The 144,179-nt window shown below is 43.3% G+C and overlaps 2 long non-coding RNA genes across 5 annotated transcripts; one reads left to right on the top strand and one right to left on the bottom strand.

Annotated features, from left to right (window-relative positions):
- Positions 1-14,487: 14,487 nt before the first annotated feature.
- LOC141132370 (uncharacterized) lies at positions 14,488-119,981 on the bottom strand. 2 transcript variants are annotated; one of them, XR_012242894.1, is made up of 5 exons: positions 119,875-119,981; positions 20,685-20,728; positions 17,246-17,342; positions 16,592-16,725; positions 14,488-15,610 (listed from the first exon to the last, which is right to left on the bottom strand). It is a non-coding gene; the product is annotated as an uncharacterized lncRNA (long non-coding RNA). The 2 variants fall into 2 exon arrangements; XR_012242893.1 differs by lacking the exon at positions 16,592-16,725.
- On the top strand, positions 97,615-109,595 carry LOC141132369 (uncharacterized). Of its 3 annotated transcripts, none has more exons than XR_012242890.1 (3): positions 97,615-97,773; positions 98,043-98,214; positions 105,682-109,595. It is a non-coding gene; the product is annotated as an uncharacterized lncRNA (long non-coding RNA). The 3 variants fall into 3 exon arrangements; XR_012242892.1 differs by lacking the exon at positions 105,682-109,595 and adding an exon at positions 99,444-99,751; XR_012242891.1 differs by lacking the exon at positions 105,682-109,595 and adding an exon at positions 98,672-99,403.
- Positions 119,982-144,179: the final 24,198 nt, after the last annotated feature.

The following is a 144,179-nucleotide window of genomic DNA, read 5'->3' on the forward strand; positions in this document are numbered from 1 at the left end:
CAGCAGGACCCAGCACTGACAGACAACACTGATCAGTGGCTATATCCGCTGATCAACTAAAGTTTTTCAACTTGTCCATTCAGGGAACAGCCACACACTGATTGAAATTTGGCCCATCACTGCTGAATCAGCTGAATTTCGATTGTTTGGTGGCCAGCTTAAAGTGGTTCCAAAGTCTAAGTCTAAAGCCCCGCACACACAGGCTGAATGTCGGGCGGCATCGACTGGTTAAAAACATTCGGCCCATGGGTACTGCAGTCAGTCCAACAGTTTGACTGGCTTCTGTCGAAAAGGGCAGTGTTTTAGCGGGGGGCTGTCCCCGTCAGAACACAATAGAACAGCAGGGGAGGTCACTGTACTAACATCAGAATGTTAGTACAGCAGCTCCAACCTGATGTCAGTTTTTTTTTTTGTTCAGCCCGGGTTGAACGGAAAACTAGCAGTGTGTACTAGGCTTAAAACTCCCCACTACTTGTCTCCTACCCACCCATCCCTAAACACTTACCTGCCTCCTCTTACAATCCAGTGATATCCCAGGTGCAGCACCACTTTTCTCTCTTTTTCGTCTCGCAGGAGACACACACACACAGCCGAGATTGGGAGCTCGTCTGCACAGGTGGCCTCTTAGCTCCATGCTTGCCGAGGGGGCATCTGGAGGAGAGGAGAAGCAGACAACGCTGGTGGGGGACCACCAAAGAGGAGGTAATGGCCATCTCCATGCAATATAATTGCACAGAGCAGGTAAGTAGAACATCTCTTTTTTTATTCCAAAAAAAACCTTTAATCCCTTCATCCCCAAAAGGATTTACCCACTTCCTGACCAGGCTATTTTTTGCGATATGGCACTGCATTGTTTTAACTGACAATTGTGCGGTCGTACGATACTGTACCCAAATAAAATTGATGTCCTTTTTTTTCCCCACAAATAGAGCTTTCTTTTGGTGCTATTTGATCACCTCTGCAGTTTTTAGTTTTTGTGCTCTAAACAAAAAAGAGCGACAATTTAAAAAAAAAAAAACATTTTTTTTTACTTTCTGCTATAAAACATTTCCAAAAAAAAAATGTAAAAAAACAAATTTATTCATCAGTTTATGCCGATATGTATTCTGCTACATATTTTTGTTAAAAAAATCGCAATAAGTGTATATTGATTGGTTTGTGCAAAAGTTATTGCGTCTACAAAATAGGGGATAGATTTATGGCATTATTATTATTATTATTTTTTTTTACTAGTAATAGCAGCGATCAGTGATTTTTAGCGGGACTGCGACATTACGACGGACAGATCAGACACCTATCTGACATTTTTGACACTTTTTTGGTAACCAGTGTCATTATTACAGTAATCAATGTTAAAAATATGCACTGTTATTGTACTAATGACACTGGCAGGGAAGGGGTTAACATCAGGGGCGATCAAGGGGTTAAATGTGTTCCCTGTAGGTGTTTTCTAACTGTATGGAGGACTGTGTGACTGGAGAAGCACACAGATCCGTCTTCCTGTTTAGTAGAAAGTCAGGATCTGTGTGATCTCCCCTGTCAGAACGGAGATTTGCCTTGTTTACACAGGCAGATCCCCATTCTGTCACTGCAGGGAATGATCGCTGGTGGCCGGCGGACATCGAGTCTGCCGGACAACCACTGATTTGCTTCCCCGCTGGCCAATGGGAGCGTGCATGCCCACAAAAGATCCCAAGCCGACATACAGCTACGACGATTCGCAGGATCGTGAGTATAATGACAGCAGCTGGTCATTATGGCTGGCAGAAAAAGCACAGGTATTTTTCTATCACAGTGCTTTTTTAGAGCACCTGAGAGGGAATTTATAAATGCTGCCAAAGTATAATAATTCTGTCTCAAGTCTGCCACAAATCTGCCTCAGTGCTCCAGTTTAGCATTACCCAGCTGTGTGAAAGAATTAATAAATGGCCACCTCGCTGTTAAAAAAAATAAAAAAAATTGTAGTCTCTATCACAAGTTCTTATGAGGGTAACAATGCAAAAACACAACTGGGAGACCAAGAAAGAGTGTGGTCCCCTATAGCAGATAATTCCCAAACTAATTATGTATATTTCATACTGTATCTGTATATGTACAGGCCCAGGGCAGCTATATTTGTTTGTTAACTATTTAGGCTCTATGTGCTGTTTGACTGTGCTATAGAACACTTGTGGCTTGATTATTTTCTTTTACTATAGATGTATTAAAAAGTGAACAACCTTCAAGCTGACGTGAATTGAAACCAGCACAATGTAGCTGGTAGGCAGACACCACATAATCTCTGTCTAGGCTTTAGGTCACATGTTAGTTTGTGGCAATAAAGAAGGTACTGTCTTACTCAGTTTTAACATGTTTTAACATGTTTTTCTACCATTTACGTGTGGCAAGTAAAATGGGAAAAATATGAATCGATGGGAGTCGCTTATAAACTCTAGGGTTTATGAGGCTCTGTATTACGTTTATGCTCCTACTTGTGTTTTCCATAAGTTAAAAATTTACATGCCCATTTGGGCTGTTTGTGTAAAAGTACATGCACACCTAAAAACACTCCAGAGTTAAATCAACAACACTTCAAAGTAATACCTCCAGGGCTACCACATACATAAGTGAACCTATTTAAAGGAGTAGTATGGCCAAAGCTATTTTGATCCTACTTCTCCTGTTGATCATAGGAGTGCCGTTAATTATGCACTACTGTGAACTGTTTTCAGCTGACAGCAGGCCAAGCCATCATTCAGCCGTTTCAGGCTCTGCATTGATCCCAACTTTACAGTTGCTGGATCAGCAACTGGCTCTATTTCTCTGAGAGACTGAGCCAGCCGCTCCCTCCAGTCCCCAGCTCAGCATATGACAGTCACAGTTCTCTGCTCAGAGCGGAGGGGAGAACTGAGCAATCAGCAGTGTTTGATTGCTCAGTTCTCAGTGCAGACCTGGGGGGGGGGCAGAAGCAGTATTGGATTAATGCTGTATCCACCTAGGTGAGTATAGATTTTTTTTTTCCTAACCTAACCCCAGGGGCTTTGCTAGGTCTACAAAAAATCTGGGGCTAGAGCCCATAGCAGTGAAGTAAAGAGAGTCAAACGCTTGGGCGGGCATACACATGTATATAATATATGTGTGTGTGCCTGTATATATAGAACATTATATATTATTACATAAGGGTCCCCAAAGCCCCCCTCATTACATCGGGGTCACCAAAGAGCTTGTTGCGTCACCTGCCACCAGATACGGATTGTGTATACAGGGAGGCTGGGTATATACAGAGAGGCTAGGTATACTGAAAATAGGCTGGGTATATACAGAGAGGCTAGTGTATATACAGAGAGGCTGGGTATATACAGAGAGGCTGGGTATACTGAAAATAGGCTGGGTATATACAGAGAGGCTGGTATATACAGAGAGGCTGGGTATACAGATGATAGGCTGGGTCTATACAGAAAGGCTGGTATATACAGAGAGGCTGGTTATACAGAGAGGCTGGTTATACAGAAGATAGGCTGGGTATACAGAGAGCCCGGTATATACAGAGAGGCCAGGTATTCAGAAGATAGGCTAGATATATACAGAGTGGCTGGTATATACAGAGAGGCTGGGTCTACAGAAGATAGACTGGGTATATACAGAGAGGCTGGTATATACAGAGAGGCTGCATATACAGAAGATAGGCTGGGTATATACAGAGAGGCTGGGTTTACAGAAGTTAGGCTGGGTATATACAGAGAGGCTGGGTATACAGAAGATAGGCTGAGTATATACAGAGAGGCTGGGTATACTGAAAATAGGCTGGGTATATACAGAGAGGCTAGTGTATATACAGAGAGGCTGGGTATATACAGAGAGGCTGGGTATACTGAAAATAGGCTGGGTATATACAGAGAGGCTGGTATATACAGAGAGGCTGGGTATACAGAAGATAGGCTAGGTCTATACAGAAAGGCTGGTATATACAGAGAGGCTGGTTATACAGAGAGGCTGGTTATACAGAAGATAGTCTGGGTATACAGAGAGCCCGATATATACAGAGAGGCAAAGTATACAGAAGATAGGCTGGATATATACAGAGCGGCTGGTATATACAGAGAGGCTGGGTCTACAGAAGATAGGCTGGGTATATACAGAGAGGCTGGTATATACAGAGAGGCTGGTTATACAGAGAGGCTGGGTATACAGAAGATAGGCTGGGTATATACAGAGAGGCTGGGTATACAGAAGATAGGCTGGGTATACAGAGACTGGTATATACAGAGAGGCTGGTTATACAGAAGATAGGCTGGGTATACAGAGACTGGTACATACAGAGAGGCTGGGTATACAGAGAGGCTGGGTATACAGATAGGCTAGTGTATATACAAAGAGGCTGGGTATATACAGAGAGGCTGGGTATACATAAGATAGGCCGGGTATATACAGAGAGGATGGTATATACAGAGAGGCTGGGTATACAGAAGATAGGCTGGGTATATACAGAGAGGCTGGTATACAGAGAGGCTGGGTATACAGATAGGCTAGTGTATATACAAAGAGGCTGGGTATATACAGAGAGGCTGGGTATACAGAAGATAGGCTGGGTATATACAGAGAGGCTGGGTTTACAGAAGATAGGCTGGGTATATACAGAGAGGCTGGGTATACAGAAGATAGGCTGGGTATATACAGAGAGGCTGGGTATACTGAAAATAGACTGGGTATATACAGAGAGGCTAGTGTATATACAGAGAGGCTGGGTATATACAGAGAGGCTGGGTATACTGAAAATAGGCTGGGTATATACAGAGAGGCTGGTATATACAGAGAGGCTGGGTATACAGAAGATAGGCTAGGTCTATACAGAAAGGCTTGTATATACAGAGAGGCTGGTTATACAGAGAGGCTGGTTATACAGAAGATTGGCTGGGTATACAGAGAGCCCGATATATACAGAGAGGCAAGGTATACAGAAGATAGGCTGGATATATACAGAGCGGATGGTATATACAGAGAGGCTGGGTCTACAGAAGATAGACTGGGTATATACAGAGAGGCTGGTATATACAGAGAGGCTGGTTATACAGAGAGGCTGGGTATACAGAAGATAGGCTGGGTATATACAGAGAGGCTGGGTATACAGAAGATAGGCTGGGTATACAGAGACTGGTATATACAGAGAGGCTGGTTATACAGAAGATAGGCTGGGTATACAGAGACTGGTACATACAGAGAGGCTGGGTATACAGAGAGGCTGGGTATACAGATAGGCTAGTGTATATACAAAGAGGCTGGGTATATACAGAGAGGCTGGGTATACATAAGATAGGCTGGGTATATACAGAGAGGCTGGTATATACAGAGAGGCTGGGTATACAGAAGATAGGCTGGGTATATACAGAGAGGCTGGTATATACAGGGAGGCTGGTTATACAGAAGATAGGCTGGGTATACAGAGACTGGTACATACAGAGAGGCTGGGTATACAGAGAGGCTGGGTATACAGATAGGCTAGTGTATATACAAAGAGGCTGGGTATATACAGAGAGGCTGGGTATACATAAGATAGGCCGGGTATATACAGAGAGGCTGGTATATACAGAGAGGCTGGGTATACAGAAGATAGGCTGGGTATATACAGAGAGGCTGGTATATACAGGGAGGCTGGTTATACAGAAGATAGGCTGAGTATACAGAGAGCCCGGTATATACAGAGAGGCTGGGTATACAGAAGATAGGCTGGATATACAGAGAGACTGGTATATACAGAGATGCTAGGTATAGAAGATGGGCTGGGTATAAACAGAGAGGCTGGTATACAGAGAGGCTGGGTATACAGATAGGCTAGTGTATATACAAAGAGGCTGGGTATATACAGAGAGGCTGGGTATACAGAAGATAGGCTGGGTATATACAGAGAGGCTGGTATATACAGAGAGGCTGGGTATACAGAAGATAGGCTGGGTACATACAGAGAGGCTGGATATACAGAAGATAGGCTGGGTATATACAGAGAGGCTGGTATATACAGAGAGGCTGGTTATAAAGAAGATAGTCTGGGTATATACAGAGAGGCTGGGTATACAGAAAATAGGCTTGGTATACAGAGAGATTGGTATATACACAGAGAGGCTGGGTATACAGAATATAGGCTGGGTATATACAGAAGGTAGGCTGGGTATATACAGAGAGGCTGGTATATACAGAGAGGCTGGGTATATACAGAGAGTCTGGGTATATACAGAGAGGCTGGGTATACAGATAGGCTAGTGTATATACAAAGAGGCTGGGTATATACAGAGAGACTGGGTATACAGAAGATAGGCTGGGTATATACAGAGAGACTGGTATATACAGAGAGGCTGGGTATACAGAAGATAGGCTGGGTACATACAGAGAAGCTGGATATACAGAAGATAGGCTGGGTATATACAGAGAGGCTGGTATATACAGAGAGGCTGGTTATAAAGAAGATAGGCTGGGTATATACAGAGAGGCTGGGTATACAGAAAATAAGCTGGGTATACAGAGAGATTGGTATATACACAGAGAGGCTGGGTATACAGAAGATAGGCTGGGTATATACAGAAGGTAGGCTGGGTATATACAGAGAGGCTGGTATATACAGAGAGTCTGGGTATATACAGAGAGGCTGGGTATACAGAAGATAGGTTGGGTATATACAGAAAGGCTGGGTATACAGAAGATAGGCTGGGTATATACAGAGAGGCCGGTATATACAGGGAGGCTGGGTATATACAGAGAAGCTAGTATATACAGGGAGGCTGGGTATATACAAAGAGGCTGGTATATACAGAGTGGCTGGGTATATAGAAGCTAGGCTGGGTATACAGAGTTTCCCCCTTCCCTCATGGTCTGCACTTACTAGCTCAGGGAGAGATTCGTGTGAGAAAGTTCCTCCCCACACTATGATATTGGCAGAGCAAGGGAGGAGACTGACTGGTTATACAGAAGACAGGCTTGGTATACAGAGACTGGTATATACAGAGAGGCTGGGCATACAGAGAGGCTGGGTATACAGATAAGCTAGTGTATATACAAAGAGGCTCAATTTATATAGAGAGACTGGGTATACAGAAGATAGGCAGGGTATATACAGAGAGGCTGGTATATACAGAGAGGCTGGGTATACAGAAGATAGACTGGGTATATACAGAGAGGCTGGTTATACAGAAGATAGGCTGAGTATACAGAGAACCCAGTATATACAGAGAGGCTGGGTATACAGAAGATAGGCTGGATATACAGAGAGGCTGGTATATACAGAGATGCTGGGTATACAGAAGATGGGCTGGGTATATACAGAGAGGCTGGTATATACAGAGAGGCTGGGTATACAGAAGATAGGCTGGGTATATACAGAGAGGCTGGTATATACAGAGAGGCTGGGTATACAGAAGATAGGCTGGGTATATACAGAGAGGCTGGTATATGCAGAGAGGCTGGGTATACAGAAGATAGGCTGAGTATACAGAGAGCCCAGTATATACAGAGAGGCTGGGTATACAGAAGAAAGGCTGGATATACAGAGAGGCTGGGTATATACAGAGAGGCTAGGTATACAGAAAATAGGCTGGGTATACAGAGAGACTGGTATATACACAGAGAGGCTGGGTATACAGAAGATAGGCTGGGTATATACAGAAGGTAGGCTGGATATATACAGAGAGGCTGGTATATACAGAGAGGCTGGGTATATACAGAAAGGCTGGGTATACAGAAGATAGGCTGGGTATATACAAAGAGTCTGGTATATACAGAGATGCTAGGTATACAGAAGATAGGCTGGGTATATACAATGAGTCTGGTATATACAGAGAGGCTGGTATATACAGAGATGCTGGGTATATACAGAGAGGCTGGGTATACAGAAGATAGGCTGAGTATATACAGAGAGGCAGGTATACACAGAGAGGCTGGGTATACAGAAGATAGGCTGGGTATATATAGAGAGGCTGGGTATACACAAGATAATGGAAAATTGTTATAAATACTCACCGTAATTTTCCTTTCCTGGTCCGTTCTCCCGTCAGCACACTATGGGTTAACTGTTCCTCATTAACCCTCAGGACCACCTTCTTCCAGCGTTATAAATCCCTGTCCTCCCCTCCCCCTCGTGTTCTTTTGTAGCGGCGCCAGGTCACTTAGGGAGGGAAGCAAAGTTGTGCTGACGGGAGGACGGACCAGGAAAGGAAAATTACGGTGAGTATTTATAACAATTTTCCATTTTCCTGGTCGTCCTCCCGTCAGCACACTATGGGATATACCAAAGTCAATATAGGGTGGGAAAGAAACGACAAAGACTCTTCCATGCTTAACCACACTTTTAATTAATTAATTGATCAAAGGAGTCGAAACTACTGCCGCTCCAAACGCCAAAGAGCTAGCGGCGACTACATCTAGTTTGTAGTGCCGAGCAAAAGTCTCACAGGAGCTTCAGCTAGCAGTCCTGCATATGTCTTCCACCAGGATCTTTGCTACGGATGCCCAAGAAGCTGCCATCCCTCTTGTAGAATGAGCCCGTATAGTCTGCGGAGGAGCAAGGCCCTGTTGCTTGTATGCCAAGGAGATGGTCCTTGTGATCTAGGTGGATAAGACCCTTGATGGTGCGGCCTCCCCCTTCTTGGGTCCCAAAGGGAGGATGAACAAACTATTCGATTTGCGTATCTGTTGTGCCCTCTGAAGATATGTTGATAACAAGCTGACCATATCCAGAGGTCTCAAATCTAACTGGTTTGCCTGCTCAGGAGGTTGCGTAAAGCAAGATAACACTGATTCCCAGTTTACATGAAAACTTGACACTACCTTAGAGGCTAGAGCAGAAGAGGGTCTCAGGATCACTCTGTCCGGATAAATAACGCAGAATGGTTCTTCACAGGATAAAGCTGCTAATACCGATACCCTTCTGGCCGTTGTAATGGCCGTCAAGAAGACCAACTTGATTGTCAGAGACCCCAGTGTGCATGAATCCGTTGGACTGAATAGGGGCTGTAGCAGCGCTTTTAGGACCATGCCCAAGTCCCAAGTTGGGAAGAGGTTCTTCCTTGGTGGCCGTACTCTTATTGCGGCTCTGAGGAATTGTTTTATTAAAGGTTCTTTAGCCCATCTATGTCCGGTGAAGCAGGACAGGGCTGACACTTGGACTTTAATCGAGTTGTATGCCAAGCCTATAGTTAGTGCTGTCTGTAGAAATGCCAAAATATTTGCGATACCCGGAGTTAATGGGGAGAAATTATGCTGTAATGCAATGTCCACAAATCTCCTCCAGATCCTGGAATATGTGGTATTTGTTGTAAACTTCCTTGCCCCTAGTAAGGTAGCTATTACTTCCTCTGAGAGGCCCTGTGCCCGCACAGCCAGGCCATCAGCCGCAATCTCTGCGGGTTGGGGCGCATCCATTGCTCCTGCTGTAACAAATCTCTCCTGAGGGGGAGATGTACTGGTGGGGCTGAAGCCATCTGCAGGAGTATCGGAAACCATGGTCTCCTGGGCCAGAAGGGTACAATTAAGATGGCATGCACCTCTTCCTTCTCGATCTTGAGTAAGGTCCTCATAATTAATGGGATTGGAGGAAACAGGTACACTAGGGGAAACCGCCACGAGATTGAAAAGGCGTCTTGGGCTATTGCCCTGTTGCACCTGAACCTGGTGACGAATTCTGGTACTTGAGCATTCGCTGGTGTGGCCATAAAGTCTACACTGGGTGTCCCCCATTTGGCAAAAATTGGTTGAATATAGCGACTGCCGATTGCCCATTCTCCCTGCCTGGGAAAACTCCGGCTCAAGCGGTCCGCTATCTGGTTTTCACTACCTGGAATGTACACTGCTGTTAAATCTTCCACATGTCTCGGCCCAGTGGAGAATCTTGGTTGCCACCTGGAGTAATGCCAGACTCCTGGTTCCCCCCTGTCGGGTGATATATGCTACGGCCGTCTGGTTGTCCAACTGAAGCTTGACTCAAGCTCCCTGAATCATCCCCTTGAATGCCATCAGGGCCATATATGCTGCTTGAAGCTCCAGTATATTGGAGTGTCTGGTTTCCGTCATGCTCCACCTGCCTTGAACCTGCTCGCCAAGGCAGTGAGCCCCCCAGCCCTGGAGACTGGCATCCGAAGTAATTACAATCCAGTCTCCCAGGCTGAGAGGCGTGCCCCGTGACAGGGTTTCTGGCAAGGTCCACCAGTTCAGACTTTGTCGGATTCGTCCCAGGACCCAGATCTTCTGGTCCAGTGACCGGCCGTCCCATTGTCCCAGGAAGGACGTCTGAAAAGGTCTCATATGGAATCTTGCTCAAGGTAACGCTGGGATAGCTGCGGTGAACATCCCCAACATTGTCATGCAGTCTCTTGCCGACAGTGTCGGAGCCTCCATTACCCTGTAGACACAGGCTTTTAGTTCGGCTACTTTGCGATGTGGTAGGAGAATCCGACCTGACTGCGTGTCGAACGCCATGCCTAACTACTCCATCCGTTGGGTAGGAATGAGATTGCTCTTCTGACTGTTTATTAGCCATCCAAAGTTAGACAGGATAGCTATCACCTTGTCGCGTTGTAGTGTCAGCTGCTTGAACGTGCCACGACAAGAATGTCGTCTAAATAATGAAAAATCTTTATTCTTTGCAATCGGATAAATGCTATAGTCTCTAAAAGGATCTTGGAGAAAACCCTGGAACCTGTGCTGATGCCGAAGGGCAGACATCTGAATTGATAATGTCTTTCCTCTATTGTGAATCTGAGGTACATTTGATGCTTGTAGATTGGGACATGTAAGTAGGCATCTGCCAAATCGATCGATATTAGCCAATCTCCCTGTTGAATTACGGATGTTATTGTATATATTGATTCCATCTTGAATCTTTTGGGTATGATGAAAAGATTTAGGGACCTCAAGTCCAACACTGGTTTGAGCTCTCCGAATGCTTTGGGTACTAGGAATATTGGAGAATATACTCCCTTCCCCTGGCACTCCTGTGGCACTGGAATAATTGCTTGTTTTTGAGATAATTCTGCAACGTAGTCCTACAGGCACTTGCGTTTCTTCAGATCCTGTGGACAATGAGTTTGGACAAAAATGTTTGGAGGTTGCCTTCGAAATTTTATCTTGTATCCATGTTTGACTGTCTGTCGGGTCCAGCAGTTCTTCACATTTGTTGCCCATTCCCTCCAGTATCTTGCCAACCTGGCTCCAACCTGGAAGGTTTGGACGGAATGACTGTCAAAAAGACTTTTCAGACTTTTTCGCCGCCTGTCCTGTGGTTGACTTCACCTTGCGCAAAAAAGAGCTCTGTGTACCCCTCCATTGCGGCCCCTTTTGGAATCAAACTGACCCGACCGAAAAGGTTGCTGTCTTTTCTTAGAGGTCTGAGGTAACAGGCCTGACTTTCCACCTGTGACCCGCTTGATTGCCTCCTCCAGGATCTTTCCCGTATCTGCGGTCCAATGTCTGAGCCATAATGCCCTCTTTGCGGTCACTGCGTGTGCCATCAATCTCGCCATTAATCTTACTTATTAATTAATCTTAATCGAAGATTCAGCCAAAAAGGCTGCAGTCAGGTTGAGTTCCTCCAGTGCGTCAATAACTTTGGCTGCTTCCACTCCAGCCCGCAGTGCCGTTTCCACATTTGAAACCCAGACCTTTAGGGCTCTTGAGATTGATGTTAGGGCTATGGATGGGCGACAGGCTGCTCCTGCAACAGCATAAATTCTTTTAAGATCAGCGTCTGTTTTTCTATCCATCGGATCTCTAAATGTTGTGGAATCTTCCATTGGGAGGGAGACATGCCTTGCAAGGCATTGTAGGGCTGCATCTATCTCTGGTGCCGATTCCCAAAAAAAGGCATCTGATGGATTAAAGGGATAGAGTTTAATCCATTAAGTCATTTAAAGAAGAAAAGACAAAAAAAGTTTGGAGATAAGGACCGTGAATTACCTACCGGAATCCTCTGCAACACACAGCGATCAGCACCTGCCACCGCTGTGGTGTCCGGCTTTATGGTGTGCTGGTTTCCCCAGCAACACATGGCCGCTCCTGCTAAGCCTCGCCCCCTGTGAGGTCATTTGATGGCGACCAAGGCTCCAGAGGGGAAGATGCAGGTAAAAATCGTCTTCAGCTCGCCACAGTTTTAAGTGTGTCCTTTAGACAACAAATGCCCACAGCCTGGCACAAGGTGTCCAATGTCATAAGAGGCTTTACCTCCATCATTCTGGACCCTCCAACCCCAGGAGAGGCTCAACCTGGGGGGAAAAGAGGAAAGGTTAGGTAGGGGGTATAAGCTGGAATTCAGTCCAGTGGTCTGGAGAGAGAGGCTGGTTATACAGAAGATAGGCTGGGTATACAGAGACGCTGGTATATACAGAGATGCTAGGTATACAGAAGATAAGCTCGGTATATACAGGGAGGCTGGTATATAAAGAGAGGCTGGGTATACAAAAGATAGACTGGGTATATACAGAGAGGCTGGTATATACAGAGAAGCTGGGTGTACAGAAGATAGGCTGGGTATATAGAGAGAGGCTGATATATACAGAGAGGCCGGTTATACAGAAGATAGGCTGGGTATATACAGAGAGGCTGGTATATACAGAGAGGCTGGGTATACAGACGTTAGGCTGGGTATATACAGAGAGTCTGGGTATACAGAAGATAGGCTGGGTATATACAGAGAGGCTGGTATATACAGAGAGGCTGGGTATACAGACGTTAGGCTGGGTATATACAGAGAGGCTGGGTATACAGAAGATAGGCTGGGTATATAGAGAGAGGCTGATATAGACAGAGAGGCCGGTTATACAGAAGATAGGCTGGGTATATACAGAGAGGCTAGTATATACAGAGAGGCTGGGTATACAGAAGTTAGGCTGGGTATATACAGAGAGGCTGGGTATACAGAAGATAGGCTGGGTATATACAGAGAGGCTGGTATATACAGGGAGGCTGGGTATATACAAAGAGGCTGGTATATACAGAGAGGCTGGGTATACAGAAGATAGGCTGGGTATACAGAGTTTTCCCATGGTCTGCACTTAGCAGCTCAGGGAGAGATTCGTGTGAGAAAGTTCCTCCCGACACTATGGTATTGGCAGAGCAAGGGAGGAGACTGACTCTCACACTGATCTCTGGGCTCTGGCTGTGTCACTGAAGCATGGAGTTCAGACTCAGTGAGAGTGCGGGGGCTGTGCGGGAAGCGCTGTGCCCGGCAGCCTGCGACTCTCTCACAGTAGGGCCAACCCTATACTTGGGGCTATGGGCTCTAGATTCGGGGCTCCAACCTCAATAGCCACCCCTTAATGACGCCTATGCCTAACCCCATACTTATCTTTTAGGAGAATAGTTTTTTCAGTATACTCCATCTGTACAATGCCTATACAGTTAGTGAAGTCACAGCATTCTGAGCATAACACACTCCTGATCCTTGTATTCTGAGCATAACACACTCCTGATTCCTGCATTCTGGGCATAACGCACTCCCGATCCCTGTATTCTGAGCGCAACGCCCTTCTGATCCCTGCATTCTGATTGTAATACACTACTAAACCCTGCACTCTCTTGTAATACTTTTTTTTCATCCTTTGCGTTTGGGATCTACGTTTGGGGTTAACAATGTAGCCTCACCCGCAGTAGATCACAAAGGCAGTGCATTTTGAACACAGTGCAGGATACATACATGAAACATGCCTTTCTGGCATCACGTTCTGGTGTGAACCGACCCCAACAACAGGACACTGTGCCTGGTGATCTTTGACTTCATTATTGTTGTTCAAGTAGATCTCCATCTCTCTAAGGTTACCTACCCCTTCTCTAAGGTGTGCTAAAGGTATTATAAACCTTCCTACATGCACCTTGTGATTTTCTGATGCATATGATATGCAGTGATCATGTAGTTTCACAGTGTCATTTGTTGGCCTGTAGGCACAGTTTATAGTAGAGTAAATTGTCACATTCCGGTGTTAGAAGTTTCTGTATGTGTTCCTACATGTGGCACGGCACTGCACAGGTTCATGCATGACCTCTGTAGTATGAGCACTTCACACTTGACATTTTCCTGTGAAGAAACTACATATCCCAAAATCCCTCTCTCAGGTTAGTGCTCTGCAGGTAAAGGGCTAGCTACACTTTATTTAGATCTACCAGCCGCAAACAGACAGCTCATTCAGAGACCCACAGAAAGCTCAATGATGCACTTTGCAGATGTTTTTATTATATTATGTGATGGGAAACACTTTGGGCGGGGGGGGGGGGGCTTATGGAACCCAGCTTACCGTGGAGAGCCATGGAAACCCCTTGTCCAGCTCCCCTAGCCCCTCCTATGTGTAAGTTACCCTGTGTCTATTAGGGGCACAGTGTGACCAAGAACCCCGGTCGGGTCTGCATTAACCAGACTCACCATACAACCACACCGTGTAAGGGGTTAATTTTGTTTCTGGACAATCGAGGAGAAATTCTTTCAGAGCTCTGAAATCATCCAATGCACACAAGACAAAATAGCAGGTTCAATGAATGCTTGGTTTTAATGGTAAGGGTTGTACCTTTATATAAAATATGGACAAAGAATATCAGACATAATGCTGACGACTGATTCTCTCTGAAAACATAATTTCAAAGCCAGTTGTTACCAGAACCCACATAACCTGTGACCATTGGGACAAACAAGACCATAAAATAAAGATCTTCCTCTGTCAGCTATTTTCAATGTCTCAGTCTTCTTAACTTTCTCACCCTTCAATCTCCTCTTAGATCACAAAGTGATTTCACCATGGTCACCTAATGTTCTCTGGGTGTGGGGTCATTTTGTTGCGTTGTATAATTACAGATACATTGAATAAGCTTGAACTATATATATATATATATAAAACAAGGATAAAAAACCAGGCACATTAAAATTAACATTCCTGCCTGTCGGAACCAAGAGAAAGTGGAAATAAAAAAAAATTGTGTTATTTGCATAAATGGCTTATATATTGGTTATAGTCACAGGAGGAGTACCATTTAAAAACTGAGTTATATTTACATGGGAAGCTAAGAGAGGAATTTGGAGTGTGCTTGGATACAATTTATTACACACCCAACATTTGTCATAACCCGACTTCTGAGCATAAGAATACTTATACTGAAGTAACAACATTTTATCAGTAGGGGGGTATAAGTCCTTTGGGCCTCTGCATTGGATTCCCTCGTTTGTCTAGTTACTGTTCCATTAGAAAGGGGCTGCATATGGCCTTTAGGGCGCCCAAGTCCTCAGGGCGATAGATACAGTTAGTGATGATCCATATGGACAGAAAGACTGTCAGTGTCAGTATAAAGAGTAGGCACAAGACTTTCCCAAAAGTCTGTGGTGAGAGAAGTGAGGTCATCTTTTTCAGAGTCTTTTATCACCTCTTTCCCTCGCACTTCGAGGATTTGCATCACTTGCTTGATCTTCTTTATCTGTGTCTTGCTTCTGGGTCCTTTGTGGTACTTTCTTTATCCTCTCGTCCTGGATCCAGGCTCCGGATTGTTCAGTAAGGACAGCGGTTCTGGTCACTGTGACTACACTAGTGGGCGGGCCAAAAGGGTAATCTTGCTTCTTGGTCCGGTTCAGCTGGCGAATTACGACCACATCTCCGCTTTGGAACTCGTGTGTTGGTTCCTGTGAGCGTAATGGAAAAGAAGAGAATACTTTACCGTAGATGCCATTCAGCTTCATAATCAAGTTTCTACAATATTCTTCCTGTATCAAACTCAGATCTCCCTGCTCTATTACCAAGGGTTTCTTAATCCAGGTCATGGGAAAAGGTCGACCCATCAGGATCTCAAAAGAGGACAAGTGATTGGTCTTGGAAGGGGTTATTCTTATTTCTGCTAAGGCCGCAGGCAGCACAGTTTTCCATTTGGCAAATGTGCCACCCGTAGCCTTCCTTATTTTATCTTTAATTGTTCGGTTCATTCTTTTCACTATACCTGAACTCTGTGGGTGATATGGAATATGGAATTTCTACTCTATTTGCAAAGTCTTGTGTTAACATTTCAGCTGTAGCTTTCCATCCTTTATGTCCTATGCCATGGTACTGTGAGATGAATAAAGAAAAGAACTTCCTTTTGGTATGCCTGGTTTCCACTCCAGTCTCAGGACTCATTGTCAGGCCCTGTATATGCCAATAGGTCAGATCTTCTGGTGAAGCCATAGCCTGTAGGTCCTGCAAAAACTGTTCCCAGGGCAAAGTTGGGGGTGTAGAGGGGATCATTTGGATAAAAGCTGGGACCGTCAGAGCAGCTTGTTCAGCAGCGTCATCAGCCAGTGCATTGCTCTTTGAAATGTCATCAGTACTGTGTGTGTGTACTTCTGTAGGGTGACCTAATCTAAATGATATAGCCATTTCTACAGCCATGGCACAAGAGGCCAAAACCCTCAGACAGGCCGGCATGCCTTGTACTAGAACTGGGACTACTCCAGAAAAAAAGACTAGCAGTAGTACACATGGTAGTAATAGCATTAGAAGTGAAGCAGTATTTGCAGCAGTAGTACATGTGGTAGTAATGCATTAGTAGTGTACCAGTATATGAAGCAGTAGTACACGTGCTGAGAGAAGTGTGCCCCCAAGGACCAGAGGGAAAAAAAATCCCCCCTTACCTGCTCCATAATGCACAAAGCCTCTGTTCAGATAGTAAGGACGCCACTGCCATATACGAGAGAGGAGAGTGGGGAGAAGTGACCGCACGATCTCCCTGAAGATCCAAAACTGGAAGTGATGTCAGAAACGTCACCTGGAAACGACTCCCACACATGAGCAATCGTTGACAGGGGAGGAGGAACAGAGGGAAAACTTGTTGCATCCTGACTCTTCCTACAAACACAAGCTGACCTGCGGTCAGCCTTACACATGTCTCTCCGGGATTAGTTGGGGGGTATTCTTTACTTCCTCCCTTACCCATTCTTAATTTAGTTACAAACAACTTATACAAACTTACCAAGGGTCGTTGTCTTACCTTACAAGACCCTTTTGCAATGTACAACAATAATATAAGCTCTAAACAATATTCTTAAACTCTATACAGTGATAGAAAGAAAAGGCAAAAAGGTTGGTAGAATTCCACTGATTGTCCGTTTGGCTCTTTCCTTAAGAGCCTCTATTTTACTGTTTTCAAATCAGTTTCCCAAAGACTATTGCTTTATTGTACTTGCCAAAAGCACGGCAGTTTGCAATTTTGCACTATACAAGGATGCAGTATTGTCAGAGCCAAGGCAAGAAGAACAGCGTCAACAAATCAGACACATTCTACATACCTCAGATGAACACCGTATCCCACTGCAGCCACCAGTTACTGTAAGGGGTTAATTCTGCTCAGTTTCTGGACAATCAGGGAGAAATCCTTTCAGAGCTCTGGAAGCATCCAATGCAAATAAGAGAAAATAGAAGGTTCAATAAACGCTTGGTTTTAATGATAAGGGTTGTACCTTTATACAAAACATGGAAAAAGAATATTGCACAACTTAAAGAGGAGGGAGGGAGGAAAGGCAAATTTCTTTACATGAGACATAACATTTCAGACATAATGCTGACGAAAAACATCATTTCGAAACCAGTTCTTACCAGAACCCACTTAACCTGTGACCATTGGGACAAACAGGATCCTAAAATAAAGATATTCCTCTGTCAGCCATTTTCAATGTCTCAGTCTTGTTAACTCTTTCTCACCCTTCACACCGGTCTCTGCTTTTCCTTTTACCCCTGTTATCCAGGGTCCTATGTGTGTGGTTTGTGCTGAAAGAATGAAGGGGTTCTTTCTCTTGGGACATTAATATTTCTGAACAATATCCCTCAAGAAATGTATGAAGATAAATGAATTCCAACTTTCCGACTGTTGGAATATTGTATGAGCTTGGTCTGTTGTATACTTTTTTCTAGATCATTTGAGGTGTGGCTGTATGCCATTGTTCTCTTGTTTCTGTCTGCCTAGGGAGCAAAGTATTATGGGATGTGTAAAGGTACCCCCGTGGGGCCTGCTGAGTGTAGTAGTTCCACCTGTCACCCTGCTCAGCCCCACATTTACTTCCAGTTACTCTCCAGACAATGAACAGTCCATCGGTTTTGTTTTTGTTATTTTATTGAGGGGTTAAACTTGGATGGGGCAAAGGAAATATGGGATGCCCAGATCAATAGTATTTAAGGGATGAAATGTAGATTGGAACCTCTATTCACATTCTCTAAAGCCCCAGACTCCTCCAGAACAACGCTTCTTGATGAACTGTTACTTCTTCTTCTGTGCAATACTTGGTTCCTATCGCAGCTAGCACATGGCCAGGGCCAACTCTGAATTAGGCTTAACTTTGTAGATACGACATTTGCTGGCAGGGGACTGTGGACTCCTTTGGTGTAGCAACAAATAGCAATAGAAAATGTCCTTTTGTGCTAGCTATATCTAGGTGGACTTCTGGTCCCAGTCAGTCCTGTGTGAACTCTGCCAGCCCTCCTGGCTGCAGCAGCCTGACTTCAATGCCAGTAACATCACAGTCTCTCCCTCTGGCTCTACATCCACTCCTGGCATGCCTCTCCCAGATCTCCTGACTGTGGCTATTACTCACCAAACCAACAGGTGAATCCTTCCTGAAGTTTTGCCTGGCAGGGTTCACTGCTGTCCTCTCCTGCTCCTGTTCAGGACACCCCCTGGGTTATGTGGGATTCCCTCACAGCTCTGAGTCCAGGCCCAAGGTCACCCCCTCAGACAGAGGGGCTCCCTTCAAGGCCCCGACTGCCTAACACTCCATCATTCAGTTTTTTCACCCAAACAACTCCTCCCTAGCTAGGCTGACCCAAGGTATTTAAGGAGTCCTGCCCCCTGCCAATCCTAGTTAGGGATTGGTCAGGGCTCCTTACCACACCCCAGACAGCTCCATCTCTTCTACCCTCCTCTGCTTCCAGAATCTTCTGAGAGCCAGAGGGAGGTAACCAAGAAGTGACACTGCCTGTGAGTCACCAGCCTACTCTAAACCACTCCCAGCCCTACAGATTAAAACAAACAGGCCTAGATAGGCTTGCCTAAATTTACCTGCACTGACCAAAAAAACTAAGTCTAGCATCTACCTAAGGTAGAGGGTGCTACAGATGTATATGTGTATGTGGATTAGCTGTGAATAGGGGAAAGGGAAATTTCTCCAGCAGCCCCTCCTGTTTGTGTCTCTCTTGTTACTGAATGTAGCTTATTCCGCCCTGTGTCATTATGTAAAGAAGGGGGGGGGGTTGTCCCCTGAGTGTATATCTCTTTGTACCTATGTTTTAATAAACAAACAGTCTTATGCTTCTCTTCGCCCTACACCGATGTCTCGACAAGTGACTGAGTGGGCTAGGGGACCTTGGATAGTGCTGATACCGGACAAAGGAAGCTTATACGGCAGATGTACTCCTCTTGAGTAGATCAGGCAGCAGATTTGGGTGCAGGTCTGTATTGGAGCCCTCCAGGTCCCTGGTAGACACCAGGGCAAGTGCTCTCCAATCTCAGAGCAATGAGCCAGTGACCAACGGGAGTTATGGATGCCATTCCTGGGAGAGCGGCCTCAGGTGCAATGGGTGTCTGAGTTGGACAGGCTGGTCCAGCAGGAGATAGAGCTGGACAATCGATATGCAATGGCACGCAGAGCAGGAATATTTAGGGGAGACAACAGAATGCTCTCCGGGGGATATGATTTTTAGAGGCCCTGGATTGCTGTGGGAGAGCCTTACAGATGGTTTTGTGTTTGGCTATGAAGGGGAACTTACCCTTGAGGACCTGCGAGAATATAGAGAGGCTATGCTCAGTCATGCAGGGGTCTCAGAGCTTAAAACTGATCTGGAATACTTGCTAAGGAAAGAACAGCACCTGGAAAGGGCATACAGGGAACTGCTAGAACACGTTTAGCAGCATGCCCCAGAATTAGCAGCGGAAACTCCGGAGATTGCCGTCCCCAAACCTGAAGTGCTGACAACAGGGCAGAGCTCTGCTAGCCTCTCCCCAGCACCAGTAACATCTTCTTCATTCTACGGACAGGACATGGTGAACCTCTATCCCCAGACACCAGTTCCAGAGACTGGGGGTTTAATAGACTTTTCTGCTGAGGAGGAACAACCTGGTGAGCCTTCAGCAGAAGAGCTGGCTTCAGAGCATGGTGTTGTTGAGAGAATGCAATCGGGACGTTACAACTGCAGCTTGAGCTGATATCAGTGGATGGGACTGGATGACCACTGACAGTAACCCAGCAGAAGAGCTTGCAACAGGGAGGGCAAAGTGCTGCTAGCCTCTGCCCCCAACTAACAGAAGATGAAATTCCTGTGGTAGTCGATGGGACTTCGGTCTCCACTGACACAACCCCAAAAAAAGGTCTGGCATTGGGACAGTAGAATGTCAGCCTTGCTTTGCAAGCACTGGGGAATTTGTCTCTACCAAAAGTGGATGGGACTTCAGTCTCCACCTGTATACCACAGGGATGCTGGGCAGTTGGCCCAGATCCCCAACATACTGATAAAGTGAGCCCAGCCACCCTGTCTTCTCTCCAGTGGCTGAAAGGAATCCAGGGGGAAGAACCAGTCTGCACTTCTCCTCAGCAGCATTGGGGGACTGGAACTACAGACTAACTATAAGGTCAACACATTTGGGGTCTCCTCCTGTGTTAGTCTTCTGCCGAAAGGGGAGATGTGTGACGGGAGTCACTTTGGTTGGGGGGGGGGGGGGGCTTGTGGAACCCAGCTTACCTTGGAGAGCTCTGGAAAACCCTTGTTCAGCTCCCTGGCCCCTCCTATGTGTAAGTTAGAAAAAGGTAATTTTACTGCGCTATCCAAATAAATCATATATGATGAAAACAAGTCGCAACTATAATGTGAGACACACACACACTAAATATAACATAAGAAAAAAAACTGCACTGTATAATTTTGGTAATCAAAAAATGTGACTTGAAAAGTGTTCTTCTAAACGAATGGAGATATGAAGACTCCATATATCACACTATTACATAAATATTTAAATGCAATCACAAGTGGAATGTGCAGAAAATGATTAAATAAAAAAGAAAAAAACTAAATAAATTAAAAAAAATTCTCAAACAAGGTTAATTCCACTCCGATGGGCTGTTAGATAGAAGCCCCACAGAATGTACAGTTCATAGTGATCTTCCAAGTGGTGATATTTCAGCCCTCTAAATAGTAAGGACATGCGACCACAACACCAAAGAAGATGTGATAGAGTGCGACAGGAAAGTTCCTCCACCTGTACTATTACTGCTCCTTACCAGCTTGTTAGATCTCTTGTTTAAGGAGATTGTGAGTGCCTGTGGCTCTTATCCCCAGCCCTGGGTCTTTGAACTTGAATGGCTAGATGTCCCCAGACTCTCTATTCGGAGTATTCTCTGTACAGCAGATGTGCGCTCATTCCCCATGAAAGAACATAAAGGCTTCCATAGCGTAACTCGTTGGGACTCACTTAACCCTATGATCGCCCCTGATGGTAACCCCTTCCCTGACAGTGTCATTAGTAAAATAACAGTGCATATTTTTAGCACTGATCTCTGTAATAATGTCACTTGTTCCCAAAAAAGTGTCATAAGTGTCAGTTAGGTGTCCGATTTGTCTGCTGCAATGTCGCAGTCCCACTGAAAATCGATGCCATTTCTAGTAGAAAAAATAAAAAAATTAAAAATGCCATAAAAATATCCCATAGTTTGTAGATGTGATAACTTTTGTGCAAACCAATCAATATACACTTATTTGGGTTTTTTACCAAAAATATGTAGCAGAATACATATTGGCCTAAATTGATGAAGAAATTCGATTTTTTACATTTTTTTTTTTTAATTGTCAGTCTTTTTTTTTTTTTTTTTTCAGTCTTTATAGTGCAAAAAATAAAAAATGATCAAATACCTCCAAAAGAAAGCTCTATTTGTGGGGAAAAAAAACATTTTATTTGGGTACAGTGTCGCATGACCGCACAATTGTCAGTTAAAATAATGCAGTGCTGTATCTCAAAAAATGGCTTGGTCATTAAGAGGCTTAAACCTTCCAGGGCTGAAGTGGTTAAGTTTCCCAAAAAAGAACCCCAGTGATCTTTGAATTTTTTCATGTTGTTCAGATCGATCTCTACTTTATACTGTATTTATACTGTTCTTAATACTGTATGTGGTGCTACACAATAGTAGGATGTTTATGGACAGTTTCAGTGATACCATATTCTGCCATCACATGAGAAATTGTTTATTTTAACTTTTACATTTATCTTGACTTAAATACAGCAGCAGCACCCCAATCTGATTTATTTCAACTTCAAAAAGATCTTTTTTAGGTAGTTTTGGCTGTGACAACATTTTTCTTTAATCTAGCAGTAATAAGCGACAACAGATCTTAAAGTGGTTGTAAAGTCAGAAGGTTTTTATCTTAATAAATTCTATGCATTAAGATAAAAAGCCTTCTGTGTGTAGCAGCTCCCCTCACCCCCTCTAATACTTACATGAGCACCATCTCGGTCCAGCGATATGCACGAGTGCCCCGGCCGACTGGGACTCTCTCTCCTGGCAGTGGCACCATTGGCTCCCACTGCTGTCAAAGTCAGTTAGCCAATTAGGAGAGAGAGGGGGTGGGGCAGAACCTTGGCTCCGTGTCTGAATGGACACATGGAGCTGCAGCTCAGGTTGAACGCCCCCATAGCAAGCTGCTTGTTGTGGGGGCACTCAGCAGGAGGGAGGGGCCAGGAGCTCTGGCGAGGGACCCGAGAAGCAGAGGATCCAGGCTGCTCTGTGCAAATCCACTACACAGAGCAGGTAAGTGTAACATATTTGTTATTTTCAAAGGAAAAAAAACGAGACTTTAGTTTTACTATAAAGCTATAGGAAGGTTTACTCTTGGAAAAATAAAGTTAAAAGAGAAGTATGGGTTTTTTTTTTTTTATATTCATACTTACCTAGGTGGATGCAGCATCAGATCGATGCTGCAGCTGTCCCCCGCTGCCTCTTCACTGAGAACCGAGTCAGGGAACATCGACGATGGCTCGGGTCTTACTCCTCCCTGAGCGGAGAGATGTTGCCTGGTATGTGCAGAAGAGGGGCACATAGTGTATCGCGGTGGGTAATGGGTGCAGGAGAGGGGCACAGAGTGTATGGCAGTGGGTGGTGTGTGCAGAGAGAGGAGTGCGGAGTGTATAGCAGTGGGTGGTATGTGCAGGAGAGGGGCACGGAGTGAATGGTAGTGGGTGGTATGTGCAGGAAAGGGGCACGGAGTGTATGGCGGTGGGTGGTGTGCACAGGGAGAGGAGTGTGGAGTGTATGGCGGTCGGTGGTATGTGAAGGAGAAGGGCTTGGAGTGTATGGCGGTGGGTGGTATGTGCAGGAGAGGGGCACGGAGTCTATGGCGGTGGGTGGTATGTGCAGGAGAGGGGCACGGAGTGTAAGGTGGTGGGTGGTATGTGCAGAAGAGGGCACGGAGTGTATGGCGGTGGGTGGTATGTGCAGGAGAGGGGCACGGAGTGTATGGTGGTGGGTGGTATGTGCAGGAGAGGGGAACTGAGTGTATGGTGGTGGATGGTATGTGCAGGAGAGGGGAACTGAGTGTATGGCGGTGGATGGTATGTGCAGGAGAGGGGCACAGAGTCTATGGCGGTGGGTGGTATGTGCAAAAGAGGGGCATGGAGTGTATGGCGGTGGATGGTATGTGCAGGAGAGGGGCATGGAGTGCATGGCGGTGGGTGGTATGTGCAGGAGAAGGGCACAGAGTGCATGGCTGTTGGTGCAGGAGAGGGGCTGTTGGTGCAGGAGAGGGGCACGGAGTGTATGACGGTCGGTGGTATGTGCAGGAGTGGCATGGAGTGTATTGCAGTGTGTATGGCGGTGGGTGGTATGTGCAGGAGAGGGGCACAGAATGTATGGCGGTGGGTGGTATATGCAGAAGAGTCGAATGGAGTGTATGGGTGTGGATGGTATTATGTAGGAGAGGAGTGCAGATGGGTTGAAAGTATATGGTGTGAACAAGCCCTAATTTATTACTCCAGCACTGCAGAGACCATTGGCATGCACTGAGAAACTAAAAGCGGTGTTCCATCCACAATTTTTTTTTTGGAACTGTAGCTGCTGACTTTTAATAACAACACTTACCTGTCCAGGGAGCACGCGAGGTCGGACCCCCCAGGCTGATCCGTCCATCGGATCGGGTGCAGACGCCGCCATTCTAACTAAGGGAAACCGGCAGTGGAGCCTTGCGGCTTCACCACCCATTTCCTACTGCGCATGGGCGAGTCGCACGGCGCTTTGTGAATGGCCAGCTGTCTTCTGGGACACACATAGGTCCCAGAAGACAGCGGGGGGGCTTGCCGCACAAAAAGTATATGACGTCCTGCGCGGACCGAATGGATTGGAAGTACAATATGTACTTCATAAAAAGGTACGTTAGAAGAAAAAAAATAATTTTTAATATCCAAAAATGAGGGGTGGAGAGGTGGTCTTTCGTTTAGGACCACCTCTCAAAAGTGGGTGGAACGCCGCTTGAAGCTAGCTGCAGACACACAGCACCAGAAATGGCCTCTCACCCCCCTGCAGACATTGCTCTCACCCCTCTGCAGACATTGCTCTCAGTGGTGTGAAGTCAGGGGAGGCACCATGAACATTAAAAAAAAAAAATTGAACTTCGAGGGTCGTAGCTCGGCGACCTGGGGTCAAATTTGGGGAGTATGTAGCCTAAGTCCTACAACCTATGGTCCCAGAGATATGAGGCTCCTTGTGCAGCCTGTCTAGAATACAGAGCGGCCACTTTAAATACAAGCTGGCACACTCTGTTTGCAGCAGACTTAGAGGTTGAGCTCACAGTGCCTCTCCTCACTTCTTGTCAAAGGCACTGAGCTCAATAAACAGCTTGGAGTCTTGGACCAATGGTAAAGTACCATTGGTCCCAGCTGTCCAATTAAAATGCTGCAGTGGAGGCACGCCTCTCTTTTGCAGTGTCATAGAAGGGGCATGTGTCTAAAAGACAAATGCTCCCTTCCAGCCCAGCCCTCTTAACTACAAGGAAAAAACATGGGTTTATGGGTATAAGATTTACCCACAATCCCATGTTTTTCTCACACAGTTAAGAGGGAGAATGAGAATCTGCTGCTGTTGAAAAGGTACTGTTATATTCAAGCTAAATCATATATTTATATGCTATATGTTATAACAATTTATTATTTATCTATTTACTGTGAAATTACTGGTTGGAAGTTATAACTTCAAACTTCAGTAATTTGTCCGTTAAGCCACCTACTTGAGTACAGATTTTGAAAATATAACAAAATTACCTTAAAAACAATATATAATAATTATTTGTATATTACTTATGGTAATTAACCCCTTGCCACTCAGGCCAGTTCTGAAACTTCTCTCCTACATGTAAAAATCATTATTTTTTTGCTAGAAAATTACTCAGAACCCCCAAACATTATATATATTGTTTTAGCACACACCCTAGGGAATAAAATGGTGGTCGTTGCAACTTTTTATGTCACAGGGTATTTGAGAGGGAATTTTTTTTGTATAATGTGAAAGATGATGTTACACTGAGTAATTGGATACCCAACATGTCACACTTTAAAATTGCGCACACTTGTGGAATGGTGCCAAACTTCAGTATTTAAGAAAATCTACATAGGAGACGCTTTAAAAATTTTTACAGATTACATGTTTAGAGTTACAGAGGAGGTCTAATGCTAGAATTAAAATAATCAACAGAACCGCACTAAAAAATAAATTGATAGATTTAAGATTGTGGAGAATCACAATTTAGAAATTTAGAAAAATCATTGAAATAATCTCACAGAGTGTAACAAATTGAAAAAACACAATATGTATTCTAACCTAGATAGTGATCTTGAAAATCATAAGTGACTTAAATTGGGAAGCGCAGTAATTTTGTATTTTTTGGTTTATTTATCTATTTTGGTTTTACTAATGCTAGAATTATTGTTCTCATAGTAGGTGAGGTTGAAAAAAGACACAAGTCCATCAAGTCAAACCTATGTGTGTGATTATATGTCAGTATTACATTGGATATCCCTGTATGTTACAGTCGTTCAGGTGCTTATCTAATAGTTTTTTGAAACTATTGATGCTCCCTGCTGAGACCACCGCCTGTGAAAAGGGAATTCCACATCCTTGCCGCTCTTACAGTAAAGAAGCCTCTAGGTAGTTTAAGGTTAAACCTCTTTTCTTCTAATTTTAATGAGTGGCCATGTGTCTTGTTAAACTCCCTTCCGCAAAAAAGTTTTATCCCTATTGTGGGGTCACCAGTATGATATTTATAAATTGAAATCATATCTCCTCTCAAGCGTCTCTTCTCCAGAGAGAAAAAGTTCAGTGCTCTCAACCTTTCCTCATAACTAATATCCTCCAGAACCTTTATTAGCTTTGTTACCCTTCTTTGTACTCACTCCATTGCCAGTACACCCTTCCTGAGGACTGGTGCCCAGAACTGGACAGCATACTCTAGGTGCGGCCGGAGTCTTGTAGAGCGGGAGAATTATCGTTTTACCTCTGGAGTTTATCACCTTTTAATGCATTAAATATTCTGTTTGCTTTGTTAGCAGCAACTTGACATTGCATGCCATTGCTGAGCCTATCATCTACTAGGACTGGACCCCCACGTCCTTTTCCATCCTAGATTCCCCCAGAGGTTCTCCCCCCAGTGTATAGATTGCATTCATATTTTTGCCACCAAAATACAGATTTTACATTTTTCTACATTAAACCTTGTCCTGTTGACAGCCAATGACGAAACGCGTAGGGGAGTTACGAACATCTTACTTCACTTTTGGTTAGACGAACACAGTCTTCTGACGGCATCCATCCACCCATATTTTCATGCTTGTACAATATACATAAAATGTGAGTACAACTTTTGAAACTAATAAACAAAGGTTTTAAAAAACGGTTTTACGCTATGGGCATCCCTTCTCTCCTACATGATGAACACACAAAACGCTGCTAACAACATTTAAAGCACAGACCAGGACCGCCAGAGATTGCTACACAGTGGCAGATACTGTGGCTGCGCAGTACCCCTGTGGGGGTGAGGCCATTTGGTGAGTGCATGCACATTAGGAGCATGAATAAGGAGCACCATCACTAGCTGGCACCTGAACAAGAATTTTTTTTTTTTTTTTGGGAACTACAATACTGCTTTTCAGTAAATACTGGACTATTTTTCTAGAGCACATGTCACTTTGCTAAACAGTTAAAATAAAACATATGCGGCACTCCTTACGCCCACAAGGTATGGATCAAAATAAACGAGAAGTAAAATAAAAATAAAAAATAAAAAAATGCAAAAATATTGATAATACAATCCAAAAAACTCATATAAAGTGCAATGCGACTCCACCAAAACGCATGGAAGTGTGCAAATAATCATAAGAGCCCGTAACTCACATAAAAAAGTGATGAAAGTGACTCACACATAAAAATGATAAATATATATAAATAACATTCAATTGTGCATAAATATCAAACATAATAAAATGAATTAAATACTAATCAAAATAAATTCATAAATGGTGAAATGCAATTCACTAAATTACATAGGTGTGCAAAAAGTTCATATAAATCCGTGAATCACAAATAAGTGTATTAAGTGTCCAAATAATTAATAGGTAAAAAAATGTGGTCCCGACTTCATGCAATGTAACTCCTAGCAGCTGCAAAGACAAATCTTCTGATCATACAGGAAAGTGCAAGTGCAGTGGACAATTGTTGTGGCAAGAAGTGACCAAAGTGGATGTGCGCTTCCAATCGGGCTCTGGGGTGCGACACCTGTTTCCCCCAGCCTCTCACCTGTAGCAGCGGCCCCAGTGGGCCAAGTCAAGCGTTAGCCGACAAGCGGTACAGATCTCCACAGGCACAGCAGCTTCCGGTGGTAGTCACAGCTTTTGGGGACATATAGTATCCATTACACTCCCCCCATTCAGTAGATGTAGGTAGATAGGTAGTAAAAGAGAAGAGAAGGCTCTCCAAATTGACTTTTCTTAGAACATCAGCTCAGCTCACCCCCTTCCCTGCACAGTGTCAGCAGCCACTGTTTTAGCCTGTTGGTCATTGTTGGTTTGCGCATTAGTTTACTCACTGTTTACTTTGCTAAACAGCTTATTTGGCACTCCTGGACACTTTTTTGAGCACTAAGCACTTTTTGAAATATGCACTATTATTAAGATTTTCAAATGTTAATTATACTAATTGTGTAGAATGTATTACTAATTAATCACATTATTGGTAAACAGTATAGGTCTTAGTTTGCACACATCTTTTTACTGATTAGACAGCCAGGGGGTGTAACACAATTTTGGGACAATTTATTTAAATCACTTAACCCACTTTGAATATCAATTATAGGAGTAAGTTTGGTAAGCTGGATTACCCTTTCTGGTTGCTGAAATTATATTGTTTACCGGCTGCCAGAGGGTGTAACACAATTCAGACAGATTTATATCGTCAACCAGATGCCAAAGAGTGTAACACAATTCAGACAGATTTATTTTATTCATTCATTTGCTTATTAACATTAATCATTGAACATTAGCTTTACCCCAACACTGTTTTTTTATATAGAAGATTCGGCATCATTACAAGAAAGGCACTACTGGTGTACTCTTTATGCATATTTACTTCCTCTCCTGCAAATTCAGACGTGGATATTAAAGGATAATACATCTGTTTTCTTTACCATTCATGCTTATATCTATATAACATTCCCTCTTCGCTCCTTTGAGGTGAGTTTAGCCATTAAAGGATAACAACTTGCACATTGGTTTATGGTACCACACCTTGTCAGGAGTGTATATACATAGGCACTTACAATTTTTTGAAATTTTCTCACCTATCACATTTTGCTTCGAAGCACTGCAGAGGGTGTAACACATTAGTTTTACAAATCACTTCCTTTTTTAGAACAGCGCCACACCTACACTTCCCTTTAAATACAGAGATTGAACTGTTTACCCCATCCTCCAGGTCGTTTATGAACAAAATAAATAGGATTGGTCCCAGCACAGAACCCTGGGGGACCCCACTACCCAACCCTGACCATTCCGAGTACTCCTCATTTATCGGGAACAAAAAAAAAACAATATGGTAGTATGAGCAAGAATTGGCTGCATGCCCCAATTAAAGCATATAGAGTGCAGAAATTTCCCTAGGGGCTTTTGAATTGCAGCAAGCAAGTCCAAGATATTGTATAAAAAAGTTTATTATAAAATTAGTATGTACACACACAGCTGTCCGTCAAGACAGGAGCTCTAAAATCAGTTGCTAGAAGGCATAAATTGCACATTTATACATGGGTACAAAAGACAAATAAATGGTAAAAAAACTATAAAAAGTCATACAGAGAGATCCCAATGCGTTTCGGCCATAATATAGCAGCGATCTTCTTCAGGGGGAATAAGGATATAGACTTCTAAAGAATACAAGATATCAATCAGTACAATGAAAACCAAGCAATAACATTAATTGGTTAACAAGGTTACAGAATAAGTAATGAAATTTATATTTACCAAAAAACAACTTAATTTTCAGCCTTACAGCAGTTCTGCTTCCGGTTGTCTCCCCCAGGGGTCCAGACAGCACAGTGCAACCAAACCGGCGCCCACCCCTCAACAGGGCAATATGCCCAGCAGGCCACAAAGAGAGCTTACAAGAGGTCGCATTTACTGCATGAAAGAGGAGGAGCGGGGATAGCACAAAAGGGGGAGGGGGCGGAAGATGAGATTGCCAAAAAGGTGCAAGGGGAGGGACCAAATGAGTCCCACAAGGAGGTCACTAAGCATCAAAGGGAATCCCAGTACACTGTAAGAGAGTTATATAGATATACAATTAGTCACTGTGAAAATAAATAACTATGTGCAAGTGATAGAAGAAAATGGTGTGAAAAAGTGCAGAAAAGAGGACAAATGGGCTCCTAGAGCACAACAGAAATTACTGCTGATCCATTTGATAACAAAAAGAGTGCCGAGACCCCAAGGGGGAATGTGAAATGTAAGGAATGGTAAGAGTGGAAAAAGAGAACACTTGAAAAGAAAAAACAAGAAGACAATACTGCATGGTGAAGAAAAAAACATAAAGCAGCCCAAAAAAGTGGGCCGTGGGTGAGAGTGCCTAAAGACAAGTGTAGAAAAAAAGAAAAAAAAACAAAGAAACCGTGAAGTGATAGAAAAAGTAATGAAAAAAATGCTATATCTTAAAAATACCTTCAAAGAGAATAATTAAAATTGAATAAGGGGATGACCCAGTCCACAAATGACACTCCTCTAGATTGGAGGGTATCAAGAGATAACAATGGGACATCTATAAATTCAAAGTTAATATTAAAGAATAAATAAGTAATTTAAGGAAAAAGGATCCTAATATTTAGACATAAAGGGTACAGTAAGTAGACTGAGCATGCAACATATTACTTACTGTGCAGGTGAACCTCCATAGTCGATCCAACCCCAGGCTGTCTGAGAAAAGACTGCCATGCACCAATGCCTACTTTATATAGGAAATGAGGACAACCTCCATAGGGCAGGACCACACAGGCCTTCCACCCCCCCACACATGCCTGGACCACTCCACGCTACCCCCAACCCTCCCCCAGGGTGGGACCCGCACCAGCATGGCCCCAGGTACATGCAGGGAGGAGCGGCATGAAATGGCACCCTCCACACGGCCTCCCCAGTGTTCTGGAAGGGGAAACAGATCCCCCCGGCATGGCCGTCATTCCCATCACAGGGACGTGTGACGTCATGACGCACCGCGCAGGCCGCCACATCCTCCGCACGGTGGGCCAATGACGCTCGGGAACATCACAGGATGCCGCCGGCAGGCCATTGCGGCCCCAAGTGACCAAAAAGGAGAAGGCCACCCTGGCAACGCAAAAAAGAACAGGGGAGAGGAAAAGGAAAACATCAACAAGGTGTTACCATCCTTCCTCCTGTCTGCCGGGAGGCTCAAAAGGGACCCAGAGGATCATGAAACCCCGAGGGAGGCAGACGCCAGGGGCGACACAGCACAGCCAGATCCTGAAAGAGTAGACAAATGAAAAGAAGCAGAATATTTTGATTAGCAAAACTATAACTAATTTCCAAGATAGTACAGATCAATTCTAATTATTATACAACGAGAAATATCAGAGAGGTCCTATGTTCAAAGAATTGTATGATACATATAGACGCATACCAGGGGCATATATAAAAACATGTCCTGGGATGCGTCAAGGATTTATTGTAGCATGCATATTTAAGGGAAAATATTATTGTGTTTTACCTGAGACAAATCCCTTTAGAAATGGGGCAAAGGTGATGGACTTGTTGAGGCCAGGAAATACTGCTGCCTGCAAACGATATATCCATCGTTGCTCCCGTTGTAGCAGCGATTTGTTCCAGTCGCCCCCCCGGCCGGAATATAAATCCGGTCAAGGGCAGTGAAAACGACTTTGGGCATGATGTATTTGTGCACTAACACCATGGGGTTGATTTACTAAAGGCAAATAGACTGTGCACTTTTGAAAGTGCAGTTGCACTCTGCAAGTGCAGTTGCTCCAGAGCTTAGTAAATAAAGGAGAGCTCTGCTGACTTCCATCATCCAATCACGTGTAAGCAAAAATGCTGTTTTTGCAATTTTCCTTGTACATGATTGGATGATGGAAGTCAGCAGAGCTCTCCATTATTTACTAAGCTCTGGAGCAACTACACTTGCAGAGTGCAACTGCACTTTCAAAAGTGCACAGTCTATTTGCCTTTAGTAAATCAACCCCCATGTGTCTACCCAATGGTAAATGTAGGTTCCTGCCTGGTTTTCCCTATGTAAAATGCTTGACATTTGCAAAATATTGCATAAACTAGGCCACGATTATGACAATTCACAAAATGGAGAGGAACAAAGTTCTCTCCATTAGGAAGTAAAAAGACTTTCTTTTTTTTAATCAGGGGACACTGCGAACAGTGACTGCAAGGGAAAGAACCCCTAGCGGGACAATGTTCTTTGATCGTTTCTCCCTTAAATTCACTGGTCACTAAATGGTCCTTCACTGACAGTGCCCTTCTAAAAGGTAATTGAGGGGGCATTTAAGACAAAATGATGAGTCTTTGGGTCATCGGTTAGAAGTGGCCAATGACCTTGGATGATTTCTCGTATTTTTTTATGTTGTTTGGAGAAACGCACAATCAATCTAGTGGTATTAAATTCAGGGGTTTGTTTAGTTTTGGTCCTGAACAGGAGGTCACAACAAGGCCGAACGTCCTATATAAAGTAGGCATTGGTGCATGGCAGTCTGTTCTCAGACAGCCTGGGGTTGGATCGACTATGGAGGTTCACCTGCACAGTAAGTAATATGCTATATACTCAGTCTACTTACCCTTTATGTCTAAATATTAGGATCCTTTTTCCTTAAATTACTTATTTATTCTTTATTAACAATTTTGAATTTATAGATGTCCCATTGTTATCTCTTGATATCCTCCAATCTAGAGGAGTGTCATTTGTGGACTGGGTCATCCCCTTATTCAATTTTAATCATTCACTTTGAAGGTATTTTTAAGATGTAGCAATTTTTTTGTTACTTTCCCTATCACATCATGGTTTCTTAATTTTTTCTTGTCTTTAGGCACTCTCACCCACGGCCCACTTTTTTGGGCCGCTTTATGTTTTTTTCTTCACCACGCAGTATTGTTTTCTTGTTTTTTCTTTTCAAGTGTTCTCTTTTTCCACTCGTTCCTTACATTTGACATTCCCCTTTGGGGTCTTGGCACTCTTTTTGTTATCAAATGGATCAGCGGTAATTTCTGTTGTGCTCTGGGAGCCCATTTGTCCTTTCTGCACTTTTTCACACCATTTTCTTTGATCGCTTGCACATAGTTATTTATTTTCACAGTGACTAATTGTATATCTATATAACTCTCTTACAGTGTACTGGGATTCCCTTTGATGCTTAGTGACCTCCTTGTGGGACTCATTTGGTCCCTCCCCTTGCACCTTTTTGGCAATCTCATCTTCCGCCCCCTCCCCCTTTTGTGCTATCCCCGCTCCTCCTCTTTCATGCAGTAAATGCGACCTCTTGTAAGCTCTCTTTGTGGCCTGCTGGGCATATTGCCTTGTTGAGAGGTGGGCGCCGGTTTGGTTGCACTGTGCTGTCTGGACCCCTGGGGGAGGCAACCGGAAGCAGAACTGCTGTAAGGCTGAAAATTAAGTTGTTTTTTGGTAAATACAAAATTTCATTACTTATTCTGTAACCTTGTTAACCAATTAATGTTATTGCTTGGTTTTCATTGTACTGATTGATATTTTGTATTCTTTAGAAGTCTATATCCTTATCCCCCCTGAAGAAGACCGCTACTATATTATAAAATGCGATGGAGTCTTGAAACGCGCTGGAGTCTCTCTGTATGACTTTTTATAGTTTTTTTTACCATTTATTTGTCTTTCCTACCCATGTATAAATATGCAATCTATGCCTTCTAGCAACTGATTTTAGAGCTGCTGTCTTGACGGACAGCTGTGTGCGTACATACAAATTTTGTAATAAACTTTTTTATACAATATCTTGGACTTGTTTGTTGCAATTCAAACCTCCCTAGGGAAATTTCTATACTCTATATACTCCCCATTTATCACCACCCTCTGAAATTGCCCTTGTAGCCAGTTGTCAATCCATGTACTCACCCTATGGTCCATGCCAACGGACCTTATTTTGTACAGTAAACGTTTATAAGGAACTGTGTCAAATGCTTTTGCAAAATCCAGATACACCACGTCTACAGGCCTTCCTTTATCTAGATAGCAACTCACCTCCTCATAGAAGGTTAATAGATTGGTTTGGCAAGAACAATTCTTCATGAATCCATGCTGATTACTGCTAATGCTCTAACAATCGCAGTGTATGTAACCTGTGTGTATCTGGCTCTGATACTAGCCAGTGCCTCACCAGCCACTGACCTCACCGCATGTCCCTGGCTCTTACCCCCCTGCAGACATTGCTCTCACCCCCCTCCTGCCATCCAAACTCCCTTCCTCAAGTCGCTGCACAGAAATCTCTCCTGGAAACCCCACCAACGTACCACCCTGTACACATCCTGCAGAATAGACTCTTGCTCCTGGTATCCCTCCCGCCAGGATCTCTGATCATGGGCAATGAGCTCCCAGCCACTCCCATCTCAGCACTTGTCAGCGGCAGCTCCGCCACCTTCTCCCCTGCAAGATTTCTGCCGGCAGCGTTGGAGCACACTGAGTGGGAGCACTGGAAAGCGCTGAGAGGGAGGGAGGATAATCCATGCCAGCGTGCGGCCTACAAACGTGACAGGAGCCAGAGAGTGACAGGTGTGGCTTTGTCTCATCCATGGGTGCCCTGTGGGCCAGCCTCAGAGGCGGCTCTTTAACTATGCAAATTAGGCCGACGCGATGCCCCTGTGAGTGTGAGGCCTTAGGCGACCGCCTAATTTGCCTAATTAGAGAGCCGCCTCTGCATACAGATTAACCAGTGGCAAAACAGTTTAAAGTGGTTAAAAGGCTGAGCCAATCTGTAGCTCTTCTCTCCCCTTACTTCCTGGTCTCACTGGCTCCCACTGTTGTCAATCAAAGCCAGTGATGAGGGAGCGATGGGTGATGCCAAGTCCCACTCTGTGTTTATAGATGCAAACTGCCGGGCCTGGGAGAAAGGCCACCCAAGTGCCAGAGAGAAGGAGAAAGCTGCTTTCTATGGGGGCACTTGCCAGAGAGAAGGAGCGCCGCCAGGGGACCAGAGAAGAGGTAGATAGTTTTTTTTTAAAAAAACACATTTATAATCAAACTCAACCCATCTACGTCTCCACATTCACAACTGTTACCTATCGGGGAAGTTGTCTCTCCTTTCTATAATTGAATGTTGGACTGTATGTATTACTAGTAGGGTTTTAGACAATTTATGCAGGGAAGAGCCCACTCGATATGTTTGTAGCACTATTGCTATATGCACTATGTATTGTTTTTAAACAAATATGTCTATTTTTGTAACTTCAAGCTAATAAAATTTAAAAATACATTTTTTACTTTTTCATAGTTTAATTACTCATGTGCCCTCAAAGTCCCATTTTCTTTAGTTTCCAATTTCTATATACAACATTTATAATCACTTTAATGGCATGGTTTGTAAACTTCTTTTTTATCTTCAGTTTTATTAAATTATTAGGAGGCCTTTAACAAAGTTACAAAGAGTCACTTAGGTTTTCTACCTTTGCTAGGTTTCTATTGAGATAGGAATATTTGTAAAATACCATACACTCATCTTTATTTGTGGCAAATTTCATGATAATATCTAGTATAGAAAAATACTGTGAGTCCGCAATACTGTGAGCATTTTTCATATCACCACACTGCATTGTTTTAAAAGTTTAATTAAAATGCTAAAAGAGAGTGCACAAAACACTTCAAGACCACAAACCCACATTCCCCGAGACAGAGACAAATCCAATTTTTTTTTTAGAATATAGACTTCAGGTATGTGTTGGTAGAAATCGACAAATGTTAGAACAGTAGGTAAGCAATTGAATAGACAGCAAATTGAAAAAGATAAGGCAGGTTTTATCTTGCAATTAAAAATTAATGTATTAACTTATTATTGTATTGTATTTCGATCAACCCTTTATCTTTTACCCCTCTTCTCTACCCCATAGCTTATATACAGTATATCACCCTCATTCCTGCCCTCTGATTATTACTGTGCTCATCACCTCCTGCTCTTTCAAAACCAACATGCTGATATAACCTATAGGTCACTAGGACATCCGCCTTTATGCTAGCCTTGCTTCCATATTATCTTCCAGTGACCATCATTGTAACAGCAATCAAAGTGTAAAAAAAATAAAAATAAATCCCTAAGCACCTTTCTATGCTTCAGATATGAATGAACAAACTCTCCATCCTGAAACATCCTCTGCAGCCAGTGGTAGAAGAGGGGAGCTGGCAGTGCTGCAGTATTTTCCTCTTGCAGCAGCTGAATTCTGCTGGAGGGAGAGGAGGAGAATCTGGTTTTCAGTTGCTGTAGGAAGAAAATACAGTCCAATGGTTCCAATAAATGCCTCCCTCACTGCCTTTCCTCTCTAGGGTTGTTGACCCCCAGATTAGGGTGTGCCCAGGCACATCCGGCACACCCCATGTGCACGCCTATGGGACCTGTCCTCACTTCGTTCTGTGCAGAAGAGTTGGGCATTCACTGTGCACATGCTTGGAGGGGATGCAGCTGAGTCAAGTGAATGAAGGGAGATGACTCACCTTGGTCTCCACTCCCGAATTCTCACAGTTATTTCCCGCACTCTTCTTCTCCATACCCAGGATCACAGTGCCCCCATGGCAGACCGTGCTGTAGATGTAGCCATGCTATCCCAGGTCAGTCTGCCCTCTGACCATCTCATGTAGGCTGACACCACCTGGTGGTACTCAGGCACATCCCCCCCCCCTCAATTTTGTCTCTGTCCAGGGACATAAGTCAACTATGGTATATAGAATAGTTTCATCCGTCTGAGTTGGAATCATGTAACTATGAATAATATAGCCATGTCTGCAGCTCCAGGCCTTTTTTTAACACTTTTGTTTACATGTAACAATCAGTATTTCTTGCTAGAAAATAACTTAGAACCCCCGAACATTTTATATTTTTTTAAAGCAGAAGCCCTAGAGAATAAATTGGTGGGGCAATTTTTTATGTCACATGGTATTTGTGCAGCAGTTTTTCAATTTTAGAAAAAATACACTTCTTTAAATTTTAATGGAAAAAAACAATATATAACCCAATTTTTTGTAAAATATAAAATATGATTTTATGCCGAGTAAATAGATACCAAGCATGTCACACTTTAAAACTGCACACACCCATGAAATGGTAAAGTACCTTTTACTATCCATAGGCCACACTTTAAAAGCCTTTGCAGGTTGCCACTTTATATTTAGATGCTAAAATTGATCTGACATTTGTGGTGATACCTCACATGCGTAGGATGATTGCTGTTTGTAAAAATCTAAGCCTCATTCTGATTGCTGTTTGTGTGTGTGTGTGCGGGACTGACACGCATTTTCTACTTTGTGCGCTAGCATGGGGGGGACGGGGACACTTTCCAGTTTTTGTTAGTTGTTAATTGATTTATTTATTTTTTACACTGTTGCTTTAAAAAAAATGTTTTTATCACTTTTATTATTGTCTCAAGGAATGTAAACCTCCTTTGCAATAGACGTGTGACAAGTTCTCTTTATGGAGGAATCTGGGCTCTGCCCTTAAAAGCATTCAAAACAGCAAGATCTGTGTTTTTGAATACTTTCGATTTTTAAAAGATGGCGTCTTTGACATCTAGGTAAACTGAAAGTGATGTCATCGCATCTGGGTTACTGTCATGAACAGCTGATCCTGGTTATGCTTGGCTGTCTGGCCACCAGGCGGAAGAGCCTGAGCAAGCCATGGGAGGCAGTTAGAGGGCGAGGGGTTGTCCCTGCGGCTGCAGGCATCACCCTGGCATAACTACTGAATGTAGTCCAGTGGCGTACAGATACGTTGCTGGTCATTAAGTGGTTAAATTGCCCAAGGATGTACAGTACTGTAGCCACCCAACACGACCTGGATTCTGGGAAATAGGTCAGGACAAACCGCTGTCGGACAGCTGTCTAAAAAAATAGGACTGTCCCGGCAGTTGTCAGCTATGGGGGTAGATTTCCTCGGCTCTGAACTTTATTTAAAAAAATATTAACAGGTTCAAATTACCAACAAATACATGAAAAAGCACATTCAGGCTCCATGCACACTGAAGCTCATAAACGGCCGTTTTTGGCAGTTTGGGCGTTTTTTTTTAACAGCCCATAAACTTTCCTCCCTCTGTTATTTTATGTGTCCATGCACACATGAATGTTTTTGGATGTTTATCAGCAGTGGAGTTTATGGGTTGTTTTCTGAACGCCATAAAACCTCGTTCTGGAATCGTTTTTCTGACCTCAAAAAAACGACAAAAACGCTCATAAACGCTGAAAAACGTCGATAAATTCTCAAAAACGTGTCTCACCAGCGTTTAACATTTTTGATCCATTGAAAATAAATAAATAAATAAAAAAAGAGGAAAAAAAAAAAACACTAAAAAAACGCTAAAAAACGCTAATAAACGCTATTGCAAAAACGTTAAAAAATGTTGAAAGACTCACTGCAAAGCTACTGCCGTTTTTATAACATTATTTTAACATCCAGTGTGCCACGAGCCTCACAGTGCACATGGTCATTTTAGCAACTTTCCACATCTTCATACACATTATAATGACATTACAATATCTCTAACAGCAACCTAATATCCTAATACCAAAAAATACTCATGGATATCTGCAAACTTTATCACTGCACTGCCATTTATAAACAATTAAATGTGGACAAGAAAACAAATGAAGCTTTTCAATTCTATTTTGAAGCCAGACCTGAAGAGATATTTGTGGCCACGCTGGAATCTTCTGCAGTCTGTAGTGTGTGCTCTGGACAGCAGTTACCTTGGCTCTTCCTTCCAGGCAGGCAGCCCGTGCCTCTCTCTGGCAGGGAAAGATGCCCTGCCCCTCCCCCCAGCACCTGTGTCCTCTGTGTAGAGCTCTCACTGCCAGCACCAAGGTGTAGAGAGGGGAAGTAAAAGGAGCTGAACATTGAGAAGATCGCTCTGTTCCCAGGAAGAAGCTCGGGATAAAAACATCCAAGGACGGACAGCTAACATGTGGTACTGTTAACAGCTATGCACAGCAACCTCCCCGCCTCTCTCCACCTTGCTCCTGGTGCTTGGCTGACAGGAGTAGTAGATGCCGCTGTCACTGCTCCCATCAGCAGTGGCGCCCCTCACCTATGCACACCCCCCTCCTAATTTCAGCCCTGGCTATAACTTTTACACAAACCAATTAATATACACTTATTGCTTAATCATGGAGAATAAATTTTGGCCTACATTTATGAAGAAATTAGATTTTATCGGATATGTTTTTTACAGAAAGTAGAAAATATATTTTTTTGTTCAATTTTTTAGATCTATTTTCACTTCTAGCAAAAGCAAAAAAATCAAAAAACAGGTGGTTATTATTATTATTATTATTCTTATTATGCAGAATTTATCTACTTCCAAAAGTTTGCGCAGCGCTTTACAAAATACACAAACAGTACAACTCAAAACAAGAGGGTTAGAGGGGCCCTGCTCCTGCGAGCTTACAATCTAAGAGGGAGGGGCTGGTGAAACATAAGGTAGTGACTGTGAGGGATGAACTGATGAGGGAAGAAGAGATTCGGTTGTTAGCTGGAGGCAGGATAAGCCAATAGTGGTGATCCAATACCACCAAAAGAAAGCTCTATTTGTGTGAAAAAAAGGATATACATTTTATTTGTGTACAGTGTTGCATGATCACGCAATTGGCAGGTAAGGTAGCCCAGTGCTGAATAGCAAAAAATGGTCTGGTCAAGTGGTTAAATTTCCCTTTGCAGGCAGTTAACTTTGGGGGTGTCCAATAGAGCAGACCTTCAATTTTCATGCAAACTTTAAAAAAAAAAGGACTGTGATAAAACAAGAGCAGTCAGCAACAATTGGAACATGTGCCCTGTGAAAAAATACATGCAGGCTGCTATTACTGCAGTGCATGTGGACAGGAACAGGCTGTGAAGAAGTTGCAGGACCTCAGCAGTATTAACATTTACCAATGGATGACAAAAGTAAAAAGTAATCCCCCTACCTCCAAATTCTATAAGATACACAACATTTTTGCTACTTACATGACATTCAGTAGAGCCCACTGGTGTCAATTCACTAAGCTTTACGCATGCAATAAGGGTATCATGTTACTCATTTGCATAAATTATGGCATGCAGTAAAGTCCAATTTACAAAACAAAAAAGGATGATTATTGGGTATTTACAGGGAAAAAAAATGTGCTGGTAAATATTGTATAAAAAGTTCTTATTCCAATTCAGAAACGGACCAGAGAGTAAAAAAGCATGCGATAATTACCACCAGGGTTTTGCTGGTGGTATCACATGTGGTATTGTCAAAAAACATTACAACTTTACATTACAAAACATGTTTTTTGACAAATCCCGTCCCGCTCCTTAGCAACCAGCTCAATGCCGTAAATTACCACTAGGGATGAGCTTCGTGTTCGAGTCGAACCCATGTTCGACTCGAACATCGTCTGTTCGACCGTTCGTTGAATTGCGAACAATATGGGCCGTTCGCGCCAAATTCATGTGGCGCGTCACGGCCCATAATTCACTGCGGCATCGCAGTGCATTGCTGGCTGATGATTGGCCAAGCATGCACTATGACCCACATGCCTGGCCAATCACAGCGCCGTCAGTAGAGAGAGCTGTAATTGGCCAATGCCACGGTGGCTTTGGCCAATTATGGCTCAGGGGGTTTAGAACACGCCCCACACTATATAAGGCTGCCTGCACGGCGGCCCTGTGTAGTGTGTTCCGGCGTGCTGAGAGATAGAGAGAGAGAGACAGTGTCATTTCATTTGAGTTAGATAGATTAGGCAGGACAGTCAGTCAGTTAGCTGCACTTACAGTGTATTGTGTATATATATGCATCCCAGGTGTTGTATATATATATACACTGTATTTAGTTTAGCTAGATCGGTTCCTGTTATCTTCCTACTGACAGGCAGGCTTGTCTTGTTACAGTATTTACAGCTACCTCAAGAAAATTGCTGGTGTTCTTTTGATCCTATTAGTACCACAGTCAGGCAGCTAGACTATTTACAGTTAGTGTAGTGCGTCCTCCTCACAGTGTTCAGCTAAAGCTACAAGTTAGTTTAGTGTGACCTCTGCACAGTGTTCAGCTAAAGCTACAAGTTAGTGTAGTGCATCCTCCTCACAGTGTTCAGCTAAAGCTACAGGTTAGTTTAGTGTGACCTCTGCACAGTGTTCAGCTAAAGCTACAAGTTAGTGTAGTGCGTCCTCCTCACAGTGTTCAGCTAAAGCTACAAGTTAGTGTAGTGCGTCCTCCTCACAGTGTTCAGCTAAAACTACAAGTTAGTGTAGTGCGTCCTCCTCACAGTGTTCAGCTAAAACTACAAGTTAGTGTAGTGTGACCTCTGCACAGTGTTCAGCTAAAGCTACAAGTTATTTTAGTGCGACCTCTGCACAGTGTTCAGCTAAAGCTACAAGTTAGTGTAGTGCGTGCTCTGGACAGTGTTCAGCTAAAACTACAAGTTAGTGTAGTGTGACCTCTGCACAGTGTTCAGCTAAAGCTACAAGTTATTTTAGTGCGACCTCTGCACAGTGTTCAGCTAAAGCTACAAGTTAGTGTAGTGCGTGCTCTGGACAGTGTTCAGCTAAAACTACAAGTTTGTGTAGTGTGACCTCTGCACAGTGTTCAGCTAAAGCTACAAGTTAGTGTAGTGCGTCCTCTGAACAGTGTTCATCTAAAGCTACAAGTTATTTTGGTGCAACCTTTGCACAGTGTTCAGCTAAAGCTACAGGTTAGTTTAGTGTGACCTCTGCACAGTGTTCAGCTAAAACTACAAGTTAGTGCAGCGCAACCTTTGCACAGTGTTCAGCTAAAGCTACAAGTTAGTGTAGTGCGTCCTCTGAACTGTGTTCATCTAAAGCTACAAGTTAGTGTAGTGCGTCCTCCTCACAGTGTTCAGCTAAAGCTACAGGTTAGTTTAGTGTGACCTCTGCATAGTGTTCAGCTAAAGCTACAAGTTAGTGTAGTGCGTCCTCCTCACAGTGTTCAGCTAAAGCTACACGTTAGTGTAGTGCGCCCTCCTCACACTGTTCAGCTAAAACTACAAGTTAGTGTAGTGCAACCTTTGCACAGTGTTCAGCTAAAGCTACAAGTTAGTGTAGTGCGTCCTCTGAACTGTGTTCATCTAAAGCTACAAGTTAGTGTAGTGCGTCCTCCTCACAGTGTTTGCACAGTGTTCAGCTAAAGCTACCTGTAGAAGGTTGGTGGTGTTTTCCTGATCCTATCACTACCGCAGGCAGCTAAAGTATTTACACGTTAGTGTAGTGCAACCTCTACACAGTGTTCAGCTAAAGCTACCTGTAGAAGGTTGGTGGTGTTTTCCTGATCCTATCACTACCGCAGGCAGCTAAAGTATTTACACGTTAGTGTAGTGCGACCTCTGCACAGTGTTCAGTTAAAGCTACCTGTAGAAGGTTGGTGGTGTTTTCCTGATCCTATCACTACCGCAGGTAGCTAAAGTATTTACACGTTAGTGTAGTGCGTCCTCCTCACAGTGTTCAACTAAAGCTACCTGTAGTAGGTTGGAGGTGTTTTCCTGATCCTATCACTACCGCAGGCAGCTAAAGTATTTACACGTTAGTGTAGTGCTACATCTGCACCATTGCTTGATGTACAGTGAGGATATTGAATAGATGTTGTTTGGGCTTAAACAAAGTACTGTTATGTATAGGACATAGATGTCACAATTGTCTTCCGATACAGGCGGCAGTGGCAGGTTTCTTTTTAAAAAAACACTCTGCCGGCGTTGCGAATTTAGTTTCCCATTGCTGACAGTTTTGTAGAGCTCCAGCGTCATGGGGAGGCATCCTATTAAAAGGCCCTCTCCCATTGGCTGTTGCATCTGCCACTGATATAAAAAACCGGCTGAATGATAGGTGGATTACGCCCTCAGATGACGTCCGGAAGTGACGAAACGCGTCAGGGTCGTAATCCACCGGAAGTGACGTGTGCGTTCCACGCACCGGAAGGAACCAGGAAGCAAGTGAAACCAGCCGCATACAGCGAGCGCTCTGGCAACTCCTCCCGGGAGACGTAGACTAAGGCACAGTGCACTTTACAAACGCTCTTTCTGCTTTACTATTGTTTTATTTTTGGTACGCAGTTTTTAAGGGGGGAGGGAACATTATATGTTAATAAACTTATCATTAGCAATATTACGCTATATGAGTTTGTTTTTTTCCCCTTATGGTATACTATTAATCGAGAATGCTAGCGACATCTGGTGGTTGGTGATAGAAGATGGATGGTTATTAAATAACAACAGTACAAAGGCCTGTATTTTCTGGAATTGTGGTGAGTGCAAACTCACTGGGGGACACCCCCTCACGCGGTGTTGTCTTTTTCCTGGTGACAAGAAACTCTTCATATGCACAGACTGGAAGTCTTTTGAACTGTCCTGCACATCTTCTTTACCATTTTTTGTCTTATTTATATGTGTCTTGACATCGGGCACATAGCGCTGCTGCAAATAAGGAATCAGAGACTTGGCACCATTGATTTACACCTTTTTTTGCTTATGCATATATGTTTTTCATTTAAGTAGCTGCTTTTCTTTTTACTACATTTGATTTCATGGGCAGTCCTAGGCGCAGAGCATTGTGAGATATAGGCGTCAGTTTTTCACATATTTTGCATACGGTTCTACATCTGCACTGTTCAGCTAAAGCTACCTGTTAAAGGTTGGTGGTGTTTTCCTGATCCTATCACTACTGCAGGCAGCTAAAGTATTTACACGTTAGTGTAGTGCGACCTCTGCACTGTTCAGCTAAAGCTACCTGTAGAAGGTTAGTGGTGTTTTCCTGATCCTATCACTACTGCAGGCAGCTAAATTATTTACACGTTAGTGTAGTGCGACCTATGCACAGTGTTCAGCTAAAGCTACCTGTAGAAGGTTGGTGGTGTTCTCATACTGTAGGCAGGCAGTTGATTTTGCTAGCTGCAGTATCAGTATATATAGATATATATATAGATATGAATCTATATATATATATATATATATATATCCAAGCTTAGTGCAGCTATAGGTCATTAGTATGTCTGGAAGGCCAACAAGGAGAGGCAGACAGTCACAAGCCAATAAAAGAGGGCAAGCAGGCTCTGTGTCTAGAGGCAACGGTGCTGGTCGTGGAGACGGTGCATCCTCATCAGCACGTGGCCGTGGGACACGCTTGGCCTTTTTTTCAGCAGCTGGCCGTGTTGAGCCGTAATATGCGGAAGACTTGGTCGAGTGGATGACCAAGCCGTCCTTATCCTCCCTCACCCATGCTCAGGGTACTTTGTCTGGCAAAGCAACTGCCAACGTGGCCTCTTCCCTCGGCTCAATGGCATCAGTGACTCCTTCCCTAGCCCCACTATGTCCTCCTGAGGAGTCCCTCAAACTGTTTGACCACAGTGTTGGGTACATGCTCCAGGAGGATGCCCAGCGTTTAGAAGGCTCTGATGATGATACTGAGCTAGATGAAGGCAGTAACGTGAGCACGGACAGAGGGGTTGCCCAAGAAGGACAGCAATCTGGCAGTCATGCTCCCCCTGCTGCAGCATACTGCCAGGTTTGCTCCAGTGATGAGGAGGGAGGGGATGATGAGGTCACTGACTCAACGTGGGTGCCTGATAGGAGAGGGGAGGAGGAGGAGGAGGCACATCACCAACGAGGCAGGATGCCCTCCAGGGGCCAACCTAAGGGCAGCACACTGACTGCATCACACCGCAAAGCTCCGCATGTGCAGGGCGCTGCTGTCTCTGCGCGTTATTCCAAAAGTTCTTTGGTGTGGGCCTTTTTTGAGATGAGTGCATTAGATCGCACCACTATTTGCAACATATGTCTCAAGCGTATCTCGCGTGGCCAAAACATCTCCCGCTTGGGCACCACATGCTTGACCAGACCTATGTAGACCTGCCATGTAGTTCGTTGGCAAGCATATCTAAAAGACCCACACCAAAGAACAAAGAGGACCTCTCCTTGCTCCTCATCAGCTGAGATCTCCAACCCCACTATACCTTCAGCCCTCTCTGAGACCTGCACTGAGAGGAATGAAGGTGTAGAATTAGGTGTGTCACAGCCAAGTACTTGTGGGCAAACTGCTTTCGGTACACCAGTACACGTCAGATTGTACCAGGCAAATTTCCCTGCCCCAGCTGCTGCACCGCCAAAAGAAGTTCGCTCCCAGCCATCCACATGCCCAGCGGTTGAATGCTAGCTTGGAAAAATTGCTAGCACTTCAACTGCTACCTTTTCAGTTGGTAGACTCTTCCCCCTTCCGTGAGTTTGTGGAATGTGTGGTTCCTCAGTGGCATATTACCGCTGACTCATGGTCCAGCAGGCACGGGCAGGGACGTTACCTAAGTTTCACGGTGCATTGGGTCACTCTGCTGGCAGCTGGGAAGGATGCAGGACAAGGTGCAGTCGTGTTGGAGGTTGTTCTGCCACCACGCCTCCAAAATGCCACTACTAATGATTGTGACACACCTCTATCCTCCACCCCCTCCTCTTCTTCTTCCTCCATGGCCTCTTCCTGAGCTTTGTCCTCGGAACCAGCGGTGCTCCGTAGGCATTCAAGGGGCTACGCAAGTACGCAGGCCAAAAGATGCCATGCGGTGCTTGAGCTGGTGTGCTTGGGGGACAGGAGCCACACTGGGGCAGAGGTTCTGTCAGCTCTGCAGGGGCAGGTTCAGAGGTGGTTGACACCATGCCAACTTAAGGCAGGAATGGTGGTTTGCGACAATGGCACCAATCTCCTCTCTACCCTCCAACAGGGACAACTGACCCATGTGCCCTGTTTGGCTCACGTCCTGAACTTGGTGGTGCAGCAGTTCTTGGGCAGGTACCCGGGCTTACAGGATGTCCTGAGGCAGGCCAGGAAAGTCTGTGTGCATTCCCGCCAGTCATATAATGCCAGTGCTCGGCTGGCAGACCTCCAAAAGTAGTTTAACTTGCCCAAGAGCCGCCTAATCTGTGACATGCCCACCAGGTGGAACTCAACGTTGGCCATGCTGCAACGGCTGCACATGCAGCAGAGGGCCATCAATGAGTACCTGTGCGACTATGGCACCAGGACAGGGTCAGGGGAGCTTGTTTTTTTCCCCACACCAGTGGGCCATGATCAGGGATGCATGCACTGTCCTGTCACCATTTGAGGAGGCCACGAGGATGGTGAGCAGTGACAGTGCATGCATCAGTGACGCTGTCCCCCTTGTCCACCTTTTGGAGCACACGCTGCGTGGAATAATGGACAGGGCACTTGAGGCAGAACAGAGGCAGGAAGAGGAGGACTTCCTTAGCTCTCAAGGCCCCCTTTATCCAGACAGTGTTCCTTTTCAATCTTAGTTTATTTCAAAACAAATAAAAAAAGTAACATAAAGAGAAAGTTCTCTACAATATTACAATATATTATTACATACATTGTGTAAAGAATAATGAAATATGTCTATACCATAGATAAACAGGTGTATACAGTTTGACATAAAATCTCTGATGAAACAACGGAAAATCGCATTGTATATAAAAACCCTTAGACATATGGGAAGTATACCATATGAGTGGGATCCAACATGTGTTTACCCTTATGGATTTGCGTACTGGTATTCTCAGAGGGATCCTCCCCTTCATGCTGATATGCTGTCAGGATCTTTTAATTACTTATAAGAAGTATTGACGTCGTTGAACTAATCAGGGTATATGGCCGTTGTACGTATGTTTGAGTGACTGGTTCAGTGCAGGAAGAGGAGTAAGCAAAGAAGGAAGAAAAAGATACTGGGAAAAAATTAGCACTTTTGATTTCGAACGTTCGAGTCCCATAGACGTCAATGGGGTTCTAACGTTCGTACGAATTTTCGGTCCGTTCGCAGGTTCTGGTGCGAACTGAACCCGGGGCTGTTCGGCTCATCCCTAATTAACACATTAAATAATGCGGTAATTACCACTAAATCAAACAAATACCCCATTCGGTATTTAACGGTAAATTCTTAGTGAATTGAACTTTCACAACTGATTTACCGCATGCGGTATTTAACCGTTTGTTATTTGCCGTTATTTAACTCTTAGTGAAACGACCCCATTGTCTTTATTGTGGGGGCTGACTTACCCAAAAGTCCCCTTATTTGCCCTTTTAAGCCAGCTGATTTATGTTTAAAGACGAGGCTGTGCAACATGGTTACTATTAAAAATTGCTGCATTGATTCACTGGGTCCACAAACCGTGAAGACGTAGGGTTCGCCAAGACCCCATGGTAGTGGTGAATGCAAACTCATCCATACTAGGCACCCTACGCATTATGAGTCAAAGTATGAAGGGCCATGTGAAGGGGAAGCTGCATAATATTACCAATAGAATGTAATGATAAAATGTCAGATGTTATGATGATACATGACTGCAGCATTTATATGGGGATTCCTCGCTTCACTTGAAAGAGGAAACCTCACTGCTTGATATATACAACAACTCCACTTTTCTCCACCTTCTTATACTTCATTCTAAACTAGATGTAAACCCCCTACTGAATGACATTTAGTTTGCTAAAACAGGGTGTACCATAAGCAATTGACATTTTTAAAATAAGATACATGTTTTCATTTTTTGTTCATCATTTGTTGCATCTCAGCACTGCTAATCTCCTGCAGCCTTTTTGCATAAACTATCTGTCTATAGGTATTCCCAGGATGACTGCATGGCATTTTTTTTAAGTCGGGTTTGCTAATGGTGACAGTGGGGAATTATAAAATCGCAACTTATCCAGTCTCTACCAGTCTCTACTGGAACCTCTGTGATAGGGTGACAACAAAGGAGCACAATTGGGAGAGAAAGACAGAGCTCCTCTTGTTTGTTTCACCCCCCCCCCCCGTGTGCTGCCATATTTGGCATCTTTCAGGGGGAAGGGGGGAGCGGGTACCTGATTTTGGCAGGTACTAGTCCCCACTTCTGGGAGACCTCACCGCGATGAGATCGCCCAGAAGTTCGGCCCCCCTCTTCCTTCTACTGCCGCCGGGCCATTCAAAAAGTGCAGTGCGCTCCGTACATGCACAGTAGGGAACCAGCTGTGAAGATACAAGGCTTCACTGCCGGTTTCACTTACAAGTAATGGCAGTGGCAGCACCCGATAGCCAATTGCAAAATTGGCTGGGGTGCTAACATTGCGGGATCTCTGGACAGGTAAGTGTCCTAATATTAAAAGTCAGCAGCCACCGTATTTGTAGCTGCTGACTTTTAATTTTTTGGAGGGGGGGGCTGGAGCTCCTCTTTAAATTCAATTTTATCAGTTAAATTTATGCATAGCTGTACTAACTGGGCAAGGAACACTAGAGGAAGTTTAAAGCAAACCTGTACTTTTTAGAGCAAATTCACAACTTCCCTTGATAAAGCTTATCTTCTGATAGTACTTGAAATACTTTCAAAATGGTAAGCACAAGATATCAAATATGAAGCTTAACAATAATGCTCAAGAACAGATCAATTTTTCTATAAGTGCCACAAAAAAAAAAAAAAAAATATATATATATATATATATATATATATATACAGTATAGATAAAGTGCAGAAGTCCATAAACTTCAGTGGAAAGTGCCAATAGTCACAAAACTGTCTATGAAAAAGTGATGCTCCGTGCTCCATACTTCATGCAACAATAAAGTGTTCCACTGTGCTCCTATGTGATCCCAATCCTATCCCCTTCCACACTGGGACTCACTAGATTCTAAGGCCCAGAAAGAAAGTGGGTCTAGCAATGCTTGGTTTAAGATCCGGATTCCTGCTTGCACCTCCTCTTCCTATTAGATCTTTAATGAGTGCACTCATACAAGGAGTAAAAAAACCACAATAGAGGATCATCGCGTAACCCTGTTTATGATAACCCTTAAAACACGCAAGGAATACTACAGCTATTACACTCGCATGTTATGGTGCCTAGCACTGGCACCCAGTAGAATCTGGCAATGTATTCCCCTAGCTGGCTGCCGCTGCCTCTGCTAACAGCGTGCATTCCACTGTCCGTAAGCTGGCATCACCGGAAGTGACGATGTGGTTACCTAACCCCACCTCAACACGTTTCACCACCATCAGCATCTTTAGGGCTTCTTAAGTGCACTCATTGAAGATATAGTAAGAGGAGGAGGTGCAAACAGGAATCCAGATGCTAAACCAAGCATTGCTAGACCCACTTTCTTTCTGGGTCTTAGAATCTGGTGAGTCCCAGTGAGGAAGGGGATAGGACTGAGATCAAAGTGGAGCACTTTATTGATGCATTATGTGTGGAGCATGGAGCATCACTTTTTCATAAACTGTTTTGTCACTAGAACATGGGAAAGACACATATAAAGAGATATAAAGTTGCTGCTCACCCCAAATAATATATTATGGGAAGTTTCCTCAAGGAAGGGATTTTTTCGGCAGCCAAGTAAATGGGTACAATAATTTGAAGAATATTGAGGTTTGTTATATTAATATAAAAGTTTATTATTCACATACAAAAAATTCCATGAGCATTAAAATATGAGCTCTAGAGGGAAAAAGGGTACCCACAAAATGCAAATATTGCAGTTTACAAAAAATACAAAAAGGTACATAGCATTACATAGCAAACGTGTCCAAGAATAAGACATAAGCTGACGCGTTTTGACCCATTTGTTGGGGTCTTCTTCAGAGGTTAAGTTTGCTGCAGAGACTACATTTAGTATGTCAAAGAAATGCATGATCCATTAGTGCATGTGCAACATAGGCCATCTCATATAGTTACCCAAGTGCATACGGTGGGGATCTCCCAACAGAGTGCCATGTGTATTAACAGATAATCCCATGCGTCGAAGGTCGAGGATGCCCCGAGATGGAGCGACACCAGCTCAAGTGTGGCTTACAAGGAGTCACATGTATATACCCCCGCAGGTCTTCCAGGCAGGGTGGGGTCAACACCTACGGCAGAATTCAAACCAATGAGTCCAATGATTATATATATATATATATATATATATATATATATATATATATATATATATATATATATATATATATATATATATATATATACTATGTATAATATTTATATTAAATCTAATAAAAATGAAATATTGATAAAGGTGGATGGTCAGGAAGCTCACTCAGAGAGATTAGTTAAATATTATATAATGCATGAAAGCGTAATAATTAGTAGTGTAAAATATTATATAAAACATTTGAAAAGCAATAATTGTGGTGTGAGACCTATGAGGGATAACAGAGCCTAATAAGTGATGATATGAAGGAGAGGGAGGGTGAGGGGTGTTGGAATGTGATTGAGCTGAACGGTGAAAAACGGGAAACGGTGAAGTGCAAGTGGGTGAGGGGGGAAGAGTAGTGACAGATAAGGAAAAGCAGAGTGAGATGAATAGATATGAAAAAAAGGGGCCTGATGGTGAATGAATGCAAGTGAAAAATGAAAAGAGATGAACGTGGGATAAGGTTGAGACAAAAAAGCAGGAAACAAACAAAAGATGAAAAATTAGTGAGCATGACAAATGAAAAGTGAACGGCAAGGGAGGGGAAGGAGAAAGTGAGTGAATATAAATGAAGGCAAGCTGTGAACTTGAAAAAATGGAGGTGAAATGAGTATAAAAAAAAGAAAAAAAAAAAAGGCGGTGAGGACCTCGTCAAGTACACGAGCCACATATCTACGTGGCTCCGGTACATTGATGACGTGAAAAAAAAAAAAAGTGTATAAAATGAAAGTGACATAGTGTGAATGAGTGAAATAGTGTGAAGTGATAGAGAGTGAATGGGAGAAACATATGGGTCAGAAAGGAAATAACAAGATAAATGAACATGTGCAGGGTGACACAGAGTGGTGATTAAACTGCATAAATAATCAAATGATACCTGGTGTTGAAAAGGTGATGCATATATGAACCACAAAAAATAAGGTGTTCACTTGGCTAAGCGCCTTAGAGGGAATCAAATCGATAACTCCAGTGCCTATTAATGACAGTTGCCTGATGGACTATTATATTAGAACATCTCTGGACCCAGCAAAGCAAATGAGTATAAAAGAAATTAATTATATTCCTTTCTCTTAGGAATCGAGATGGAAACATCTGACCGTCCATACCCAGGGTGCGGGGTGATCAGCTACAGATCAACCCACATGTAGGGGATTATATATAGTACCCCTAATTAGGGACTCACTGGTAATCCGCTGCAGGCATGAAACCCCCTCCCACTTACCTGACTGGCCGAGGGAGAATGATGGCTGCCAAACAGCTCATCACAGGTGGCTCCCTCGGCGTTCAGAAAGGCAGAAGTCCCCGACCGTTGTTGTTACTTCCGCCTAAAGAATGCAAAGTTATGACGCTGCGTGCACCAGTGTGAGGACCGCATGCATGCGCACAGTGCAGGACGCCCAGGAATGATTGGGAACACCGCCAGCAAGGTGTAAATTGGCATGAATGGCCAGGAGAGGTCACAGACCAAAACAGAAGGGAGCCTAGATGGTATAGCCCCCCCCTTGCTGGGAAGGCGCACAGAGCAAATAGCAGCCGCCCACCAGGGGGGCCCGGCCGACGAACGCACAGGGACCTGAAACATAAACACAGGGAAAGTGATGCACAAGGAAACAGAATGAGATATAAGCAAAACCGGGCATGCTATAAATAAAATAATAGCATAACAACATTGGCTAACATCAAGTAATAAATGCATATCGCTATAAAAATAGGTAAACATATTAACATTTTAAGACAGTTATATCATTGGAGGGAAACATCAAGCTGCCATGAAATTTGTCCAAAAGTGACATTAGTCATTACACAATGTCATAGTATGATGAATACTAATTAGCATAATAACTAAATATTGGTTTACTGGGTTTTTCCAGAGGAAACACCTCTAAGAAAGGGGGCAAAGGAGATAGACTCATTTAGGCCTGGATATGAGGTGGCGTATAATCGAAAAATCCATCTTTGTTCTAATTGTAGTATTTTATTCCAATCACCGCCTCGATTGGGAATATGTAACCGATCGAGAGTGGTGAAAGAAATTGTTGGTACTTTATATTGATGTTTGAGTACAGCATGTCTGCCGACTGGGAGATGGCAATTCCCAATCCGCATGCTGTACATGTGCTGTGACATGCGTCGCCAAAATTCCTGTTTGGTCTTGCCTATGTAATAGGCACCACATTCACAGGTTAAGAGATACACGACCCCACGGGTCTGACAATTAACAAAGTGGGATGTTTGAAGGTCTCCCCTTTAGGAAGAGAGAACACTTTTTCTCTCCTCATAAGGGGACAGTGGGAACAATGGCCACATAGGAATGAGCCAAAGGCCAAACAGTGTTGCTTTCTTTTGAATTCATTTTTAAACTCGCTTTTAACGAGTCTGTCTTTGAGCGAAGTGGCTTTTTTAAATGTGATGGAAGGATTGGCAGATACAAAGGTACTGATTTTGAGGTCATCGGTAAGTATACTCCAGTGTTTGCGGATCATTTCTTTGATAATGTTATGTTGTCTACAAAACTGCAGAATAATCCTGGTGGGGTCAGACTTATGCCCCGTACACACGGTCGGACTTTGTTCGGACATTCCGACAACAAAATCCTAGGATTTTTTCCGACGGATGTTGGCTCAAACTTGTTTTGCGTACACACGGTCGCACAAAGTTGTCGGAATTTCCGATCGCCAAGAACGCGGTGACGTACACCACGTACGACGAGACTAGAAAAGGCCGGTTCAGAACCAAGCGCGGCACCCTTTGGGCTCCTTTTGCTAATCTCGTGTTAGTAAAAGTTTGGTGAGAGACGATTCGCGCTTTTTCAGACTCGTGGCTTTCAGATCGTTTTCTGCCGTTCAGTTTGTGCTTGTGGGTTTGTATCTGCTCTTCAGTGCGTGCAGTCAGTTCGTATCGGAGTTTTCTGTGCGATCTTGCCCGCTCGTTGCTGTTTTTCAGGTCGCTCTTCACAGGCCTTGCTGTTCTTCAGTGCGTTCTGTTACTTCGTTCTGAGCAGCCGACCGTTTTCTAGCCATGTTTCGTATGCGTACTCCTCGTAGAGTTCGTGCTGTGCGGGGGCTTGGTGTTGGGGTCCTGACCTTGACACAAGTCCAGTCCATGAACAGGGTGGGAAGGAGTTCATGGACCAAGAATTGGTTGCTTCAGCATGACCAGTTCTCTCATATGCCTTTGCTCCGTGAGATCCGTAAGAATAATCCTGATGATTTCAGGAACTTTCTCAGGATGACGGACCCCGTGTTTCACCGTTTGTTGGCTTCGCTGACCCCCTATATTAGCAGGCAGGATACCTGCATGAGGCAAGCCATCACTCCGGAGCAGAGGTTGGTCGCTACCTTGCGGTATTTGGCCACAGGGAGAAGTCTGCAGGACTTGAAGTTCTCGACTGGCATCTCCCCCCAGGCTCTGGGTATCATCATCCCAGAGACCTGTTCTGCCATCATCCAGGTCCTGCAGAAGGAGTATATGAAGGTAAGATTTTTATCCTTTTATATCACATTTTATTGTATTGAATGTTTGATAATATATTGTATTTCTTCCCTCATTCCCTAATTACCATGATTGTAATATGCTGTGAATGTCCCCTTTGTTCTCATGCATGCTGGATTTTTAGGTAATTATTATTTTATGTCCTTCATACATATTTGCCCTTCAATAACCTCCCCAGCATGGTGTCTCCTGGCCTATATTCACCTCATGTAGTCACTTAACAATGTATTTTATCAGCTCCATAGTAGTGCTTTACCCCAAACACCCCCTAAAATGTTTGGAAATGGTATTTTTGATTTAAATTCAGGCAGAGTGCCAGAGGCTTTTTTTTGTGGTGTCCCCAAATTTTTTTAAACCCTCCCCCCCAACTGCTAAGTCAGCTGATCCCAATTCTCTATCCTCAATCATCTATCTGCTGACTTTGCCAAACCCATACACACTATACCCATCTCTTTACTGGTCAGATTTATGGATGAATTCCCCAAAGCATGTAGTGCAAGAACCTGCCTGTCAACTTTCCAATGGTACTGTTTAAAGTTTTTGTATCCTATTATTATCTTGATAGGTAATAGCAGAATGTTCAAATGTCCTCAAATGTGTACAGTGTGTATTTATATCTTTGTATTATGACACTTCTTACCTGTCCAGTGGTTTGCCAATAGTGTAACTAAGGAGGGGCTGTTCCAAGTAATACCCTGTATTTAGGCATTCATTTCTCAATGAAGTGAAGAGGGTTACCTGTCCAAGAGTTCCCCCCCCTATAATGTTAGAAATGGCCCATGAGAGGGGGGGAGGGGGAATATGATAGGTGTACCTTATACTTTGTTGTTGTTAAATTCCCCTTAGTAAATGCTATCTGGAGGTTGTCCCATAATGTTTGTGTATAATCTGCTTGCCATGTTTCTGTGAAAAAATAGTAATGTTTATTTTTTTTTCCTCAACAGTTTCCTTCAACGCCACAGGAATGGCAGACTGTGGCCTCCCACTTTGCCCAGCGGTGGGACTTTCCTAACTGCGGAGGGGCAATTGATGGGAAACACGTCCACATCGTCCCACCACCCAACTCGGGGTCGTACTATTATAATTACAAGGGGTTTAATAGTATAGTGATGTTGGCGGTGGTGTCGGCTAATTACGAGTTCTTGTATGTGGACGTGGGGAAGAATGGCCGGATGTCTGATGGTGGAGTGATCGCCCAGACGGAGTTCTACAGGCGTCTCCAGAATGGCAGCTTGGACTTGCCACCTCCAGAGGACAATGTTGAAGGTCTCCCATTTGTGTTTGTTGCTGATGAAGCATTTGCGCTGGGGGACCACCTGATGCAGCCATTCCCGATGAGGACCCTCACCCCGGAACAGAGGGTTTTTAATTACCGGCTGGCTGGCCAGCCGGTTCCGATTATTTCTGACACCCATCCATATGGCGGAGTATAAACTGAACCATATAATACTTGCCTGCTGTGTTCTCCATAATTTTTTAAGAAAACATTCAGCCAACTATGCTGGCTCAGTTGGGCCTGAGGCCGGAATCCCTAATCCATCAACACTGACGGCGCTTGAAAGTGGCCGTCCTGGCTTGCCCTCCCTGAATGCCCGTGATGTCCGGTTACGCTACCTGGAGTTCTTTGTGGGTAGGGGGGCTATCAATATGCCAGACAATCTGTGACACCTTTTTCAAATAAAAATCAACCAAAAGAAATTCTTTGTGGACATTTACTGCTTGTGTTTGTTTTAGCTGACCCTGACAGAAATGTGTTGAGTGCAGAAAATGTCGTGATTGGGTAACCTTATAAAAAACAGTGTTGGCTGGTACTTCCTAAATGCAAAAACACATTTCACTACCAGTGCACTTGCAACTGCACTGAACCTGCACTTGTAGTGCAAAGAGGATTTGCCCTTAGGAAATAACCCCCATTTTTGCATAAAACAGCAATTACATCACCCCAAAAGTGTTGTAGTGTTGAGACAATAATCCACACATTCTTGAGTAAGGCACTTTTTCATACCTGCACAATCACATGAGCATTTCCCAAAGGTTTTTAAAACAAACCAACATGTTTGTTGTATAACAATGTTTGCAGTAGCATTATCAAAAATCGAAATATCCATTTCAGATAAAACAGGCCTGTGTAAAACCAACAAGAAAGCCAAAAAACTTGAACTTACAAAGTTCACATATGGTAAAACCTGAAGGCTATATCAGACATGAGTAATTATGAACTGTGTTTGATATAGCGTTCAGATGGGGGGAAATCACCCCTGGAAAAGCCAAATTTGGAAGATGCACACCAATTTACGAATGTCAACATGTGCTATCTGCCATCAGGGGGGATCAAGGGACGTGTTTTGGGGGAGCAAGCCCTTCCTCAACGCTACTTTATAATTGAGGAAGGGGTTGCACCCCCAAAACGCGTCCATTGATCTCCCGTGATGGCAGATAGCACATGTTGGCACACTGTGTGCATCCTCCAAATTTGGCTTTTCTAAACATTGAAAAAATTTTGGTACGATAAAACAGGTGATTTTGTGGGGTTTAAATTCGCCCCAAAACATCAATGATGTTATTATTTTTTTTAATAACATCACTGATTTGTTGCTGGATGTTTTGCAATTGGAGATTACACCCCATGATCTCCCCGATCAGTATCTGGGCACTTTCAGATGTAAAGCGTTCTGGATCACGATCACCTAAAAAGAGATAAAGAACAAAAAAAAAGGTCTCAAAAATCTGCCACCATCCATCTTTTTTACCTGAGCCTGTGGTCGCAGACACTCACCTGTTGTGGTGCCAATCTCCACCACGTCTTCTTCTTCCTCCTGCTCTTCTTCTTGTGTTGGTATTTCCCCTTCTTCCAGAGGGCGGGGTCTCTGGTCTCCTGGGATGAGGGGTGTCCGAGTCTTTTCTCCCCTATGCAAAACAAAAATGGTATACTTAGCACACAGATATTTGATGGCAGAACTAGAAATAGGAAACATTGCTCGGAAGTGGGGTACAATTGTCTATTTTAGCAGAGTTCCAAGATGTATATTTTTTATTGCCCTTTGTCAAGCTGCAATACTTTACCTGTTTGGTACAAGCTTCACAGATGTAGCCCCCCCTATAGTATACACTGGAGCACCTGTGTGGCCCCCCCCTAATAAAAATGGTGTTCTTGTGTCCCACACTAGTGCTCCAGTGTCCAGATGTGAAAACAGCTGCTCAGTGTCCTCTCCTTACACACAATCTAGTTTGCGTTTCATTCTAGTAACAAACCCATCTACACAAACAAATATTTGGCATCCAAGTAGGCCCCCAAAAATGTGTGAAAATGCATATGGTCTAAACAATGGTGTTCTAGAGGCCGAAAGAAAAATGTTTGATACGAACGAATAATGTGCCCATGAACATTAAAGTTGACCTTTTGAAACGTTACAACTAATAAAAGCATATGGAGCAGAACGAACGTAATAAAGACAGAAAGAATAGGAACACAGCACAACTACTTACTTTTTTGCAGCACTCTCCGGATCTTTCGGTACTGCTCTGGCTCTCTCAACTTCAGGTCCGACCACTGCTTCCTGAGCTGATCTTTAGACCTTCGTACCCCGAAATTCCGCTCTAGACTCCTGACCACTTTCGCCATGATCTTGGCCTTTCGGATGTTCGGGTTGGGGTAAGGCCCATATTTTCCGTCATAGTCAGACTTCCTCATGATGTCGACCATCTCAAACATCTCCCCAAACGACATATTTGTGGCCTTAAAACGTCTCCTTCTGGATCGGGACGTGCCTGGATCCGCCCCTTCCTCCTCTTCCTCCTCGTTGCTACAATTAGCCCGCACCTGCTGTATGTCCGCCATCATGCTCTTCCCCCACTGCGCCGAACGAAAAGGGGTGGGGAATACACTAGAAAGAACGTCAGGGGCGGGCGGAGTTACATGCATGCGCAGTGTATATAAAGCGTAACACGCGTGCGTATTACGTTTGATCTGTGAGCGGAGGAAGGAGCATTGGACGCGCCGATCGTAAGAACGAAGGTAAGAGACAAACTTGTGCCTATACTGCTTCTAGATCGAGGCCTATATTGTAACAAGATTAGGAGAGTTTAGTGTGACATTAGGCTTTGTCTTGTGTTGTGTCTTGCAGTGAACATGGATATGGTACTCAAAGATAAGGACTTCATTTCAGTATTCATAGAGATGCTAAGGGAGCTGCCCTGTCTGTGGGAGATTAAACACCCCCATTACAAGAACCAAGCAAAGAGGAAGGCAGCACTGGAGCAATTGTGTGAAATTGTGAAGCAGGTGATCCCCACGGCAGACATCACTTATTTAAAGATTTTCATTGGTGGCCTGAGGAGCACATATCTGAGGGAGCGCAATAAAGTCCTGGATTCACAGAGATCCGGAGCAGCAGGTGACATCTATGTCCCCAGGATGTTGTACTACGACAGGCTGCACTTTCTGGCAGGCCAGACTGAACCCAGGCCATCCCTCTCCAGTCTTCCTTCCACGCTTCCTTCCCCCCCAGCTGAGGCTTCTGACGCCCAACCTGGGCCTTCCAGGCCGCATGTGGAGGAGCCCAGATTGAGCCAGGTATAGCATTCCTCTAAATATTTCTGCTTGTCCAATCAATGATGTGAACTATATGTTAGTTGGGAGTACTAATTAAGGATTGTGATTGATGATGCAAAACATTACAACTATGTCCCTTTTTCATACACAGGGAAGTCTCAGCCAGGAGGTGGCCGGGCCGAGCCGGCTGGCTGATATCAAGGTCCCTCCACCCCCCCTGAAAACAGAAAGTGGCAGTAGGACGAGTGCCCTAGAGGAGGCGGCTATCAGATTCTTTTGGAGGGCTACAGAGGTCCTGGGAGCACCACACACCAGGCAGGAGAACATTGCTGCATTCATAGCCTATAAAATGCAGAGGATGGAGGAGGGCCAAAAAGCCATGTGTGAGGCCCTCATATCGGAGGCTCTGGCGAAAGGTATGAGGGGCCAAATTACACCTCACACACAGCTTTGGGATGGTCCTCCTCCTCCTCCTGCAGGTCCTACTCCTCCTCCAGGTCCTACTCCTCCTCCTGCCACATCTCCAACTGCACAGCCACAGCCGGGAATGAAGCGTGAAAGGAAGACCAGACAGTGAGGATCCTGGATCCAGTCTGTTGGGCAAAAAAATGCAGCCTCTTGTGGTACCACAGTCTGCGGACACACATGTCATCTGCTGCTATCCAAGTCTCTGTGAATCCCGGACCAGACTGCCCTCCCTTACATATGGACTCCTTAGGCCACCAATTTTGATGTTGAAGAATTGATGTCTGCCGTGGGGGTCCCAGGCTTCGCTAATTTCTCTTGTTGATCCAGTGTTGCCTTCCTCTTTGTTTGGTTCTGATCCCTTAATAAAGGATTTTTGTTTTGAATTATACTCTCCTATGTGTTTTACTTCAAAAAGGACAGTTTGTTTGTGAGGATTCAGGTACATTTCAAATATACAATGTGAAATGAACAAGGGACACCAACAACAAACAATCTCCTTGAGATTAAATAATAAAAGATATCAATGGTGTTGGGGTAACTTGACACACAAAACACACCCAAAAATATTCTGGAGTAAAAATAAAAATAACATTGAACAAAGATCAGCCTTGGAAAAAATACAAACATTAAATAAAAAAAAAGGCTTAAAATCCAAAATAAAAAAAAAAATAAAAAAATATAAAACCGTCAGATGTGACAACTAATAACAATATATTCAGGGAATCCCACTAAAAAAACACAAATAAAAGTTTGTGAGAAGTGTGTGTGAATACGAGCAGCAAAACGACTTAATTCTTGTCACATTATAAAGAAGAAGAGAGTGCGCTGTATTAAACCATTTTTAACATTGCAGCGTGACGAAAGTGCTGTATCCATTGCGAACGCTAAGTTTACCAGAACGAGCTGTCCCGTGTTGGAATTTCTTCTGAGCATGCGTGGCACTTTGTGCGTCGGAACAGGCCACACACGGAATTGACGCGATCGGATTTTGTTGTCAGAAAATTTTATCTCCTGCTGTCCAACTTTGTGTGTCGGAAAATCCGATGGAAAATGTCCGATGGCGCCCACACACGGTCGGAATTTCCGACAACACGCTCCGATCGGACATTGTCCATCGGAAAATCCGACCGTGTGTACGGGGCATTAGAGTCGACTTTCGCCTTGTGTTTGAATAATAGCTCAACTCTTGGTTGAGCAAGGGTTTTATTGTATGCGCTATGCATGCAGGACCGTCTCTAGCCGCGTTCCAAAGGGCGATTCTGAATGTTACGAGCTTCCTCATTAAAAAAGGCATCGGTTGAGCAGTTCCTGCGCAACCACAGGTACTGACGATATGGAATGGATTTTTTGAGAGTTATGGGGTGAAAGCTATCTGCGTGTGGAACCGTGTTCCCCGCAGTACTCTTGCGGAACAGGGTGCTACAAAGCTTTCCCTCAAAATTCTGTTTGATCCGAACGTCCAAAAAAGTTAGTGTGTTGCAATTGTAGTTGATGGTAAATTTCAAATTATTATTGTGATTACTGAGGTTGAAAAATTCCAACAATGTTTCCTCAGGGCCCTCCCAGATGGCGAAGACGTCATCAATGTAGATATGTGGCTCGTGTACTTAACGAGGTCCTCACCACTTTTTTTTTCTTTTTTTCATACTCATTTCACCTCCATTTTTCCAAGTTCGCAGCTTGCCTTCATTTATTTTCACTCACTTTCTCCTTCTCCTTCCTTGCCCTTCACTTCATTTGTCACGCTCACTAATTTTTCATCTTTTGTTTGTTTCCTGCTCTTTTGTCTCAACCTCATCCCACATTCATCTCTTTTTATTTTTCACATTGCATTCATTCACCATCAGGCCCCTTTTTCACATCTATTCATCTCACTCTGCTTTTCCTTATCTGTCACTGCTCTTCCCCCTCACCCACTTGCACTTCACCCTATCCCATATTTCACCGTTCAGCTCAATCACATTCCAACACCATTATTATTCCATTACCCCTCATAGGTCTCGCACCACAATTATTGCTTTTCAAACATATTATATAATATTTTACACTACTAATTATTACGTTTTCATGCATTATATAATATTTAACTAATCTCTCTGAGTGAGCTTCCCGACCATCCACCTCTATCAATATTTTATTTTTATTAGATTTAATATAAATACTATACAATATATATACATATATATACATATATATATATATATATATATATATATATATATATATATATATATATATATATATATATATATATATATATATATAAATCCTTGGACTCATTGGTTGGAATTCTGCTGTAGGTGTTGATCCCACCCTGCCTGGAAGGCCTGCGGGGGTATATACATATGTCTCCTTGTTAGCCGCACTTGAGCTGGTGTCACTCCATCTCGGGGCATCCTCGATCTTCGACGCATGGCAACCAGAGGATCCGGATGTTGGTAGACATGAAAAGTCACGTGTCTTTTCTTGCCTACCAACATCCGGATCCTCTGGTTGCCCCTTCGTACTGGGTGGAACGCACGCCGAACATGATGTGATGCGACGGGTCTTTGACACCATCCTTACCCTGACATACGAGCAGCCCCAGTGCCGGGTAGGCACCTACCAATGTAAGCGGCCATTTGGCTATTTTAACCTTTTTTTAACTTGTAATAAATGGTTTTACGCTATGGAGACTTTGCTTTGTTTCCTATATATCCTATCATGAATGAGTGGGACGGGAGGGATCTATGCCTAAAGCATCATCCAGCCATTCAGCCTTCCATGTGAACAGGCACAAACCTGTACAAGCGCTAGTGACACTCTTTTTAAATAAAGGGGTCATTGGTATCTGGTAAGCAGATATCTATTATCTTAAGGTGTATTTTTCTTCTTTGGTGATGGAATTCTTTATATCATCAGCAAGAATTTGGCACATATGTTGAAGATATCACTTCTGTGTTTTTTGCACTATTCACTGGATTGGGACAATTAATCACTATTATTGTCAATACAATATTATTGTATATTCTAGTTTCTTCACTTAATTATTGTGATTGTCACTCCTCTATATTTATATTTTCCCCAATCAAGCACAACAATTTATTTTGGTTTTTAATATATTTTTTTCACTCAAATATTTATTCTTAGTTCATTAGCGCTCCCTATATTAAATATTAACTGTCTGCATGTATAGGAGGTACGGACAGACAGCGACACAGACAGTCTGCAGGACCATGGCATTACACCTGCGATCTGCTATTAGCAGGTGCAATGCTCATCAGGGTCCTAAAAAAAATAATAATAAATTGCTTTAAAAAAAAAGTGCATTTATTTATATGTTTTAAAGGTGCATATATCCTTTAAGAAAAAAAAAGTAAGAGAGATTTTAACCCCTGTCAGTTTTTTGTCCAATTGAGGATAGTTCCCTTAATTTCCTGTCCTATAGCCAGAACATGAATTGAGAGGACCTCCATCTAAAAGAGAGGGAAACCCCTGTGCTCATAAGAACTAGTGTTCCCATTGAAAGATTTTCCATCTATCCCTGTTCTGGTGACCACTCAAAACATGGGATTTACTTTTACTTTTGATGATAACAGTCACCAGGAAAAATAAGTTAAATCTCTCTAACGGTAACACAGCAATAGAAACCTATCGCAGGGATAGACAGGGTAAAAAGGGGGAGTGGTATGCCTGTATATCAAGAATAATGTACAAGTGAATGTGTGATATGACATCACTAAGGGAGTTAGGGAGGAGGTGGAATCCTTATGGGTAGAGATACAAAGAGATGAAACTAAGGGGAAAATAATACTGAGAGTATGCTATAGGCCCCCTAACCTGAGGGAGGAGGGGGAGACGGACCTCCTTTCACAATCTGGATTAGCAGCAAGGATGGCAAGTGTCAACATAATGGGGGATTTTAATTATCCAGACATAGACGGGGCGGAAGGAACCGTGCATTTGTCTTAGGCTAGCCAGTACCTAGATGTCTTGCAGGACAATTTCATGGGTCAGATGGTAGACACACCAACTACAAACAAAGCAGTACTAGACCTACTGATTACTATCAAAAAACAGACCTGATCACGGATGTGGAAATACGGGGCAATTTAGGAAACAGCGATCACATGTCAATTAGCTTCAGTATAAATTACAGAAATAAGAAACATAAGGGGCAGGGCTTTTTTTCTCAGAAAATAGGTGCAGGAACTCTCTTCAGCTCTGACCTCGCATGCAACCCCCCTCCACTACTGCCCCCATACCCCCCCAAAAGCTCCACCATCTTCCACATGTCTTACTTTTGTTACCGTATTAAACTGAAGCACCCAGCTGGCTCTACCACCTGCCCACACACGGTAGATGGCTCTGACTCTCTCACATGTCGGGAGATAATCTAGTGGGGATTTCAGCATTCACACTGCACTCCAAACATCTGCATCTCCCTTGTCCCCATCCTGCACTCAGTGGGAGCCACTCAGGAGATCAGATCTGTGGGAGCCATTGGGAGACAAGCCAGACTTCTGTGTTTACAAAAGAGATAGTGGTGAGAAGGGAGCAGAGGGCCCGAGCCAGAGGTGGTGGAACTGAGTTCCACCAAGTTCCAGCTGAAAAAAAGCCCTGATAAGGGGAATACAAAGACACTGAATTTCAAAAAAGCAAACTTCCCCAAACTATGAACCTTGCTAGAAGTTATAAATTGGGATAAAATCTTAGGTACAAAGAACAGGGAGGAAAAATGGGTTTGCCTGGATGGCAATGTAAAAATGCATATAAAAGCAAAGGAGGAGGCCTTCAAAAAATACAAGGCTGAGGGATCATCATCAGCATTCAGACTTTACAAAGAATGCAAGAAGAAATGTAAGGATGCAATTAGGGTGGCTAAGATAGAACACGAAAGACACATAGCGGAGGAGAGAAAAAAAAAAAAATCCCAAGAAATTCTTTAAGTATATAAACAGTAAAAAAGGGAAGACAGACCATATTGACCCCATGAAGAATGAAGAAGGGAATCTGGTTATAAAGGATGGGGAGATGGCAAACGTATTGATTTATTCTTCTCCTCAGTCTTCACGAGGGAATCGAAGATACATTACAGGAAGCACCCCCATGGCTAACAGAGGACAGTATTAGAAATGGACTTGGAAAACGTACCATTAATAAGCACTGGGACCAGATGGCTTGCACCCGGGGGTCCTGGGGGAACTCTGTCAAGTAATTGCCAGACCATTGTTCCTAATTTTTACTGACAGTCTACTGACTGGAATGGTACCAGCTGATTGCAGAAAAGCCAATGCAGCTCCAATATTTAACCACTTCCGGACCGCCCACTGTCATTATACGTCAGTACTTTGAAGAGGAATATCATTGTTATGGCAGCAGCTAGCTGCCATAACCCCGGTATCCTCTTCTTCAGCGGGCAGTCCGTTTCAAGATAAAAGTGGTCAAGATAAAAGTCCACCAATAGCTCTTAACCACTTGCCGACCGCTGCATGCCAATATACGTCGGCACAATGGCAGCTGTGGGCACATGGGCGTACCTGTACGTCCCCTTTAAGTGGCGGAGCTAGTAGGCGTGCGCCTGCCGCATACAGCATGACAGTGCCCACGGGACGTGTGGACTCGATGTCCGCCGGTCTCCCGGCGATCGTGTCATGGAGCCGCAGAACGGGGAAGTGCCTATGTAAACAAGGCATTTCCCCATTCTGCCTTGTGTCATGACAGAGATCACTGCTCCCTCTCATCGGGAGCAGTGATCGCTGTCATGTGAGTTGAAGCCCATCCCCTGCACAGATAGAATCACTCCCTAGGACACACTTAACCCCTTCATCACCCCTAGTGGTTATCCCCTTCCCTGCCAGTGTCATTTACACAGTAATCAGTACATTTTTATAGCACTGATCGCTGTATAAATGGCAATGGTTCCAAAATAGTGTCAAAAGTGTCTGATGCGTCCGCCATAATGTCGCAGTCCCGATAAAAATCGCAGATCGCCGCCATTACTAATAAAAAAAAAAAATTAATAATAAAAATGCCATAAAACTATCCCCTATTTTGTAGATGCTATAACCTTTGAGCAAACCAATCAATATATGCCTATTGCGATTTTTTTTTTAACCAAAAATATGTAGAAGAATACATATCAGCCTAAACTGAGGAAAACAATAGTTTTTAAAAATTGTCTGTCTTTTTTTGTTTATAGCGCAAAAAATAAAAAGAGGTGATCTAATACCACCAAAAGAAAGCTCTATTTGAGGGAAAAAAAGGATGTCAATTTTGTTTGGGTGCAATGTCGCATGACCGCACAATTGTCAGTTAAAACGACGCAGTGCCGAATCGCAAAAAGTACTCTGGTCAGGAAATGGGTAAAATCTTTCGGGGGTGAAGCGGTTAAAGGGCCATTTTATTTGTATTTTTTTAAATGACAACATTTTTTTTTTTTTTTGCATTTTAGTGTAAATATCAGATCTGAGGTCTTTTTGACCCCAGATCTCATATTTAAGAGGTCCTGTCATGCTTTTTTTCTATTACAAGGGATGTTTACATTCCTTGTAATAGGAATAAAAATGACACAATTTTGTTTTAAAGAACAGTGTAAAAAAAAAAAAAAAAAAAAAAGGTAAAATAAATAGGAAAAACATTTTTTAAACGCGCCCCGTCCCGACGAGCTCGCATGCAGAAGCGAACACATACATGAGTAGCTCCCACATATGAAAACGGTGTTCAAACCATACATGTGAGGTATCGCCGCAATCAATAGAGTGAGAGAAAAAATTCTAGCCCTAGACCTCCTCTGTAACTCAAAACATGCAACCTGTAGAATTTTTTAAACTTTGCCTATGGAGATTTTTAAGGGTATAAGTTTGTCGCCATTCCACGAGCGGGCGCAATTTTGAAGCGTGAAATGTTGGGTATCAATTTACTCTGCGTAACATTATCTTTCACAATGTAAAAAAAATTGGGCTAACTTTACTGTTGTCTTATTTTTTAATTCAAAAAGGTGTATTTTTTCCAAAAAAAGTGCGCTTGTAAGACCGCTGCGCAAATACGGTGTGACAGAAAGTATTGCAACGACCGCCATTTTATTCTCTAGGGTGTTAGAAAAAAAATGTATAATGTTTGGGGGTTTTAAGTAATTTTCTAGCAAAAAAACTGTTTTTAACTTACAGACCAGTTAGACTAACATCAATAGTATGCAAGCTCTTGGAGGGGATGATAAGGGTCTATATTCAAGATTTTATTAATGAAAACAATATCATTAGCAGTAATCAGCATGGATTCATGAAGAATCGTTCTTGCCAAACCAATCTATGAGGAGGTGAGCTGCCATCTAGATAAAGGAAGGCCCGTAGATGTGGTGTATCTGGATTTTGCAAAAAGCATTTGACACAGTTTCCCATAAACGTTTACTGTACAAAGTAAGGTCCATTGGCATGGACCATAGGGTGAGTACATGAATTGAAAACTAGCAACAGGGGCGAGTTCAGAGGGTGGTCATAAATGGGGAGTACTCGGAATGGTCAGGGGTGGAAAGTGGGGTCCCCCAGGGTTCTGTGCTGGGATCAATCCTATTTAATTTGTTCATAAATGACTTGGAGGATGGGGTAAACAGTTCAATCTCTGTATTTGCGGACGATACTAAGCTAAGCAGGGCAATAACTTCTCCACAGGATGTGGAAACAAATTAATGGGGTGGGCAACTACATGGCAAATGAGATTTAATGTGGTAAAATGTAAAATAATGCATTTGGGTGGCAAAAATATGAATGCAATCTACTCACTGGGGGGAGAACCTCAGGGGGAATCAAGGATGGACAAAGGACCTGGGGGTCCTAGTGGATGATAGGCTCAGCAATGGCATGCAATGCTAAGCTGCTGCTAATGTAGCAAACAGAATATTGGCATGCATTAACTCAAGAGATAAAGTGATAATTCTTCACAAGACTCTGGTCCGGCCTCACCTGAAGTATGCTGTCCAGTTCTGGGCACCAGTCCTTAGGAAGGATGTACTTGAAATGGAGCGAGTACAGAGAAGGGCAACAAAGCTAATAAAGGGACTGGAGGATATTAGATATGAAGAAAGGTTACGAGCACTGAACTCATTTTCTCTGGAGACGTTTTGAGAGGGGATATGATTTCAATATACAAATACCATACAGGTGACCCCGCAATTGGGATAAAACTTTTTCAGGGAAGGGAGTTTAACAAGACACGTGGCCCACTCATTAAAATTAGAAGAAAAGAGGTTTAACCTTAAACTACCTAGAGGGTTCTTTACTGTAAGAGCGGCAAGGATGTGGAATTCCCTTTCCGTAAGCGGTGGTTTCAGCGGGGAGCATCGGTAATTTAAAAAAACTATTAGATAAGCACCTGAACGACCACAACATACAGGAATATACAAGGTAATACTGACATATAATTACACACATAGGTTGGACTTGATGGACTTGTGTCTTTTTTCAACCTCACCTACTATGTAACTATGTAACCTGGTAAATGTTCTAATCCATCACTATGTTATCTAAATCTAAATTTAAAGTGATTCTAAAGGCATTGTATGCATTAGGATTAAAAAACCTTCGGTGTGCAGCAGCCCCCCTCAGCCCCCCTAATACTTACCTGAGCCCCATCTCGATCCACGAGTGCCTCGACCATCCGGTACTCTCCCTTCTGATTGGCTAAGACACAGCAGCGACGCCATTGGCTCCCGCTGCTGTCAATCAAAGTCAGTTAGCCAATCAGGAGAGAGGGGGTGGGGCCAAACTGTGGCTCCTTGTGTGAATGGAGGGCACTCAACAGGAGGAAGGGGCCAAGAGAGCTTGCGAGGGACCCCAGAAGAGGAGGATCTGGGCTGCTCTGCAAAACCACTGCACAAAGCAGGTAAGTATAGACTTGTTTGTTATTTTTAAAGAAAATAAAACAAGACTTTAATATCACTTTAAATTATAACTAAAAGCAAAATTTTTATTTACGTTTTGACAGAGTGGAGAGGGACGAGAACACCTGTTTTATTACTGTCTGTGTCCTCCTTAGGGAGATTCATGCTTTCTATTTGTCCTGTGAAAGAAAAGCCTAAATTGTGGGTTGTCCCCAGAACAGGAATATAGGGGAAATATTCCAATTGAGACCTAAGGACCCCATGAGATTCCCTTAAAGTGTTCCTAAACCCAGGACCCTGCATTCGCTATATCTGGTCTCCCACAGTACACAGAACATGGAAATGAAATTATTTTAGTAAACTGCTAAATACCTTTGCTCATCAGCAGTATATAGCAGTCTTGTGACTTCTATCAGTGTCTGGTTAAAGCTTGTAGGAGGAGTTTTTATTCTCCTCCGACTGTCCTATGAGGCTGCAGGACCCCTGAACCTCTGCCTGGACAGTGCTGATTGGCCCTGTGCTGATCATGTGCACCCTCCCAATAAAAAAAAAAAAAAAACTCTCTGCATTACACACCAAACTGAGCATGTGCAGAGTGACTCCAAAGGCTCTGTCTTATCAGGAGATGGATTGGGGACAGTGGAAGAAGGGGAGGATCAAAGAAGACAGGATCAAACAGCCTTTTTACACATTGCGGAGGATTAACCCCTTAGAATCCATTGTGAGTAAAACATGCATGCTTTACTGCATATACACACTGATTTTACTGTTGTGGGTTTAGTAACATTTTAATTTGCAGGGATTTTCTCTCACTTCCTATTTTGGCTATGCAACCGGAAGTGAAGGGAAATTTCTCCAATGGGATACAAATGGAAAAAAAATAAAAAATAAACCCTGACAGGGGTTATAGCCCCACCTCCTTTGCTCAATCCAAAATGATAAAAAAAGTTTTTCCTTTGATTCTCCTTTAAGGCTGGTCATTAGCATCAAGGACAATCAGACATGCAGTCAAAATCACACAGTCCACAGTGTTGCCTGTTTACTGTCCATAACCACAAAAACAGCTGAGTGTGCTTGCTTATAGCAATGATGGTGGACATTGGCGTGCGCGGCCTACTGCATTAGGCTGTGCACCCCCAAAGCTCAAATGCACATGCGTGTGTGTTTGTGTGTGTGCATAAACCGAACCATAGTAAACACAGCTTACTATGCTTCAGTTATGTATGAACACAGTGAGTCACAGGTACTAATTATTCACTGCGCTCATTCAGAAAAGGAAGGGACCAGTAAATTACATTGTTAAGGTCTCCTTCGTTGTTCTCCATCCTGAAGATCCCCCTGTATGTCTGCAGCAGCTGGAGGGAGAGGAGGGAAGCCGGAAGTGCTGTGAGGGGGACTAGACACTAATGCTAATGCACACGGGGTGATTAGGGTGTGCCCAGGCACACCCGGCACAGCCTGTGCACACCTATGATGGTGGAGGAAGAACCACCACCAGACACTCCTATAGTAGGTTCATCTAGTAGGAAACAATTCCAGCATGTCTATCAATATCTTGCATACTAAATATGTTATTCGATAAGTGAATTGATAAACACAGTAATCCAACATATTTGTGGTAAATTAGTGCACATGCATAAAAAAAGACCCATACAGTAAGCCCCACAGCTACCGTGTTAAACATTTCTCAACTGAAAGATTTTGTGAAATGATAGACTTCCTGTTTGCTTTTCCAGTTAAAATTGGAGCAATGTATAGCTGTGTGTAGTCATATGTCAGCTGTGGCCTTATCAAGATCACTGACCACTAAACAAATAAAAAAATATGTGTCAGAGAACAGTACTTGAGCACGCAACGGTTCAGAAACTGGACAAATTAACACATTTTTGCAAGTCTATTAGTCTCTTTAATCAGTGGCGAAGTTAAACATTCTTTCACCCGGGGCAAAGACTCAGTTCGGTTCCTCCCCCCCTCCCATCCTACCCCAAGAGGAGAGTGTCGGTTGGGCAGAGGGTGGTGTCAGTATATATTTTTTTTTATTATTTTACTTCTTACAATTTTATTACTTTTCTCACAGATATGTGTAAACCCCAGCACAATCATAAAAAAAATAAATAAATAAAACTCTTCCATTACAACAGATTTTAAAACTTAAACATAAAAATAGTTAAAGTGCTAACATTTTATCTGAGCCTACCTTAAAGAAGACCTTCATTAAAATAGTCAGAGGCTGTTTAACTACCAGCAACTGTTGGGACAATGAGCACTTTGGTGAGACATACGTAATGTACAATATAGTATATATAGCACAGGAGTCTGTAATCTACAATATAGTGTATATAGTGCAGGAGTCTGTTAAACTGGCCATAGATGGTTAGATTCTTTACAACCCCCCCCCCCCCAGTTCAGTCCACACAGCCTCCTCCCAGCCTGCACAGCCCCCCCCCACACCCAACTCAGTCCTCACATTTCTCCCCCAAGGTTAGTCTGCACAGCCCCCCATCTTACTCTGTATAGCCCCCCAGCTCCATCTACACATCCTCCCTTCTGGCACCCTTCTGTCTCAACGTCCTACCTCTGAGAGCGCTATGCATCCTTGTGGCTACTTTTCCAAGAAATTTTCACCTGCGGAGTGCAATTACGATACTGGTGACAGAGAGTTGTTAGTGATCATTTTAGCCCTGAAAGATTGGAGACATCTCCTCGAAGGTACCACTGTGCCAGTTCTCATTCTTACTGACCATAAGAATCTCACATTCTTGTCTGAGGCTAAACGCCTTTCTCCCAGAAGGGCGCAATGGGCTCTTTTCTTGTCTAGTTTCAATTACATTGTCTCATTCTTACCTGTAAGGGCTGACGCTTTATCACGACAATTTTCCTCCACTTCCAAGATGGAGTCGGTTCTGGTTCCTGTGATTCCTCCTGATCGTTTCATGACTACGGTTCGCACCAGTCTTACTTCTCCTTTGGGTGACAAAATTCTTGCTGCTCAGGTCCATGCTCCTCCTGAGAAACCTTGTGACCGCTGCTTTGTCCCAGAGAGTCTCGGTACTGCCGTGCTCCAGACTTACCATTCTCCCAAGGCTGCTGGCCACCCTGGGAAGAATCAATTCTTTTAGGCCATTTTCCAACAATTCTGGTGGCCTAGTCCTAGTAAGACTCCACGACACCTTCCAGTGGGCCTCCTACAACCCATACCCAATGGAGAGAGGCCCTGGACCCACCTGTCTATGAATTTAATTGAGGAGTTACCCAACTCCCAGGGCAACACAATTATCCTTATGGTGGTTGACCAGTTCTCGAAAATGTCCCATTGTATTCCAGTTAAGAAGTTGCCCACTTCTAAGGAACTGGCTTCCATTTTTGCTCTAGAAATCTTTCGCTTACATGGGCTACCCAAGGTGATTGTCTCGGACAGGGGTAGTCAGTTTGTGTCCCGGTTCTGGTGAGCCTTTTGTGAAGAGTTCGGAATTCAGTTTGCTTTCTCCTCTGCGTATCACCCGCAGTCTAATGGGGCCGCAGAATGAGCCAATCAGTCCTTGCAATTCTTACGTTGCTATATTTCTGACCATCATAACAACTGGTCAGACCTCTTACCATGGGCGGAGTTTGCTCACAATAGTGCCTTGAATTCTGCTTCCCAATTGTCCCCGTTTATGGCGAACTATGGTTTCCAACCTTCCATGTTGCCTGACTCATTTGTTCCGCAGAGTATTCTTGCATTAGAGGAGCATCTCCGTGGTCTTTGTTCCACTTGGGCACAAGTCCAGGAGGCTTTGCAACATGCTAATGATAGGTACAGACTCCATGCTGACTGCAGACGCCTTCCTACCAGGTTGGGGACAGGTTCTGGCTATAATCTCGCAACCTCCAACTTCGTGTTCCCTCTCTGAAGTTCGCACCTTGGTTTATTGGGCCTTTCCGTATTCGCAGGATTAACCCAGTGGCTTACGCATTAGACCTTCCTTCTAATATGCGGATCTCAAATGTATTTCATGTCTCCTTATTAAAACCTTTGGTCTGCAACCGCTTTACCACCTCTGTGCTTCGTCCTCACCCTGTACAGGTTGAGAACCATGAGAAGTATGAAATACAGTTCATTGTTGACTCCCGTTGGTTCCATGGGTGCATGCAGTACCTGGTGCACTGGAAAGGGTAGGAAAGAGGAACGCTCTTGGGTCTCATCCTCGGACATACAAGCCCCTGTCCTCCTCCGTGATTTCCATAAACGTTTTCCCCTCAAGCTTGGTGGTCCTCCGAGGGGGTACTGTCAGGGCTGGGTTCAGCTCTTCCTTCTCTAAGCTGGCCGCTCAGCTGTTGGCTAATTGCCAGCTCCTATCTCTCCACAGTGACTCACCTGTTGATGATATCCTGCTCGTCAGTCCTGCCTACCTAAGCCATCAAGTCCAGATGATCTCTGCCTTTGCCTTGGTCACATCTCTAGAGACGCTCTCCTGTGTTCCTGTTAAAGACTTGCTTGGCTGACATTCCTCCAGATTCTACTTGCTGTTCTACTACACTCCTCTCTGGCTTCCTGCCATTTTGGCTTGTCTGACTATCCATTCCGGTTCCTGAACTCTGGCTATGTTTTGACTATGTTTACCCTTTTTTATTATTATTAAACAAGTGTGATTTAACTGTACTTCTATCTCAGACTGATTCATGATTTCTGACACCGCCTGTTCGTTTTCTTCCAATCCCATCCGATCTTATCCCATTCGGTCCTCCAGATGGATGGAAAATAGGATTTCCATCCATCTGGATTCCAGGGATAGGACCGGATACTGGCTGTTGTCAGCGGACACGTCGCCGTTGACATCCGCCGCTCCATAGAGGTGCATGGAGTGTCTGATCAGGTCCGTCTGAAAAACTGACAGGCGGACCTGATCAGAGCACCCATGTGAAAAGGGCCTTACAGTTTACTCAGAGAAGAAGTGGCAGATGTAGCTGTCAAAAAAAAAACTGAACCGGTGTTTATAAACAACACTGCTCTAGACCTCGATTATACAAAGATACAATGAAGCATTTTGTTACATTTGTATCATTCTATTCATTCATCTGCAGATCAAAGGGATGAACTTAGAACTGCAGATGATGCACGTTAAAGCAACCTGGCAAATGAATAATAAAAAAAAGATGTTTCTCTTTTTAACACCTTATAAACCCTTAGTTTATTTTAATCAGCCCTAATTAACTTCTTAGTCTCTTTTCTTCAACTGTGTTTTTGTTTTGTTAGTTGATATTTTTATATATTTAACATATATTACACATTTTAAATTTATAAAAAAAAGTGCAAAATTGAAAGAAAAAACCCACTTTATTTAATTTGTAACTTTGCAATGATTTGTACTAGAATGATATTAGTGTAATTTTAAACAGGACAAATTACAGAATAAAATGTGCACATTTTATGTGCAGTAACACTATTTAACTAACACTTCTCAAAAAAAGAAAAAGTGTGTTTAGTTTTATTGTATTGTCTGAGGATTGAGAAAAAAAAATTGTTGTGCAAGACAATATCATGAAAAGAAAGCCTTGTTTGCCATTAAAAAACAATAAATGTATTACATTGTTATCTTTTGTAATTATAAAGTTATTGCAGAATAAACAGGTCCATAGCAGAAATGTAAACATTGCTGTGGTTTATAGGGGTGAACAGTTGTGAGACATGAAGTGGTTAAAGCAGAACTAAAGGCTATTTATTGCAGAAAAAAAGTCTACTGTGGCATGTAAACTGAGAGCAGGATTTAAAGCAGAACTTTACCCATAACAACTTAATAAAAGTTCTTTAGAAAGGAACATACATTCCACATTTAATAACTACGCTACCAAAATTTATTCTTGTTTCTTCTTGCTGGAGGCTGCCATTTTGTTGAAGCATAGAGCCCCTAATCTGCAGAAAATCATATCGGAACTAAACCCGTTAATTTAACGGTTTCAAAACATTTACATTCCTGGAATACCGGGATTGCTAACCGTCACATTTGATTGTGTCCTCAACAAAACTTTCAAACCATCAAATGTCTGGTGTCACAACTGATCATATGTGCAGCACCATAGCAGTGCCTTTTAAAGGATAGGAGGGCCTAATTCAACTTTAAGGCTGTCAGCAGATCGGCCTCTGCAAATTTGGCAGTGCCTAAAAATAGAGAGCAACTGGTTATGTGCAGAGCAGGGTGAGACTGTGTAATAGTGGATTTTAAACAGAGTAGGCACTTGCTGTATTTTTAATGTTTTACATACTGCAGCTATACCTGCAAAAGGGGCCAGCCTGAAATGATCTAGCAGGACTTAATTTTCTGACTAAAATTCAACCAAAGACCAACACTCAGAAGAAGCTGGGTAGAAGATGGCGGCACTAGCAAGGACCGTTCACAGATGCCTAGCTGTTGGAGATGCAATAACTACTGTGACTTTAGTTCCACTTTAAGGCCTCCCTCACATGGGGGATTCTGTAGCATATGCCTGTGCGAGGGCCATGTTTACAGAGATGCACAGGTGTTCCAGTGTGTGTTCTGCCATGCATCTGCGTCTGCACTGATGTCAAATTGGGAGCAGCAACTTTGTCCGTTCAGCTGCTGTGTCTCAAATGACATGAATGGGACTGCCTGCAGAGGGTTGCATGGGACAACTTTGCATTCCCATGTACATAAACACAGCCCCCGCATTGGCCGGACCAAGCTGTTTAGCAAAAAGCAGAAGCTAGAGGTTTGAAACAAACCATTTACCATGGATAGAGGTGCTTACAATGGTCAGCTTTTATTCATTTATGTAAAACCTTTATTCTAAAAAGTTAAAAAGTGTTAGCAGGAAAAGCCTTTCATTTGTTAGTCATGTCCATTTACATTTGCTAGTGCATCTAAAATTACCCTCTCCCAAGACTGACAATGCTGATATCCAAGGGTGGCTCCATTGATCCTCCAAAGAGTGGAGCCACCCTAAGACAGGAACATGTTACTCACAAAAAAGACTAAAAAAAAGAAAACCAATGCAGCCACCACATTTAAGGATTGGTAAGCTTCGATTTATTAGATTATTTATTTATTATTATTTATTCGATTTATTTTTTGTTTTTGGATTTAACACTACTTTAAGCTGAATATCATGTGCATTCTTCCAATGCTACTGTCCTTTCTTGCCAACAAACTTGATGTTGTGAGGCACTGAATGCATTGAACTAATAATCAGAGAAAACATAAGAAAAAGTCCTAAGCGTGGCTTAGTGTCAGTAACAAACATATTAGTATAAGCTCTATCCCAGCCAACAAATGTTGTTAGATTCTCTCCCCCTATCCATATCTTACCAATATCATGATTTGATTTGTCAGTATACTTTATATAGTAAACCTCCAAGAAGATATTGTGCTTCAATAAAACAATTTCACCACTGTGTGAGTAGAAGCAAAACACAACCTCCGACAAAACCTAAAAGAGGCAACTCAATAGATCATTGGACTTCAAGTTAGAAAGAGGTCAATAAGCATTGTGCTTGATAGGAAATCATCACACTGATTTTTGGCAGCATCAGCTTTAGTAATTGCATTCACTGTACAGTGCTGGGGACTACAGAGTAAAGCCACATCCACTCGGTATATTTGACCAGCTCCTCACATTGACAATCTCCTCTGCATGAGACTCCCCATATTACTCAGCCTGTGTGAGTACTCACTATCCATAACATTAATATGGGATTATTTTCACTGCCTTCTTTTTTTCTTTTTCATTTTATCTTCTACAATAAAAATGTATCTCATCCTTCTACAGTGTACAAGCATTGTCTACCTGGAGAGGCATGACCAAACCTGAACACCCAGCAGTGGGCTTATTCTGATAAATGGGAATCTGTTATAAGTGACAACCACTATAAAATTATTATTTTTTAAAAGCTTATTAAGTAATGGGTTCAAGTATTTGCTGCATATCAAAAAGCTTTTTTTGCTCGTTCTAACCTTCCTTGTACTGAGCCGGTTTTATTTTCAGATTGTTTTTCCTCGGTCTAGCTACCCCTTGCGAAAAACTCTTCTATACTTCAGACTGTGCTTTTCTCTCATTTTTGGTACCATCTATGCCTGGTTGGTATTGAACATTGCTAGTTTTCCAACTCTTCTCCGCAGTCCCACTGGCTCAATAAAGTGACTAATTTATTGATACTGAAAATATAAGGCTACATAGTACAAAAATTTAGATAAAATCAAACACATGGTAACAATGACAACAGAAAACATGAAAAATGGAGTAGCCCAGATCGACTGTCAAGAGACAGGGAATCTCCAACGTGTTTCAACAATAAGGATTGTCTTCTTCAGGGACAATGGGCTGAAGAGTTCCAGATATGTACATTAAATCCCATGTGTAAATGATTAGACCAAGGGAGATCATAGCTCAAATACAAAGAAGGAATTAGACTGCCAAAGCACCGCCATGTGACCCGAACAGTAGAAAGATGTAACAATCAAAAAAACAGGCACACCTAAAGGCTTAATAGTGCAGTGTAAACAGCAGTTCCCTCTGTCTCCCAAATGAGGCAGTGTGTATCAATAAATTTGTTATTTTTACGATTTCAACACACTGTTTATGGTCCATTAAAATCCCACCTTTGAGGAACCTTTTTTTCACACCATGTATCGGGGATGTGGACTTTAATCAGTTTCATTCAGTCATTTGGCAAAAATCTCACAGCACAGTAGCAGCATTTAACATAGATTCGAATAGCACTGGTTTTGTTTAAAAGCATAGTCCAACTTTACCAAAAAACTGCCTATGCAGGTAAGGGACACCTGTAGATAAAAAACAAACTGTGCAGATTTGACCAAAGTAGAATAAAGCCCTTTGTTATACATGCTGGCCATTTACTGTAGGTCCCTCCTAAAGCCTGACTGAAAAATTCCTAGATATCACATCATCCTGGCCTGCCTTGTTGCTAGGACATTTCTAAGAGATTCCTATATCTTACTGTTCACATCCACCATCACAGGAGCAAGTTCTCACGCACTGAGCTCAGACTTACTGCATCGGGGAGTGAAAGCGCATGTGAGGGCGTCTGAATCAGAGAAAGCGCTTGCTCCTGTGAAGGTGAAAGTGTACAGTAAGCGCTAGGAGTCAATTAGCAACATCCTAGCTACAAGGCAGGATGGGATGATGCAATCTCTGGGAGTTTTTCAGTCAGACTTTGCGAGGTAACTAAATGGCCTACACCTATAGCAACGGCATTACTCAACTTTGGCCAAAGCTACACTTGTTTTTATGTACAGATGCCCCTTACCTGCATAGGCAGTTTTTGGTAAAAGCGAACCATGGCTTTAAGGTAGGCCAATTATTATTAAGGCTGTTACATGACATGATTTACTGTATTTATCTGAAATTATTCTTTCAACACATGGTTAAACTGTAAAAAATTAGATGCGTGCATTCCTTTTTTGCTAGATCATCACAGATAATGTAGGAAACACAAATATTTCCATCTACAAAAATGCTGGTATTGTTGACATTGTTTTATAAAGACATTACCCTTCTCTGTTTTACTCAAGGAACTTAAACAGAACAATTTATCTGGTAAATCTGTCAATATTTGGAAATAGGGTGCCTTCAAATCTGTCTAATATGGTTTGACAATAATGTTATTGTAGCAAAGTCCCGGTCCTCTCTGGGCCCAATAGTGACCTCCAGAGTTAGGGAGAGCTGACATCCTTCAGTGTAGAGTGGGCTACAAGGCATGGTGGGTGAAATGAAACGGTGGGCGCCAGACACTTTTAGAATGCAAATGGATTTATTGTCTCTTAAAAAGAGCTGTGGGAGAGAGGGTTAGAGCCAGGACACCCTTAAGTAGATGCAATGTTAATTGGCAGACTCCGAGATTTCTACAGGTAAACAGCTATACAGGTGAAGGCCTCCAGCCGGACACCACTTCTGTATAGGTAGGAAACTGTCTCCTATGGCAACAGTCATGTAAAAGTTACTAACTGTAATTGTTTCCAACTATTTGCAACTCAAACAGTTCTCAGCTTACCCCACACTTACTCACTGTGGGTCTTCACTCGACGAGCTCCCAGTCTCTCTCACTAGACTTCAGATCCAAAAGCCACTGTATCCCCTGAGCTCTTCCACTGTTAGGACTCAGTATCTTCCTCAAGCATCATCCTGGCTTCCCTGCTGAGTCCCTAGCTTGGCATTCACAGATACTCTTCAAGTGTCACCCCCGTGGACACCCTAGGTCCCTGGCTTCGAACTTGCTAATGCTCCACAAGCATCTCCTAAGCTGTCACGCTGGGTCCCTGACTTGGCACTTACTGAGGTTTTCCCGCTTCTTCACCTTCCCCGGCTGGCGAGAAGTCTGCTCTGGTACTAGCCTCAGCTTACTCACGATGGTCTCAGGTAACAAGATGGATGGTCCCTTAGTGGCGACAGCTTCCTCTTCACTTCCAACCACAACTGGTTCCGCGGCCAGCGGAACCGTTACTTCTGTTTGGACTACAAGCCCGCAGTCCCAACACTCTTCTGCTCTCTTGCGTCTGGGTAGGCCCTCAGACAGCCTAGCAGCCAGATGTTCCTGTAAAAGGCCTAAGGCTTATGGGGTAGCAGCCCAGGGCAACATAACACACGTCCACCCAGACAGCCGTCCAGGTGGCACAGAACCCCCGATCACCTGACTCCACCCAAATAAATAGGCTTTCCAAGCAGGCCAAGGGACCCAAGAAAATCCCTGCACATTGGCTGAGACACCCTATTCATTAATAATCTGTCCTTGCTATGCCCTTGTCTTAACCTATGTCAACAGATACCCAGCCATCTAATGACAGAAGAGAGAAATGCAGCAATTCCAGAATTAGGGGGAAATCAATTGATCTCCTAACAAATGGCCAAGACCACTATCGCCTGACAACTAAATTCAATAGCAACCCTGCCTAAACATCAGGGTGCTACATCAACAATATTAATATTGACCCTAAAATGTCAGCATTATCTTCTACAAAACAAACTGGTAATGCTGATAGAAGTGGCATTGAGAAACAACATTCCAGTTCACCTGCATTCACAATACAAACATCAGAGGTTTGAGATAGAAAGTATCATCAGAAGGTGTACCAGCAGTAACAGCACCATGAAAGAGGTGTCATTCTTTGCAAAGTTCCCACTAACCAAACATTTGACATTGTCAGTTGAGTGGATCACAGTCAAACTAGGAAGGTGATGATAGGTATGACAATATTTTTCTTAGTCCAAGCTGTCTACTCTTCTATTCACACCTCTACTCTTTAGTCAAAGGTTTTCTCTTTTAAAGCCCAACTCAACTGTCAGGTTAGATCAGCTAATTACAGAGGCCAGCAGGATGCCCTAGCATGTCATAATGCTTTAGGGGGACATCTGTCCCAGTTCTGCAGACCATCCTGAGCAGAATGATCTTCCACTCAGCAATGTCTGCAAAGTTCCAATGCTGGAATCACATGGCAGCCATAGAGCTTCATGTCAGATAAGTATCTATGTATCTGATATCAATGATAGGGGGCTTCTTACACTGACACCAATGTAGGAGTGAAAGCTTCCATTACAAACCAATATAAACAGCAATGCTAAAATGGCAACCTATGCCTCTGGCAATCAGTGATGAAGTACCCCTTTACATGGCCAGTGATCCACCCACCTCATTGCAGAGCTTCTATTTACATCTGGGTTGCTGATGCTGCAGCATCTGAGTGAGAAAACAAACCAAGAGGAACTTAAATGTCTCCCTGAATTACCAATGGTAGAAGACAGAAGCAATGAGGGGGAGAAAAAGATGTGAGACAGTTGTCATTTGCTAAATATTTACAAAATTCTTGATTTTAAAGCTAATAAACTGTGTGGACTGTGCATTTTCCCCTAATCCATACCAGGCCTTTCAGGTCTACGTGAATTTTAAGGGAGGCCAAAATCAAGAAAGAAAAAGTGTGTGGTTCCCCCAGAAAATCCACACCAGACCCTTATTCTGACATGCAGCATTGCTAGCTAGGAAAGGGAAGAAACAAATGTGTGTTACCCATGTTGATGAGAACAAGGGCCCCTTCCCCACAAAAGAAAGACCAGAGAAAATTCCCAGCTCAACTTACAAACCAGTCTGCTTACCAACCGAATGAACCTGTCTAACATGATGTGTTAAAAACAGGGGTTTAGTTAGCACACATTTCACATGCGTAAGCTGCAAGGCTCCTTCACGGCACCCTGTATTAATTGCAGTCAGGGCCGGGACAAGGCAGGGGCGGAAGGGGCGGATGCCCTGGGCGGTAAAATTTTCTGGAGGGAGGGGGGGGCGCAGGTGAAGTGCGGCATTGTGCTTCACAACTGTGTGTAATAGCTCTAACCAGGAGTGATCCATCATCCTAGGCGGGTACTACGAACAAAGGCAGAGGGGAGCCGAAGCCCAGTTGCCGCGGACCCTCGCGGGTCCGAGGAAGGGAAGCTGCGCTGCCCCCCTCCTTCCCCCTCAAGCTGCCGCTGTACAGGAGAGGGCTCTGTTTCCTTCCCATTCCCCCTCCTTCCTTCGGTCAGCAGCAGGGAGAGGGGCTGTGTCTCTGTGTGGAGAGAGCAGCTGCTGGATTTTCTTTCTCCCCTTCTCATGCTGCTGTACTCGGGAGTGGGCAGCGGCACCCTCTCCTTCCTAATGGGCAGAAAAAAAAAAAAAAGGAGCACAAAAGGAGGATCATGGGACATGTAGTCCCGAGGACTGGCCCATTGCAATCCTAAGAGGGAAACTGCAGCCCCCAGCATGCCCAACTAAAGGGGAGGGAGAGAGAGCCAGGCTATGGATGGCAAGTGACACGTGGAATCTGGCAGCAGGTGCTGTGGCAAGTGACACGTGGCAACTGGCAGCACGTGATGGGGGAAAGTGACATGTGGCATCTGGCAGCAGGTGACGGTGGCAAATGACACGTGGCATCTGGCAGCAGGTGACGGTGGCAAGTGATATGTGGCATCTGGTAGCAGGTGACAGTGGCAAGTGACTCGTGGCATCAGATGACAGTGGCAAGTGGCATCTGGGAGCAGGTGATGATGGCAAGTGACACGTGGCATCTGGCAGCAGGTGGCGGTGCCAAGTGACATGTGGCATCAGATGACAGTGGCAAATGGCATCTGGGAGCAGGTGATGGTGGCGAGTGACATGTGGCATCAGATGACGGTGGCAAGTGGCATCTGGCAGCAGGTGTCGGTGGCAAGTGACATGTGGCATCTGGCAGCAGGTGATGATTGCAGCAGCACGTGGCATCTGGCAGCAGGGGACGGTGGCAAATGACAAGCGGCATCTGGCCGCAGGTGACGGTGGTAAGTAACATGTTGCCCTGAGCCCTGTGCTGATAATCAATACAGGGCTCTTTATAGAGGGAATGATTGCTTTTTTTCTTTTCTTTTTTTCTCAGGAAAAAGAACAAATCGACCTGCAGTAAAAAGCAGCACACACAGGAGTTGATTCCCACTAACACTGGCTCTTTCTTTACACCGGGGGGGGGGGCAGTTTGCCCTCTTCGCCCTGGGCACCGAATGACCTTGTTCCAGCACTGATTACAGTCCTACTCCTAAATGTATTGTCTCCACAGTGGGAGCACATGCATTCTAATCTAATAGATAGATAAGCGGCAGGTGGGCCTGGGGAGGTTGCCCAATCCTCCTTAAAGGCACAGAGGCACATTGGACACAACTCATCTTTCATGCATTGCCCTTCCATGTGCTCTTTGCTGCGAAGGCCAGCTATAGGTGGGGGCAAGGGCCATCTGTTTGCCTCTTTCCCACAACCCTGGCCTGCTGGTTGTGGGGTCTGTTGACTGGGTGCTTCATAAATGAAGGCACCCCCAGATACCACCTTCTCACAATAAAATAAAACTCCTTACTTAGGAAAAAAACCTAAATTGTCTCAGGATGTACATCTATCATCAATCACATCATCTAGCAATATAGTTTCACATAAATCTCAATGCCTGCTGCCTGCAGACCCGCTGAAAGGAACAAAAAAAGGCCCACTAATATAATCTTACCTTGCTGCTTTCCCACTTCCAGCAGCTCCAGCGGATGACATCTCATATAAATATAGGGATCCCTGGTATGACTTATGGGGAAACCATTTTATTTTTGTGTGTAGTTGTCCACCATTAACATTTATAGCAGAGCTTCATCTAGGATAAGGGACTGGTAGAGATGAATGGAATCCCCAGCTGCTTCGTTTAACCACCTTTCACCCGGCCTATTGTAATAATACGGCCGGGTGGGTGGGTGCTCTTTTATCCCAGGTGGATGTCATATGACATTCTCCCTCTCGCACGCCATAGGTACCGTCAGGGCCGTCATCAGGGGGGTACAGATACACATGTATTGGGCCCGAGCGTCTTTAGGGGCTCGGGGCCCAGTGGCAACCAGGAAGTGTGCAGGAGAGAAGAGCCAGAAGAGAAATAGTGCAGGAAAGGCCCCGTATGCTAAGCACAGTAAGCTGGCAGGGCTGGGGCTCAGGAGATGATATGAGGGAGGGACTTAACAGCCTTTCAGTTGCTCATTGGCTGAGGAGGCAGCAGGAGCCAATAGTTACACAGGGTGCACTGTCCATCACTGCAGAGCCTCGTGTTTCCTGTGTTGGGGGGAGGGACAGAATTCCTCTGAAAAGAAGCTGCTGCAGAGATGAGGTGAGTGAAAAAAAAAGTGTTTCCCTGAAGCTGCTAGAAGACATGTACAGTGCACAGCCTGTGCTCCCCTGTTAATATCAATTGCCAGCCCTATTGCTGTCCTTTTAGCAGGGTAAAAGTAACTTTACACATGTGTAACATAGGTGTCAGCTTATGTCACCATGTTAAAAGGACAGCAATATGAGTAGCATTACAGTGATTGTTATTAGTCCAGGTTCACTAAACTAGCCAATGCTCTTAAAAGCAATCCATGCGGATTGCTTTTCAGGCCCCTTTCACATGAGTAGTCAGATCAGGTCCTCCTGTCCTGTTTTTGAGACAAACACAATCAAACTGACCATTGTTCTTTATGAAGTGGCAGATTTAAATGGAAATTTGTGCGTTTACACCCGCCTACCTCCAATCTGACCTGATCTGGCAAAAAGAAAATATGGAAGGCCTCCATTCCCCTCCATCTGGCCAGATCAGAGGACAGTAGGGTGTAAACGGACAGCATGCGTGTACACAAAAGTCAGTTGATCTGTGGCAGTGATGGGGGGAGGGTGTGATCAGTGGCAGTACTGGGGCAGTGTGGGGGGTGGCATGAGTGACAGTGCTAGTGGAGTGATGGCATCAGTGGCAGGATTGGGGGGGATGGGATGAGTGGCAATCCTGGTGGGGGATGGGATGAGATTGGGGAGATGGCAACAGTGGCAGTGCTTGGGGGGAAGGCATTAGTGGCAGTGTTGGGGGGACAGGATAAGTGGCAGCGCTGGTGGGGAATGGGATGAGTGGTAATGCTAGTGAGGAAATGGGATCAGTGGCAGTGCTGGGGGGGATGGGATCAGTGACACTTGCTGTCACCTGTCAGTCAGTGTCCACTCAGTTCCCCCTGCCTGCATGGGAGAAGGGGTGGAGAAAGAGAGAAAGAGAGAGGGGTGTGAGAGAGAGGGGGTAAGAGAGAGGGGGTGAAAAAGAGAGAGAGGGGGTGAGAGAGAGAGGGCGAGAGATAGAGAAGGGGTGAGAGAGGAGGGGAGAGAGAGAGGTGGGTCAGAGAGAGGGGGGTGAGAGGGAGGGTGTTAAGAGAGAGAAAGTGGGTGAGAGAGAGCAAAGGTGAGAGAGGGAAACAGGGTGAGAGAGGGTGTAAGAGAGAGAGAGGAGGGGGTGTGTGAGAGAGAGAGGGGGGGTGAGAGAGGGGGGTGAGAGAGGGGGTAAAAGAGAGAGAGAGTAAGAGAGAGAGGGGGGTGAGAGCAAGATGAGAGAGGGGTGAGAGAGAGGGTGACAGAGAGCGGGATGAGAGAGGGGTGAGAGAGAGAGGGGGTGAGAGAGAGAGAGGGGTAGGAGATAGGGGGTGAGAGAGAGAGAGAAGGGGGTGAGAGAGGATGAGAGAGAGAGGGGGTGGGAGAGACAGAGGGGGGTGAGAGAGAGGAGGGAGAGAGATAGGGGGTGAGAGAGGTAAGAGGGGGAGAGAGAGAGGGGGTGTGTAAGAGAGAGGGGGTGAGCGAGGGAGTGTGGTAAGAGAGAGGGGGTGAGAGGGATGGTGAGAGAGAGAGCAGGTGAGAGAGAGCGGGGGTAAGAGATTGAGACAGGGTGGTGAGAGAGAGGGTGTGAGAGAAAGATGGGGGTGAGAGAGAGGGGGGAGAGGGTGAGAGAGAGGGTGTGTGTGAGAGAGAAATGAGAGGGAGAGGGGGTGAGAGAGGATGAGAGAGAGGGGCAAGAGAGACAGAGAGAGAAGAGGGTATGTGAGAGAGGAGGGGGAATGATAGGGGTGAGATAGAGGGGTTAGAGAGAGAGAGGAGGAAAGAGGGGAGATGGGAGAGAAGGGGGTGAGAGAGAGGAGGGAGAGAGATAGGGGGTGAGAGAGAGGGGTGAGAGGGGGAGAGAGAGAGGGGGTGTGTAAGAGAGAGGGGGTGAGCGAGGGAGTGTGGTAAGAGAGAGGGGGTGAGAGGGATGGTGAGAGAGAGAGAGAGAGGGTGAGAGAGAGCAGGTGAGAGAGAGCGGGGGTAAGAGATTGAGACAGGGTGAGAGAGGGGTGGTGAGAGAAAGATGGGGGTGAGAGAGAGGGGTAAGGGGGTGAGAGAGAGGGTGTGTGTGAGAGGGAGATGGAGTGAGAGAGGGATGAGAGGGAGAGGGGGTGAGCGAGCGAAAGGCGTGTGAGAGAGAGGGGGGTGAGAGAGAGATAGAGGGTGAGAGAGATAGAGGGTGAGAGAGTAAAAGAGAGAGAAAGTAAGAGAGAGAGAGGGGGTGAGAGAGGGGGAAGAGAGGGGGAGAGAGAGAAGGGGGTGAAAGAGAAAGGAGGTGACAGAGAGATAGAGAGAGGTGAGAAAGAAAGAGAGAGTGTGTGGGAGAGATAGGGTGTTTGAGAGCGAGAGGGGGTGAGAGAGAGAGGTGAGGGGGGGTTGAGGAGGGGATGATAGAGCGAGACCCCTATCCTTGTCTGCAGTCCCTCCTGTGCCCCCCTATACTAGTCCCTGTCTGCGGGCAGGTGTGTGTGATGCCTGGTACTGCATGATTATGGGGTTGCGCTTCTCATTCCTCTGCCTGCACCTCCCATCCATCCTAATCCTCTGGATCCCTGGTCAGCCTGTCCTCTGGGCCTTTGCCACTGTTAATGTCGGAGCTGGGAGCAGAAAGGAGAATGGAGGAGTCCAGGCTCTAGGAGGTGATGGGAATTCTGCACCCACTGTTACTCGCCTCACCGGGGGTCAGGGAGGCAGTAAAAGTCTTCTCCCTCCCGGGCTCTCGATCCTAGTCACCCTCCCTGCTTGCCTTCCCCCTGCTCCTGCCGCCACCAGCCTAAGGCTCTTCATGAGAAGGAGCTCAAGGGGTAACTGCTTTGTGCCCCACAACAATAGCTGGGCCCATTCTGATCACCTCCCCAGACCAGTATAGTTTCACTATGGTGACACTGTACTGCTGTTGTGACAGTATGTAAAATAAATAAATAAAAACATTGTAAAGAAAGAAAGAATAGTGATTTTAAATTACATATACTGTAAATATTTTTTAAATGTTTTTTTTTTTTTTTTTTACACATCCTGCCACCAGTCAGTGTCCCTGATCACCGCAACACCAGTCATATGGTGACACTGTACTGCTCTTGTGTGAAAAAAAAATGTAAAAAAACAAATTTTATTTAGTTTCTTAATTTTTCAAAACATTGTAAAAAAAATGACAACTTCAAAAAACTTTCTATGTCTCTTACTAAATACCTTGATGTGTCTACTTTACAAAAAGGTATTTGTACTGTCCTGGCATATTAGGTCCTTAAGAAATGCGGTCAGTGCATCAGGATCGATCGATTTTCAAATATGCTGTATATACTATAGTTTGTAGATGCTATAACTTTCACACAGATTAAATAATATACACTGATTTGGGTTATTTGGACTTAAATTTGGGAAGATTATTTTTTTGCAAAATTTTATAACAGAAACTAAGAAAAAGTTTTTGTCTGAAGTTTCGATCCTTTTCCTATGTAGCAAAAAAAAAAACAAAAAAAAAAAAAACTCAGTGGTGATTAAATACCACCAAAAGAAAACTATATCTGTCTTTTCTATATCTGTGTTTCTCCCTGCGACAGCTGAATGACGGTTTCTCTCCCTCCCCGCATTCAGCTTCTGCAGGGAGAAACACAGGGCATAGTTCCTGTGATTGCTCCCCCTGCACCGATCCCACTCCCTGTGTTTCTCACAACTGTTTTTTCCCACTGTTTGGGCCCCCTGTGTGCTCGGGCCCCCTACAGGAGGACTGTGTCCCCCCCCCTTGTCGGCAGCCCTGCTTGATGGTGTCACCCCTCTGGCAGGTGCCTTACACCCCTATAGCAGCTGGTGGGCACCCCTCTATGAAGGATGCCTGTAGGCACATGCCTACAGAGCCCAATGGGAAATCCGGCCCTGTAAACAAGTCCTCTTAATCCTATGCTATCATAGTGCTTAAAAGCGATAATAAAAAACAAATAAATCTTCTTATAAATATATTTAAAAATTATAATAAATATGTAGCAATGCAGAAATAGGAAGAGATAGCCTGTCCCCTGCATACCTCCCTGACCCCAAGTGGTTAGTAGGCAAAAGCAGCGGGCGAGGTGTGTGGTGGCCAGGCTATCTCTTCCTATGTCTACAGTGTGCTTTGGGTCTGGACAAACCTTTCTCCAGCCTGCACCCATACTATTCTGAGGCATCCAACTCATCGGACCTTGTCAGCCAGAGCTGGAATATGACTCTTCTTTCTCTGAAGTGGAAAAAGGGGAATCCTTATATCCCTGTGCAGCTCTTTAGTGTGTTTCTGTCCACCATGGGCAGTGTAGTCTCACTTTCTCTTCCTTGCTTCTCCAGGTAACATCCACTGCTATGCTATGGCTCTGCTCCTGCCTGAGCCAGGGGCAGATCCAGAGTCTAATCTCGGGAGAGGCACTGCCAAAATTTTTGTGGGCAATTTGTTGGGGCAATGGCTGGTGTTGTCGCTTTGATCATCACGGCACCGTGGTTGCATGGTGTCAGGATGATTGAAGCACATTATTTCTATTATTACATTGTAATGTATAATGAAATAGTTCAACTCACCATAATGCAAAATCAATGGGAGCCTTGAGCGTGTCACTTTCCACTGTCGTCTGCCACCAGATGGGGATTGTCACTTGCTCCATCGCCTGTTATCAAATGCAGCTTTTCACATGCCATCGTCACCTGCCACCAGATGCGGATTGTCACTTGCCAGTGGACAGTGACAGTGTCCCTGTTGTCCCAGAGTGAGGGCGGGCAGTGAGAGATGATGTCATCTCTCTGCTGCCTGCACCTGCACAGTAATGGCAGTCTTATTTTAGATGCAGAAATGCGGTGATGCGGGGGGGGGGGGGGCGGTGAGAGACAGTGGTGTCTCCAGCTTTCATATTTAGGGGGGGACAGGGACAAAAGTAGGGGGGGAAGAGGGTGGATTCAGCCAGGTGGAGGGGAGGACAGGGTGGTTGCAGCCAGGTGGAGGGGAGGACAGGGCGGGAACAGCCAGGTGGAGTGGAGGACAGGGTGGGAGCAGTCAGGTGGAGGGGAACACAGGGTGGGAGCAGCCAGGTGGAGGGGAGCACAGGGTGGGAGCAGTCAGGTGGAGGGGAGCACAGGGTGGGAGCAGCCAGTGATAAAGTCCTGTACCTCTATGGAAGCCTGCATCCCCGCCCCCCCATCCCCCCACCTGGAGGTAAGTTCTTACCTTGGGGGATATATAGTAGAATCACTGGCACTTTCCCTCTGGCTCCCTCCACCCAACAGCCTCGTGGTCTCTCTTCTCCTCTCACGGTCCTCTCTCCCCTCCTCCTGGATCCACCTCTGGCCTAAGCCTGTATCTCCAGGAATGTAGCAGGAACTAATTGCATACAATTGCTTGATTTCTATGGGTTACAATGCAATGCAATACGTTATTTTAAAACAACATTGGAGAATGCTCAATCAGCTTGTTAAATATGTGATATGCTCCGCGCTCGGGATGATAACAGGTTGCAGCCCCCTTATTGGGTTCCGAAGGGAACTTACGGTAAGTAGAGGTATGAAGTGGGGTGGTTGGCGCTACCCTATTGCACAAGGTAAGTATAAAAGAAAGTAATAAGTGAGTGCCCTGTTTACAAAGAGAAACAGGCAGTGCCTGTCCTGTATGGACTAAATTATATATGTGTACCTGTCCTGTAAGGACCGAGTGTATATATGTGTACCCTCCACCGATGGATGTAACTGTACACGCACAAATGTAGTTAAACCGATATCACCTCTACCCCTGCAGGACTCTCAGCACTTCCCCCTAGTGGTACAAGTCGGCGTAAAGCCTGAATCTGGAACACACATATTTTCCATCTTGCATTTAACCTGCCTGCTGTCACAGAGATAATACGAGCGGTCCTATGAGAGGTGATCCTGCGATAGGATTGTGTGAGGCTTCTGTAGCTGCTGCTGGCTGGCTGTCCATGAAGGAGTCCGACGTATCTGCTTAGCGGTGTCCTCCGAACTACCCCCAGAGTGATTTGCTTTCATCTACTAAGCCTGTTTGGACCCCCCTGAATAAGGGCGGTCACAGGCTTTTGGTAAGCCTTCAATTTTACTACCTGGTGGTGGGCAACACTGTATGTAAGGACTCATCCCTATACCTGCATAGAGCGTGTATGGTGAAGATTCATCCCTGCACCTGTATAGAGCATCTACACAATATATTTGGACTTTTATGATTTATTCACATTTATATTTTTGATGTTCATTATTTCTTGAGCAATTTTATGAGCACCCAATGTATTACACAAGCTTTTTAGTAAGCTTTTATTTCTACTATTTGGTGGTGGGTAAACATTGAATGGTGGAAATTTACCCCTGAACCTGCATAGAACATTTATACAACAAACACATTTTTTGGACTTTTTTTGATTTTATTCACTTTTTCATAGGTTTTGTGTTTTATGTGTTTTTTGAGTTAATACTTTAAGAGCACCTTATATATTGTTTAATCACGAATGATATGGTTTTTGTTACTGTGTTTGTAACAACAGAGTTTATCACTATTTATTTACATTAGCTAGTCCAGCGCTGCACTCCTTAAAGTTATATAAACCGATATCAGTGCATCAGGGGCCCCTGGATGATGTGACTCTATCACGAAACGCCACGTAGGGCAGAGCGACGTGTTCTCGTCACCTCCCATTGCTGCTGTTGTTTCCAGTAGGACGGGCTGTCTGTGAGCTTCCGTACGGCGCTCCAGACTACACTACATGCCTACTATTGTCTACTAACATGTGAGTTGAACTTTTTACTTATCCAATAAAGTCAATGATTTTACACTATATGGAGCCTTTTTTTCCTTCTATGACCGTATCTGCAATGCTGTGGGCTGATGTCTGAGTACCTGTCAGTGTGAACATCTTTAGCCTGACCCTGCAGTCTTTGATGTCCCATCTCGGTATAAGGTCTCTGATCCATTGGTCGTGGTTTGAAGCAGTATTAACAAACAGCTTTCTCTGATCCTCTGTAACGGGGGATCATGAGTTTCTGGTAAGCGGCCAGTCTGATTTCACGGTGGTGGAGGGAGCACCCTTTTTTCTTCTCACAGCAAGAATTTATGTTTTTTGGAACTTTTTTAAGATACTTTCATATCACTTGGGTGATTTATTTTTTATACATGGACTTTTTATTATCACTTTGAACATTTTATTTTTGGATTGATTATTCATTTGACATGTGTTTTGTATATTATGTATACACTAAAGGGGAACTCTTCACTTAGTTCTAAATATTTGGTTTGGTGATGATGTGTATGATCACCAATCTGTTTTAGAGCGATTCAACCTCCCTTTTTTTCTTATTTAATTTCACTGTGTTTGTGTTACATAGATGAATCGCGGCTATAATTGTTATTGTTTATGTATTTCACTGTAGCGCAGTTATTCCTCTCATTTTTCTCACCCCACTTCCTACCTCTACTTACTGTAAGTTCCCTTCGGAACCCAATTGGGGGAGCTGCAACCTGTCACCTCCCATTGCTGCTGTTGTTTCCAGTAGGACGGGCTGTCTGTGAGCTTCCGGACGGCGCTCCAGACTACACTACATACCTACTATTGTCTACTAACATGTGAGTTGAACTTTTTACTTATCCAATAAAGTCAATGATTTTACACTATATGGAGCCTTTTTTTCCTTCTATGACCGTATCTGCAATGCTGTGGGCTGATGTCTGAGTACCTGTCAGTGTGAACATCTTTAGCCTGACCCTGCAGTCTTTGATGTCCCATCTTGGTATAAGGTCTCTGATCCATTGATCATGGTTCGAAGCAGTATTAACAAACAGCTTTCTCTGATCCTCTGTAACGGGGGATCATGAGTTTCTGGTAAGCGGCCAGTCTGATTTCACGGTGGTGGAGCAAGCACGCTTTTTTCTTCTCACAGCAAGAATTTATATTTTTTGGAACTTTTTTAAGATACCGTATTTATCGGCGTATAACACACACTTTTTTCCCCTTAAATCAGGGGAAAGTCATGGGTGCGTGTTATACGCCGATCCCTGCTAATTGTGAGCTATCGGCGGCGATCGCCGCCGACATTCACATAGCGAGTATTTTTAAATATGGCGCCGCGGAGTTCGGAGGGAATCGGCGGTGCTGAACGAGCGCCGCCAAAATCACAGTGAGCCGAGATACACATAGTCGAGTGTATTCGGCTCTTTCCGGTGCCGCTCACAGTCACGCCCAGTCCCGCCATTGGACCTGTGTAATGTCCATCATAGGGCGGGACTGGGCGGGACTGTGAGCGGCGCCGGAAAGAGCCGAATACACTTGACTATGTGTATCTCGGCGGCGTTCGTTCAGTTCCGCCGGCGCCGAGTCCCTCCGAACTCCACGGCGCCATATTTAAAACTACTACCATGTGTATGTCAGCGGCGGCGGCGGCAAGCATGGACACCGGGGACAAGGCTGCACTGGGGAAAAGGCTGCACTGGGGAAAAGGCTGCACTGGGGACAAGGCTGCACTGACAAGACTGCACTGGGGCAAAGCTGCACTGGGGAAAAGGCTGCACTGGGGACAAGGCTGCACTGGGACAAGGCTGCACTGGGGACAAGGCTGCACTGGGGACAAGGCTGCACTGACAAGACTGCACTGGGGCAAAGCTGCACTGACACTGAAAAGGCTGCAATGACACTAACAAGGCTGCAGATGAACACTGATGAGACTGCATTGATGGGCATTTTAATGTAAGTTTCTTTTCCTTAAACTTCCCTCCTAAAAGTTTTTTTCCTTAAAATTCTCTCCTAAACTTGGGGTGCGTGTTATACGCCGGCGCATGTTATACGCCGATAAATACGGTACTTTCATATCACTTGGGTGATTTATTTTTTATACATGGACTTTTTATTATCACTTTGAACATTTTATTTTTGGATTGATTATTCATTTGACATGTGTTTTGTATATTATGTATACACTAAAGGGGAACTCTTCACTTAGTTCTAAATATTTGGTTTGGTGATGATGTGTATGATCACCAATCTGTTTTAGAGCGATTCAACCTCCCTTTTTTTCTTATTTAATTTCACTGTGTTTGTGTTACATAGATGAATCGCGGCTATAATTGTTATTGTTTATGTATTTCACTGTAGCGCAGTTATTCCCCTCATTTTTCTCACCCCACTTCCTACCTCTACTTACTGTAAGTTCCCTTCGGAACCCAATTGGGGGAGCTGCAACCTGTTATCATCCTGAGCACATATTTAATTACCAGATCACCTTAGGGTGTGAAACTCTTCTCTGCTGCTATGGATATTTTTGGCTATATGACAAATAGGAATATAGACATAGAAGGCATTTTTAGCCAGTAGCAGGTCACCAACAACCAGGACATACATGGCCTGATGAAACAACTAAAACATACCATGGAAAAACAGCTAAGGGTTTGGTGGGATATTGCCACCCTAGAGATGTACGTTACAGAGAAAAGGACCCCTAGAAGATTGAGGTGGGATGTACATCCGAATGACAGCATTGATGATGCTGACCTTATGGGAGAATGGTATACCCTCTTCAACAAATGCAAGGGGGAATTACTCCAGAACATTGTAAAAAGGAGACAGTTCAAGCTGAGGAGCATTGAAGCCAATATAATGGAGATTAAGAATGTACTCCTACCCTTTGCCAACCAAAGAGAATATAAAGAGAAAGAACTTCAGGAAACCATTAAAAAATATGATAGTGATATTCAGGCCAAAAAACTGAAAACATTTTAACGAGATGTCCTTGATTATAAAAACTCCAAAGTCTATAAATGACAAGTATCATTGGATGAACATCAATATGAACTAGATGACACCTTTATGGATGACAGCCCTGAGGAGCCCACTATACCCCGCCCAGTGGGACTGATGGGGAACACACCCCAACGACTGGGATCAGTCAATTATCCTACACGAAGCTGGGATGGGCCTGCACCTTCTAACTGGTATTCAGCAAGGAGGGACACAGGAAGGGGTAACCACCAGGCACCTCCCGAATATAGAACCCTGATTAATAACAGATACAATGTACCTACACATAACAGATTCTCACCACTCAGGAGACATGATCAGCGGGGCCCTTATTCCCCACATAGGAGAGATCATGAGGAAAATAGGGTTTTTCCCAGGGCTGCCCATCGGGACAGACCACCTGGGAGATGGAGACCCCGTATCCCTTACAGGAATCCTGAATGGAGAGGACAGAATGGGGACAGAGGAGGTACCCAGAGAGGAGGTCACTGGAACATGAGGGAAGAGCGAGCCCCAATTGGGTATCAGGGCCCTGGAGACAACATGTACCCTGGACCCGGGAGGGACTACAATCAAGGAAGAGATATGGGATCCATACAAAGAAATTCGGAAAGAGAAAGCAGACAAGAGGAAGGAGAAGAGGGAAGAATAAGAAAAAGAAGATGAGAATACTAGGCAAAGGAATTTACAACCTTAGTGATGTACAATTTTCAAAAGAAGAACTAGAAGTACTTGACTTAGGACTTAAATTTGCCCCGGACAAACCCCTGGATAAATTTGAGGTTTACATTGACCTCCAAAAATTTATGAGAAAGCTCAACATAAAGAAGCACTTTGCCATGAATACAGATAATAGGATTAAGGAAAACTCAGAATATATACAAACAAACCTCAGAAACAATTCCATCTTCAACCTAAAAATGCAAGGAAATCAATGTATGGGTGCATTTAAGAAGATAGTGGAGGACGATCTGAGAGATTTGGAGAAAAAGAACAGGAAAACTAAAAACATATGGAGAACTATTAAACAAATAGGAAAAAAGCATGAGGTAGTAATACGGCCTGCAGATGGCTGGTGATCCTAAACAAAAAGGATTACTAAGAAGAGATGGGCAACCTACTACAAGTAGAAAATATATATAAGAAGCTGAAAGGAAATCCCAAGAAGAAATGCGAAATTGAAGATGTATGTGGAAAAGGGGAAAAATATGGGTATCCTGAACCCCAAAGAAGCGGAATACCTGGTTTCAAACCTGGTTTCAAACTCCACCAAGACGCCAGTTATATATTACACACCTAAGATCCACAAGAGATTGGAAAAACCACCAGGGAGACCCATTATCAGTGGAATCAATTTCTCCAGACTTGGGGAGTATCTGGACAAATACCTCAAACCAATGGTGCAGGAAGGTAAATCATACCTACGGGATAGTTTACAACTCATTCAAGAACTACAGAAGATCAAGGGTGCAGAACATAAAAGAAAAAACAAAACAAAAAGATGGATTACTGGGAGTGGATAAGGCACTGTATGAAAACACAGGGATGAAACAGCAACAGATCAACTATATCTTAGAGGGTTTGAAACTTGCCATGGAATGCAATTACTTTTGGTACAATAAAGATTACTTTGTGCAAACAAAAGGTGTTGCCATGGGAGCTCGCTATGCTCCAAGCGTAGTGAACCTATTTATGAACATGTGGGAGGAGGAGTATGTTTTCAGTAAAAACATCCCCCAAATTAAAATGTACAGAAGCTACATAGATGATTTGATTATACTTTGGGATGGGACACCAGAAAGTTTTGCAAAGTTTCTTGAAGTTCTAAATACAAAAAGATATGGTATTACGTTCACAGGCAAATGGAATCACCAGAAGATCAACTACTTAGATCTAGAGATCTTTAAAGTAGAAGATACCCTATGCACCCGTTTTAAGGTAACTGACCGCAATGGGTATATTCCCACTTCAAGTTGTCACCATCTGAAGTGGAAATGTAACATTCCGAAGGGCCAATTATTAAGGATATGCCGAAGATTTTGATGCACAGGCTGATACCCTATACAAAGGTTTTATGATAAGGGATATGCACTTGACAGTCTTATGAAATTAAAATCAGAAATTATGGAAATGGATAGAAATAATCTACTCCATAATAAGAATAAGAACAGGAACAACCAAACGGACATAGCCTTTGTTGCTGGGTTTAATAGCCAGTATAAAGATTTTGAACGCATTATGAAGAAATACTGGCCTATCCTGAAAGAGGATCGGGTTCTGTCTAAAATCTTGCCCGCAAAACCTAAATTTGTGTACAGAAAGGCACCCACTCCGAGGAACCATCTGGTACACAACATCATAGACCCTCCTAAACCGATTAAAATCTTTTCTGATATGAAGGGTTTTTACAGGTGCCAAAGATGCCTACCTTGTAAAGCCAGTAAGAGACAACCGAGGAAGAAAACATCTTTTAAATCATTTACTGACCATAAGGAGTACTAGATAAAGCAATTAATTACATGCCGAAGTACCCACGTCACATACATCATCGAATGTCCATGTCACCTCCAGTATGCGGGAAGAACTACTCATCCTCTCTTTGTCCGCATACAAGAGCATATCAAAAATATAAGAAATGGATTTCCTAACCATAATCTATCAAGACATTTTGATGAAGTGCATCATAGAGACCCGAGTGGACTTACATTTTACGGTATTGATTTAGTACAGGACCATTGGAGAGGGGGAAACAAAGACATTTTAATTTCAAGGAACAAAATCAGCTGGTTATACCAGCTGGGATCCCTTGCCCCAAAAGGACTCAACCTGGACATAGACCTGAACTGCTTTATAGCCAGCCCATAACCTAGCAGCCATAGGGGGCATGTTGATGGGAGGCTGCGTTATGACCAGCATATTGGTGAAAACTGATCCTAGTATTCACCCTATGACTTATTGATACCTGATAGTTAGTCGGGTCTGGGTGTATGTTAGGAGTCACCTTATGGGACACCCGTCACTTTGTCTACATCACATCATATTATTTGTAATCTAAATAGTGTACTACCACCTGGTGTGGTTTCTGAATATGGTCCTTCACTCTGAGCAGTCAGTTTGAACTTATGACTGACCTCATAGACTGCTATTGAGGGGTTTTTATTTTTATGTTTATTTTTATTTTATTTTTTATTCCTTAGATATTATATCCTCTGTTATGTTAATATTAATCCTCTTTATGTATATCACCATTCTTGTCCATGTAGATACTAATAAAATCTGCTATGTTAATAGCTATCTGGTTTAATCACCACTAGTTTACCAGGTAGTATCTGGGTTTGCTATATATATACAGCTTATGACTTATGACCTGCATTTCTGCGGCTGGCCACTTGGCAAACCTATTGATCTACTTATCATTCAACACAGTTACACCCGGGTTAAGTATAGACTATTTACACTTCTTTAGTTTCATCTTAGGATCATTGTTTATATCACCTATGCACATATGTGCAGACACATTATGAAGATGCACTTTAGTCCTCTCCTGTCCACAACTCTGCTACCTTGTGCTTCTGTTAGCTATTACTTGACCCCCCTACATATACTCCCTATAGAATGGGGAGTAGAGTTACCCCTTCTTACATGGGACACAGGAGGACTATATATGACATGCACCCCCAGTTGCATTTTAACCTTATTATTTTTTCTGGTTTATTTTTTTCTTTCTTTCCCATATAGTTCAATGCCGATTTACACACTGCGCACATTTCCGCATGTTTTGCTCACATAGTAGCCCTTCCCCCCCTGGGAGGCTGCCTTTAATCATACTTTTTTCCTGGCATATTATATTTCTTTAATGAGCTTATTATGTAGCATCTGGGTTTGCCTGAGTCTTTATATGCTCGGTGGCTGGCCACTTAACTTTTTCTACTGACATACTTACCATCTATCACTAAGCCTTTATATGTGGTACTTTATATATTTTATCACAATTTGTATATGAACCACGTTATATTCCTTTTGTATACTCTTGCCCGCAATATGATTTTCTAGGTTGAACAGACATACACAAGTTTGATTATCGTTTGGGGCGATTACCGCTTAATGCGTGCTGCATATGGCCACTTTATCCCCTTTATTCATCATTTGCCTTTCTAACATTGTGAAGCGCCTATTGGCTACACTCCGGGAGGGGGAGGAACTTGCATGTCTGTTCGCCTATATCAGTCGGCCAATGTGGAAAGATGGTGCTGCCTTTGATAATGTCCAATGACGAAACGCGTAAGACGGGGCTACGCTTTCACATCATATCCGATACGGAAGTAGGGAGCTTGGAAAGCAGGTGGAACGCACGCTGTGGACCAGCTCTTCCAACATATTTAAGAGTGTAGCTTGCAGCTTTCCCACACCTGTTGGTGGGAAGCTTTTGACTTTATTCTATTTTTAATAAACTTACTTTTAATTACTACACTATGGGAGTCCTTTTTTCCTTCATATGAGGACCGAATTGTGGAGCGATCTTTTGGGCATATGTTGACCAAAGTGTTTTACCCCTGACCGTGTGGAGCCAGCTGCGGAAGCCTGATTGTGTGGAGCCAGCTGCGGGAGCCTGACAGACCAACAGATGGGACACCGAGAGGGTTGAGGAGAAGCTCCATCCACGGTTACCCACACATGCCCATTACCCCTGCAGGGGTTACTACATTTGGTGAGTGGGGACCTGACGGGGGAGCACTACCAGTCACCTGATTTGCCGAGCACTGAAGTCACCTTAAGCAACATTATTGGCTGTTACACTTGATTACACTTTCATCATCATATTTTGAACTTGCACTCTGATTTTTATTTTTATCTTTATTTTGATTTTCAATTTATCTTGGTTTTTTGGTTGGATAGTCGGTTAGTTACACTCATGTAACACATATATGTTTTAGGTCTTATATACTGTATATATATTTTGACCTGATGGGCACATTTATACTTATTTTTTGATTTATCATTCATACCATTTGTTTGTATTTTCTTTATAAGCACTGATATAGGTTTAACTACATTTGTGCGCGTATGGTTACATCCATCACTGGAGGGCACACATATATACACTTAGTCCTTACAGGACAGGTACACATATATAATTCAGTCCATACAGGACAGGCACTCCCTGTTTCTCTTTGTAAACAGGGCACTCACTTATTACTTTCTTTCATACTTACCTTGTGCAATAGGGTAGCGCCAACCACCCCACTTCATACCTCAGTCAGCTTGTTACACTCTTTAATTATCCATTTGCCTTTAAATCTTTAAAAGGGCCACCACAAAACTGTCACTGTCATCCTTTGTGACTAATTAAGGAAAATGCTGAGGCTTGCTTACTGTTACTAATGAAAATGTTCTGCTGCCTCATTTATTTCCAAACTAAAATAGTTTTTATGGTGTAAACTTTTTCCCCCATAAATATGTATTTTTCCTAACAGAGTAATGTATCTTTACTTTCTGTCTACCCCATTTAGCTTCCAAAATGTTATATTCACCCTAACAACGAATTGATCAAACTCCCTTGCATAATATTAACATTCAATCTACTTTGATTTGCATAAACAATTGAACAATGCATTAACAAACACATGAATTTCAGTAAAGAAAATAAAAAATGTGATTAACAAGAGTGGTGCGTCTGTCTTAGGAGCTTTTCTACACACATTTCATTATCTGTAAATGCTTGTTGACTCGCCTAAGTTTACAATACTTTTCAGGTTTCTTAACCTCTTTGTGCTGAGCGCACGCAAATATGCAGTCTCTCAGCGGCCGGGCCTTGGTGCTGAGCGGCCCCATATTTGCATGCAATAACGTTGACAGTGTTGTGCCGAGAGCGTGCTCCCTGGACAGTTACTGCCGCCTCACGGAAAGTTCCCAATCATATATATATATATATATATATATATATATATATATATATATATATATATATATATATATATATATATATATATTTATATTTATTTATTTATTTATTTATTTTATTTTTTTTCATGCCCTCAGCTTGCAGTGTCGTTTTGGAACAACTGCTCTCTCTTGTGTTCAAAGTGCAGCCCTACACATAGTGGAAAAACACATCTAAGTATGGGATTAGGAGATGAGGCACAGGTGCACACAGCACCTGGGTATGCTTATCCCCTCCCCTTTCTTCCTCTATATATATGTGGGCTGTTGAACACACAGTGAGGAGCTCTCCCAGCAGGAAGCAGCAAGCATGGATGCTGATCTGAAAGGCATGAGGCTCTCTTTTTTCACTGCACAAGGTCACAGATATTCCCTGTGGTAGCTGGCCTCTTTGGACATTGTGCACCAATTTTGACCATGTGTGTTGGCCTAGGAGTTCCAGGTAGTATTATGGTAGAATTTTCTTCCTTTCCCTTTCATCCTTTCCTTTGGTGTGTGGTTTCTATTTCACATGTATCCTCCATGGGTTGGGGTACATTAAGTCACCTTTATATTTCCCCTTACTCTATACTTAGATATGGCACTTTCCCATACGATCACATTTTCACTCACTACCTCTCGGTGATGGCATTGGCCCACACTTTACCATGTTAAATAGGTACACTTCATACTATATGTAATAATACACATCATTTCAACACTTATTTGCAGAGGTTCCACGGATATGCCATTCACATCACCCCTGACCATCCATGGGGGACCTTACTCCCAGGGACATCCTTCTCCTGAGTGTTTTTCTATCAAATATCTTGGATTTTTCCACCTCAGCTCCCGGGGCTAGTGAAGTGTTTGGCTGGCCTGCAGTTCTCATATATTCTATATTGTAAGTATGGTTGGATATTTTCCATACTTTTGTTTTTCCTCCCCCTCCCCTGCCCTCTTACATTGAGACCAATTATTAATGTGTACAACTTATTAATTATAATTAAGATATATATATATATATATATATATATATATATATATATATATATATATATATATATATATATATATATATATATATATATATATATATATATATATATATATATATCAAGCATCTGCACCTTATGAGTGGAGGTCATCCATGAAACGCGTTGAGCTATGTTGATACCATTATCATGTTGACAGTCAGGATCATTCCATCAATTTTATTGCAATATGTTGTAACAATCATGCACTTCTTTTATATGTATTGTGTGATACATGGGTTATGTGTCTGTTGGTGGTGGTTGTATATTATTATTATTATTATTATTATTATTATTATTATTATTATTATTATTGTCACCCCCCAGCTGTATGCTTCATACAAAGTCCCAAACCTCTTTCTTCAATGAAGCTCTACCAGTCCTTATCTCGGGATTCCAGAATGGTTAACCTTAATGTTGCGGCGATAGGAAAGTAATTCAGTCTGAGTAGATTGGCAAGAGAAAACTAGACAGAATTGACAACACTCAGTCCACAAAAATGCTGCGCTTTGTCAGTTCACAACAGGACTTAGTAGGTGAATGTATTTCTGGCAGATCAAAATGCATTTTCTGCACTTGCAGGGTACTTAAATAGATAAAACATGTGGTAATGTGTGGGATTTGCAGAGATATAATGCATATTTTTTGAAAATGTTGCCATGACTTGCACTTTATCATATCATTATCGCTATATTTTTTTACTGATCTAAAGCTGCATTTTCTCCATTACTACTATACATGCTGTTGACCTTAGAACATATTTTTATTTAGTTTTAAATTATTAGAACTGTGTTTAGCAGACTTTTCCTATGAAAAGCGAGATTATAACCTGCCATAATTTCCAGTCCTCTCTGCTTGGAAGTTTAGGGAACACCCATCTACTTGCATTCTCAATAATCATATGGCTGCAGAAGGTGTACAGGCTCAGGAACTCTAGTGCCGGGATCTCCCCAACAGAGTCCCCTAGAAATTAAAATAAATTGTCAACTTACTTTTTTGTTAGAAAATTATCTATCAGTTTTGGTTGGATTGGCTCTTCAAATAATAAATAATAATCATAAAAAATAATAAAATCATTTTGTTCTCCTTTTATATACAGATTTTTTTTTCCTCCTGGGGAAAAAATAAAAGTAAAGCACTACTTTCTAGTACTCAGCAATTCCCTCCTTCCAAGGTAAATGTCTAATGATTTGGCTTCAATGTAAAAGTACAAAAGAATTCAAACACTTTTTAACATTCATTTACAACATGCATATTCTGGATTTGTGACTCACACATTATTGATGCCAAACACAGCCAGGCGACAAGTATTTTTTAAGAGGAAAGCAGCAGTTGCAGGCCCCAAACGTCTTTCATAACAGGCTCACTTTAATTAGTCAAATGTCATGAAAAATCAAACCATGAAATGTTAATTATCCCATCTGTGATTTGCAGATTAAAGTAGACACAGATCAAGGAAAGAGTTGAGTTTCCTGAAGACACTACCAAATTAAAATCTTGCAGCTCCCTTCAGTACAGCAAAAGAGATGTTTGAAGGCTTAAAGAGTATGTAAACCCAACATATCATATTCCTGATGTATGCCTGCTGTACCATGCACTTGTATGAAAAATTATCCTGGTCTCTTTGTATTGTTTCCTTTGTTTGAAATCCCTGGTGTTCTTGCCAGTCCCGCTGCTTTCCTATAAAAGAAACTGACCACACTAAGCAGGAGAACACAATGTGGTCAGTTCTCTAGCTATGCTGGAAACTCAGCCTGCTCTCCTTCAATGATCAGACTTGTCCTGACAAACCCCCCCCCCGTGCACAGTCTTTCACTGGGAAGCACAGTGCGCTGCTGTGTCCCCCCTCCCCCCAGTTCCCCTCCCCCCAGCAGCTGAGAACAGATGAAATAGGATCAGTCATAGAAAAGAAGGGAAAAAAAATATTTTTTTTATTTCTATACACAAATGTTCTACCTTTTATTTCTATTTTAAACTAAATGAGTTGTTATACAAGGTGAAGGTTTACATATAGCTTAAATACAAAACAAAAAGAAAGTGAGAGTGAAAGGATCTTGAACAATAAAAAAACACCTTTAATAGATAGCACTCACAAGAGCTGGGGTATTTGGGCACAGTAATCAACAGCCCTGTAGTTAGATGTGTGAGCCAGAGCTGTGGCCAGCAGCAGAGCTGTGGGAGTGCTGTGACTGTTCTGAGTTGTTCTGTATTTCCCTTCAATTTCTAGGACAGTTGCCAACTGAACGGCTGTGATAGGTGGACCCACACCTGCAGAGTGCTCCAAGCATGGCTGTGCATTGCTGCACCCACATACCCTGTTGATAGTCTACTAGGGATCTCCTGTTTGTATCAATAAAAGGGATTGTATTACAGGGCACTTATACTGTAAATAATTTAATTGCATTTTAATGTGGCAGTGAGCCCTCGTTCACATTGGAGTGCTTATTAGATTTGATAGGTCAAATCGCGTGACAATTCGCACCCTATTGTCAGCAGTGGCACTGTTCTAATTGGTGCAAACCCTTGTAGTGCCACATCAATTTAAAAACGTAGTTCCTGCACTACTTTTGTCGATTTTTGGGTGTGACTTACATCAACATCTGTGCACGCTGCACAGATGTCTTCAAAGTCACATCTGAAGTTGCACTGACAAATCACATTCCTGGAAATCCTAATGCGACCTTACAATAAAATCAAGTTGGGTTATTCCTTTAACCCCAGTTAGGTGATTTACAATTTCCCAACCATACCAAGTAAAGCACCCTACTTTACATGAAAACTCTTATCAAATCTCTCTTCTTCCATCACTGTTGGTTTTAGCACCTTGCTGACTCAGTCTGACCTTGTTGTATGACTGTGTGTTAACTCAGAGGAAGATATCTGCTGTTGCACAGCTGCCAGTTACACGCTTCGGTGTTGCACATTTTATTGGAAAGAGTTTTATCAAGAAAAAAAAAAATCTATCTAATCTATCTAATCTATCTAATCTATCTAATCTATCTAATCTATCGTACCCAGTAGTAGGCCCAGATAGGTCTAGGGCAGTGTTTCTCAACTCCAGTCCTCAAGGCGCCCCAACAGGTCATGTTTTCAGGATTTCCCTCAGAGGAAACAGCTGTGGTAATTACTAAGGCGGTGAAACTGATCAAATCACCTGTGCAAAATAATGGTGAGCCTGAAAACATGACCTGTTGGGGCGCCTTGAGGACTGGAGTTGAGAAACACTGGTCTAGGGAACCCCCCTAATAAAAGTTTAACCCCTTGATCGCCCCTGTCAGTGTGTAGTTAGCTAGTTATTGTCACTGTCAGGTTTTTATAGCGTCAGGATATGCGCCATGTATTGCTGAATAAAGGTTTAACCCCCTGATCGCCCGGGCTTTTTAGCAACTTGTCTATCAAACAGTATCTTCCCAGCAAGCGTGCCAGATATGGGGTCAAGATGTATAAGCTCTGTGACAGGGCAACAGGCTATACATATAGTTTTATGGTTTTCAAAGCAAGAGAACTGCCCAGACTACATAGGGAGCGCTGGTAAGATTGTGTGAGACTTGGTGTCACCCTTATTCGGAAAGGAGTACCACTTGTACGTTGACAATTATTGTGCCACTTTTTATTCACCTTTTTGATTGTGGAATATTTGCATGTGGCACCGTGTGATCTAATCACTGGGGCTTCCAATGGTTTGTGGAGTTCTGACTTAGACGGGGGGAGAGAGCCTGCTTGAGATGTAATAATTTGCTCGCAGTGAAGTGGAGGGATAATTGGAATGTTTTTGTTCTGTCCTCCCTTCACGCAGACACGGCAGTCCAAATTCCTACGGCGACTGGTGTTGTGGAGAAACCCCTCTGTGTCCACGAATATAACCTTAACATGGGAGGGGTGGACCTCAATGACCAGTTGTTGGCATCGTACCTAATTGCCGGTAAGGCCAGATGCTGGGACAAAAAAGTGTCTGTATATTCCAATTGGCTCTGCTGAACGCTTATGTGCTATATAAGGCTTCAGGATGAACTGGATCCTTCCTAAAATTCCAGGAAGAGATCATCACAGCCCTTCTGTTTCCAGACGGTGCTGTGGCCCAACTTCCCAATGCAAATGCAGTGAGCCGCCTGCATGAGAGGCATTTTCCATATGTCCTCCCTGGTACCCCTGCCCAACACCCCAAAGAAGATGCTGTGTCTCCAGAAAACGCAGATTTAGGCGTGACACCCACTTTTATTGTCCCTCCTGTCCTGACCAACCTGGTCTCTGCATCGGTGACTGTTTAATACTCCACCAGTATGTGGTAGCGTTTGAGTGTAGGGTAGGGCACTACACAGTCCTAGGGCACACTAAAACAAGGTCTCAAAAGATGAGATAGCCATCACATTTTGAGAGACCCTAATCTGGAATGTTTACAGTTATAGTTTACAGTTTATATAAGTGCAAAAAACCCAACAAAAAATAAATTAAAAAAACACAAAAAAAATTAAAGCCAAAAATAGTTGTGGTTTTATTTTTCTTCTCTCTATTATTCTCTCTCATGTTCGCTCTCTATTGCCCGCTCTATTTGCTCTCTATTGTTATATATTTATTGTGCTCTCTCTATTGTTTCTGTATTTTAGAACTGTAATGTTTTATTTTTTTTTTAGTCTTACTGTTATACTGTAATGTTACTTTGTTTTATTGTTAACCATTATTTGCTTAGCAGGTACACCATTCAGCTGCAGCACAGGTTTATTTATTCTGACCGCAACAGGGTTTGCTCCCACAAAACGTAAAGCCATCACTCCAGTGCTGTAGGAGGTGATTTCTGCACCAGTTAAAAAAAGAGCATATATCCCAAAGCATGGGGGCAGGGGTGGAGGGGCAAACATTAGGGGCGGATTGCCCCCTTGCTTCGGCATATATTTTTTAGGCACAGATTGTGATAAAAAAAAGTTGTTTTATTGAGTTAATGTTTTATTGTTATCATTGTTTGCTTTTCAGGTACGCCATTCAGCTGCAGCACTGATTTATTTATCTTGACAGCAAAAGTGTTTGCTCTCACGGTACGTAAAACAGCGACTCCAGACATGTAGAAGGTGATTTCACCACCACAGTTTAAAAAAAAAAAATGGTGCATTTATGCCCATCATTAAAAGTGGGGCATACCCACCAATCAATTTTTTTTTTTTTTTTTTTTTGTTCAGCCCACAGGCTGCATGAAAAAAAGAACAAAAGAACATTACAATATATGCCCAACAAGGACCAGCGATGTATTGGTATCTTACTGGACTTTGAGTGATTATATCAGAATGATGCCTGCAGGTTTAGGTATCATCTTGGTATTCTTTTCAGCCAGCGGTCGGCTATCATGTGAAAGGCTATTTTACAAGCAGTGGGAGAGAATGTCAACCCCCCCCCACCCCGCCTTCCATGTTTTTTCTCTGGCTCTCTTGCCCCACCAGGGAACCCGAGAATGCAGCCAGTGGTTTCGTCAGCTGACCATAGAGCTGATCAGAGAATGGCTCCAATCATCTCTATGGCCTAAGAAACCGGAAGCTACGAGCATTTCATGATTTAGGTTTCGCCGGATATGAACAGCGCCATTGGGAAAGCATTTGATCACACCGATCTTGGTGTGGTCGGATGCTTTGAGGGCAGAGGAGAGATCTAGGGTCTAATAGACCCCAATTTTTTCAAAAGCGTACCTGTCACTACCTATTGCTATCATAGGGGATATTTACATTCCCCGAGATAACAATAAAAATGATTAAAAAAAAAAATGAAAGGAAAAGTTTAAAAATAAAAAAGCAAAAAAAAAAACACCCTGTCCCCCTGTGCTCATGCGCAAAGGGGAACGCAAGCTTCAGTCTCGTGTCGTATGTAAACAGCAATTGCACCATGCATGTGAGGTACCCTAACCTGTAAAGGCTTTTAAAAGATTTAAAAAATGTATGTAGTTTGTCGCCGCTGCATGTTTGTGCGCAATTTTAAAGAATGTCGTGTTTGGTATCCATGTACTCAGCATAAGATCATCTTTTTTATTTCATCAAACATTTGGGCAATATAGTGCATTAAAATTAAAAAAAGTGTTTCAACAATCGCTGCGCAAATACTGTGAAATTTTTTTGCAACACTCACCATTTTAATCTGTAGGGCCTCTGCTTTAAAAAAATATATAATGTTTGGGGGTTCAAAGTAATTTTCTAGAAAAAAAATAGTTTTTCATGTAAACAAAAAATGTCAGAAAGGGCTTTGTCTTCAAGTGGTTAGAATGGGTAATGTGTGACATAAGCTTCTAAATTACAAGCTTTTTTGCACAAAGTTGTCACTAAATGATATATTGCTCAAACATGCCATGGGAATATGTGAAATTACACCCCAAAATACATTCTGCTGCTTCTCCTGAGTACATGTGTGAGACTTTTTTTTGGGAGCCTAGCTGTGTACAGCACCCTGAAAACCAATCACCACCTTCAGGCTTTCTAAGGGCGTAAAATGGTGATTTTACTCCTCACTACCTAGGCCTTGAAATGTTCCCATTTTGGAAAGTATACACCCCAAGGTATTTGCCAAGAGGCATGGTGAGTATTTTGCAGTTCTCATTTGTTTTTGAAAATGAAGAAAGGAAAATGTTTTTTTTTTTTTTTTAATTTTCAAAACTTTGTGACAAAGCGAGATCTGCAAAATACTCAACATGCCTCTCAGCAAATAGCTTGGGGTGTCTACTTTCCAAAATGAGGTCATTTGGTGAGGTTTTGTGCTATCTTGGCATTTTATGGCCTTCAAAATTGTGATAGGTTGTGAGGAGTGAAATCAAAAATTTACGCCCTTAGAAATCCTGAAGGCGGTGATTGGTTTTCGGGGGCCTGTTCGCGGCTAGGCTCCAAAAAAGTCTCACACGTGGTATCCCATACTCACTCAGGAGAAGCAGTAGAATGTATTTTGGGTTGTAATTCCACATATAACCATGCCATGTTTGAACTATATACAGTTAGTGACAACTTTGGGGGTGATTTACTAAAGGCCTGTTGTGCAGTGGAGAAATTGGAGCAATTGCACAAAAAACGGGACTCAAGACATTTATCAAAAATGACGGTGCACTTGTGTGCACCAAACCATATTTACATAGGAAGCGCTATTGCGCACTTGCGCAATCCTTCGCGCCAATGTAATGTAGCAAGCGCAGCCAATGTAATCTTCTAAATTTTTGTCTGAATACTGTGGATAACTTTACTACAGTTTACCATCTTCTGTTACCAGGCTAAATAGTATGTATATAATAATGTTTAAATGCACAAATTCTGTCCAGAACATGTAGATCTGTCTTACTAATAACTAACTAATCAAGCCTTTTTACACCCTTCTTTCAGCTTACTCAACTGCACATGCTCATTGTCAAAGCACACCATTTCATCCTCGCCTGACAGGGTACACACGGTTTAGCTTGTTAAATATGTGTTGCTCATTGTAGTTCTAATCATGTTAATGAGCTTTTCCTTATCACATGGAGAGTATTGCTTCCAGTTTTATTTCATTCATTCACTTCTTTTTGAAACAACTCAATATTTATTCTAGAGATCTTCCTCCTATCAACAACTGTGCGGATGTTCCCTGGACTTGTAATTGTGCATTTTATGGTGATGATCTATAATCATTGGAGCCAAAACATCCATGAAAACATCTTTTCAATACATGTCTGTATTGTGCATTGTGGACAATTAATTTCCCCATACACTGTGCAATCTGATTGGATGACGTTTAACCCCTTTCCGACCGGCGCATGCCGATGTACGTCGGCAGAATGGCACAGCTGGGCAAATGGACTTACAGGTACTTCCATTTGAATTTCCCGCCGTGCCATTGCGTGCACCCCGGCCGGGAGCTCCGTGAGTCAGGTCGCGGGTTCCACGGACTTGATCGCTGCGGGGATACCCGCGATCGCCTCACGGAGAGGATGAACGGGGAGATGCTGATGACAGCATCTCCCCGTTCTGCCTGGTGACAAGTGTCACTGATCTCTGCTCCCCTCCCCACCCCCTAGTGGTTAACCCCTTCACTGCCAGTGTCATTTACACAGGAATCCAGTGCATTTTTAATCGCACTGATCGCTGTATAAATGACAATGGTCCCAAAAATGTGTCAAATGTCCGCCATAATGTCGCAGTCACAATAAAAATCGCAGATCCCTGCCATTACTAGTAAAAAAAGATTAATAAAAATGCCCTATTTTGTAAATGCTATAACTTTTGCTCAAACCAATAAACGCTTATTACAATTTTTTTTTACCAAAAATATGTAGAAGAATACGTATCGGCCTAAACGGAGGAAAAAAATGTTTTTTTTATATATTTTGGGGGATATTTATTATAGCAAAATGTAAAAAAATGAGTTTTTTTCAAAATTGTCGCTCTTTTGTTTATAGCGCAAAAAATAAAAATCGCAGCGGTGATCAAATACCACCAAAAGAGAGCTCTATTTGTGGGGGAAAAAAGTCATCAATTTGAGAGCCACGTCGCACGAGGGCGCAATTGTCAGTTAAATCGACGCAGTGCCGAATCGCAAAAAGTGCTCTGGTCAGGAAGGGGGTAAAATCTTCCGGGGTTGAAGCGGTTAAATACACTCATTTGTCTGAGCAATTCATTTCCCCATACACGGGGGCTGATTTACGAACCGTTTGCACCATGAGTTGAGGTGCACGCTGAGGCGCAACGTACGTTTTGGTATTTATGAAACGTTTGCGCCGGTAAGGCTCGATTCACATCTATGCATGTTGCTTTTGAGCGTTTCTGCAGTGCTTTTTATGGTGCTTGCCGTGTTTTTGAACATGCGTTTTTGTGGCGTTTTGCTTTTTCCTTTTTTTTTTTTCTTTTTTTAGTGTTTTTTTATACGGTAGAAAAAAACCACAATGCGGCAAAAACACGGTACTTGCGTTTTGGATGCGGGTCCATTGAATTCTATTACATGAAAAGCCCCCGACCCTTTCCAAAAACGCAGAGGCACAAAAATGCATTGATGTAAACATGTTCCATAGGAACCCATGTTAAAAAATTCCCATGCATTTCTGCAAAATTAGTGTGAATAGAGCCTAACACAGCGCTATTCCCCATTTACTGTAGTAATGGGAGGAGGCGATCAGTGCGCCACTATGGACATGGCACAGTACATCTTCAACTCAAAATTAAAAGAAGTTGGAGGTGCCAATATTATGAGCGTGATGTGGGGTGATGTGAAGAAATATGGTAATAACTGCCCAAGTAACAAATATGCCCAACATAGAATGAGAAAGTAACTTTTTCTGAACAAGTTTGCTGTGCCTGCAAGTACATTTAGAACTGCGTGAGGCCAATTTAAGCAAGCGGCATTTGCACTTGTTCAAATGCGTTGGTTCACTGCGCAGCCAAAATCTTAGTAAATGTCAAGTAACGTAAATGCATTTGCGTGGGTTGAACGGGCGCAACTCTAAACTTGACATTTTTCTTTTTTTACGCTGGTTCACTTTTACAGTTTTTTTTTTTTTTTTTTTTGTCGGATATTTGCACACAGGTCATGTTAGCATGTTATGTCGCCGACATGTGACATGTACCTTGTTAAAATTATGTAAAAAGACTCTCGCTCCTCTAGCTCCTCCTAAAAGGGCATTTAACCCCCCCCCCCCTCTAATGCATATGATTTCCTTGGGTTAGCTTTTGCTTTTAAAGGGGAACTCCACACTCCATTCTCCAATCTCCAAAGGCTGTGAGCTGCCTTCACCAATCCAAACCACATCCTTTTTCAGAGCAAACAGGGCCAGCTAGGAAAGGGGCGAGAAGAGCGATCGCCCAACTCCCTCCCGAACGATACAATACCACATGCACTCAACATAGCTGGCTGCCTTTGCGGCATGTTGGGCTTAGCCCAATACCAACCACGAAGCACCTTGTACCCACTAGTTTAAAGGGGCTTTCCACATTCTGTAAAGCCCCCCACAACCCCAGCCTAGGGTTGTGTGGAAGAGGCCTCTGTCCCCCTGAATATGGGGACAAGGTGATTGACTTTTGGGGTGCCTGAGCCCCTAAGCACCCACCCCCCTTTCATGGGCTGGCTTGCTGTGTGTATAGCTAGGGGTTTGTTAGTGTGTGGGAGGGGCACAATATTTTTAGATTTTGGGGTGGTATTTTTCACGTGGGGGTTCTCATTTTAAGCCTTTACAGCCCCAAATGGCCTTGTATGTATTGGGGGGCATATTTTTAGTTTTGTGTTAAAATCTTGCAGCTGCAATGTCGATTTGGATGTTTTCTCTAAAGCCGTACATCTTTAAAGCAGCATTTTGGATACATGCTACAGATGCACCACAGGCAGAGTAAGCCCCCCCCCCCCCCCCAAGTTACTAGCTTTAGGGCCAGTTCACTCCATAGAAACGTAGTCCAGATGCATGTGCGTTTTTGATGCAATCCAGTGCATTTATGATACCTTTTTGATGCAGTCCAGTACTTTTTTTTTTTCAACCTTCTTTTTTCTTAACCTTAATTAAGGGCATGCTGGATGATGTGTTTAATTTTGGACAGGGGGGTGGCTTATTTGGTTCTAGCTGCATTTGGGTTGGTCTGGGCATGCTCAGGGACTTTCTTTTTTTTGTGTGTGAACAGCACTTGGATGTTTCTGGGCATGCTCATGGTGTGTTTTTTGGGTTAGTAATTTAAGGACATCCTTAACAGGTGTACCCACTTTGAAGTTCTCTCTACATTGGGTGAACTTGCATTTTGTGTTGCATGGACTGTGCATGTGTTTTCAATTGCCTCATTAGCACACAAACCTATGTTATATAAAGCTTGCAGATGGCATTCTTTACCTTGCCCTGAAAAGAGCTGTGTGTGTGTGTGCGCCCGTCCAGCAAGAGTACATTTGGGTGTCCTTATCGAGTTTGTAACACGTGTATTTTCGCTTTGTATTTTGTTTATGTCTTTGCAAAACAGATGTGTTTTTGAGCAAGTTTTTCTTTTTACTTTGGTTTATTGTATTTTTTGGGTGGGTGATATTTTCCCTTGAAATATATTTGATGTCAATGTGTGTTGTTTGTAGGTTGTTCACTTTGATTTAATTGTCTGTGCTGCATTATTTTTTAAAAATGTTCTCAAGATGTTGACTAACGTTTAAATCCTTAATAGATATCCATTTGTGGGTGCACTCTTTTTAACTCATGTTAACCATATTCTAGTGTCTCAAATTAACATGCATGTGTTTTTTTGCTTTCCTTGCTCTTTTCCAAGTCCTGTTTTGTTGACCAATAAAATTTGTAGCAAATTTTTATGTTTTTGTGTTTTTTGTTACTTTTCATGCAACACATTTCCCAGCTGCAGCTTAAAGTGGTGGTCCACCAAAAAAAATGCATGAAAATTCCTAAAAAAAAAAAAAAAAATAAATTAAAAAAAATGTGGAATTTTTTTTTTTCTCCTAAATGCCTGTTGCCAGGGGGTCTCTCGTAGTCTGCCTCTTTCAGTGCCTGGGCTGGTGACATCACTTCCCACTCGGCACAGGAAGGGCTCAGCTCTGCTCCCTCCCTCTTGTCAATCATCTGGGACCCATTACAGGTCCCAGGTGACTGAGCGGCCAATCGCGGTGCCACTCGCACATGCGCAGTGGGTGCTCAGCTGTGAAGCCACAGCTCGGCGCCCACAGTTGCAATGCCGGGGCCACTGAACGGAGGGGGAGACGCGCAAGGCTTCGATCCCCCGCATCGCTGGACCCTGGGACAGGTAAGTGTCCAATTAAGTCAGCAGCTGCAGTATTTGTAGCTGCTGACTTTGAATATTTTTTTTTTTTTTTTTTTTTTTTTTTTTTTTTTTTTTTAATGGGCCCTCTTTAACTAGGCTGATCGGCATGGCAAATCCCCAAAAATGTGTGATTTGTCTAAGTTACTTTCCTGGTGCCTTCATGGTAGCATAGGCATGGATTGTGTGTATGCTGCCATGGATAGGCACCAGGAAAGAAATTAGAGAGGTAAGTATAAATTTTCCATTTTAGTGCAGTGGTTCTTGGCCTCAGTTCTCAAGTACCCCCAACAGAACATGTTTAGGGAATTTTATCTTGGCTAAACTAGCTGTCCAAAATACCAAGCCATTGACTGATTTAAAGCACCTGTGCAAGATGAAGGAAAACCTGCAAACATGGCCTGTTGTGGATATTGAGGACAGGGTTGAGAAGCACTGATTTAGAGCACTGAGCTAAAATCTAGCTCCAGACAATCCTATTCTAATTTTGGGCATTTGAGGGAAACCAAGTGAGTGTTAGAACCCCTGCTTGTCTTTTTTAGGTTGGGCTTTGTGTCCCTTTTCTTAAACTTGGATTTACTTCCTGTCACATAGCCAAACAGGAAGTGAAGGTAAAACCCAATGCCTTTCCTTGGGAACACACAGGTCAATCTAACTAGTGTCCCCATTAGGCAAATTGCACTCTAGCACTTTGTTGTGTACACCCCAAATTATTAGGTATTTTGGGGTTTATTAAAGGCAAATCCACTCTGCAATACAAGTGTACTCGCTGAAAATCTGAGGGGAGGCACTGGTGATTTTAACATCCAATCATGTAGAAGCAAAGATGGTGTTTTTTTATTTTCCTTGCATGTCCCCCTCGGATCTCCACCAAAAATAGCGCTTGCAAAGCGCCCTGAAACAGCCGCTGCTGTGTCTCCAGTGTGAAAGCCCTCGGGGCTTTCATATTGGAGTGAATGGAGCCGCTCTTTCAGGGCGCTTTGCAGGCACTATTTTAACCACCTGCAAAACGCCTCAGTGTGAAAAAATTATTGTAATGATATCCATTGTACTCTGCTAAAAATATATAGAATGTTTGAGGGTTCTAATTAATTTTCAAGCCAAAAAATGCAGATTTTAACTTGTAACTAGAAATAGGCTTGGTCCTAAAGGCCCGGTTCACACTTGTGCGATGCCAGACATCGCATGTAATTCATAGATAGTATGGCTGATATCGCACCGCATTTGGTACAAACACGCACAGGACCCTTTTTTCTGTTCGGACCAGAATCGGATTGCATGTGTGTTCACACATATGCGATCCGATTCATGTCCGAACTGTCAGTTCGCAGTGCGATATGTAAGCTGAACTGGGGGTGTCGTTATCAATGTATTGACACTCCCCAGCGATTCGCATATGGCAGTGTGAACTGACATGCGAGTCGGTGTGATGCGGGAACCCGCAGTGGATTTGCAGTGTTCTAGCATCGCACCAGTGTGAACTGGGCCTTAGTGGCTAGGCACATTACATATTTATGGTCAAAATCTGCATAAGGCCCGGTTCACACTGGTGCGATGCGAGAACACTGCAAATCCACTGCGGGTTCCCGCATCGCACCGACTTGCATGTCAGTTCACACTGCCATATGCGAATTGCTGGGGAGTGTCAATACATTGTTAACGACACCCCCAGTTCAGTTTGCATATCGCACTGCGAACTGACAGTTTGGACATGAATCAGATTGCATATGTGTGAACACCCATGCGATCTAATTCTGGTCCAAACAGAAAAAAGGGTCCTGTGCGTGTTTGCACCAAATGCAGTGCGATATCAGCCATACTATTTGTATGGCTGATATCGCACCGCACAGACATCGCATGTAATGTGAACGTCAGTGCGCTGCAAATTACATGCGATGTCTGGCATCGCACAAGTGTGAACCGGGCCTTAAAGGATGCTCTGTATGGTTTTTTTTTTTTTTAATAAAGATTTATTAAAATATATATATATATATATATATATATATATATATATATATATATATATATATATATATATAGACACACATGATCACACAGATAATATGCTGGAAATACTCCCCTCTTTGTGAGCAATATATTTTTCACGCTTGTTCAAAAAAAGGGGTTACAACAATATTACCTTTGGTTTCTTTAAGAACTAAAGTTCTGAGGGGCAGTTCACACCAGATGCAGTTCCGAGCACTTTTTTTCTGCACCGGAACTGACTGCATGGTGTGAACTAGAGCCATTGGAATACATGAAAAACACTGCATGCATTTTTAGTGCTAGTTCACACCAGATGCAGTTCTGTGTGCTTTTTTTCCTGCACTAAAAATGCATGCATAGCGTTTTCCATGTATTCCAATGGCTCTAGTTCACACCATGCAGTCAGTTTCTGCTGCAGAAATTGACCGAAACTGACTGTATTGGTGCAGAAAAAATGGAACTGCATCTGGTGTGAACTGGCCCTGAGGCTGAATCACACCTATGCAGTTTTGGTGCAATTTGCAGTACAGTCCATTTAACATGGTTTCCTATGGAACATGTTCTGTAGTGCAAATCACAAAAAGCACTAAAAATGCATAGGTGTGAATCCAGCCTCAGGGCAGAAAAAAAACACACAGAACTGCATCTAGTTTGTGCTGACACATTCTGATTAGGAGTTACTAATCAGCTACACCACCAGACACAAGCTGCTTTCTCTTTTTGGGTATTAACCCTTTACACATTGCACAGTGTATGGGGAAAGAATTGCTCAGATAGATGAGAAGATTTATATGTCATCCAATCACATTGCACAGTGTATGGGGAAATGAATTGTCCAGAATGTATAATACACAGACATGTATTAAGAAGATGTTTTCATGGAAGTTTCAGGTCCACCAATGATTATAGATTATCACCATAAAATGCACACAATTACATTTTGACAATTATGACATTTCACATCCAAGTCCAGTGAATATGTGCACAGTTGATAGGAGGAAGATCTCTAGAATAAATATTGAGTTGTTTCAAAAAGAAATTAATGAATGGAATAAAACTGGAAGCAATATTCTCCATGTGATAAGGAAAAGTTCATTAACATGATCAGCATTACAATGAGCAAGTGCCCGATGTCTGTTCTGTATTTAAGAATGTGTCTGCGCCCATGCGCGCAACGATTCCGTGCATCCGGTGCAAGTCACCAGCTGGTTTCTATTACTTTAAGTATGCACCATGTCGCAATAACTATTCCTGCTCACGCAAATGCGCCAACATGTTTGTAAATCAGCCCCTTTGTGTTAATTTTTTTTTCTTTGTCATTTTTTCAATCACAAAAAAATAAAATATTCAATAGGCTCAACATGCCTCTCAGCAAATTCCTTGAGGTGTCTACTTTCCATAGTGGGGTCATTTTTTGGGGGGGGGGGGGGACTGTGTGTACTGCCCTGCCATTTTAGCACCTCGAGAAATGAGATAGGCAGTCATAAACTAAAGGCTGCGTAAATAACAGAAAATGTACCCTAGTTTGTAGACGCTATAAATTTTGTGCAAACCAATTAATATGCGCTTATTGACTTTGGTAAAAAAAAAAAAAAGACATGTGGCTGAATACATTTTGGCCTAAATGTATGACTAAAATGGATTGGATTTTTTTTTATAACAAAAAGTAGAAAATATAATTTTTTTTCCAAAATTTTCTATATCGCAAAAAAAAAAAAAATCGCAGAGGTTTTTAAATACCATTAAAGAAAGCACTATTTGTGGGGGGAAAAAAGGCGCACATTTTTGTTTGGGTACAGCATTGCATGACCGCACAATTACCAGTTAAAACAGCGCAATGCCAAATTGTAAAAAGTGCTCTGGTCTTTAAGGGGCCAATTCTTCTGGGGCTGAAGTGGTTAAACTGCCCAGGGCCCATTTTTTGAATTTTTTTTGGGATGTGGTCTACTACCGCTTCAACACTTAATTCTGGCAGTCAGGACTATCTTTCTGCTACTTCCTGGGAGATATTCATCCTGAGTTCTTCCCTGCTGAACAACACATTCTCCTATCCCTAACTTTATAACATAATAACAAATGTGGGGGGTGTCCTGTAGTTCAGCAGGGGAGAACTCAGGCAGGGATAACAACATTGTTTGAGATTTCATTGCAGCAGAGGTAGTTTTGTCACCTCATTACAGGTAGTTGGGAGCTCATTGGATTTCTAGCAAAATCCACAGGTATTTTTGTGTACTTGTAATACAAGAGAATGTATTTGGAATATTTGTACTTGGGATACAAGGCAATGTGTATTGCTCAGATGTACTGCATATGTTTTTTTTTTTTTTTTTTTTTTTGCTTTTTTGCCTAGGCATACGCTTTAACCACTTGCTTACTGGGCACTTAAACCCCCCTCCTATCCAGACCAATTTTCAGCTTTCAGCGCTGACGCACTTTGAATGGCAATTGCGCAGTCATACAACACTGTACCCAAATGAAATTTTTATCATTTTTTCCCCACAAATAGAGCTTTCTATTGGGGGTATTTGATCACCTCTGCGGTTTTTATTTTTTGTTAAAAAAATTTAAAAAGTCTGAATTAAAAAAAAAAAAAAAAATTTAAAACAGGTAATTTTTCTCCTTCATTGATGTACGCTGATGAGGCGGTGATGGGCACTGATAGGCAGCAGTGATGGGCACTGATGGGTGGCAGTGATGGGCACTGATGGGTGGCAATAATGGGCACTGATCAGTTACACTGATAGGCAGCACTGCTAGGTGGCACTGATTGGCACTACTGGTGGGCACTGTTAGGCGGCACCGATGAGGCAGATGTGCCTCTTCCACTTCGGGACCTTTGTCCCTCACATCTGAGCCGGTGATCGGCTTTTTTTTCTACTCACGAAAGTGAGTGGAAAAAAAAATGATTACCGATCTTTTGTTTACATCATGTGATCAGCTGTCATTGGTTGACAGCTGATCACATGCTAAGGGGCCGGGACCGGCCCCTTACTCGGATCGGTGATCACCCAAGTCTCAGTGACTCGGCGATCACAGCGCACTCTGCGCGCGCCCTGGGGGGCACGCGCACAGGGGAGGCCGTCATATGACGGCCTCCCGGGAATTCAGGTCCGCGCTGTGGCCGTCATTTGGCCATAGTGCGGATGTCAAGTGGTTAAACACCAGTAGCCCTTCATTTCCAGCACCATTTTTTTCCTTAGTGTTGCTAACCCTCTTCAGCAGCGCTTTACCTCTCACCAACAGTTTACTGCCCAACAGAGCAAAATATCCACACAAGCAGCATTTTACTTCAATGTCATCATCTGACAATTTTAGGTCTTATCTTCACTAATACTTCACACACACACAAAATCCCCTCGCAGTACAGGCTACTTACTCCAGATTTCTGTATGGGGTAGTGGGCTAAAGAACAGGAACCTTGCAGTTCATCTATGGAGCATCGGCCTTTCGGAACACACCCAAGCCATGAACTACTTTAGTAGAGACAAGCCAGTTATGGACTTCACCTGTAAGAACATTACCTGTGCAGGTACGATGGGGCAGCTGCTGCTTAGTTAGGAAAAGGACATTTTGCAATGTTATAGAAAGTGAACAGCCGGGCGCTGAGGTCAGTATCAAATAAAAAAAACTTTATTAAAATAAGCAGCACACTTACATTGAAGTTAGCATGAAACAGCATGGATAGGGAACACCTGAGACCAAGCAGCTGTGATCAGTGTGCAGCTGTAGGCATCACTGAGCATGACAGGGAGCCAGCCTGCTCAAAGTATGGATATTAGCGGCGGTGTCCTGGGCTGCACACGAGGATGACAGCTGCCAAAATGCCTGGTGGATGTCAGGAGAGGGGGTGTGCATGACGTGTTTCCAGGGACATTTTTTTTTTTTTTTTCAAATGCATGGACAGTGAAGGGAAATGATGTGCTTATAAAGCTAAAATGGCAGGAAGGGGAGGAACATGAGAGGGGAAGGAGGGAGAAAGTTGAGCTGTTGCATAGAGCCAGAAGGGTGGGAGAGGGAGGAAAGTGGGAGGGGAAAAGCACAGAAGACATAGCTGAGCCATTAACCCTTGGCTTGCAGACTGCCAGCATCAGGGAATTCAGTGTTACTACTGAAGACAGGGAGTAAAACAAGAAAATACAAAGCAGATAAAACAAAATTACTGAACTGTAAATGATCAAGTATTATGTTACAATATTGCTATTAATATTACTATGTATGCATATATGATTAAAAACGTATACATATCAAGAATAATGATAAGACAAATATATATATATATATATATATATATATATATAAAAAAAAAAATGTTGCTCCCATCCCTGATCCAGCGCCAATGATACCCCAACACTGACACCTCAACACTGTGCAGAGTGATCTGACATGGTGCCAACCAGGCTCTGAAGGAGAGGGGGCAGGGCCAGAGTGGACTGCTAGACTCTTCTTCAGTGGTCTCTTCCTCAGCTCTCTGTAAAGTTGTCCAGGGCTGGGGTGCCCTCAGTGTCCACTGGGCACCTCTTCTTCTCCTGCATGATCCCAGCTGCTCCTGTCCATTGCCTGAGTGTCCATTGATGGAGATGCCAGAACATAATGTCTGCAGTTCTGCCAGAAAAAAGCTATGGCACACGTGGTAATTAGGGTGTGCCTGGGCACATCTGGCACACCCCATGTGCACGCCTATGAATGTAGATGATGAAAGCATTATTGGTTATTAACTTATTGTCAAGTCCTTGGTACGAGGCCGGATTGCTGAGAGGATGCCCCTTGTGGCTAAGTGCAGCGTACCCCTGGGAGTGAGACAGGGAGTACGGTGCCCAAAGGTGCACGGATTGCCGAATGCTGTTTGCTAGGTAGCTGGGTTGCTGAGGGCAGCTGGGGTGCGCTGGTAAGGCTGATTGGGCAGCCTTGCGAGGAAGGATCCCAGTGGAGCAACCAGGAACAGGGTCAAAGCCAGGCCAAGGGTCATACACAAGAGGATCAATCCAAGAAGAGGTACAACAGGATTAATCAGGAACAGAGTTGGTAGCCAGGGCAGGGGTCAAACACAGTGCGGACAAGCAAAAGTACAGGTGTGGAGACTGGAGCGTAGTCAGGTCCAAGCCAGGAGTCGGTGCAGGCAGAGAGCAGGAAGAGTCAGGCAAGCCGTGTAGTCAACAGGAATCAGATAATCAGATACAGGCAACAGGTACAGGGGACACAGGAAGCTGACGATAATCCAGCAACCTGCATACATCTGCAGCAAACTTAAATATACCAGAGGGCGCCAACAACTGTCACTGTGCGCGCACTAGCGCGCATCTGTGCACACTTGCTGTAGCGCACCTGCGTGCACACGTCGTTGCGCACCTGTGTGGGCGCATGCGCATGGGGATTCACCCGGCGCGACCATGACGGTTACTGGCAGGATCGCCAGTCCTACGGCCATTTCCCTGACACTTATAATGTATGCATTATAGAACAGTTATGTTTAGTTTTAAGATCCAGGTACTATAAATATATTAAATTAATACACTTTTTTAAATGTGTTTCCAAGCTACATAACATGGTTTATGTATTCATGAAAGGTGCATTTATTCGGGAATCTGATAGCAATTACTTGCAGAACCTTAACTTTGTTTTGTACAGTCTTTTGTGAGTACAAGCAAAATTCTTCAGATTAATTTTAAAGGAAAGTTCTAAATGTGTGAGATTAGGGATGAACTTTCCAAGATTCTGGAATCTATTCAAACCTTTCAGCTCCACACCAAAAAAAATGATTATTGTCTATATGTAGCACCTAACTGTTCCTTTATTAGAGGGATTGCCCTTCTTTTGGAATCAAATGCCTTTGTGCCACTCTCCTGCTCAACTGTCCCTCTTTTTAGTATGATAGATTATTATTTCTACATTACATGTCTATCTAAAGTGTTAGGGCCAATTCACACTAGTGTGGTGTTTTTTCCACACTAGAACAATGTCAGTCCCTGCTAGGGCACATCGAAAACAATTGTTTCTATGTATCTCATTTATACAGCCCAGATGTACGGTGCAGTGAGCTGTGATAAAATGCAGACATGTTGCATTTTATTGCAGCTCACAGGAAGGTACCGCATGTCAGCACACAGCAGCACAATGCAGCACGCTGCTGTGCAGTGACATAAATGAAGTGTTACTTCACATAAAGTTGAGGAGAAAAAGAAAAAAAAGGGAACTTTGTGATGCCCCACCCAATGCCGAAACTGACAGCTGCCTGCACACTACACCGCTCCTGTTTAGTGTGTAGGCAGTGTGAACAGGCCCTACTTTACTCTTGATCCAACCTCTGTATAATTGAATTTGCTGTTTTGAAAAGTCATAACAAAGGATATGTAGTAAAAAAATATATATATTTTTGGATTAAACCAGACATTTTTTGCATATTAATTCTGCATTGTCCAGGCAATTGAAGGTGTGGCAGGGCTAAATCCCTTTTTCTCACCTTAGAAAATGGAAATGTATATTTACCTGTTTATTTAACCTCCTGTCGACTGCTCACATTATATATACTGCGAGTGGGCAGAGTGCAGGAACAGTCGCGCACCTGTACGTTGGCTCTTTCTTCCGGATTCGGTGGCACGCATGTGTGTGCCCCTGCTGAACTGTGCTGTGATTGGATACAGCACGAATTTGGCAGCTGATTTCAGCCAATGATTTTGGCTGAAGTCAGCTGATTGGCTGTGTCTAATCACACACAAAAATACAGAATTCTTTGTATAGGGAACAACCAGATAGTAAGGTAAAAGTAGCACACATTATACACATTACACATTGTTAGGCACACAGTTAAGCCCTAGATTGTCCCTAAATGTTAACCCCTTCCCAGCCAGTGTCATTAGTATAGTGTTAGTGTACTGTATTATCACTAATCACTGTATTAATGTCACTAGGGATGTCAATGCCAGTTAGTGACCCACTCAGATAGTGTCTATTAGATTGCCACCACCCTATCACAGTCCGACTATAAGTTGTTGATCACCGCCAATATAGCATCTATAGCTGGGTAAATTTCAATTCAAACCAATTAAAATACACTTATTGAGCCTTTTTTTTACCAGAGACATGCAGCAGAATACATTTTGGCCTCAATGTATGAAGAATTTAGATTTTTTTTTGGATATGTTCTTATAACAGAACTGAGAAAATATTTTTGTGTGTAAATTATAAAAATGTCATTTGCGTACAGTATTGCATGACTGCGCAATTGCCAGCTAAATTAGCACAGTGCTAAATAGCAAAAAATGCCCTGGTCATGGAGGGGGTAAAGACTTCCAGGGGTCAAGTTGTTAAAGAAATCCTGTTAGGTTCAACTTCAGGTGAAAGTTCCCTGCAAGAGAAGAGCTAGTATACTCACCTCTCACCTGGTGGCTGTTTCCTACCTTTCTCCAGTTCCAGCACTGCAGCCTCTGCCCATCTCTTTGGCATTCGACATGTCTGGACTTGACTTGCCTCTCCTCCAACCTTTACACCACTGATGAGTTCTGAGGAGGGAAGGACGACACATCCGACATTCCCAGAAGTGTTGAATGCTGAAGTAACTTGCAATAGGAAAAATGCCTGAAAGGTGATTTCTGGTGCAGTTTTTAAAAAACCTAACAGGGATGTATTAACCACATGTAAGAGCTCATATTGGCCAATTATTTCTTAGTGCCAAATGTAAAATTTCTAGAGCTGGTAATTGAATGTTGTATGCTTAATGTTTCCAAAATGAATGCTCATTTGTTTAGTGAATAAAGCAAAGCTATATTCCATTTGAATACTTGAAAAAAAACATGATTTGCTTTGAATATGATTGGATCAATGGACATAGCATACCTTTAAATGTTCATTCTCCACTTCTTTGGAGAATCGGTCTAATGTCTTCTAGGATCAAAATTTTACCATAGACTGTTCTGTTTTGAACATAAACCACCTTGTAATTTAATGCAATGTGAAGCAATCATTAATAAAGATATACTGTATCACAAAGCAAATAACTATTAGATAACATTGAAGGTGCTTTTCATATTGAAAAAAATACACTGTAAGATATCAGACTCAACCTGATAATGAAAATAAATTTTCCACTGATGTTGAGTTGAAAATGTTTTTTTTTATTTCCTAAATGAGTCACCAGCAGTACTTTCTTGACCCAAATTCTTTATATTCTGTGAAATTTCTCAGGGTGCTTGAGTTTATATTGCTAAATAATGTTTTACCTGCTGTTATGTTAGTCTTGGAAAAATTCAAACAATGGATAAAATACATCCTATCTATGGCTGGGAAATAATTGTGTCTCATTGTCAATCGTAATTCATATAAGAGATTACAAGTAGCAACTGGTAAATTCTTGTTGTTTGATGCCACCACATCCTGTTATAGTTGAATAGTTATTGCACAAATAACTTCTATCCAAGGTTTTTACCCATGTATAAATCACTTTTACTTACGTCAATTAATCTGTATCTATATGTGCCAATGTAAATGAATATCTACAAAAGGCAATAAAGGAAAAAAAAACATTTCAACGTGTATAGTTGTAATACAATAACACATATTTTCTTTTTTTGTCTATAATTGTTTCTTAATGTGAAAAAATGTATACTCCATATTAGGCAAAATTACTTATTTGGTTGTGTAGTTTATTGTGCGACAAGCGATCAAAATTTTCATAGAATCAGACAGAAGTAGAAGTAATTGAAACAAAATCTTTACTAAAATTATCATTTAAATACTCCTTCCCCCATTAACTCCACCAAATCTCATATTTACCTGTCTATGAACATCTGTGATATTTGCTGTATGTCCAGTCGAGCTCTGCTTAATTTTCACTTATTCCTGTTAAAAAGCCATAAAGCACTGGGAGAAAATAATTGACATCCTAGATCCTAGAGGAGTGGGGACAGGTAACATAACATATAGGAGGGTAGCTTGTAGGATAGGCGAGTGGTACTTCCTCCATATTTCCCTCCTTGTTGTGCACCAAGCAAGGGTCCCATGAGAGGCCTACCATGGGATGGGTTCTTCTGCGCTACACTAGGAACTTTGATTAGGGTCAATCCCTTACACATTGGGTACCTTTTTAATGGAACAACCGAATGATCTCTAATAAACTCTCACAATGTTTCTGTACATCACCACGGTCACTTGTGTACTTAGGAGGGACACACAGAGCTCTTGCGCTTTGCACCTGTCCAGCGTATCATCACTAATTCACCCCCAATAAAGGTATGGGGTCCCTCTGTGCACCTAGCGCGGACTCTATATGCACACTTCACTTAACTCTTCCTCCTCTGTACCTGTGTACAGGCTGAGGACCAGGCAGTGTAGATCTACTCCCATTGCTATGGAGGTAGATCGCTGCTGAAGGAGTGCAAGAAGCTATCTCACCTGCCACATGTACACGCTTACAACAGGCTGCTAGAGAAACCTTTGTCACCCTTGGTAACCACTTTATCTTCATATTGTAATAACTCTTGTACCGTTAACTTCATACCCCAATGTGTTTAGTGACCCGACTGTAGACTATAAGTGCTGGTTACTTGCATTACACTCCTTGAGTAACTTAAGACCAGGCAAAAGCAAAGGTTCAAAAGTTTTACTTAAATATTTCAGCATGATGACATTCACAGGTAATAGTTCAACAGAAAGTGCAGTTTCTTCCCTAACACTCCTTATCCTTAACTTCAGGCTTGTGGCTGCCCAAGCTTACATTCATAGGAAAGAGTCCATTCTTGGCAAGTCAGTGTGTTCAGGAGGGTCTATTAGCTCCAGCAATCCTCCTGGGTAGTGGGAACTCCATAGTTACATAACTGGTGAGGTTGAAAAAAGACACAAGTCCATTCAGTCCAACCTGTGTGTGCTTTTATTCCGAATTTGGCACATCACTGGATTTCCAGAATTCAGCAGAACAACAGCAAGAACCCCCTAGGTCCATCCCTGGGCTCAGACCCCTGTTACTTTTATAACACATGGACCCAGTAAAGCCTGTCAAAAGAAAAAATGGGAACACAATTACCTCTCAATGTTCCAGCTGGGGCAGCGGTAACTATTGCCTGCCTACAAGCTGAGGTGTATTTGAAAGATAACTGTAACTAAAGTACAGTTATCATTTCATTAGCATACTTGACATAATACATAAACAAATGGAATACAAATTTATGGCTGTTTACCAGTATTGGGAGGTAAAAGGATTTAGCTGGAGTTAGACTGGAGACATCTCTGCTTTTATACACTCTAACTGCTCATCAAACTATGGAACCCCTGGCTGAATTTTTTGTATGTCTGGTATATGTATTTTCTCTGTTTATACTGTCTTGGCTGCTTGTGCCACTTATATTTCCCTGAGCCCTAAGCAATATCTTGAATGATTCTCAAGAGCATTGTGGAATTTTGGCCAGTTTGTGTTCCTAATCACTAGACATCTTGGATCACTAGGCATCCTAATCACTAGACATCTTGGATTTTAGCCTTGTCTGTACATTATCTGTTTGTCTTGCTTAAAGCTGGCCATAGATGGAGCAATTTTCTTTCCTGCAACCCTTGGGGGGATTGTTCAATTCCCCCATCAACACAGTCAGTTGATGGGGGAATCCCTTCCGTGGAGCCATTGTGTTTACTCTCATTCCCAACAGGAGAACACAGTTTTTACTGTGTTGTGTTGCTTTTTCACCACCTGGTGTAACCCTTATTGCCACTAGCAATAATCTCATGTAAAATCCGACAGGCTAGCTGATCATTCAACTTGGGTATATTCAGCCTGCTGATATATGGTTCAAACCATCTATGTCTGGCTTTAAACTTCATTCATGTCATTCAACCTTGAACTCTTCTTGCCTATTTTGTTATTCTGCCCCTTCCTTTGGCTTGTCTGTGGCATCAACTCCTTAAGCCTATTTTCATAATATGCTGTTTCAAACTACAAAGTGTTTATCACCTGTGACAGACCCAACCAGGACAGGGGCTTTTGCAGGGGACTGCAGGGTAGCCTCTTGCCTTCTGACTATGGGCCCTGGCATTTGAGGGAGCTACGAGCATTCAGGAAGATATTCTGTTATATAATGCAAGCTGACATGTTATTACCACATTTAACAGTCAAGGAAGCCATGATGGTCTTTGCCAACTTAAAATTCAGTGAGAAGATGGATGTGAAAAGAAAGTTGGGTAATGAGATTTTGACAGCCCTGGGTCTTCTTGAATGCTGGAGAACTGTTGCAGGACAGTCTGGGGTGGGCACTCCTTGACTATTCAAGGCTTGCCTAGGTGCCTAGCTATTCATTAGCTTACTGGTCAATTAGCTGGCTGTTAATTAGATTACTTTTTGAAGTTAGCATTGTTTGCATCATTGTTATCTGTTAATTGGATTGCTGTTTGAAGTTTGCATTGTTAATGTGGTGACTGTCCCTATTTTTGAAGTGTATAAAAATCTGTATTTCTGTTCAATAAAGTTGTTCCTCTTTGCACCTAACCTAGTGTCATCCAGTTCCTAGGAGCAATTTTCAGCTATAATACCTTGTATCTGTGTTCCAGAGGCATGGAAGCAGCTCTGACGGAAATACACAGTCAGGGTGACAGGAGTCTGTCACAACACCCACAACGCAAGACAGTTATTAAAAACTTTCCATTCCCCCTCACCTTACCCCTTCTTGGTGGTAGCAGTATCATCTGGTATTTACAGGTTTCTTTCTTAAATTTTGCCTGATGATCCTTATAAACTTGACTGAAGCTGCTTCTTTGCTGTTGGAGTATGATCCCATTCAAGTCAATAGGGAGTAAAGTTCAGGAAGTGCTGGGCAAAATTTCAAGACGAAGGTTGTACAGAGGAGGTTGTCAGGAAAAGGTAACAGAAAATGGCTCCATCTCATTTGTCAAAATCGGTCTAATTTCAAGCCATTGGAAGTATAGGCATTGGACCTGATAGGGGACTGCAAAGTAAAATAACTACTAGCTAGTGTCAACCCATTTAAGTGAGACTATCAACCGATAGGAAATCAGTTTTCTCATTGTGTGACCACAGGTTTGGTCATTTGATAGTAACATGGGAACCATTGGTATAAACTGTTGCCCCTTGTCAGAGCCACCTGAAGGAGAACTGTACATGTGGCATCAACACTTCCTATGTGTACATGCTGTGTAAGATACACATTAATATGCCACACTAGGATGCACCTGAATATATGCTGCACCACAAAATGTCTATGCACGTCATAAGTTTTACTCCAGCTTTATATAGACACAGTACATTAAATACTAGGAAATTATTTTACAGAATCATCTCCCTTATGTTGGTGATGCAAACAAACCCCAGTACTATTCTTAATATATTTTTAGATTGCCCCCTTATGATCAATTTATGGAAAATTGTTAAGGACATAAAATAACAGGCATGCAACTGGGTAACAACCCATATGCTTTCCTTCTGTACCTTAAACATCTACAATACAACAAAAATTGCAGAGCAAATCACAAGATAAATAAAACAGGGCTTGCATACGCCATCTTTGAAAACAAACCAACCCCTCCTATTGGGCCTATGGTTTGGTAAAATTAGCAATTTGTTAACAAAACGGTGTTATTGATTTTTCACCTCCAGTTGTTTGATTTCATGGTTACTGATCCTTAGCCTGTACCTGTTTGTGATTCGGTCCAAAAGCTTGCAAACCATTGGAAATAAGCATAAGATGCTGGTTCCTTAGGGCTTGTTTGCAACATATGTGTTGAAAAGGCATGCAGTACAGCATGCAACTTGATGTGCATTACCAAGCAATCCAGACATGCCATTGTGTGGTGTTAAAGGTCTCCATTAAATTGACTTGAATAGAACACTGTAGATCAATACACACACAAATGCAGCATGCAGAATATTTTAAGAACACTAGTGAGACTGCTTAAATTACAGATTGCAACTAACAGTTAAAGGTAAGTAAAATGTAAAGAGATACATTAAACCGATTTCTCCCCCACACACGTAACATACAATAAGTACAACTAGGACATATACAGTTGTGTGAAAAAGTATTTGCCCCCTTTCAGATTTTTATTTTTTTTGCATATTTGTCATACTTAAATGACTCATCATCAAACAAATTTTATTATTACACAAAGATAGCCTGAGCAACTACAAAATGCAGTTTTTAAATGACGGCAACAACTGCAATCAAGCGTTTGCGATAACTGGCAATGAGTCTTTCACATTGATGTGAAGCAATTTTGGCCCACTCTATTTTGCAGAATTTTTTTAATTCAGCCACATTGGAGGGTTTTTCAGCATGAACAGCCTGTGTAAGGTCATGATACAGCATCTCAATTGGATTTAAGTCCAGGCTTTGACTAGGCCACTCCAAAAGCTAACTTTTGCTTTGTTTGAACCATTTGGAGGTGGACCTGCTGTTTCGGATCATTGTCCTGCTGCATAACCCATGTGCACTGGAGCTTGAGGTCATGAACTGATAGCCGGACATTCTCCTTTAGGATTTTCTGGTAGAGCTCAGAATTCATGGTTCCTTAAATTATGGTAAGTCATCCAGGTCCTGAAGCTGCAAAGCAGCCCCAGACCATCACGCTACCACCACCATTTCTGACTGTTGGTATGATGTTCTTGTTATGAAATTCTGTATTAGTTTTATGCCAGATGTAATAGGATGCACACCTTCCAAAAAGTAAAATTTTTGTCTCATCAGTCTACAGAATATTTGCCAAAAAGTCTTGGGGATAATCAAGATCTTTTTTGTTAAATGTGAGATGAGCCTTTGTGTTCTTTTTGGTCAGCAGTGGCTTTGGCCTTGAAACTCTCCCATGAATGCCATTTTTGCCCAGTCTCTTTCTTATTGTTGAATCATGAACACTGATGTTGCCTGAGGCAAGTGAGGCCTGCAGTTCTTTAGCTGTTGTTCTGGGCTCTTTTATGACCTCCTGAATTACTCATCGTCATGCTCATGGAGTAACTTTTGTAGGCCGGCCACTCCTGGGAAGGTTCACCACTGTTCCAAGTTATCTCCATTTGTGGACAATGGCTCCCCCCATGGTTCACTATTGTTCCAAATCCTTATGTCGCGTACACACGATCGGAATTTCCGACAACAAATGTTCGATGTGAGCTTGTTGTCGGAAATTCCGACCATGTGTAGGCTCCATCGGACATTTGCTGTCGGAATTTCCGACAACAGATGTTTGAGAGCTGGATCTCAAATTTTCCGACAACAAGATCCATTGTTGTAAATTCCGAACGTGTGTAGACAATTCCGACACAAAAAATTTCATGCATGCTCGGAATCAAGCAGAAGAGCCGCACTGGCTATTGAACTTAATTTTTCTTGGCTTGTTGTATGTGTTGTACGTCACCGCGTTCTTGACGTTCGGAATTTCCGACAACATTTGTGTGACCGTGTGTATGCAAGACAAGTTTGAGCCAACATCCGTCGGAAATAAATCCACGGTTTGGTTGTCAGAAATTCCGATCGTCTGTAAGTAGCATTAGAAATTACTTTGAAACCCTTCCTAGACCGATACATGTACATTACTTTGTTTCTAATCTGTTCTTGATTTTTTTTTTAGATGTGTGGCTTTTTGTGATCTGTTAGACAGATTAGACTATCTTTGTCAGACAGCTTTTATTTATGTGATTTTTTGATTCAACAGGTAAGTAATCAGGCCTGGGTGTGGCTAGTGAAATTTAATTCAGCGTTCCAAAAAATTGTGGTTGACCACAGTTCATTCATGATTCAGCAAGGAAGGGGGCAATTACTTTTTCACATAGGGCCCGGCAGGTTTGAACAGCTTTTTTCCCTTAATAAATGAAATAATAATTTAAAAACTGCATCTTGGATTTACTTGGGTTATCTTTGTGTAATATTAAAATTTGTTTGATGATTTGAATCATTTAAGTGTGAGAAATATGCAGAAAAAGTAGATAATCATAAGACTCCAATTGTTCTACCGAATAGGTATCACATCACATAGATGTTTTGGAATAATTTTAGGGGCATTATTATAATGTAAAATAGATACATTAGTAATGGTTTTTAGTGTAAGTCACTTATTTATTGTTTAGCTTACCTTTCATTTTTACAGTTTTAATAAATATACAATTTTATTATTAAACATTTTCATTATTTAATAAATCAATGCAATTTTTTTATTTGTTTTGCAACTACGCTTGTTTGTGCTAACAATTTAAAGCAAAATACGTAACATGTAAGTTCACCGTTGGTAACTTTTTACAAATATTCTCCTATGCAATTCTGGATCCCATAAATAGTACATACCAATCCTTATATTAAAATGCTGCTCCTGCTTTCCTTTCCTTCCTATGTATGCAGCCGCGGGGGTCTCTAAACAGAAACTGATGGCCCCTCGATCACCCTCCGTCCTATCGCTAGCCCACTAGGGGTGCACACTAACACTTGTAGTGTCCAGCCCATCCTGCGAATGGCAGGATGAAGTGGATTGAGGGGCTAGCAGTTTCTGTAAAGGAGTCCCCAGGGCTGCATATTTAAAATAAAGCAGGAGCAGCATTTTAACTGGTTCAATACCGTGCAATTTCACCCCCTTCCTTCCCAGGCCAATTTTTAGTTTTCAGCACTGTCGCACTTTAAACGTCAATTGCGCAGTCGTGCGACGTTGTACCCAAAAGAAATTGACGTCCTTTTTTTCACCACAAATAGAGCTTTTTTTTGGTGGTATTTGATCACCTCTGCGGTTTTTATTTTTTGTGCTATAAACAAAAGAAGAGCGACAATTTTGAAAAAAACACAATATTTTTTACTTTTTGCTATAATAAATATCCCAATTTTTTTTTAAAAAACAAATTTTTTCCTCAGTTTTGGCCGATACGTATTCTTCTACATATTTTTGGTAAAAAAAAATCGCAATAACCGTATATTGATTGGTTTGCGCAAAAGTTATAGCTCTACAAAATACGGGATAGATTTATGGCATTTTTAAAAAAAAAATATTTTTTTATTTTTTTTAGCGGCGATCGCGATTTTTTTTGGTGACTGCGACATTATGGCGGACACATCGGACACTTTTGACACATTTTTGGGACCAATCACATTTATACAGCGATCAATGCTATAAAATTGCATTGATTACTGTGTAAATGTGACAGGCAGTGAAGGGGTTAACCACTAGGGGGCGGGGAGGGGTTAATATGTTTCCTAGGGAATGATTCTAACTGAAGGGGGAGGGGACGCACTAGGGGAGGAGACCGATCTGTGTTCCTCCGTTCTGGGAACACAGATCGCTCTCCTCAGAGCTGACAGGCTGTGGATCTGTGTGTTTACACACACAGATCCACATGCCGGCCCGGTTAACAGGCAATCGCGGGTGCCCGGCGGACATCGCGGCCGCCGGGCACACGCACCGGGTCCCGAGGAACGCGGCGCGTGCGCGCTCCCGGCGGCGCGCGCACGCCCCCTAGACGGCCGGGAATCCCAGGACGTCATATGACGTCCACCCAGGATGGGAGATCCCATCTGTGGACGTCATATGACTATGGGCGGGTAGGGAAGTGGTTAAAATGAGGACCACTGGTATGCACTATTTCTGGGATCTGGAATTCCAATAAGGGATTTTTGTAAAAAATTGCTAAAAATCAACTTACACTTGAGGCTGGGTTCACACTATTGTGAATAGGATGTGGGTTTCCCCGCATCCAATTCGCATGTCAGGAGATTGTGACCAGCTCTCAATGGAGCTGGTTCACACATCTCCAGAGTGGCTCCAGGGCGAATGGACAGGTGTCCTATGCGTCTTCTGGTTCATTTCAGGCCTGAATTTAGTCAAAAATTTGGACTGAAACTGGACCTGAAATGGTGAACAGGGATCCACCGGACCCCTGCTGTGAGCCATTCCATACTGCAGTGTGAACCCAGCCTTCAAGGAAGATAGTAAATACACCCTTTCACTGTCTTTGTCAACAAACACCACTGTAATGAAGAGGACTTGTATGCTGAAGTAATTTCTCCCTTCAACTCCTACATTACTCCTGTGTCCTATAGCGAGAAGAAGGTTGGCAGAAGAAACCACTTCGCACAATGGGGTACACAGGAGCAGGATTATTGGAAGAATACATGTCAGCTGAAATTTCAGATGACATTTAAGAGTGGCTTTTGACAGTGCAGGCAGCAAGAGATAAGTATGTACTATGGCCTTTCAAGTACATTACATAGCTGCTTTAATTATTGAGGGGAAGATGACATTCCTACTTGTCATTATTTGTCTATACATGGTACTGTAAACACAAAGAGAGATTCAAAATACACTGTAGAGCAAATGTAGGGCAAATGGGTTGGTGTCATTTTATAACAGGGCCATGTTCTTTGACCCCTCGCCCACTAGCCACAGGGATTCAAGTCTGCATGCTTGGATGGTGCTGTTTGAAGAGGGAAGATTACGTTGCTTTTTTTTATTTAAAGTGAAGTTCTAGTCTGTAAACAAAAAAAGTTAAAAGTCAACAGCTACAAATACTGTAGTTGCTGACTTTTAATATAAGGACACTTACCTGTCCAAGGATCCCGCAATGTCGACACCCCTAGCCGATTCGTCAATTGGCTTTGGGTGCAGGCGCTGGCATCTGTAGTAAGAGAAACAGGAAGTGAAGCCTTGCGGCTTCACAGCCTGTTTCCTACTGCCCATCTGTGAGTCGCACTGCACTTTCTGAATGGTCCCATCGTCTTCTAGGATCAAACAAAGATAGTTACCACCGCTCCAGGCTATTCAGGCTCAAATCTCCTGTTCTCCACTGTGTGAAAAGGTGAGAGCTCCAGGTGCTGGCAATTGCTGATGCAATTGTATACGTGCAGGAAAAGATCTGGACAGCCGCACTAGCGGCGTGAAACGCATTAGCAGCTAAGCTGTATTGCTCCAGTGGTGTCATGTACTAATCTTATGCCACGTTTTGAATAAAGAAGATTTTATTTGCTCATTCCTGAGTGCGGCTGTCCAGATCTTTTCCTGCACGTATACAATCGTCTTCTAGGATCTCTGTGTGTCCCAGAAGGCAGCGGGGGAAGGAGGAGGGGTCACAAATGATGTAGATCGCTGTGTGGCGATCTTACCAGGAAGTGGGAGCGGGTACCTGTCAAAATCAGGTATATGCTCCCCCCCCCCCTCAAACAGTGCCAAATGTGTCAGTGGGGGTGTGTGTGTGAACAAGCAGAGCTTCCCCTTTTGGGTGGAGCTCTGCTTTAAATACAATTTTTTTGAAGGCTTGCAGTGCTCCTAAAGCATCAAGCTCAATAACATTACATCACATGTTAACTGGTCCAAAGAGTCTCAAATTCCATGCAATGGGAGAAAACCAAGGTGCACCAAAAACTAAGTGCAGCAGAAGATGCAACGAATGGTATATTTAATTAAAATCAGCCAAATGGCTACTCACACTGTGAGTTTTTGGCGCACCTTGCTTTTCTCCCATTGTCCTTCCAGAGACTGCTTCGCTCTCAAGGGAGCTGCCACTAATGCTGCATACTTATACTCCCTGGACTTTATAGACTTTTAGTTGTTTTATTAGTGTGTCCTCTCATGCACCATTCTGTCTTGTCTTGTTTCAGTTTCCATGCATAACATGATGGTAAGCACAACCAATGGCATAATGTTTTTACAATAAGCACAGAATCTGTAGAATATATCATATACACACCAGACTTGGATAGTTATATTTTTCTACTGATTTTAGCATGCATTTAGCATGATTAGATTTAAAATCTCTGCAATGTACATTGCAGGGATTTAAAAAAAGTTTTTGTTACTCAGTCAAACCAGTTTCTGCTCCAAAGAAATAGCTGTTTGTTATCTCTAAAGTGAATGTGAATGGGAGTGACTTTTTCATTATTAAAGTGATTGTAAAGTCTCATTTCTTTTCCCTATAAAAATAATAAATCTGTTATACTTACCAGCTCTGTTGCAGTGGATTTGCACAGAGCAGCCCGGATCCTCCTCTTCTCGGGTCCTTTTTCTGTAATCCTGGCCCCTCCCTCCTGTTCAGTGCCCCCACAGCAAGCAGCTTGCTATGGGGGCACCCGAGTTGAGTCACAGCTTCCTGTATTCATTCAGACGCAGAGCCCCAACCCGGCCTGATCCCTCTCTCCCCTAATTGGTTAGCTGACTTTGATTGACAGCAGCAGGAGCCAATGGTGCCACTGCTGTGTCTCAGCCAATCAGGAATGAGAATCTTAGATGACTGAGACACTCGTGGACATCGCTGGGCAGAGAGGGGGCTCAGGTAAGTATTAGAGGTGCTGCTGCACACATTTGGCACCTTTCAGGGGGGAGCAGATACCTGTCTAATACAGGTATTTGCAACCATTTCGGGCGATAGATCGCCGCAGAATCTGCAGCGATCTATGCCATGTCTGGCCCCTCCACTGTCCCCCCTCTGTCTTCTGGGAGTTAGCAGCTGCAGTATTTGTAGCTGCTGACTTAATTTTTTTTTTTTTTTTTCAGCAGAACTCCACTTTAAGATAAAAAAACCTTCTGCCTTTACAACCCCTTTAATCAGCTGATGCAATTGCAGTGTTCTAATGAGGAAAATACATGGTCTGCATCCCTTTAGAAGTGATTAACCCTTTGGGAGTATCTCACAAAAATGTAATTTTTTGTTGTAGAGGATGCCTAAAATCGGATTTGTACCTTTATGCAGACTTCTGGGAAAATCAGTAAGCCAATCACACAAGCAGGAAATGACATTTCTGCGGGGAATTCTGTACACCAATTGTGTACAAAACGTCTCCAGGTTGCCATATTGAGTTAAATTTTAACATAAAATTACAGTGTTGCAATCGAAAAGGAAAGATCATTATAAATAACATTCCATTACAAAATGGTTTGTTTATCATTTGTCTATGGTATTTTTTTATTTGATTTTTTTCCCCCCACAAATGTGGAGTTACCATTTAACTGTTATCAGCACCAAAGTAGCTTAACCACTTCCCGCCCGCCCACCATCAAATAATGGCAGAGTGATGTGGCTGTCGTCCTGGGCCAAATGACAGCACCCCAGAACAGCCGCTCTTGTGCGCCTCTGATCTCTGGAGTCGATGACACAGCTCTTTACCCATGTGATCAGCTGTGTCCAATCACAGACGGTCACATGTAACTGTGGAAGTGCCATTTATCGCTCTCCTCGACTCACACTGACAGAGTGTGTGGCGAGGAGAGACGATCAGTGGCATCTCCTCGCAGAGTGCTCATCAGTGACACCAATCAGTGACCCCAATCAGTGCCCATTAGTGATGCCAGTCAGTGCTACCTTTTAGTGCTCATCAGTGCCTGCTCATCAGTGCTGCCCATCAGTGCCACCCATCAGTGCCGCCTATCAGTGCCACCTATCAGTGCCCACCAGTGTCACCTATCAGTGCCCATCAATGCCACATATCAGTGCCACCTATCATGGCAAATCAGTGTGGCATATTAGTGCCTGCCTCCTCATCAGTGCCACCTAATCAGTGCCCTTCAGTGCTGCCTCATCAGTGCCCATAAGTGCCACCTCATCAGTGCCCATCAGTGCCTCCTCATCAGCGCACATCAGTGAAGGAGAAAAATTACTTATTTCCAAAATGTACTGACAGAAACTAAGAAAAACTTTTTTTTTTCAAAATTTTCCATCTTCTTTCTTTTTTTTGTAAAAAATTATAAAAACCAGCAGTGATTAAATACCACCAAAAGAAAGATCTATTTGTATGAAAAAAAAAATCATTTGAGTACAGTGTTGCACGACCGTGCAATTGTCATTCAAATTATGACAGCGCTGAAAGCTGAAAATTGGCCTGGGCAGGAAGAGAGTGGAAGTGCCCAGTAGGCAAGTGGTTAAACATGACATAGCACATGAAAAACCAAGTAGATATCAAATTGTTAATTCCTTTAAAGAAAAATCCCTTATGATGCAATAGGCTTTGTGACTTGAAGTAAAATGTTTCAAGTAATTTGGGTAGTGATGACTTCACTTAAAACCTTATAAGGTCTGACAGTTGAAAAGTCATCTAACACTTGACTTGTTCATGTGACTACTGCTCAACCAACCATGCATCTATAGCTTAAATAAACATCTACCCATTACAATTATTAATTAGGAATAAAAGGTCTGTGCTTTTTGTTTACATTAACAGAGATGTGCCTATAGAGGGACCTTTATGAAATTAATATGAACAAGCCTAAAAGAATTCCCGCCTCCAAGTGCATTGTGCGAAAAATATCACTGTGTAGTGTTATTTGTATATGATGATGCTGTTACCTTCACAGACTCAAATGGTGTCCCTTAGGGCTCACGCGCAATGCAGATCAAAAAAAAAAAAATCTGGTTTTACATTTGAACTTTTATTTCTTTGCCTAAAAGCTTGAAGAAGATTATGTTTTTTGTGCTCTTTTGCACATTTTTATTGAGCTTTTTTGAGCTTTTATGAGCATAAGCATTTTTTTTTTCCCACAAACCCTAACCTCAGCTCAATTTTTATACCCAAATTACAAAAAGGTATTCTCTCACATTTGGGAAACTCAAGTATAGTTTAGAGTTATGGACCATACTTATCAGAGGGACCTTGCATTTGCATGTGTATGCAACTAAAATCTCTGTTTCTAACCTATATAGAAAGCAAAAGCAAAGACAGCTTTTAACTGGTGCGATCAGAGCATTAGTCAGCGATGAAGAGGTAATTATACAAATATTAGAGTGTTTTTTCCCACTCAGCCCCTAGGCAGTTGTGATGTCTTAGGGATGAGCCGAACACCCCCCCGGTTCGGTTCGCATCCAGAAAATGCGAATGGACCGAAAGTTTGCGCGAACAATCGAACACCGTTAAAGATTATGGGACTCGAACGTAAGAAATCAAAAGTGCGAATTTTAAAGGCTAATATTCAAGTTATTGTCCTAAAAAGGGTTTGGGGTCCCATGTCCTGCCCCAGTGGACATGTATCAATGGAAAAGAAAGTTTTAAAAACTTAAGTTTTTTTTGGGAGCAGTGATTTTAATGATGCTTAAAATGAAAAAATAAAAGTGAAATATTCCTTTAAATATCGTACCAGGGGGGTGTCAATAGTATGCCTGTAAAGTGGCGCATGTTTCCCATGCTTAGAACAGTCCCTGCACAAAATGACATTTCTAAAGGAATAAAAGTAATTATAAACTGCTTGAGGCTTTAATGTAATGTCGGGTCCCGGCAATATGGATGAAAATCAGTGAGAGAAACGGCATGGGCACCCCCCCAGCCCATTACCAGGCCCTTTGGGTCTTGTATGGATATTAAGGGGAACCCCGCACCCAAATTAAAAAAAGAAAAGGCGTTGGGCCCCCAGGCCCTATATACTCTGAACAGCAGTATACAGGCTGTGAAAACAAGACAGGGACTGTAGGTTTGTTCTTATGTAGAATCTGTTTGTAATTTGGAACAGGTACATTTTGTAAGTGTAGCTGCAGCCAAAAAATCTATTTTAAAGCTTTTTGGAAAACATAGGGAAGGGTTATCACCCCTGTAACATTTGTTTTGCTGTCCTTGCCCCTGTTCAGAAGATTTCACCTCACTTTCTGTCCCAATGACAATTGGATTTTGAAAATTTTGGGTTTTTAAGGGAAACAAGGATTGGTGATAAATCAGTGGAGGAGACACCTTTTTCCCATATTAACTCTTAAAGGAGAGAATTTCCCTTCCTAGCGGTAGATTTCCTCCCACTTCCTGTTGTCTCCTTCTGTTTGTAAGTAGGAGTCGTTTGTAAGTTGGATTTTTGAAAATAGGGGACCGCCCGTATATACTATACGGCCTGCCCTATATACTCTGCAGAAAATTGGGTGTTGGTGGTACCAGAACACTGTAAACCCTGACAGTTACTCTTGCTGGGCGCTGGAACGGGCCCTGCTGTGAAATATTATATCAAGAATTGTAATTAAATCCCCCTGTTAAACAGAGGCAGAAAAACTGGGCCTTAGGCGGTGGTGTGGTGGTGGTGGCACAACACTGTAAAGCCTCACAGATACTTTTTTTGAGCGCAGGAACAGGTGCTGCTGTGAAATATTGGATCAAAAATTGTAATTACAGGGGCAGAACAATTGGGCCTTAGGCAGTGGTGGTGGTGCCACAACACTGCAACCCCTCACAGATACTCTTGTTGATCGCAGGAACGGGCCCTGCTGTGAAATATTATATCAAGAATTGTAGTTACATGCCCCTGTTTGTTGAGCACAGGAGCAGGCACTGCTGTGAAATATTAGATTGAAAATTGTAATTACAAGCCCCTGTTAAACAGGGGCAGAAAAATTTGGCCTTAGGCACTGGTGGTGGTGCCACAACACTGCAACCCCTCACAGATACTTTTGTTGAGCGCAGGAACGGGCCCTGCTGTGAAATATTATATCAAGAATTGTAATTGCATGCCCCTGTTGAACAGGGGCAGAAAAATTGGGCCTTTGGTGGTGGTGTGGGGGTGGTGCCACAACACTGTAAGCTCTCAGTTACTCTTGGCGGGCGCAGGAATGGGCCCTGCTGTGAAATAGTAGATCAAAAATTGTAATTACATGCCCCTGTTAAGCAGGGGCAGAAAAATTGGGTCTTAGGCAGTGGTGGTGGTGCCACAACACTGCAACCCCTCACAGATACTCTTGTTGAGCACATGAACGAGCCCTGCTGTTAAATATTTGATCAAAAATTGTAATTAAACGTCCCTGTTAAACAGGGGCAGAAAAATTGGGCCTTGGGCAGTGGTGGTGGTGCCACAACACTGCAACCCCTCACAGATACTCTTGTTGAGCACATGAATGAGCCCTGCTGTTAAATATTTGATCAAAAATTGTAATTACACGTCCCTTTTAAATAGGGGCAGAAAAATGGGGCCTTGGGCAGTGGTGGCGGTGCCACAACACTGCAACCCATCACAGATACTCTTGTTGAGCGCAGGAACAAGCCCTGTTGCACAATATTACAGCAAAAATTGTAATTACACGCCCCAGTTAAACAGGGGCCTTAGCCACTGGTGGTGGTGCCCAGAATAAAAATGTTCTTAGAATCTCTCAACGTGTACATTGAGGAGGAATAGGATAGTCATTCAGCATAACAGGATAGTCACTCAGCATCAGCATAGGCAGTCTTCAAGGAATCTCACATTCATAAAATAATTAGTTGGTTACATCAGCATCAGGTGCTTGGTAGCTGGTGATCCAAGACTGATTCATTTTTATGAATGTGAGCCGATCAACCGACTCTGTGATTGGTTACAAAGCCTCCAGCGGCACTGAATGTGCATTCCGAAAGAACGCTGGATGCAGGACAGGCCAGTAGCTCAATTGCATACTGTGCAAGCTCTGGTCAGTGATCCATCCTCAAGACCCAGTAACCCAGTGGATTTTCAGTTGGAAAGGTCTCCAAGTCTGATCTTGCCCCTAGGTATTCCTGTACCATGTACAACAGACGCTGGAGATGGTTGCTGGAACCAATCAGACCTTGGGACTGCGGACTAAAAAAGTTGTCTGAACGCATTGGTCAGATGGCCACCTTCTCCACCACTCCTTCTGTGACTGACCGAAGCCTCAGCAACATGTTGTACAGGAAGACTAGGAAATTGTAACCTCCCAGGCTCTGGAAACGCATTGCACAAACCTTTCTGCAAGGCCTCCCAAAGATGTTTCATCTTCTGCTCCCTCTGCAACGGCTGGATAAGTTCTGCCACCTTACCCTTGTAACGTGGATCAAGAAGGGTTGCCAGCCAATACTGATCCCTCTCCTTGATACCACAAATCCGAGGGTCATTTCGTAGGCTTTGCAGGATAAGGGAGGCCATGCAGCATAAGTTTGCTGAGGCAATCAGTCCAGAGTCCTCTGGGTCACTGAGGATGACTTGATCCGCAGCCACCTCCTGCCAGCCACGTACAAATCCATGGGTTTCTAGGGCCTGAAAACGATCCCTTGAAGACTGCTGCTGATGCTGAGTGCCAGCCTCCACCTCCATGCTGACACAATCCTCCTCCTCTTCCTGTGTGATAGGCGGGCCTGCAGGAATACTGTCTGGATAAAGGGGGCCTTGAGAGGTAAGCAAGTCCTCCTCTTCCTCCCTCTGTTTTGCCTCAAGTGCCCTGTCCATTATTCCATGCAGCATGTGCTCCAACAGGTAGACAAGAGGGACAGTATCACTGATGCAGGCACTGTCACTGCTCACCATCCTCGTGGCTTCCTCAAATGGTGACCGGACAGTGCATGCATCCTTGATCATGAGCAACTGGCGTGGCAAAAAAAAAGGTAGTCATTGATGGCCCTCTGCTGCATGTGCAGCCACTGCAGTGTTGCCAACGTTGAGTTCCACCTGGTGGGCATGTCACAGATGAGGCATTTCTTGGGCAGGTTGCATTCCTTTTGGAGGTCAGCCAGCCGAGCACTGGCATTATATGACCGGCAGAAATGCCCACAGACTTTCCTGGCCTGCCTCAGGAGATTCTGTAAGCCCGGGTACCTGCACAAGAACCGCTGCACCACCAAATTAAGGATGTGAGCCAAACAGGGAACATGGGTGAAGTGTCCCTGTTGGAGGGCAGAGAGGAGGTTGGTGCCATTGTCGCAAACCACCATTCCTGGCTGAAGCTGGCGTGGCGTCAACCACCTCTGAGCCTGCCCCTGCAGAGCTGACAGAATCTCTGCCACAGTGTGGCTCCTGTCCCCTAAGCAGACCAACTCAAGCACCGCATGCCATCTTTTTACCTGAGTGCTTGCGTAGCCCCTAAAACGCCTACCGAGCACAGCTGGTTCCGAGGACAAATCTGCACAGAAAGAGGCCATAGAGGAAGAAGAAGTAGAGGAGGTGGAGGAGAGAGGTGTGGCAGAATCACCACTACTAGCATTTTGGAGGCGTGCTGGCGGAACAAGCTCCAACAATACTGCACCCTGTCCTGCATCCTTCCCAGCTGCCAGCAGGGTTACCCAGTGCACCATGAAAGAAAGATAACGTCCCTGTCCATACCTGCTGGACCATGAGTTAGCGGTAATATGCACCTTACTGCTGACCGCCCTATCCAACGAGGCCAAGACATTGCCTTCCACATGTCGGTAGAGAGCCGGAATGGCCTTCTGAGAAAAAAATTGGCGTTTGGGAACCTGCCACTAAGGTACCGCACATTCCACAAATTCTTGAAAGGGGCAGAGTCTACCAGCTGAAAAGGCAGCAGTTGGAGTGCTAGCAATTTAGCCAAACTAGCATTCAGCCGCTGAACATGTGGATGGCTGGGACCGAATTTCTTTCGCCGGTTTAGCAACTGGGGTAGGGAAATTTGCCTGCTACAATCGGATGTTGGTGTACCGCTAGCAGATTGCCCGGAAGTGCTTGGGACACCTAATTCTACACCTTCATTCCTCTAAGTACAGGTCTCTGAGAGGACTGAAGTTATAGTGGGGCTGGAGATCCCAGCTGATGAGGAGCAAGGAGAGGTCCGCCTTGTTCTCTGGTGTGGGTCTTTTAAGTACTGTTGCCAACGGACTGCATGGGAGCTCAACATATGTCTGGTCAAGCATATGTTTTGGCCACGCTCAGGCATGTACTGGCCTTGGGGACTACCGCGAGTTTCACCGGTGGGCCGATGGCTCAGTGGGCCGGCTTCAGTGACAGCGGACCACCACCCCTCCGCTCCTCTGTCTCCCCCTCCCCGCCGCGCTCACCTCCTCTCCCTGCCTAGTTATGAAGCGGACTGAATAATGACATGCTCCTCGGGAGTCGGCACTGAGAAGCTCATCATACGATCCGGAAGGAGGGCTCAGGGCAGCCACACACAGCTGTGACATAAGCTTCCTCGTCACTTGTTCTCCTGCTCTTTCCTTTCCCCACTCTCCATCCTGTCTGCTACCGTGGAGAATCTAGATGGAGAGCAGGGGAAGGAAAGAGCAGGAGAACGAGTGCCGAGGAAGCTTATGTCACAGCTGTGTGCGGCTGCCCTGAGCCCTCCTTCCGGATCGTATGATGAGCATCTCAGTGCCGACTCCCGAGGAGCATGTCATTATTCAGTCCGCTTCATAACTAGGCAGGAAGAGGAGGTGAGCGCTGTGGGGGGACCAGAGCAGCATGGGGGGGGAAGAGAGGAGCATGGAGGATCAGAGCTGCATGGGGAATAGAGGAGCATGGGGACCTGAGCAGCAAAGGGGGGGGAGGGGAATAGAGGAGCATAGGGGGTCTGACCAGAGCAGCATGGGGGGAATAGAGAAGCATGGGGACCTGAGCAGCATGGGGGGAAGGGGAATAGAGGAGCATGGGGGACCAGAGCAGCATGGGGGGAATATAGGAGCATGGGGATTTGAGCAGCATGGGGGAAGGGGAATAGAGGAGCATGGGGGACCAGAGCAGCATGGGGGGGGAATAGAGGAGCATGGAGACCTGAACAGCAAGGGGGGGGATAGAGACGCACGGGGACCAGAGCAGCATTGGGGGGGAGAGGAGCATGGGGGGGACCAGCAGAGCACATGGAGGACCATAGGAGCAGGTGGGGGACCAGCGCAGCACTCGGGTGACCAGCGGAGCACATGGGGGACCAGTGCAGCACATGGGGACCAGCGGAGCACATGGGGACCAGCGGAGCACATGGGGGACCAGCGCAGCATGGGGGGAAAATAGAGGAGCACAGGGGACCAGAGCAGCATGTGGGGAATAGAGGAGCATGGGGGGGATAGAGGAGCATGGGGGGGGATAGAGGAGCATGGGGAGGACCAGCGAAGCATGGGGGGACCAGAGAAGCACAGGGGTACCAGAGCAGCCTGGGGGGAACAGAAGATCGGGAGAGGAATGCAGAAGCATGCGGGGGACCAGAGAAGCACGTGGGGGGCCAGAGAAGCGGGGGGGTACCAGAGGAGCACAGGGGGGACCAGAGAAGCACGAGGGTACAGAGGAGCATGGGGGGAACAGAGTAGCATGTGGGGGAACAGAGAAGCATGTGGGGGAACAGAGAAGCAGGGGGAGGACCAGAGGAGCACAGGGGGGGGCAGAGGAGCATGGGCAGACCAAAAGGAGCATGGGGAGGGGACAGACAGCTGACTCAACAGCTATGGCCTGGGAGTTTCTCACTTCTGCCTAATCTTGTCCCATTAGGGGGGGCAACAAACTGATTCTTTGCCCCGGGTGAAATAATGACTAACTTCCCCACCGGTACCAGCCGTTCTACTCTAATAAAGTAGAACGGCTAATGGCTAGTGAAGGGGGAGGGGGGGCTTGGGTGTCCATCAGGGTTGGCCGGCTGGGGGGGGGGGGCGGGTTTGTCCGGCCGGCATGGGAGAAACCTATCAAAGTGGGCCGGTCTGGATGAAGTCCAGGGCCAAATTTTTGTCCCAGTCCAGCCCTGGCCACGCTTGATACGCTTCAGACATATGTTGCAAACAGCAATGGTGCAATCTGCTGCACACCTCTCAAAAAAGGCCCACACCAAAGAACTTTTGGAAAAATGCGCGGAGTCAGCAGCGCCCTGCACATGCGGAACTCTGCGGTGTGATGCAGTTGGCTGCGGTGTGATACAGCACTGTTGGCTGTAGACACAGAGCCTGCTTGCCCTCTTTTAGAGGCCTGTGAGCGTCTGCCTCTCCTTGGTGGCCAGACGTACTGTACAATTAGATTAGCAAAACAACGCCTGAAGTTTACTAAGAACAGTACACCAGGAATGGCCTAAAGTCAGGTATAGGCTTGGCTAGACATAAAAAAAATATATATATATATATATATATATATATATATATATATATATATATATAAAATATATATATACACACAAGCCTATATATATATATGAAGTACACTGCAGCTAACTTAATCAACTGGCTGCCTGAAGTATATTAGAAATAGAAACAGTACAGCAGGAACGGTCTGCAGTGAGATCTAGCTAAAATGGATACAGTGGATACATATATATATATATATATATAGCAGTCTGACTGTATATATATATATATAAAATATGTATATATATATATAGATATATATATATATCTATATATATATATATATATATATGAAATAAACTGCAGCTAACTGAATCAACTGCCTGCCTGAAGTAGATTAGAAATAGTACAGCAGGAACGGTCTGCAGTGAGATCTAGCTAACTGAATAAACTGCCTGCTCAAAGTAAATTAAATGACACACACTCTCTCTCTCTCTCTCTCTCTATAACGCCAGCAACACACTACACGGGGCCGATGTGCACGCGGCCTTATATAGTGTGGGGCATGTACTTAACCCCCTGAGCCATAATTGGCCAAAGGCACCCTGCCTTTGGCCAATTACGGCTCTTTGTGCTTACGGCACTGTGATTGGCCAAAGCATGCGGGTCATAGTGCATGCTTGGCTAATCATCAGCCAGCAAACCACTGCAATGACGCAGTGCATTATAGGCCGTGACGCGCCACTCGAATTTGGCGTGAACGGCCCATAATGTTCGATCTCCAGCGAACGATCGAACAGCCGATGTTCCAGTCGAACTCATGTTCGACTTGAACAGTCAGCCCATCCCTAGTCTTAGTATTACTACTGCTGTGGTTGCGCTCATTGAATCTGACATTGTTGTATATTGTCTCCATCTATAGGATCTACCTGCGTTATTCAATCTTTTCATGTGATTGCAATGCCAGTGGGCATTTATTGGCTTTTGTCAGTTTTTGTTTTGTTTTAAAAAAAAAAGAAAAATGCATGACCTTGAAATCTTAGGGAACTCTTCACACCAGTCAGTTGCTTTTTTAAAAGTCCTGCATGCTGCTATTTTGGTTTTGGTTAAAAAAAAAGCTCCAAAAACATACCTCCCCTTTAAAATGAATTGAAAATGCATCAGAAATGTGCCAATAATGCATCAAAAACAAGGTTGTGCTTTTGGTGCATTTTTTGAGATCACATATCCTTTTTTCACAGGTGCAAAATGCATTGGAAACGTAGCAAAAACCCATATGCATTTTTACTGTGTTTTAGCAAGTGAACAGTGTGAAAGCAGCCTAAAGTGGTTCTACAAAGAATGCCTTTATTAGGGATACAGGGCAGTGTCATTTTTATGGTTTGTTATACTTTTCCTGTACAGTATGTCACACATTTTTTAATAGATTGAAATACAAAATGCTGATTTTAATATGTACGTGAAAAATTAAGCGGCGACTCCAGACAAAAAGCTACGCACATGGGATAAGACATATATAGATTCCTAGATTGTAAGCTCTAACAAGCAGGGCCCTCTGATTCCTCCTGTATTGAATTGTATTGTACTTGTACTGTCCTCCCTAATGTTGTAAAGCGCTGCGTAAACTGTTGGCGCTATATACATCCTGTATAATAATAATAATGTATAAAGTAATTGTTTTGCCAGCATAAGATTTGTAAAACAATGCACATGTTCTTGTAATCCACCAACCCATATGATGCAATATGACTGCTTATTATATAGAAGATGACACATTATCAAAAGCCTGAAATTTTAGACCCATTGCCTTTACACTATTAGAAAACATCATTAAACTAGTCTCCCAACCTCCTATATGTCATTATTTTTTGATTCACCTAATTAAAAATGATTTGTAAATCTCTGTTGTAACGACACCGCGAGGACATTCCATTTTTGAACACGAAGGCAGCTACCGAACACTCCAATCAGCTGAACAAGAAACCCATATGAATAATTCTTCCCCCCAAGTACGAGACGAGGCTCTGTACGGAGGGTCAAACAGGAATCAGACTCTTTTTTCTATTAGAACCAGAATACAGTCTTATATACAGTAAACGAGGAGGTCCCCCCTCCTCATATTACTCTAACAATACAACTGTAACCAGAAGCAGAATTAACATGAACTAATTAACTAACCCCTTAAAACAGCCGATGTGACTCCGTGCCCTCCTGGACATTGTATGATTAATCAGGATTTCAGGATTTCACTACAGGTCAGACTTGTTGTCACTGAGCTTCACACATTAGTATAAACACAGGATACCTTCTCACAATAGCAGGAGCTAATTACAATTAACAATATAAACAGTGATCTCCCCCCCTCCTCAGCCTAGTAGGCAACAAACTATAGTAGGAGTAGACTGTCTGACTCCTACCCAGTTCTAGAGGCCAATGTGATCATCTCTCTCAACTAACATGTTGAGTTCAGAATCAAACAAACCAAGAATAGTCTTTACATATATCCTGGGAGATATTGTGGATAAATATTACTGTCCCATTTTAAGTAATCCAAGATATATTTTCTCAGTCACCCTGTGCCCAAAAGTAACTCCCGTCACATCTGTCTTTTTTCTATAAAAATAACAAACATGTTATACTTACCTGCTCTGTGTAGTGGATTTGCACAGAGCAGCCCGGATTCTCCTCTTCTCGGATCCCTCTTCGGCTCTCCTGTCCCCTCCCTCCTATCGAGTGCCCTCAAAGCAAGCAGCTTGTTATGGGGGCACCTGAGCCAAGCTGCAGCTCCATGTGTCCATTCAGACATGGAGTCCTGGTTTGCATAGAATGCATTTAGATAGAAAACCTTTTGCCTTTACAATCACTTTAATTCACTACAGGTACAGTAGGGGTCCAATTACACTTCTGCATTTTGTTACATTGTGGTGATTGCAACACCCAGCAACGCACAATACAGGAGTTATGCTGCATACACACTGTCCGAATTTCGGTCAAAAAAAGTGTGATGGGAGCTTTTGGTCAGATATTCCGACCGTGTGTATGCTCCATCCAACTTTTTCTGTCAGAATTTCCGCCAGCAAAAGACTGAGAGCTGGTTCTCTATTTTTCCGATGGAAAAAGTTCTTGATGGAAATTCCGTTTGTCTGTATGCAATTCCGACGCGCAAAAAAAACGCATGCTCCGAAACAATTAAACGCATGCTCGGAAGCATTGAACTTAATTTTCTCGGCTCGTCGTAGTGTTGTATGTCACTGCGTTCTTGACGGTCGAAAGTCCAGAGAACTTTTGTGTGACCGTGTGTATGCAAGCCAAGCTTGAGCAGAATTCCGTCGAAAAAACCATCCAAGATTTTTCCGACAGAAATTCCGCTCGTGTGTACGGGGCATTAGTGTGTTGCAGTGGCATTTATTTTTTCTGCACTAAAGCAATGTACCTCCAATGCACATGCACTGCAGCAAACCACAATGCAAGGTAATGCACTGGTGCAATGTGTTGAAAAAAATGGCTCATATCTGCTTTTGGGTTTGTTACAGTGCATCA

The sequence above is a fragment of the Aquarana catesbeiana genome, linkage group LG03 (assembly GCF_042186555.1).
Source record: "Aquarana catesbeiana isolate 2022-GZ linkage group LG03, ASM4218655v1, whole genome shotgun sequence".
Classification (NCBI taxonomy): Eukaryota; Metazoa; Chordata; class Amphibia; order Anura; family Ranidae; genus Aquarana; species Aquarana catesbeiana.